The sequence below is a fragment of the Zeus faber genome (genome assembly GCF_960531495.2).
Source record: "Zeus faber genome assembly, chromosome: 1".
NCBI lineage: Eukaryota > Metazoa > Chordata > Actinopteri > Zeiformes > Zeidae > Zeus > Zeus faber.
The window spans coordinates 49,365,320-49,509,498 of NC_137193.1; the positions used below are offsets into that span (position 1 = coordinate 49,365,320).

At 42.1% G+C, this 144,179-nt stretch overlaps 4 protein-coding genes across 6 annotated transcripts; 2 read left to right on the forward strand and 2 right to left on the reverse strand.

The window, feature by feature from the left end:
- Window positions 1-13,709: 13,709 nt before the first annotated feature.
- Window positions 13,710-24,523, reverse strand: LOC307240476 (cystathionine gamma-lyase-like). Of its 2 annotated transcripts, none has more exons than XM_080014270.1 (13): window positions 24,411-24,523; window positions 22,855-23,045; window positions 22,263-22,344; window positions 21,557-21,652; window positions 21,193-21,302; window positions 20,760-20,894; window positions 20,484-20,541; window positions 20,285-20,362; window positions 19,434-19,586; window positions 19,093-19,214; window positions 18,109-18,161; window positions 17,494-17,632; window positions 13,710-14,573 (listed from the first exon to the last, which is right to left on the reverse strand). In XM_080014270.1, the coding sequence occupies exons 2-13, from the start codon at window positions 23,035-23,037 to the stop codon at window positions 14,556-14,558; spliced, it is 1,227 nt and encodes a 408-aa protein (XP_079870396.1). In that variant the 5' UTR covers window positions 23,038-23,045; window positions 24,411-24,523; the 3' UTR covers window positions 13,710-14,555. The 2 variants fall into 2 exon arrangements, with proteins under 2 accessions (XP_079870396.1, XP_079870397.1); XM_080014271.1 differs by lacking the exon at window positions 24,411-24,523 and adding an exon at window positions 23,219-23,244.
- A 7,047-nt stretch (window positions 24,524-31,570) lies between these two features.
- LOC307243418 (ankyrin repeat domain-containing protein 13C-like) lies at window positions 31,571-63,877 on the forward strand. The gene is made up of 14 exons (XM_080018224.1): window positions 31,571-32,396; window positions 32,804-33,048; window positions 34,571-34,612; window positions 40,174-40,278; window positions 49,906-49,991; window positions 51,685-51,730; window positions 53,097-53,163; window positions 54,196-54,340; window positions 54,857-54,988; window positions 55,756-55,917; window positions 59,795-59,874; window positions 59,951-60,049; window positions 60,254-60,354; window positions 61,180-63,877. The coding sequence occupies exons 1-14, from the start codon at window positions 32,275-32,277 to the stop codon at window positions 61,308-61,310; spliced, it is 1,563 nt and encodes a 520-aa protein (XP_079874350.1). The 5' UTR covers window positions 31,571-32,274; the 3' UTR covers window positions 61,311-63,877.
- An 87-nt stretch (window positions 63,878-63,964) lies between these two features.
- On the reverse strand, window positions 63,965-77,580 carry LOC307243382 (uncharacterized protein). 2 transcript variants are annotated; one of them, XM_080018182.1, is made up of 12 exons: window positions 77,251-77,580; window positions 75,848-75,981; window positions 73,769-73,872; window positions 69,808-69,897; window positions 69,674-69,723; window positions 69,471-69,604; window positions 68,894-68,975; window positions 68,568-68,681; window positions 68,346-68,435; window positions 67,816-67,887; window positions 67,529-67,712; window positions 63,965-65,004 (listed from the first exon to the last, which is right to left on the reverse strand). In XM_080018182.1, exons 1-12 carry the CDS (start codon window positions 77,370-77,372, stop codon window positions 64,699-64,701), a joined length of 1,482 nt encoding a protein of 493 aa, XP_079874308.1. In that variant the 5' UTR covers window positions 77,373-77,580; the 3' UTR covers window positions 63,965-64,698. The 2 variants fall into 2 exon arrangements, with proteins under 2 accessions (XP_079874308.1, XP_079874309.1); XM_080018183.1 differs by lacking the exons at window positions 75,848-75,981; window positions 77,251-77,580 and adding an exon at window positions 74,146-75,809.
- Window positions 77,581-78,233: 653 nt separating this feature from the next.
- Window positions 78,234-120,768, forward strand: xxylt1 (xyloside xylosyltransferase 1). Its single transcript, XM_080018202.1, has 5 exons — window positions 78,234-78,395; window positions 79,020-79,697; window positions 82,456-82,603; window positions 100,168-100,300; window positions 118,598-120,768. Exons 2-5 carry the CDS (start codon window positions 79,179-79,181, stop codon window positions 118,992-118,994), a joined length of 1,197 nt encoding a protein of 398 aa, XP_079874328.1. The 5' UTR covers window positions 78,234-78,395; window positions 79,020-79,178; the 3' UTR covers window positions 118,995-120,768.
- The last annotated feature ends 23,411 nt before the right edge of the window (window positions 120,769-144,179 follow it).

A 144,179-nucleotide genomic window follows, 5' to 3' on the forward strand; every position in this document is an offset into this window, starting at 1 on the left:
GTCGGATTGAACTGCTCCTGCTCCATTAAGTGTATAATAGAATCCCCCCTTTTGTCCATTTATGCAAATTGGCTTGTAAATAAGTTCCTTGTCACTGGAAATTTATCAGACGTAGGTTTGCAGTCCACCGTGTGTTGGGTCCCTACCATTGAACACAAATTACCTGATGAAATAAATTCGATTAAATTAAAATTAATCTGCATCAGCGATACCTTTGATAGCTCTGAGGTTGGGCAGGGAAGTTTAATGGAGATAGTTTTCAAGCCAAACGCCAGAGGAACAAAAGTTGATTTATTTTTAATATAATTTTTTCGCTCAATAGATTTGCATCTCTATTCGACTCAGTATGTCTGTCTAGCTGATTCTCAAATGCCCAAAATACATTTTTAAAGACCTGCACCCATTGGCATATAAACTGAAATTGTAATTCTACGGTACATGCGATGTCGGAAACTAAAAGCTGACCTAGATTATTTACGCAGGCAAAGTTTAAAGTGAAATTATGAGAAATACATCTATAAATGTGACTAAAACTTTTAAAACATACCCTCTCTTCTGGTGAAGCATAATGAAAAGTGGAAAGTAAAAGGGAAAGCATTTAGATTAGTTTATAATTTTTTAAAGAATTTCCCAGAAACAATTTATGTGTATGTATTATGTAAAAAACAAATCACTCCAGTCCATTTTTTCCTATAACTGTTAAAAAAAAATGCCTCCAGTCAATGAGATCAACCCCCTTGTGACGTGGTAGACTAATTCTGTCAAATGCAAATTAATTAGCATTCATCATCACTGTGAAGCGTCTCTTTGTTTATTAGCTCATTTATTATCCCAGCAATGAATGTAGAGGTGTATAATATGTAAAAGGCACCAAATAATTAATTCATTTAACCATCCAGTAATGTAATTCTGGTGTGGAAATAACTAAATTAAACAACAAAACTGACTATGTTGGCCCAAGTGTTTAACCTGATGCATCATTTTGGAGAAAAGTAAAAAGAAATGATGTCCCATTTACCTAGTTTTTACCTAGTTATACGTCCCATCTACCTAGATATACAGTCAGTAACATTTCCCCTACTGTTAAGTCCCATTTTCCTACTTAGAAGTCCAGTTTCCCAACTTAGAAATCCCATTTTGCCTACTAAGAGGTCCTGTGAGAAATCCTCGTCCTGTTAGGAGTGAGATCTAACCGAGTTAGGATTTCCTTTATTACCTAATAAGAAGTCCTGTTTTAACTTGTCAGAAGTCCCATTTTAACTAGTAAGAAGTCCCATTTTTCCTAGTGAGAAGACCCTAAGATTACTTCAAGAGCCCGGACTCAGAAGCCTGCTAGTACATTTGTCTTTGGATGCAAATCAAGAAATCCTGTGAAATTGATTTCATGCCTAGTGATCAATGAAAACAGGAGATTGTTTGTAATCAAATTAACATAATAAATGATGGCACACTATTGCAGTATCTGATGTTTATTTTAAACCCTGACTATGAGAAAATGCAAGAGCAAACAATTTCCTGTAGTTACTGAGGTGTCTTGGAATGTGTGGCGTCCCAAGACGGTACCCATTGTACAAGATAATTATTAACAGACGGTGCCAGGGGGCTCAAGGGAGAGAGAGAGAGAGAGATAGAGCCCATTGTCAGGGGTCCCGGTGATAAGGGAGGTGAAATGTGAACGGTGACCTATGGAGGGGAATCAGACGATCAACGTTGTCTCTGGTCAAGCATAAAAGCACCTGCCCGAGTTTCATCCAGCAGAGAATACATCCGGCTCCGTTCTCTCCCAGGCGAACCATGGAAAGTCTGGTCTGATGGAGTTATTTTATAATAAACCTATTATTTTACTCAAGTCAGCGTCAGTCACTCCTTCTTCATCAACACATCAAATTCATCAAGAAACTACATTACTTTTCTGCTTTTCCTTTTTTTTTTTTTTTAAATCAAAGCTACATTGGCAGGCTACAAATCAATATTATTAATTATTTAAAAAAATTGACTTTCAATTCAGGAACTAATGAGGGCCTTCGTCTGTTTTGTCAAAATTACCATTTTAGTGGTTTTTGTTTAGATCGATGTTCTGACAAGAAAATTAACAGAATTTAATTTTGGATCAACAGATGTAGTGTAGTTTATTTTTAGCTATAATAGCACTGTATTTATTTAGCACACTTTTGTAATCTGTGGGATCAAGAAACAAGTTTCCATATTCTAAAAATAAATTACTATTTTACGATGAAGAGGAAACAGTAGAATGTATTTATATAATCGCGCAGTGCATTGCACTGCTGCCTCACAGCAAGAAGGTCCTGGGTTCGATTCCCGCCTGGGGCGCTGTTGGCACCGTGCTCCGGCGGGTTATCTCCCAAATAGGAGCCTTTCTGTGTGGAGTTTGCATGTTCTCCCCGTGCTCACATGGGGTTTCCTCCACCTCACGTCAGTAAGGACCCCCACCAAAAACATGCACCCATCATTGTCTGACCAGCGATGGACATTTATCACCTGGTCCCCGGGCGCGTCCACATATGCTGCCCACTGCTCCTGGCTGTGCCCCCGGAGGAAGGACAAGCCAGGATGGGTCAAAAGCAGAGAATCCATTTCACCGGCCACCATCAAAAGCATGTGCGTGTGTGTGTGTGGAAGCATGTGTTATAGTGTGGTGTGTTGTGTGATGAATAAAGACTGTTTCTTCTTTCTTCTTCTTTCTAATCTTTATATTTATATAATATATCATCTTTGTATAATTGTGCACCAAAAGATAATATGTACGGATGATATATATATATATATATATATATATATATATATATATATATATATATATATATATATATATATATATATATATATATATACACACACACACACACAACACCATGGCTGCTCTGTCAGTGTGAATGAAGTGTCCTATAACTCAAACCAGTGCAATCCAGGTACCTCTCTGCTTTGCTGACTCAGTACTCTTCAAACGAAAATGTGATGTTTCCCATGATAATAATAATGATAATAACCCCTTGATGTTGGCAGCTCCACTCCAATTTGAGAGTACATTTTGTCATTTTCGGCTCTTATTTGGCACCGTCCAAATAATTTACACAATAGTGTGAATGAGATCAGCACCCCCCCCCCGCAAGTGATGCTAAAAATATAATTTCAGCATGGAAAAACATCATGTTGAAACTATATTTTTAGTATATAAAGTGGTTTTAAAATTATATATTTTTTGCACTTACACTATTTTTGTAAATATGCTTTGATTTTCCCACAGGAATGAATGGAGTGTTACCTTATTTTACTTTACTTTACTATGTACTAATTTAGTAACTTAAATTTTCAGTGCAGCTCGAGTATAGTCGTATTGAAACAATAATCAGAATCAGATCAGAATCAGAAATACTTAAATAATTCCAGGGGGAAATTACTTTCGTTACAACTCCAAATCTACATACAACATATTTACATACAACATATTTACATACAACATATAATAATTATTAAGAAACAGAAAAGATATTTAAAATTTAAAATAACCCAATTTATTTATTTTATTCATTGTTATATCGTTACATTACACATTCATTTTACAGTGATTTACACTTTAAACCAATAAATTGGTGGAATAATGTGTGTGTTTGTACATTTATGCAGTGTATTGATTGTGTTGTCTTGTGGTGGGCTCCAGCTCGGACCTCAGGGATAGGGGGTGCGAGTTGAGGACCATCTTGGTTTGACATCCCTGCAGTGGCACTGTGAGCCGTTCATCACCACATGCTGGGTGAAACACAGAGGACTGGGCCACAGTCAATATTTAATAAGAGGTTTACTATGAAATGTACTATAAAAGAAATCCGTCTATAGCTGTAAATAATGCAAAAATGCAAAGGATGTTAGTGTTTGTTAGTATAAGATGTTATACTACAATGTGAGCTGTATCACACTCAATATTTAATATTATAAATGCTCTAAAATATGATGTCCCTGTTCATGATTATAGTTGCAAACACAATAATTAAATGGGAGATGATGTTCATGATGTTAAATGCTCTACATTCAGTTAACACAAATACTACAGAATTGTGGTGAATTCTGTATTTCATGCAAAATATGTTATATGTATGATACAATTAATTTTTTTGTTCTTAAGGATGAATGAAATAATAATAATACAATATATAAATTAACCGCTATTTAGCCATTTAGTAATAATACCGATGACGTTAAATGCATTCAGTCCACACAAAGATCACAAAATGACTGTTCCTTCCGTATTTCTTATTCGTTTTAGCCCGGTCAGATGTTACTTTTAGAACTGAAAGTTAAACAAAGAATGACTTCATTTATATGCATTTACTAACTGTGACTAATTGATTATTTTGTCATACCGCTTCAGTGGAATAAATCAGACTGCAAGGCCGTGCGCTTTCATGGGGAAGTGACTTTAGAAGAATATTTTGGGTGTTTTTTCACCGGCTTTTCCAGGGGTGTCTTTAGTTTTGATCATTGTGAATTCTGGACATTGTGGTTAAACAGTTGATCAGACCTTTGGTAAAGACGTCTAAATTTGACTGAAGGATAAAGTCAGAATAAACTGCTGCATGCTACAGGAAGATGGATTTTGGTTTCTGTAAAATGACAGAGAGCCTCGACCTGAGACAAACAGCTTTCTCATTCAAGACAAAGAACATGGCTGGTTTCACTCTACTCCACCTGCGTGTTTTATTCTCTTCCCAAAACTGAGAGATAAGCTGAAAGGGCAGAGAATTGACGACATTTAGACAAAACGGTTGAAGAGCTCCAGTTTTACTGAAAGTAGTGGAAGGAACAGCAGGACAAAATACATCATCCAGGGAGATTATATACTCTTAAGGGGAAAAAAAACACGATATTGACGGATGTATATTTTATGTATACATGCATTTGTTTTTTAATGAATGCAAAGTGGGAATTGACTTTAGCAGAACTCACATATTTGTCTGATTTAATACTCACTCTGCAAGTTTGACAAAGAAGCAAGTTTTTTTTAACATTTTACACACACACACACACACACACACACACACACACAAATTATTTATAGGTTTATTGTACATTGCCAATAACCTTTCCACCTATCCATCATCCATGGATTAATCTCTCTGTGACTCCATAACTAACAACAAAAGGACACGATGTTCAATGCATCTGGATTTTCCTTTTCACATCATGCAACAAAAAGCATTAAATCAATGTTGGCCAACTGGGAGGTATAACTCCTGTACTGCAGGTGGAAAGGGCCACCTATTTGTTCAGCTGTGTTTCCCCGAAAAACAACCTTTCATCAGCCTCACACGGACCCCCACCTGAGTGGAGGAAGGTAATAATCCAATTTGTTGGATTTGTGGACTAGTGTTTCTGGAGCCGCACCGAGGAAGTGATTTATCTGACCAAGCCGTGGAGCTGTGGGGAGTAATTATCCCACACAGAGGTACGCTTCTCATTCTTTCAGTGTTTTTTTGCGGTTGTATTTCCCCATTCAAACACTCAGACATAAGAATCTTTCCTTTAGAGTTTGGTTGAGAAGAACAACGAGTAGAACGTGCCGCATGGAGAGCAAAGCTTTTTTTCTCTCTCGCACATTTAATGGGCTGTACGTTCTTAGTTCTTTGGTTTTAACAGTAAGATACGATGAGACAAGACAAGATAAAATAGTTCTTTATTAATCCCTGTGAGGGAAATGTGGCGGTTCAATACAAAAAGTATGATTATATACATTTAAATTTAAAAAGTCAAAGTCAAAATCTAATTAAAAAAAAGTGAAATATACAGCTCAGGAAATATACGAAAAATTATATAAAAAGATATTACAAAAAGAAAATAAATATATAATAAAAATAGGATAAACAATATCAAATAAAGCCATGTTCAATGTGCAGTTAAAAAAATAACTTTACATATGTATGCTGTACATCATGTATAGAAAATAAAAAATAAGAGGAAAAAATGGGAAAAAACTTAAATCTTTTGAGGCGGCAGCAAAAAAAGATGAGAGAAAATCTCAGAAGTTCGGGACAGGATGCTTTATTTTTCCGCTCTCCTTAAAGGATACTAGACTTCCATTAGCGAGGTCCAGCGTGCTGAAGGGGGAAATACATGAAACTTCAAATTGAAACGGATCAGGAAGGGACGGCTGAGGCGGCGGATGTGATTTTAACAATACAAGATGGTGCCTTGGCGGGTACATTCCTCGGCGCGCCAGGGGGAGGGTGCTCTATGTGCCAACGGGTTCCACGGCGGTGGTCTTGATTAAGTGATGCAGAATAGCACGGCATATTGATTGGTTTCAGTGAAGTACATCAGACTTCATGTCAACTGACGGCAGATTGTGTGGGAGTAACAACAACGAACAACCAATTTTCCACTTGAATTATTTCAATGCATCTTTGAACATGAGATGGTGCCAAGCAGAGCGCGGGCATGGAGCATGGAGTTTAAGCCCCGAGGTGAAGTGAAGCGAGCGCTTGTTGAGCCTTTGAACAGATGAAAAACACCACATGAGCCTCGCTGGTGGTGAATCTCATCATTCCTGTTTATTTTTTCCCCTTTGAAAAACTTTCCATAGGGCTAGAAGACATTTGTATGTATGTACTATACTGTATGTGGTGATTCATTCCAGCCTTTTCTGAAAATGGGAAGCACAGGCTCAGAGAACCTGCCGTATTGAAGTGGTTCTTCATAAAATAGTAGAATCCAATAGCGAAATCCTATAAATGATGCTAAGTTTTATTTGCCTCTGTATCTGTCTCTGCTCTCAAATACATCTGTATGCATGGAGCCGTCTGTAGCACTTTGCTGAGCAAGCTCATCGAAGAGCAGTTGTGCTACACAGTTCTTTATCGAAAATCAATTATGGTAAATCTGCGCGCACACACACACACACACACACACACACACACACACACACACACACACCTTGTAAGGTGCTGAGTTAAGATATTTTACAAGTTCACAAGCCTTTTTTTTTTACATTTTGGCCAATTGTAGTAGCCATTTAGTTTAACATGCTGTAGCATCAGTGAAAAACATTAACTGGTAAAAAGAATGAGTCTATTTTAGAAGCATATAATGTCAACAAATTTCCTAATAACATACTTGAAATTATACTTCAAGCACTCACAAACAATTAGTTAATTGGTTTCAGATCGCCCACATCAGCAAACACTTAGTTGGAGGCGTGATTTTGTCTCATTTCAATTTAGTGAATTTTAATTATACTCCACAGCCACTCTGTGTCGATAAACATAAAAAAAACAGGAAAACATTCATCTTTACGACGTGTTCATTAAATTTAAAATGCATCCACACACACACCTAAACACATGCCTCCGGTATCTCTTGTATCGGTAATTAACTCAAAATCATCTTTTTGGGGACACCGAGTCTTGAGGGCCTTAGGACCTCCAAAATGAGAGAAATATGCAGCTTGATGATTGATGGAGGAAAAAAGAAAGCAGCTATGACATATTTTTTTTCGGGCGTGAATTCTCTTTCATGACCTTCTGCTCTGATATTTTATTGCACATTCCATTCTATGGTAATGAATAACAGTGACCCTGGTCGACCCTGGTCAATTTGGCGTCTAAGAAATTTAGACCTGGGGCCTAAACTTGTGTAGTTCTATATAAGTAAAATGCGTCATCTGCTGGGAGGGAAAACTATTTAAGCCTGTAAACAGTGAATGTCGGTCAGATATTTCTTTGAAGGACAAATGCGGTTAAGAGTCGTTCAGTTTGGCGAGTGTCATCATGTGTTTCATTGTACTGTCCTCTGGACCAGTGAGGGCTCTACATTAGATGCAGTCCATTTACCCTAAGCCATAAATTCAAGCGTGCAACTCTACACCTTGACCATGGAACAATAAATCTCCATGTGCCATGTGTCAGGCCACACTTCTGCATTTTTACTTAGAACCACTCAACGGTAATGAGAAGTACATTTCTTCATGATTGAGGGAAGACTACAATGCCACACAATTTCTATTGTCTGTCATTGGGATCATTACGGACAATTAAACAAGCTGTTTAAAGTATGAACATTGGGAAATATCCTGGCTTTGATCAAATTCCACTAGAAGTAATCATTGCCCTTTGGCCATAGCTGGACGCACTCCTACTAAGCATGACTCCATTTTCTCTAAAGATTATTTTTGTCACTGCAATGATCTCCCTATTAATCAAAAATGACAAAGAGCGCAAGTGTGATTATTACCACCCCCTATTGCTTTTAAATTCAGATATTAAGATTTATGTAATGCTGCTTGTTGCCCGAGGACACAGCTGGTTCATCACTCGTCATTCATCACTGGGGTTTTTAAATCTTGAAATTTCATCAGTTGACTCAGCTGCTGAATTGGACTTTCCTCCCGCTCTACTGTGTGTAGATAGCGAGAAAAAAAAACAACGGATTCTTGAACGCACTGGTTTTTGAGAAAGTTGCATTAATATGATCAACGCCTTTACTCCAGTGGCCCTGCCATGATACTGTCTGGTAAACAGAAGCAGTTCTTGCTATTCGCACTATCTAAAGAACCCCCAGCCCAGGCAACGCAGCAGTCCTCTCATGTTGATAATCAGCCTAGTTACCACAAATAAGTTTGGAAATATAAACTAAATACTCCCTCGTTGGATGTTAAACAGCACTTGAAGCAGACTTCCAAAAAAAAGACTATTTATTCAACAAATCAAACAAAAAAGATAACAGTTCATAACACTGCCTAAATGGCCGTCTGAGAATTAAATAAGTGTCACTGCCCTTTTATAAATATCCCAAATTAATACAAATGAATCCAAAGGTCCGTCTTGTGAATCCCCCTTTAAAAAGGCAAAAATATAACAAAGGTTCCAAAAAATCTAAATGGATGGATCTCACCGTCCTCCCGGATGGAGAACCAGGCCTTCACCCGCTGTTAAGAGGCTGCTCTGGCACTCTGGTCTCCATAGAAGCCCGTGACGTAGCTATTGACAACTAAATGTCCCAAACAGGACCCGGGACAATTATTGGCTTTAATGGAGGTGATATCCACAGATAGCAAATATCCACAGATACTACGCCACCTCATCCACCTGTCGCTCTCTCACTTCTTTCCCCCCAGACACACCCCAAACACTCTCCCTTTATCTCCTCTGCCCTCTTGCCCTCCACCTGTTTAAAGGGACAGTGCACAGTTTCCTGGGAGGTGATGTGTGATGACATGATGACCAGTCATCGTTCTAAGAAGTTAAGAGGGAATTCACAAGCATGAATAATTACACAGATACACCTGCAAAGAATTATTCTTTTAAGCATAAACATATCTGCATAACCCACTCACACTAACGGCGGTGTCACAACATCTTGCTCTACCTGAAGGGTGCACCACAATCCCTACTGGTCCTCCTCAGTTAGTTAAAAGAAGTTGGTGTCTTTCCAGGCTACAAAATCATACCCTGCCTTCCCGATGTCCTCTTGTCTCACCCTTTACAGCCAAATGAATGACGACAGATTCAGTAAACTCGTCTTAAATTAGAAGCATGTTGTCATGATTGTGAGTCAGGTTTTACAGGAACAATGCTGTGTGTTAATACAGCTGTACTCTCAGAGGCTGATACAGTATATGACGTCTCAACATGGGGATGCCCTTAGGAAAACTTGTCATGACCGAGGGTTGCTTCAAATCTGCCTTGCCCACTGCGAGGTCGGAGCGAAGGAGCGCTGTTTTTTAATGTTTCAGAAATATATTGTTTATAAATAAAGACATGTTTACTTTAAATGAAGCGTCTTATTTTTGTCAGTTGTTGTTAAGATTTTAAATATGTTTTGAAGTATGGTGATTACCGGTGCTTCATTTGCTCATATCTTCGACCCATTTCTGTGCACTCACATCTGGACCACTCACTGTGCCTTCAGGTCACTGAATGTTCCTCGTGTTGTTTAGTTTAAATATCCCTCAAGAACAGTGTTTTAACAACTACGATCGCTCCAGGATCATGCAGCCTGTACAGAAAACAAAGGGACGGTTCCTCCAAAGGTTCTTCGGTGCGAAAACACCTTCTGTGATCAATTATAGTTTTTAGGGTTTTGTGAAAAGCAACACGGTTACAATTTTCCGAGTTTCCTTTAAACACAGCATCGACTCAGGTTGTCAACCGCTATGCAGTCCACAGGGTGCAAGTCGCTGGATGTGAACGACTTCTGAGAGACGAAGCTAGGACTTATATCGGATGATGATGTCACAAAGCAACCCAGCTCCTCAAACTATTCAAATCGCGCCAACGTTATTCTACTTCCAGTAAATTTGCAATAGTACTCCACAAATTTCTGCTCCAAATGTACATCGGTATTGATCAAACTCAAACGACAAGACGTCTGAGACATCCGGTTGTAACGAGACCTTAACCATGTCTCTGGTTGACGTGTTTCAGATACTAACCGTGAAAAATGCCAAGATGATGAATAATAATAAAATTCTGAGCAATAACAATTATTGCTCAGATAATTATTAGGGGTCCAGCCCACTAACAATAATAATATAATAATAATAATAGTAATAAATATACGAGCGTGCTTTGGCTCTCTGTTCCTGTGTGTGTTGAGACTGCAGAAGTTAACTTATTCCGGCCTGGTAACAGTGTAATTCTATGATCTGGCGGTGTTTGCGGCTGTGGGTGGGTTTCCTACGCCGCAACTAATGGCCGTTATCATTCTGAAATAGGGCTGCATGATTATGGCTAAAATGATAATCACGATTATTTTAGTCAATATTGTTGTCACGATTATTTATCAAGATTATTCCTCCATTTTGGGGAACACAATTATTTCTGGCACTTTTTAAATCAAGAGAAAACTGCCTTCACAATAATAATGTATTATATAAACATATTAATGAATAAACTAATGTAAGTGGATGGCTTCAATTGTAGTTGATATGTAATGAAATAAATTGTGTGTAGTGGGCTACACCAAAAACACAAAAAGACTGAAAATATTTTAAAACACAATAAATATAGTTCCTTATATTATGCAATTGCTTATGGTTATGGTTAACAGTAATTATAATTCAGAAAGTTTGTATACATTGATATCTCTGGAATGTCTACAAATTCTGACAGTGGTGTTATTGGGTTTTTTTTTAAATAACTTACTCGGTGCGTGTCAGTTGTCCTCAAAAGCGTATATATTTATGACGTTTAATAAGCTGGGCTTTGTTTGATCCAATTGTCTTCTGGTAATACTTTAACTAAATTTTAAAGGTTAATAGTAATAAAATAATAACTCTCACTTTGTAACTTTGTATGGTTAAAAGTTTGTATCTTATATTCCTTTAGTTAAAGTCGAGACTATATCTGTGCATCACTAGACTGCAGTGCTACCATGTGATCTCTGTAAATTTGCGCATGCGCACTGTGGGTGCCGCCATCTTGGTGCGGTTGCGATTGTCGATCAAAAACACCACCCACAATACTGAACCGATCTGAATGAAACTTGAACTACGCCATGTTGGAACTGCTCTGAATATATATCTTATTCAGATTGTCTGTGGGTTTGTGGGATCCATGACATCCTTGAAGTTCTGACGTCAGTTACATCTGCACATGCCGCCATCTTGGTGAGGAAGCCGGTTGTTGACCAATCACAAGATTGCAATGCCAGCATGTTACCTGTGCGAACCATACTTTGTGCATGCGCACGAGTTGCGCCGATGATAAATAATACAGTTTTTTAGTAAACTTTTCCACAATAATGGACCGATCTGAATCAAACTTTGATGACAGCATGCTGGGACCGCCCCAAATACACATTTTATTCATCTTGTCTGTGAGTGCGGCAGATCCATGACATCCATACACCACTGGCATCAGTTTTAACAAAAGCAATAGGGGCTGGACCCCCTAATAATATTAATAAGACATTAATTTAAGTAGATAACACTAATTAAACTGCCCTAAAAAGTAATATCAACAAAAAAGAGCAAGTTGTTCTGCCTTCAACTCAATATTCAATTCATTTTTTTACTTTTTATTTTGAGGCACCATTGTCACTCTTTTTTATTAGTATAAACCATAAACGACTGTTGGAGTAGTGTAGTGTGTGTGTGTGTGTGTATAGTGAGGGTCACTTACGTTCTGTTATCAGCCTGTTACATCCAGGACATTTATTTCAGTGAAGAGTAAGAATTGCGCCGCTACAAAGGCAATAAAAATAAAAAATAAAATTGCTCTTTTATTTACAGAGCAATTGGAGAACATTTCTATTTCCATCAAGTATTCACCATCATCCAAATCTCTTGAGTGTTTATACCGTTTCAATTCAGGGCTCTCAGGGCCCCAACAAGTTCAGCCTTCTGGACCGTGGACCCAATCGTGGCGATAAACAAGGCTTGGATGACACTCCATAAAAATGAACAACAATCACCAGCCATCCCATCGCAAAGGAGCAACACAAACAGCTGCTTCAGCGTGCGACACCATGACACAAAGGTCAGTTACACTGGAATAATTTTTTGTGCGGTTCATTTGACCCTGCCCGTTGACCTCCGTTAAAGGACATTAATGAGCTACTGACATTTGTGGCCAATATCGGCCTGTTACAGATATACGTGACCTTTTACGCCACATATATTTCGAGTTATTTGATTCGTTCGCACGATCACACATGCTTTTACATAGGATATTTTTCGTGTCGCTTTTCACTTGACTACAAGGGCAACGTTCAAATCAGACGTGGTTTTCAGCACTGTCCGTCCCTTCAGTTTGTTTCCGGAGCATGTCCAGTAGCCATTTTCTGCTTTCCATATCGTCTTGTGAAGACTGACGACAGGAACGTGGACACAGTGTGGAAGTCTTATCTCCGATGAATTCAAGTCTGCACAACATGGTTCCTGTTTTTTTCTGCCGTCTTAAGCCACAGCGCCGCCAAGTCTGGGGCAGTCTGACAGAGAGAGGTTTTCGTGAAAGCTGAGACTGGATGGGGATGATTCCAGAACCTCTCCGGAATCTTTACTGAATTATGACGCACATATGAGGGAAGTTTAATCAGGCGGCCGCTGATGTGCGCTCCGACTCGCTGTGTGGCTGTCCATGTGGGGAAGACGGAGTGGAGAGATAGAAGAACTCGAGTCCAACCGCATTTTACCATACCTCACACCACAGGAACACCTCCACTTCTAATGCTCCATCATCTGCTCCTCTAAAGCGGGCGAGAGCTGCTTTCATAGAACCTTTTTTTTTTTTCCCCATTATTCCTCTCGAAACATCTGGAACTGAAGGCCCTTTGCCAAGACGTGGCAGGTATTACAGAGGCGGTTGATTTTCAGATTTCCAACCTGAGCTGGAATCCTTGACTGCGAGGGGACTGTGCTTTTGCACAAACGTACACGATGTGACACGCTTGCACCTACCGCCGGTAAACGTGACGAGCAATTGCAAGCAGGCTACACTACCAACTCATGAAGATGTAAAATCCATTATGAGGCCGTCAAAAAAAACAGCTGACTAAATTTGAAGGCATTAGTATGCTTCCATGTTCTTCCATTATTCCAATTACTAAACCACCATCTCTTTGCTAAAATGTTATTGATGACTCTGTAATGGAGATTCTAGTAATGGAGATTCGTATTGACTTGGCCGAAAGACACAATACGGCGCTCGACTTTCTGAAGCTGCTGGATGGAGGGAAAGGAGAAGAGGCTGGCACTGGTACTGCAAACTGATTTTATTGGTTATTATCGGTCACATGTATGACATTGATCAGGAGCCATTTGTCCCATGTGGTGCAGGGACATGGGGCAGAACGTGTTGGGAGATAGCACCGAAGCTATTCTCACCACAGACCATGCACGGCACGTTCAGACCTGAGAGAAATTTCCTCCTGTGGTTTTACCAAAAGCCCTTTGGTGATTGAGATCAGAAAGACAAATGGATCCATTTCTTTGAAAATTGCTAGCAATGAAAATTCTGGCACGTGATGTTACCCTCTACATCGCAACATATTACCACAAAAACACACACACTTCCTCATTGGCAAATACCCTATTAAGACTCAAAACTGGGAGAATATGATTTCCCCTCTTCCCTTTAATAGGCAGACAATCAATGAAGCAGATCAATGGCAGTTCTTATAAGAAAAAAAAAGGTTTCAAACACATGCGCCCGTAAATAAAAATGTCATAGCTTTGTTTTGTTATATCCCAGAGTCCTCAAACAGCTTTGTTCGAATAAGACACTCCATCAAGCTTCCCCATCAGAGCCCTCGAAACAAGATAATAAAATAACATACAAACATGAAAATAAAGCAAAGCGGCACAAGATAAATATCAGAAGGCAATTGACCCCCCATCAGTAAAATCTGCAATAAAAATTACTTGAGTAAAAACTGCTGATTATTCACAATATGGATAATTCTAATATGTGGTTATTGTTTTTTAACAGCAGGTTGTTCCCTGATGAGTACAGCCGTCCCTCCCAGTACACTGCATTGAGGCGTTGTCTATCCTCGTCCATTTCTCTTCCTTTCAACACCGGTCGATAGGGCCAGTGGGAGGTGCATTACTTCTTTTTGGGATGCTGTTCAGAGAAAAACGGCAGATGAAAGCAATGTTAGCGCTGATCCAGAAACAACCAACCATCTTCTAATAAACCTGGCTCCACTCTACACTGTCCCCAGGAACAAAGCAAACAAACTGCATATCATGAATTGGTCTAATCATAACCATAACGGTCCAATTATTCCTGATTATACTGAGTTGAACTTGCGCGTGATATTTAATTCAAAGCAGGGTTTTTGAATTATGAAGCTTGAACCACGAGAGGTCTGTGATATTCCGGTTTGAACAAGACCTCAACCATGTCTGTGGGTTCAGCGATTGTTCGGTTCCAGACACTTCTAGCCCGAAAAATGCCAAAGGAGAAAAATATCAAAAATCTGAACAACAATCCTAACAGCACTGTGGGCTGTACCCCTAATAATAATAATAATAATAATAATAATAATAATAAGCACAGTTCTGTGCGTGTGTGACACTTTAGTGGTTAACAGGATTGTGGTTTAGTGCTGTGGCAAAGTTTAATTGTAAAAAGTGCGCCATGGCAGAAAAAAAGGTTGTGAAACACCTATTTAGATGATCATAGTACTCTGAAATAATGATACAGGGAATGCTTCAAGGACTGGAATCATTCTATGATCAATTTCAAAAGGAAATGCGACAGAATTTTCACATTTTATATGTTTGAATATATTAACTGAAAAAGTTTATGTTAATTTCGATACGGTCCCATAATCACTTCTTCTCGTGTTACTCTTGCCTGAATGATGGAGTCAGAGTCTTAAATGTGCTTAATGATTGAGCCAGAACGAGCGTTGTGAGGAATCCAAACTGTGCAAGGGCTTAAAAAAGCTGCTTATTTTCATACGCAACAATTGCTAGAATGAGCATTTGGAGATTTTGAAACAATTAACTTTGTCTCCTTTTGTTTTTTTTTGTTTAAATGCCATCAAGAGGATACTTTTCCGGCAGCGTAATGCAATGCCCCCACCCTGACCTGCCGTCCCACCCAATTATCAGCTGCACCCATCACATGGCTTTCCCTGGGACTAGAGACGATTATTGCACATATTTGTCTCCATTTATTACTGATGGGCAGCAAAGCGCTTCACAAGGCTTGTGTGTGTGTGTGTGTGTGTGTGTGTGTGTGTGTATCCTGTATTATGTGCACACACTGATGTATTGTGCAGGGGAAAGGGTTTTCCAGTATGGTTTTCCAGCAAAACAGCGTTATGGAATTGGTGTTTGTACATAAAGAGCTGGATAAACTAGAGCTTAGTGAACATGTTTGAGGATGACCCGTTAAAATTAAAATGGTTAAAATGTTGAACGAGTTCATGTGTTTTTTAACACAGGAGGGAGACTTTATGAGGAAAAACCTACAGAACCATTTCAAAGCTTGATTATGTCTAAGCTTGTGTCCAAAAGCACTGGATGGCTTTTGTGGAGTCTTAAAGTCAGTTTTAAAATCACCAAACTTCAGCTAGTTGGACTGGCCCAAGTAGAGAAAAGCCAAAACCGAGAAGGGAATTTGAAGCACATGGATTCTGGGAATCTGATGGTTTTTCATGGGAGCCAAGAATTGTTCTCAAAAATCACATTTTTTTCTATGACAGACTATTGAGCGTGTGCCTGAACTCGGAAAAAATTAACTATCTGCACTTTCACCGACAAAAAAGCGGAAAAGAGAGCGGGAATGAATGAAGAAGCCAACATGTTTCACAACAATATTGGGACGAAAATTGGGAGTCTGACAATAGGAGGCCACATACACATTCACACAATATAGGATACGCTGAGCCAGTGGAACAGAAGGTCCTGTGACAGGGACATGCACCTTTCATCAGCAGATACTGAATCTCCCCCGCCCCACAGAGCATTAAGGATGCACATGGAAGAGAGAAAGAGGGGCTGGGGGGGATGGAGTGATGGAAACCACAGGGGCTCTCGTGGGAGTACATAGTGTCAAACCACCGCTCAGCCGGATCAATCCTGGTCTGCACGGCTTCCTGGCCTGGCTCGCCCCACTCAAAATGATCCAACAAAATTAGAGGGGTAATGACAGCTGGAGCAGCAGATCGTGTCTGTCCTGTTTGGACAGATGCACCTCAGACTGCCGTTAAAAGATTAAAATCCATGTTGTTTTTTTCGGCATAATAAATCTCAAAGTAAAAGAAAACACTCAATTGCTTTCTTTCCTTGGCTTAGAAAAGAAAAACATTTTTTAGTGCATATGGTCTTTCTTATTTGAATATAAATGGGAAAATCAATATAGAGCCAGAAGGCATTGGTGAATTTTTTGAGATGTTAAACGGAAACAAGAGGGGAGGGAACATCCAGGGAATATCCACCGCAGTGTTGGGTTTAAATATAAATATAACTTGAGAAAGTAGACCCAGTCATGGACACATTTATACTCTGATTAATAATTACCCATGCCTGGCTTTTGGGATCACAAAGCACCTGAGGGTTTAAAGTGGTAATCATTAAGATTATTATCTAGCTAGAAAATCACATTTAAACATTTGTTTAGTGCATGTTTTATAAGAAACAGCAATTCGATGCATTTGCATTATGCATGTGGACTTCTATATGTTGCATCCGTTGTTGGTGGCAGGTTCCGCCACACCTTTACCGGCAAAAGCGCAAAGATTGGTTAATGCAGAAGAAGTAAAAGGCAACCGTGGCCAATTTGCTGTAGCAGGAAAGCGTGTTGGGGTCAGTAAACTGTCGATATGACCGCCTGAGAGCGAAAATGAGTGTAAAGCTGGATTTTGGGGTATAATAACGGATTTAATGGAATTTTGAGAATTCCAGTGTAATCCAACCAGATGATGGTATGGAATACCACTTTAAGTATTTTTCAACAAAACCTCTCCAGAAATCGCTTTGACACAACGTATCAGTGGTCATAAGGAGTGTATTAAACTATCGGTGCTTACAGCGGCGTCCAGCGCTTGGGTAATGTCCTCGATGAGGTCGGCCTCGTCCTCCAGTCCCACGGAGAGACGGATCAACGTGTCGCTGATCCCTAGGACGACGCACTCGCACTCTGGCACCGAGGCGTGGGTCATTATCGCCCTGGAACATGACATAAGTGTTGAAATTTTATCCAATTGGTCAAATATAACCTATATGATTTCATAAGACTCTTAATTTTGCTGTAAAACTCACATCAAATCTTTTTAAAAGGAAAAAAACATTTCATAGAAATTGAATGTCACTAAAAGCATGGGTCATGGTTTTAACTGGTAGTCCTCTTGATCACTACTACCCCCTGCTGGCGCTTTGTGGAATTACAGCAGAGTTCAGCTTAATGCTCTAAGAAATGTTTAAACAGAAACAATTACAGTTACAATTAAAGATCAAAAATTATTTCCATTCAATTAAATTAACGTCCAATTTAATTTTTGAACCAGTTAATTGCCTCTATAAAAAAAAAAAAAAATTATAAACAAAATAAATTTATTTACTTTAAGAGTCGAGCAATGTAGAAATAATGAAGCGTTATCACAGTGAGATGTGAATGTGAGCTGGCATTTTAAGGGGCTACTTACGGATGTTCTGCTAAACTTTCATAACCACCGAGGCTCTCAGCAATCGCAAACAACTGTAAACAAAGGAAAAATAAAAGTAATAAGAAAACACAGGTAGGAAACATAAGCACAAATTTTAAATGTAAATTCATTCTTAAAACAGGGAGATTTGCTAAAAGTTAAAGGTTGGATCATCGGGTTTTCACTGCTCAGTCAATAATGCCATGTCAATATACCAGAAAGGCTAATATTACATACTCATCTCAACACTGGTTGAACACAATGCAGAAAAAAAATGTAGCTTAGAGCGAAATCAATTTACACGGCTCCCCTAGTGGTAGAACAAGAGTAACTAAACTCTTAAGGTATCACAGAAGAAATGTGTAGTCTCAGAAATCCAAATATTCATATAATTCCTTGTAAAAGAAAAAAATAAAAAATAAATACAATTATATATATATATATATATATATATATATATATATATATATATATATATATATATATATATATATATATATATATACACACACACATATACACACACACACACACACACACACACACACACACACACACACACACACACACACACACACACACACACACACACACACACACACACACACACACACACACACACACACACACACACACACACACCTTTGTGAAGTTCCTCCCTCCCAGGACATATACCAGTTTTCTCCCAACATGCACCACGCATCACACCTTGGATCCGCAAATAATACGTTGCTGCTTCTTGTTATAATGAGCAGCTTGTCATAACAAAGCAAGGAACCCAGTGAACTTGAAAACCGATGCTTGTGGGAGTGGTAGAGTGTATCATAAACACATAGGGAGGATTTCCCACGCCTCAACTCAGTCTAGTGATAACCGCCAGCCAAACTCATGGCATAAACACCTAAGTCAATGCTTCAAACTCAGCAACAACTTCATTGCTAAGTTAGAAAAGAGCCAAAATTATTAATAAAAATTAACAAACACCTTGAGGCTGCTGAGAAAGGCCTTGGCGTGCTCCAGTTGGCCGTTAATGTAGAAGGCGATCATCCCCGGACACCCCGTGCACTGCCTCTTCATCAGCTCGTGATGCGGGTGAGAGGGCAAACCTGAAGATAAAAAGAACGAACCATTAAAAAAAAAAAAAAACTGGTCCATCCACTCGTCAACCATGAAAAAAAGAAGATCCTGGCACTAGAACCACGTGAAGTGCATTGAGTGCAACTGGAGACATGATAGGTGTGTGTTCTGAGGGCGTGTAGCACCCAAACCCATGCGGTGGTAGGACCTTTCCAGTTATTTGATAAGTGAACATTCAAAATTGTCACCTGGAAAGATGACACGCTCCACCCGGGGGTCCGCCTCCAGGTACTTGGCAACTGCCAAAGCGTTTTTGAAGTGCTGCTCCATCCGTAGGTGCAGCGTCTTCAGGCCGCGGTTGCACAGGTAGCAGTCGAAGGGCGACGGCACTGCACCCAGTGCTGCGCCAAGGGAAGAAGGGTTACAAACAAACAAAAAAAAATAATCAACCAAACGACATCGCCAAAAACCAACCAGATCAAGCTTAGAACAATTTTGAATACAGACTTTGGTGTGAGGATGGGATGGTTTGAGCATCCACAACTGACATGGATCTAGGTGATTGGGGGAGTGTCGCTGCATAAAACCCCTATCCCCACACACTCAGGATAGGAGCCCTGACATATTTGATCTGCCCTTGGTTAATTCCACCTCACTGCCACTCTACGATAAAGTAGTTGGATGACATACAACTGGGTGCGGTGGCGTGGCAGAGCCCTTTCTGCATGAATGTAGGTCAAAACCTCTGTGGGGCAGAAGGAGCAGTGCAAAACTGATTTGTCTTGACCTTGTTTACCGCTGATTGCGCCTAAAAAAAATCTAATTTCGAATTTAATTTTTAATAACTAAAGGCTTATTCAACAACAAACTGTAGACTAGAATCATTCCCATTGTTAGTTTTTTGTTCTTACACTCATTCAGAAATTGGTGAAAATTCTAATGACGAAGCATCTTGAAGCCTTGGTATAGATAAGTATTCTAGTATAAACACAGGATTAAAGATCCAGAAAGATTATTAAGGATAGAAAACCGTGTTGTTTATAGAACAATGCTTCAGGGGACATGGATTGTTTGAGTAGTGCTACACTGTTGTTCTCACCATTCTGTAGAAATTTAAGCCGCTCGTAGAGATCATCCCTGTTTACCGAGACCAGACCCATCACGACATCACTGTGACCTGACAACCAAAGGAATACCAATGGGAAATTGTTGATATTTCATTTAGAGAATGGCAAACCACAAAGTATGTTCCTGTGGGTCATAAAAATCAAACAGATGGCGCCTGGTGACTACATTACCATTCATGTACTTGGTGGCTGAGTACATGCAGATGTCCGCTCCCAAAGCCAAGGGGCGCTAGAGAGACAAACAAGGTGGATACGGAACTGGGGGTCAAACAATAAGTTGAGGACAGGTTCAAGAAACAATTTGATTGGAATTTGTTGACACACACACACACACACACACACACACACACACACACACACACACACACACACACACACACACACACACACACACACACACACACACACACACACACACACACACACACACACACACACACACACAACCTGGAAGTAGGCTGACATGAAGGTGTTGTCCACCACGACCAAAATGTCCTTGTTGTCTTGGTGGACCATCTCCGCACAGGCCTTTATGTCCACCACCTTCATGGTGGGGTTGGTGGGCGTCTCGATCCACACAAGCTACAATAAGACACGTATAGTACATATAATTACACAAATACACCTTTTACTCAGGAGGGTGGCTTGGGGCCATAAAGGCAGTTTTTTGGGGTCTCTCGCTTTTTTTTTTTAATGTAAATAAGCAGAGTAGCAGAGCAGCCCGGAGTGCTGGAGAACTCCGCTCCAGCTTGAGCTTAATTCACCTTTTAGTATATGAGGATTATGTTGTGGTGAGGATGATAATTGCTGTGTACTTACAGATTCCACAGTGAGGGTAACAGTGTTATTTCACTGTGTGAGTGAGTGAGTGAGTGTTCACCTTGGTGTTGGGCTTGATGGCTGCCTTGAGACACTTCAGGTCGGTACAATCAGCAAAAGCCACATCCAATCCGAGGGTAGTGGCTATCTTCTGGAAGTAACGATTGGTTCCTGTGAATTATGATCCACCAGATTCATTTTTATTTTTATGAAAACTAATATTACTATCAAGAAATCGAAAATAGCAGTAGCTTCTATTGTTTTACTGTCTTGTTGGAAATTGGATTGTGAGGAATGGGCATGCAGCACGATTTGTGGAGTAATACAAGTTGTACAGAATTTTCCAGATCCCCGAGGGGTAATTTAAACAGTGCACAAAATATAGACAGGAAAATACAAGTCCGGACAAGACATCTGTGTCTCACCTCCATACACATCATCCATGCAGATGAGCCCATCACCAGATTTCAACATATGAGTGATGGTCATGGTTGCTGCCAAACCAGAGGCGAGAGCCAGGCCTGCGGGGAACGACCAGTTAGAGGCCACTTCAGAGCAGAGTGTCTTGAGCTGTGGTTTTAGTTTTTATTCTAAGAGCCATTTTTGGGGCATGGGACCAATTAATTCGCTTATTGTTTGTTTGTTCCATCCTTACATATGGTGCATCGTTATGTAACATTGTTAACATATGGTTTAGGAAACAAACAAAAAAAAAAAAAGTATGAATATAATAACATACTTGATAGTTCAATTGGGACTGAGTTTGGTAAAGCGTAGTTTAAAGTTCTTGTATAGTTTTCCTAGCTGATGAATTGCCCTTGCCAACTTAAAGACCTGATGGTGTTAAGAGTAGAATGACTTCCTCCATCTGGCCATTAACATGTTCCAGGGGGTCCCCGGCCTTCATTTAGGAGACGTTAGCACCATTAGAGAATGTAAAATGGTGAGTGCTTTGATCCTAGTCTCACAGTTATCTCTCTAACTATATTATAGACGGGTATAAAGTTTGGAACTAAATAAATAACAATACAAATTAACTCAGATTCGAGCCCCAGAGACTTAAATTGAGGATCCTTGATATAAAAAAATAATAATAATAAAGCTTGAGCCACTGTCCTAAAGTCTACTCACAATATTTAGCTCCATCCAACGCAGCCACAGCCTTCTCGAGACAGTTTCTCGTGGGGTTCCCACTCCGACTGTATTCGAATCCCTTTCAGACAACAAAATAATGATAATAACAATAAAAACCAAAAAAAAAGTCACAATTACACATTGACAGAACCGGTGATAACAGCACGTAATATGAGCAATGGAAGTCACATTAATAAGGAAAACAATAGCCCTACTGCGCAATTGTGCCAAACACGCCTTTCCTGTTAGTTTGTCTGTTACGATAATGCATAATTTCTCAAGTTGCACATCTTAAACCAATAAAGTCCCCCAAATCAATTCTGTGTTATTCTATTCAGGCGGAAATTGGAAACGTGTTTACACATCGTGGACTTATTATTTATCTATTTCTTCGTTTATTATTACAATCCCACCAGGATGAGTGGGCACAATGGGTGGACGCACCACAATAGACCCGCAGCGCACATGCCACATCGGGCACGGGTCGGCCAGGTTTGGCCAAAAATCGCACCGGCGATCACCGAGAAACCGCGACGCCCCGGCCCCACGGACCGACCCGACGTGACATAACAAACAGAACGCCACTCACCGCGTGGTTCCCGGGTTCGCTCTGCTTGAACGTGGTTGACAGGGAGATCGGCGGCACCACGGCCATGGACTTCCACTGCTCCGGTTCCTGGCCGACGTGGATTGCCTCCGTGGCGAAGGATTTAAACGCCGCCCGGAACCCGGCGTGGAGTTCGCCCTGGTCCTGGTTCTGGGTGGAGGCCATGTGTTTCTCTGTAGAGCACCCACAGGATCAGCGTGCGTGCGTTCGCGCGCGCGCGCGTGCGTGCGTGCGTGTGTGTGTGTGTGTGTGTGTGTGTGTGTGTGTGTGTGTGCGTGCGTGTGGGCGTGCGTGCGTGCGTGAGTGAGTGACTGCGTGTAAGTGTTTGTATTTGAGTGTGATTTACCGATATAACGGCCTGCGTGCTGAAGTAGGATGCTATTTAATCAAAGAAGGAGCGATAACGGTGGATCATCCGGGCCAATCAGCGCTGACACACCGTGCGCGTCACTGATTGGCCCCCACGCGGGGGCGTATAGGTCACGTCACTCGGGCCCGCCTAGAGGCTGGCCAACTACTTCTGCTTCACACTGACGCAATGCGTGACACGGTTTGAGTCACGTATCTATCTATCTATCTATCTATCTATCTGTCTGTCTGTCTGTCTGTCTGTCTGTCTGTCTGTCTGTCTGTCTGTCTGTCTGTCTGTCTGTCTGTCTGTCTGTCTGTCTATCTATCTGGACAGACAGACAGACTGTCTGTCCAGACTTCTATCTATGTGTCTCAAGATTCAAGAGGTTGTCACATACATACACATACGGTCGTACATATATGCAATGAAATGTCATGACACCTGGTGATGACGCACACTAAGCTCTATAAGCTCTAAAAATACAAAAGAAAAGGAAAGAAAGTGCGCAATCGACACGAGGCGCTATTTTCTAGTATCTATCAACATTATTTTTGGAGCACTTTACAATACAAGAGTTGCAAAGTGCTTCACGACAGATATGACAAAAAGGTAGTGTGGCACTGGAAAACAATGTAAAAATAACAGAAAAACACAGCAGATAAAATCACGTAAAACAACTTCCCAGAATTAAATCAAACGCAAAATGAATTAAAGCTGCAAGCAGCGATGACCGGGTCCTTGACGTACAAGTGTCGTGGCACCCGATAAATTGCATAGCAGGAGTAACACCTGAATACCTGATCCCATCGTAGCTATGACTAACTACTCTTGTTTTTTTGATGTTGACTAATATTAAGTTGTTGTATTGACATAACGCACTAACAACATGAGCTGATGAAGATGGTGACTAGTTTTAAGTTGTTATTCTGACATAACGCACTAAGAACATATTAACACGTATCATATTGCACTTACAGAACTTACAAAAATGACTAATAACTTTTATTTATTTTGAAGAGATTGCTACACACGCAAATTCAAAATGAACAGGCGTTATCTGTCCGGTAGCGAAGAAAGAACAAAAAAGGAATAGGAAAAACAACAAGAATAGGGCTATCTTAGATTAAAAGTAGTCAATAAAGGCACACTTTTAGCGTGGTATTAATACTAAATCAGTTGTCCCTACCTGTTCGCTGTCTCACCGTCCCAAACTATTATGCAGATTTATACAGTCCACTGTCAGGAACTCTGTAAATACTGACTAACAAATATTGAACTCAGAGAGAGCTGCCTGCCTTCAGAGATACAGTTTTTTACAGCTGAGAAATATTTGGTTTTATTCTGGAGAGCTGCGGTGGCCTGGGGGGGTGGCGCCCAGTGTGGTATATTTTAATGGGGCCAAAAGTCCCCGGTGACGCCTCTGAATAGATGTAAATGAAAATCGAAGCTTTGAAACCGTTCACATTGTTTTGGGTGGGTAGTAAATCATATGTAGTTCAACAAGGTCACAATTCACGTGTGTTAATATTTAACCATATTTTACTATTTTAATGAGGGCCAGGCGACAACTCAAAGCGGAGACAAAACCGGAAGCAGTGTTTTGCGGGTTTATTTCCATTCTTGGACTACAGGGGGGAGAGTGAGCTGGCCCTGAGAACTGCACCAGTGAGTGCCAAGTCATCAACGCTCAACAACATTTTGCTTGTCTTTCTCACATGATGGCAGTCTGGTTGGATGTGGAAGGGGGTACCCTTGGGCAATCATAATAAGTCACACAAATGACTAGCTACAAACAATAAACTATAATATATCATTTAAAAAGCACAATACAACGATACAAGGGTTGTTATAATCGTGTTTTTCTTTTAAAAATAAATTCAGTGGAACATGTGAAGCTTCCTATTGAGGTGCATACTTGTTTGGAAAACAGCTTTGGTATATCGTAAACCATATTTGTTTCCTAAGAAATAAGAGAGATTATCATCATCAGTAGAAGTCAGTTGGTTGTCATAGACACAACAAGAGATTCAAGATTCAAGATTCAAGATTTTTATTTGTCACATACATATACATACTTTCATACATATATGCAGTGAAATGTAATGAATGAGAGAGTAAGTGTGAGAGTAATACAGGCATAGACGTGCCATCTACTGGTATTATGAACATTTATATGTGTTATATGCCACTTTGAACGTTTTTTGCAATGGTTTAATGAAGCAGAAGGCCATCTGTAGGCTAATGTGCATGCCGGGTGTCAATTGTTTTCCTCAGGTCACCGTTAGGTTTAACATGAAATAACATAATAAAATATAATTCTCTTTTGTCCAGAAAACTGTGGTCATTCAAATGCAATGAGGCTACATTTTATCATTATGTAACTCTTCGTACACATCTGATATTGCTGATTTACACTGTAACACTTCCAACTTTTGCACGTTTGACCTTAACCCCTGTGTTTAAAAGTGTAAGATGAAAGAGGTTTTGTGGAGCTTGGTCTTTAAGCAATTCGCAATCTGAAGTGTTTGAATTCTGGTGGTGACATTGGAGTTGAATGGGAGGATCCCGTGTTTTTTGCAAAATTGAGGGAGCTTGGGGGAACTCTTTTTTTTTTTGTTTGCAACAAAAATCCTTTTATATTTTTACACTCTCTTCCGAAAAAAAAAATGGTCATGGGTGTTTCAATTAAAAAAAAAAAATGGCATAAATTCAAGACCCAAGTAAAAAATGATCTTCCCTGTTTCATGTCCATTGGACTTCTACTCTGTGAGATAGGCACTGGAGGTAAGTTAAGGTAAGTTTCATTTAGGAGGGTTTGAATGTGTATTTATGACAACACACACACAATTCAAACTATTGTATAATTATAAAAGCCAGAATCGCGATTGTCGCGCCGCCCCTTGCGGCCGCCCGCGCGAGCACCTCGTGCCGATTACGCACATTTTTGTATAATTAGAGCTTATAGAGCTTATTGTGCGTAATCACCGGGTGTCTGTGTATGGGACGAATAATCTCTTGAACTTGAACTTGAAAAATAAAAGGAATAAACCGAGGACTTGATCATGCTTTGCGGTGCGCTGCAGAGGCGGAGCCTTGTGATCGGAGACGAAAGAGCCAATCAGAAGTGTCCTTCCACAAATCTCCGGGCGGTTGGTTAAATGGCGCATTCGAAGCGCTGTGCCGCGTTTTGACGACAACGCCCCGTCGCAGCGCCGGGAGCGGCGGTTCCGGGCGCGGCCGTTGCAGAACCCGCCGTTTCCGCACGGAAGTGCATGGCGGCCATCCCCCCATGGAGGGCGACGCCACGACCGACAGGAAACTCGTCGAGGCAACGGCAGGCACGAACGCCTGCTCTGCGCATGTGCGTAGTCCACCTGTGGAAAAAGGGGGACGACGACTTTTCAGCGGTAAGATATTCTTCCTCTTTTTTTTACATTTATTTCTAAAGGTTTGTTTGCTTTTTTTTTTTTTTTTTTTAAGGTTTTATTCGATGTTGTCTGTCAAACGTTATTATATGGAAGATATACGGGTCTGATCGCGCCTTACCATCCGTAGTGTTGGGAAAGCGGCTCGTAATGTAGGCTGTGGGTGTTGTCGCTTTCAAATGACAATCTAGAAAGACCTGAAATAATAATGCCAATGATAAAAGTCAACTGTTTTCAGAAACTCCTTTGAGAAATCCTATTATAAACCCTACCCCCAACTAGCAGCTATATGCTAATCTTGGAAACCATCTCTATTATGAAAACGTTAATAACTTAAGTCATTTTCGGGAATTCAGGCGGCCGTCTCCTTGGCATGGAAAACATATATATGTCCCTCACTCAATTGTACAATTAAATGGTGAATAAAAAAACAAAACAAGGTTGTCCCTGTGGGAAACCCTGGACTGACAGGGGCTTAGGAATTTGCTCGGTTTTAAGCCGAGTGCTTTTAAAATAAAATTATGGGGGCTTAAAACAGATCGACTGGGAAGCTGTTTCAACACGGGAGCATGAAGACAGAAGGCGGATCTGCCAGCTCCAGTATTAACTCTTGACATGTGTAAAAGGCCAGAAGACCTGAGACCTGACCGGCTCATAGCTGACCTGCATGTTGGAAATGTCATTTGGTGCCAGGCCACTGAGAGCTTTGTAAAGGATCATGGATATTATTAGTTGATAAGTAGTAGTGTAATTTTTTAAACTATATATTTTTAAGAATTTTACTGAGAATTGGGAGGCTATGATAGGGTCAGCGTGGTCAATCTTTTACCACTCTGGAAACAGTGCACTATCTACGACAGCACAAGGAACGATTGTATCATTTGTTTTTCAGAATATCAACATTCTGGAGGCGCAAGGACAAACCCGCTACAAGCAGAGGTCACCATGGCCAGAGGGAGAGAGTTTTAACCATAAAAGACTATATTGTTATTGCACTGCAAGTCATTTGTTTGTTAAAATGAATGAATAAATAAACGGATAACAGTGAGTTGTAGTGAAGTGTGATGATTCTCTTTTCAGCCTTCTCTCCATGTACATGGGTAATGAATAAAGACTTGTACACACATCTGAATCAACGCATCAATCCAGGTTACTGATCATCTTTTTGGCCCTTCTTGACCTGGAAGTATAGAGGTCCTAAAGGGTGGATAGGTCACAGGCGATGACCCTCTCTGCTGCTCTGATGACCTGCTGATTCTGGCCTCATCCTGGACGTTGGCAGCCCCATACAAGACACACACTTTTATTGTCTTTTTATATACTCTTTATTGGTGTTTTTATCATGATTGACTAACGATGTGTTTCCTGCTGATGTTCTGAAGTGTAAACTTGGGTAACATTTTTAATTACGGTCACTTTTTTTTGTAGGTTTAAATTGCTGGGGTCTATTTGATCTCAAACATAAAATGCTTCTGTTTATTTTAACATAATAGCTGGGTTCATTTTGATTTTGACAACAGAGGATGCAATAAAAGTGCTGAGGGTCCCTGTGTTTCATCTGCTCGCAGGGTCTCCCAGTGCCTATTAACATTGTTTTGTAAATTGTTTAGAATTGCTTAATACATATGTTGGGAGTCTATTGACTTAAAATATTTCTATAATACTTTGAATATATATTTTTTTTACCCTAAGATAAACCTTTTTAATCCCCTGAGATAAATTCAGGTGTAATAGCACTGATACATGATGTGAACATTGGCTTTGGTTAGCCCAATATTTTGTTATTTATTTAGTGATTTTTTTTTTTTTTAATTGATTGAATCCTGAAATCCTTTAATTAAGTTTGTTGGTATTATTATTTGGAAAGGCATATGTGAGTTGCAAAAATTATTTTGCATTCAATGCTTGTTTATGGCTACGTTTATTGGGATATTAACAAAAGCCATAAACCAATATTAAATGTACGTTATTATACTTGATTGTATGTATGTGTTGTGGAGTTTTTCAGTGGCCTCTCTCTCTCTCTCTCTCTCTCTCTCTCTCTCTCTCTCTCTCTCTCTCTCTCTCTCTCTCTCTCTCTCTCTCTCTCTCTCTCTCTCTCTCTCTCTCTCTCTCTCTCTCTCTCTCTCTCTCTCTCTCTCTCTCTCTCTCTCTCTCTCTGAGAGATGCAACAGCTCCTCAAAGCCAACCTTCTTGGACACTACAGGTGAGTATCTGCAGCAAATACACTATACCTAACAACAGACATGTGATTGATGTGAGCAACAACTTCCAATGATTATTGTTAGTTCCCATATGCATATTTGTGTTTGCCCTAATATAACGCATAATTTAAAAAAGTCTATTGATAAAGAATTACACAAGATTGCCTCCAAATAAACACATGAGAACAAGTGAAATGGGCCATTGGGGCCAACGCTACCTGTGGGGAATAAACTGGCTGAATATGAGTGTTGTCAAGAGGTTCATCTTCCAGCAAAGTGGTTGTGACACTAGTGGCTCACCGCTGGACAACTGGACTGAATTTTTGGAAATGATTTATTTCCTAAATCTTCCACTCCGGGAACTCCATCTTTCGGCGCTTCCTTACTGGATGGTGCCCTTCTTGTTTTAATTATCTTCTATGGAAGGAAAAACCTGCCTATATCGTGTAAGTTGAGTTTTGAATGCCAACTATTATTTATATTCTAACTGTTATGGAGGAAACCCGACTGTGGCGCCAATAAAGCTGAGGAGACAGCTGGCCAGCTATGAAAAACATGCAGTCAGCAGCAGTGGTCATCAATAGTGCAGTGGGCAATACATAAACAAAATTCCTCGGGGGGCTCCTGAGAGGAAAGCGACAAAAATAAGCCTGTGCATAGGTTTAGAAGTGTGTGATATTGTTGGAGAGAGCAGCTCTTCTGCAGAATGGCTCGGCCTTCATGCTACTTGTTTAAAGTTGTAATAAAGGTCATTTTTAAGTGAATTCTTTGTTTTTTTTCCTAATCTTTCTCTTCATTTGTAAAGTGTTGTTTTTCCACAACACTTCCCACCCTGTCCTCAAAGTGTTTCGTTTCACTGGTAATGGAAAAATAAAAACACAAACAGTGACCAGGGTTAACACATACAATATTATCCCTAACCCTTGCCCCGTTGGGTCCGCTCGTTTCCATAGGGACGTCCAAAATGCAGCCGTCCTTGGCAAAGTGCGACTCTAACCCAAATTGTCCGCAAGGTGCGGCGCACTTGGCAACACAAACTACCTCGAAGGACTCTCAAACATATTTGTGACGACCCGAGGCGATGGCGCAATATGTCAGTTGTGCGTAAATGCCAAAAACAAGCGATAGAAAAGATCGTTTTCTTTTTCAAAGTGTCAGACGGGTGGCTTCTTCTTCGCCGCTCGCATTGCTGCCGCTGCTCCATAACAAGATGCTCACTGCTGCGCCTGGTGGTTGCAATACATATTGTAACAATTATAATGTATTGTTATTATAATGTTTAAGACATATTCTAACAATTATAATGTATTGTTATTATAATGTATAAGACATATTCTAACAATTATAATGTATTGTAATTATAATGTACAAGACATATTCTAACAATTTTAATGTATTGTAATTATAATGTATAAGACATATTCTAACAAATATAATGTATTGTAAATATAATGTACAAGACATATTCTAACAATTATTATGTATTGTAATTATAATGTATAAGACATTCTAACAATTATAATGTATTGTAATTATAATGTACAAGACATATTGTAACAATTATAATGTATTGTAATTATAATGTATAAGACATATTCTAACAATTATAATGTATTGAAGTACAATGTCGGCCGGGTCAAGGTCAGGAGTTCAGATAGTTGTCACAAACAAAAAAGTACATATTTTGCGGGTGTGGAATAAGTAAGAAAAAATGATAATATAGACATCATGAGTGGGGTTTCCCCTCAAAAAGCAACAAAAGACAGCATTAAAAAACACTTGCAACAGGCTTGCAACAAGTGTTTTTTGCATTTTACAAACTGGGTTTGGGAAAAAGCGCATACTTTGGACTTTTTGGGAAAGTGATGGAAAAGGTAAGTCAATGTATGCTCATCTTTTCCATCTTTTGCTGTAGAAATGCAGTTAATTTTCATTGCATGTGCAGTAATGCTGTGGACAGAGTTATTGGCCTACCTTTTAAAAAAAAAACTGTCCATAAACTCAATACATCTAATGGGGACTTACAACGCATTTTAATTATGTATGTACATATTTATTTATTATAGATTTACAGCTCTTACCTGGTTGCAAAGTGTTTATTTATTTTAGTGTATTTATTTGAACAGCTTTTATAACCTCCCTCGCCTACTGCAACCCAATTGTTGCGATATGTCTTCCAACCACCAGGCGCAGCAGAGCGAGCACCTTGTTGGGGAGCGGCGGCGATCGCTTCTGGTGTGAGCCTGCAGCGACGGCTCTAACAGAAGCGATTAAAAAAAAATAAATAAACAAAGTCTCTGCTGGCGTTATCGTACCGGTGGCACTGAATTCGAGACTCCGGATCTCCAACTTGGAGATAAGAATCGGAATTCCGAGCCAGAATTTCGGGGCAGGTCGCTCGAGCTCGAGTTTAGAGAGATAACAGATCTCACGTCACAACTGCATGGCGGCGTACGCCGTTAACGGTAAATGAAGTTAACGTTGCTTTTTTTTTTATTTTTTTTATTTTTATTTTAATTTGAAAACATGGCTAACTCCGATCTAAGCTACTTCGCGGTTCTTACGTCACCCTAACATTCGTCCCACAGCTGAATCACAAGCTGGCCAAAACAAACACACATTCACTGCGGGCGTATACACGCTATCCCGTAAATGTGGGGGAATCGGATTGACTAATTTCCGACTTTCCCCAGGAATGCGGCAGCAGCGAACGAATCTTTTAAACGGGAGAGTCGGTCGTCCCTCCGGCGAAATAGTTCATCTCTAACTCACAAATTGAAAAGAATTCCCGGGGAGTGAATTGATATCCATCGCATTGACGGAATTAAAAAGGTTGTCGCGATAATTCTAATCAAAACTCAGAGCAAAGCGGCCGGACTCCCTTTGCTGTTCACCGGGAGCCCTCCCTCACTCACCGTGCCCTATACCAACCGAATCAAACGACGAAAGAGTCGGAAAGTCAAACAACTTATTTTATTTATTATTATTATTATTATTATTATTTTTAACTGAGTGACTCGTCGAGAATTGAGTCCTGAGAAACGAGTCGAACCTTTCCCCGCAACTACGAGCGCCGTCGTTCTGGAGTTTGACCGAGAGTACCCTCAACGCACTCTCGCGATACTTACCGACGGGAGGACGACCGCTGGCTCTTCCGCACTGGTCAAATGATGCTGGAGCGGCTTGTGTCGCACGGCACCGAGCGACACTTTCGCGAACAAGCGAAAAGCGACTGGTTTTGAGCGGCGGCTACTTGGGTTCGTCGCCGGTTTTTTTTTTTTTTTTTATCCCATATTCTTCCTGTTTTCTGCCCAAGTATCGTTGTTTTCATGTTGGGCGTTCCGCGGTGTTTGTGGGGAGTACCACTGGCAGTCTCGCCAGCGAATCGCATCTGCCCGTGTGGAGGGTCCTCTTGGTGAAGATGACCGGAGAGAAGCTCCGCTCCCTGCGCAGGGACCGCAAACCCAGCCGGGAGGGCGACCTGCTGGGGCCGGACGAGGAGGCTGCCACCGGGACGTTCACCTCCACCACCAAGGCGAGCAAGTGCGTGTACAGATTTTATCTTCTATATTTACATGTGTTCAAACTTGCACAATTTCCTATTTTTGAATGTTAATTGTTGATACAAAAGCTTTATAGTTATAGCTTTATAGTTTATTATCTGTATGTTTATTGTATTTTATATAAAAGGGCAATATGCGATCAATCTATGATTGGTGATCCTGTGGTTTATGGTTAATTATATGTATATTATATTGAGTTATCTATTTCAATTTTCAGTAAGTGTTCAGGTTTATTGCACATTACTAACATTTTTCTCTATTCTTATTTATTATTATGGCGTATTGTTTTGATGTGAGCAGCTCTAACACCACAATCTATCTATCTATCTATCTATCTATCCATCTATCCATCTATCTATCTATCTATCTATCTGTCAACAAAAGCAGGGCAAGTAAAATCTTCAGCAACCACAAGTTGGTCAAGTCGCCATCGACGCAGCAGCACCATCAGCAACAGTCGCAGATCAACGCCAACACGCTGCCGACGGTGGAAGTGTTGGACGACAACAACAAGAACCCGGTGCTACGGACCGGCGTGGACTATCCAGTGCACGAATGTGTCTTCAAGGGAGACGTCCGGCGCCTGTCCTCGCTCATTCGCACGCAGAACATCGCACAGAAGGATGTCCACGGTGGGTTGGGTTGGAGGGTCGTCATTCGAGGTGTGGCTCTGGTCAGGCTTTATCAAGGGCCAGCAGCCTGTAGTGCAACGGTCTCCTGGGCAGGGTGGTGGCTGCTGGGGCTAACACTTCCCAAATATACAGTGCTTACATGTATAGTTACCTGCAAGGCGTATTGAATAAGGGAGAGATGAATTGTCCATAAGTCTTGAATTTTGTCAAAATGTATCTTTAAAACGCATTTAAATGTAACTCTCTGATACCTGCAGACATCCTGGGAAAGGACAGGTTCTGGAACTCAGAATGTGTCAGGTTCTGCATCTCTCAATGGGCAATTTGGTCCGATCTTTTTAATACACTTGCCCACCTTACCTCTCTAAGAGGTTTACTCTGTTTTGATGTTTACTCAGCCTCCAAAAGCGAACATTGTCTATCCCGAGGTGTTATGAAATGCATTTACTTCATAAAAAAATTTGAGGGCAGTCAGATTTCAACATCAACATTAATTTTGTTTTGTTTTGAAACGTCAACCTATGTGTTAGGCTACAGCCAAGGTTTGTCCAAGCAGTATTTAACCTTTCATTCAGTCTGAGGAAGGAGTTTACCATAAATTCATACTAAGGAGAGGGACTTGGCCTACCTTTCTCTCTGGAACTCTTGTATATCTTACCCATACCCAAGGACACCCTCTTCTTAGTATTCACAAGAATCTTAGCATGATGGGAAATTATGATGGAAGAACTAGGAACTCAGCCAAGTGTGCTCAAGGGCACTTCAGCTGGGTGGCGATGGGCACACGTTGGCCACAATTAAACCCTCCAGTTGACACATAACTTGGAATTGTACCTGGAATCTTTCAGCGTTTCAACGGGCCTTCAGACCACCACTCGAGCTGATGACAAGACTGTTCTATTTTCCTGCGGCCAGGAACGCCACTGTTCGGCCATTGCTGTTTGTGCAGTTAGTTCTACCGTCCAGAGGGACCGCGCGGTAATCCCTGACAGCCCTGTGTTTTCACTATACATCAGGGTTTCTACAAGGCATGCCTTGTCAGCTCCGGAGGTCTGCTTCGTCTTTCCTGCTGGGTGTCTAAAGCGCGGGGGGGGGGCTGATCCCAGGGATTTCAGCTTCCTCTTTGAGTGTCCTCTGGCTCTTGTTTTCTCACACCCTGAGAAAGAGGGAGAAAATATGGTAGTTCTACTCTTCTTTACACACACACACACACAGTGTGTCCCAATATGCCAAGGCCCCCCTGCTGAATACCACTGCTTTTTGGGGTGTAACAAATTAATATCACCTTAGGCTTGTGATTGGTTCGCCACTGAACTAGTATAAATGCATATTCTGCTACTCTTCCACTTTTTAATTGTCACACCATTTGATAGATAATGGTGATTTTAGAGGGATATATCTTCCATTCTGGCCAGCCTTATCTTCCCCTGTAATGAGGCAAATGCAAAGTTCTTGTTTGAATATTATTTTCTTGCTTATTAAAAGCCGTCTATAATCCATCCGTCTTTTCTTCCCTCCACAGGAAACACACCCTTGCATCTTGCTGTCATGATGGGACATAAAGGTGGGTACTGATCACACACACCTGTCTCAGTGTTTTGTCTGTCTATCCATCTTTCTGTTTGTGCTTATCTCTTTTTTTTTCTCCGTCTGTCTGCCTATGTTGTTCTTGGTTTTTTTTTATGGATAGGTAGAATTTCATCTATTTTTTATTTTTTTTGTCGCTTTTATCTGTGTGCATAGATTACTGTCTGTCTCTATTTGCCCTAGTTTCTATTTTTCCACTTCCTCTGTCCCTCCTTTGTCTATATCTACCTGGTTTTCCACAATTCCTCAGTTTTTAGCCTTTCTGTTGGTCTTTGTGCTGGTCATTTTGTTTTCCTAGCCTCTGTCTGCTCAGTCTATGATTTACTCTGCTAGTCTTAATGCTATTAGACATTTGATATCACCAGGCAATTCCCAAAAGACACGATGCTCATGCATTTGTAAAGAGATGTGGAGGTCTCTGCCTGGTCAAATCGAGAATGAGGAAGGACAACCTCTTTTCCATTTTTGTTTTATGAAGGTGCTTTACTATTTCTCTTAGTCCTCCAGATTGGCTTTGGTCTGTCAGAATTTACCGTGTGTTGGTTTGTGGAGATTAGCTGATTGCACTGCATGAAATAGGATCATTTCAGAGATTCTACTCATTTGGCCAAGATGGATTGGACTCACTTGGCTCAGCGGATTGGCGCTTGTATGGAGAATAATCAGTTAAGATTCAAGGGGTATTTTCTAACTTGTGATGTGATTTCTGAAAGAAACCGTCAGTATTGATGACAGGCAAAACGGCTGTGTATTCAGCAGACCCAAAAACATATGTACGGTCTAGAGCATGAGATGAATTGGTTGAAGCTTTTTAGCACACAGGTCTGTTTAAAATGGTGCTGCACAGACTTGACTGAAAGCATGCACTTAAAATATTAATGTATCGGCCCCTTGTGAGTCGATGCTTACATTTAATTTCACCAGCCGGCTTCAGAACATGTTACTGAAAAATGTATGTATTTATTTTGCAGAGGTTACTCGGTGAACAATTCCAGGGTACAGTTACTTTTGCATCTCGTTCCCCTTTGTTTACAATAAGTCACAGGAGGATGGATTGTAGTTGATTTAACATGCACAAAATCCAATTATTTTCAGCAAGAATATAGACCGGGCCACTGTATCATAAACTCTGTTTGCAATGTACAGAAGCCCAGTGGCTGGTGGAGCACAGTGGGATTGATTGTGCTAATGAAGTAGCCCGGCTGCTGTTTCTGGGACCCAGTACTCCAGGGATGCATTGGACAGATATGCTAAAGGCTACAGCATGACATCATCGTGTGTGTGTGTGTGTGTGTGTGTGTGTGTGTGTGTGTGTGTGTGTGTGTGTGTGTGTGTGTGTGTGTGTGTGTGTGTGTGTGTGTGTGTGTGTGTGTGTGTGTGTGTGTGTGTGTGTGTGTGTGTGTGTGTGTGTGTTTCCTGATTGTCTGCCTTTTTTAATGTGCACCAGCCTATTGTCATGAATTGAAATTGTCCATAACAGATTTGTAGCTGGTCGTCACTGGTTCATGGTTTATTGTTTGTCTTTCTAGTTTTCTTGATGAATGCTGATGTGGAGATGCGTTCCATGTGTCACATTCTTTCCAATGGCAAACTAAGTATAGTCTCTGGAAAATTGGTCTTGCAGTCAATAACAGTTCAGCAATCTGTATAATTTACACATAGCTGAGAGCTCCTCTCACTCTTTAGGGACGTATAACGAGGGCAGTGTCTTCCAGTTCTTCCATTTCTCTCATGTATTCACTATTGTGCAATGGCACAAAAATACTTTTTTCTCATGGCCCTCTGGTTGTCAGATCTTCTGTGGCGTTTCCAAAGATAAAATCCCATTCTTTGGTGTTGCTTGGCCACAAACTTGATAAAATCGACTTCTCTCTAGTGGGTTTTAAATATGCAAGATAGTGAGTATTTAGAGATTGTATGCCTGCACGCCAAAGTTGGCGTACATTTCCAGAGAAATGGCACACAAGTGTTTTTTCAGGTCCTTACTAAAGAGAGCAGCTTGAGAAAATCAGAGACAGGACTGTGTTTGACTTATACAAAGCACCAAGTCGATACTGTAACAACATAGCTCCAGCTTGAATGATGAACTTTGGCTTTCTGTGAAGTGATATGGGGACAGTCCACTAACAAAAGCAGTGCTTATTTGTTATGATAAATAAGTATAAATGATAAGGACATAGTAGATTTACACATACTGTAAGCTGGAAACTTATTTCCATGTGGCCTTATATCTTAAAGAAGTGCAATGTGTTTTCTTTTATGTAACCTGATACCTCCAGTTGAAATCTAAGCTCTTAGTACCATTAATATAGAGTTTCTTTCTGAGGACCGTAAGACCAGTGGCCCCTTATCTTTCGTTTTTGACAGCAGATAATGATAGTGCAAAAGTGAATAAAGAAGCCATTTGGCGGTATGTTTGCTGCGCAGCCTTTAGTGTCTATAGTGCCCCATCTGCAGCCATTGCACGTAGTGTAGCATGAGGGCATTAGATGAGCACTCCCCCATTTCCCTCCCTCCCTCAGTCCTCTGTCAGAGTTTCATTTGGCTTTGTCATGAGTCCTGCACAGCAGCTGCACACCTCTCTGCACCGAAACCTACAATTGACTCTGCTTCATCACTAATTTCATGGCTATAGCTTTGGACAGCAAACCGGGGATAATACATAATAGACAATGTGTCAGTGCTTTAAGCCAGTTGTTTAAAGAAAGTGAGAAGATTTAAGTTTCTCTGGCGCTGCTGAGACTGGAAAAATGCATTTATATTTTTTGTAAACTTGGATTGCTTAGTCAGGATTTAAAAACGGAACCCATTTGTTTGCAACAAGAATAGCAAAGGTCCAGCAGTCTCTCTATGCTCGTAATTTAAAGATTTCTATTTATTCATCCCATAGCAGTCATTTATCCCCCCTCGCATATACAGTATAATAGGTGGGTGCGACTGTGCAGGTTTGTGGTGTCAGCAATTTATCTTCATGACAGTTACCATAAGAATAAATTATTATTGTTGTTTTTGTTGTTGTTGTTAATAATAATAATAATAATAATAATAATGCTGTACTTTATTTTACAAACAAGAAGCTAGAAATGCTTAGGCATTTTCTGTCTGCACATCTTTTTGAACATCTAAATTCTTTCATTCTATAAAGTGGGCTAATCATACATATTGGCAGCCTTGAATTGCAATAGTCAGTTAAAAACCCAAATTTTTTTATTTTGATCTCTGTTGAGCAATCCTCATGGTCTAACAAATGTCCATGTGCATAATGTTCAGCCCATGACATATTATAGAATGTATATCTGCTAAATGTTGTCATTATTATTACATAATCATCAGATGGTGGGGCGATATATGGGTCAAAGGGTTAAAAGAGTGAGAGCCTTACATCAGCTAGCCAAGCTCTTGTGCTCTTAGCCACCAGTGCGACAGCGTGCAAACACTGTTTTCGCTGCATTAACCTCTATTACCAGCCATCCTGATCCTGGATTTGAGCCAAGGATCAGGCTAATGGAGTCGCTCAAATTTTCTATTTCCTGATTCAGCAATGTACTGCAACCCCTATTGTCTGGTACCAGCCTGGCTTTATTGCATCAAATGCACACATCACTGACAATATTACCTACTCATCAACCAGCACAACAACACTTTGAGCAGCATTGGCGAAAGAAATGACAGTGAATGAGGCTTAGACTTGGGCCAAGGCATTGAATAGTGGCTTCTCCCCTGTTGAGATTTAATTCTGCTGTGTTTTAACTTTAATTTTGATGCCGCTTTTAGAGCAATACTTCTCTCTCCACCTAGCCTGCTGGTCATAGCACTCAGTCACTTTGTAATTATGCTTGTAATTCTGTGAAGAATAAGCACTAAAGGTACAACCTCACCTCATCATGTCTTTATTAGCCCCTAATTATGCTCATGGCAATACCCATGCTGCTCTGTATTGTGTGAGTACGTTAATAAGGAAGCCTTCAAAGATAAGTTCCTTGTTACGATAAAGAATCCATGACACCAAGTCATCATTGATAAAACATAAATATGTATGTAGCAGAAGAGGGTGCTATTATGACGGGTGTATGTGGAATCGCTTAAGGATTTAAACTGCCATCTCTGCTGTAGGTATTTTTTCCACCCTATTGTAATTAACAACACCGGATTCAGACACAGATACAAGCTTAAAGCTTGGGCCCACTTAAAGCTTGATGTAGGTTTTTAACAGCTTTGTTCATGACATTTGGCTGAGCAAAAAGGATTTATAATTTTTAAATTGCACAGACAGCTAATAGGGCTAACTCAAAGGCCCTTGACAAAATAAATACTGTATTGTTCAGCAATACACGAGGGCACTAATATGGCTTTTGTTGTGCCAAACAAGTTGAGTCATTCATTGGAATTCCTGGCCAAATAGAAGTGATGAAACCCAAGCTCCAGATCCATGAAGTAGCTGACCTCAATATTCACTTGGCTACAGTCAATTTGCATCCCACTTATCCCTATGCATGTTTGGCATGTGGACGGTTTTCAGTGCATATTGATCCATCTACAAGACCAGCGGAGTGTGATTGCTTCTACCCAGTGCAATGTTGTTGGGTTTTTTTTAAACCACCATTTTAATTACTGATGTCCCTACAAAACAGACAGCTGACAACGAGTCGGAACAATGGGATCCATTTTGGCCGGTCCCGTCTGTTGACAAGGGGCCCAGAAAGTAGAGGAATGCTGTGTTACGCTGCATTACTGATCGTGCCACAGAAAAGGGATAAGCTTTGGCTGTTTTCCCATAGAAGGAACTCCAAGGAGACGTGTGTGTGTGTGTGTGTGTGTGTGTGTGTGTGTGTGTGGGTCACTGTGCTAATTCCCTGCTCATGTAATTCTCTTACAGCACGCTAGATTGCGAACTATACAACTATGACTAAGTCGTCATGAATGAAGGAGTGCACCTTTCATCACTTTCAAACAGTTATTTTTCCATGTATTTACCATATGCAATCTCTTCTAACAGATTATTAGGGATACGTTTATGCCTAACACGCCTTTATAAGAACTATTCACCGTTAAACAATTATGCCTATTTTCTGCTACAAGTTGATATCAATATAAAACTATAGGCTAGAAGAGCTTGTTGATTTGTGTTTGACTATAAAATGTTAAAAAACACAGAACAGCATTTTATTAGTCACAAGACCGTATCAGAAGGAAAGCCACTGGGCACGACAGCCTTTTCGATTCTGGTGATTTCCCTGGAAAGACAATTCAAACGCATAAATGGAGCTCACACCGACATGGCCACAGTGTCAGCTCAGTCAAAATAGTTTCCTTTGCTTTTTTTATTTTTATTTTTATTATTATTATTATTATTTTTTTGACTGTTTGGAATCAAATTCTTGTGGCCCAGTCGCAACACTAGTCTTGACAGGAAGTCCCCGAACTGGATATGTGATTGATGACTTGTCAATTTGTCGATTGTATGTAGGTAATCTACTTTTCTTTACTTTTTCCATTTCTAATGTGATCCTTGCCTATTGTTCAATGTGTCCTTTTCAGAGTGTGCTCATCTGCTGCTGGCCCACAATGCACCAGTGAAGGTGAAGAATGCTCAGGGATGGAGTCCCCTTGCTGAGGCCATAAGCTATGGAGACCGACAAATGAGTAAGCAATTTCCAAATGACTATCTGGCACATCAGTGGAACCACTAGACAATAGAGCCCCATCCCTACCACTGCATGCGGGTGCTCAGACTAGTTTTAACTTGTTAGAAATAGTGTGGCGTCACTTGTTTGCATGGGAGCAACTTAATGTATCCCTAACACTGAAGCTGAAAGTGAATGTAAATTTTATTATTCTTTTTTTTTTAATGTCCAAAGATGCACCAATGCTTCTTGCACATTCCTCAATGCTGCTGCTGAGTCTATGAAGTGGTGCTGCCCTCTTTGTCTGTGTGTTTGGGGTGGTATTCCTCAAGGCATTCCGGCTTTTGTACTCTGATGAAAGGCAATTTCTTAGTTCAAGTCTCAAGAAAGTAATTTGTAATTCTTTTGTTATATTTTGTTATAAAGTTGGCTACACTTCACTGACTCTTTGCTGTGTGCTTACTCTTAACATTGCTTTGTAAGCCTGATTTTCAACACATGCACAAAACAGCTAAAATGCTTTGACTTGATTTGGCAGTAGTAGGTACCAGAAATCCTCCTTTCACAGTCCTTAAACATATCCTTTTATTTGGGAATATTAAATGATGAACTTACAAGTGTCTCAAAGAAATGTGAGTGATTAATAACCTTTCAGAAGTTTAATTCTTGAATTCTGTCTGACCAACTTCTAGCCCCTCCTCACCCCTATATGACAAAAGAATAATTCCCCCCTGTTAAAGTGTTGTTCGTGTGATCGTGTGATTAATTATATTGTCCTGTGAGGTTGAGCTTTGAAGGCACTTCACAGGAAACCTCTAGTCTATGATTGAACTGTAACCCTCTGAAAGCAGCCAGCTGCTGAGCAGCTTTGGACCTGATTCTGCACATCAAGAGGTCTCGGAAACCAGATAGCCAGCTCAAGTAGTCTAGGCCCTTATACACAGATTTATTAAAGTAATCCATGAGTGCCGGACATAAACTAGGAAATGCCCATAGCTGCCATGCAGCATTGTGGGTTTTCCTGAGTTGAACTTTGTTTGGCAGCAAAACAGACGAAAAGTGGCGTCAGTGCTGTTAGAAGTGCTCGCTTAAAGGGTCCTCATTGTTCACCCAAATTATTAATGTGTATGCCTCCTCCCCCTGATACTTCTGCAATTATTTTTTTTGCCTTATTGATATCTCTGGTTTGTTTTGGAAACCAGTGTGGTTATGCACCTCCCAGGATCTGATTTAAAACTGTTGTTAAATTAAACAGAATAGTCCGCCAGTTAGTTGACATATGTTGGATAACTGTGGGTGATATGGTGATTAACTTCTATAATATGAAATTCAAGGCACAATTTTTTGTTGTCTTCCAGGATGAATGCAGAAATAAAGCCTTTTACAATGACTGTGACACTATTTTTCCTACCTCCGCGGATGAGTAATTCCTTTTTTCATCTGTTTACTAATCAAATAGTTGAAATTGGTTTTCTTGGCTTTTTGTCGAAGATTTATTAAAGGCAAGTCTTACTGTGCGTGCCACACTTCACCACGTCATTTAAACACCTGATAGCCTCACAGTCAAATGCTCTTTTGAAAACTGAGCTGCTCCACTGGAGAAATTAGTCAATGCTCTTAGGCTTCCTGACACTTGTTTTGTGGGAGGAGGAAAAGGTTTCTCATTCATTTTCCTTTTATTTATAGAGCCTGTCCAGAATTTCATCTGGGGATCCTGTTAGCACACCCCCACTTTTTTAGCTTTTGGACCCCTGCCATTTATACCTCAGCTTCAGCACTGCTGCAGTATTAAGTGTCTGGCTGTTGCATCCAGTGATTGTCTTGGTATTGAAGTCAATTTGAATAGTATTCATTGAATGTCTTTTCAACAAAAGGTTAACATAAGTAACTCCGAAAAATAAGTTCTCTCAATGAGCTTATTTTCTCATGACTGAGTAGTTAGTAGTTAGATTGAGTAAACTTGTTTTAATTTTAGTTTTTAATGACCGTTGAATGTCATTTCTACTAATTATAAGTATTTATCAATTTAAAAATTCAGTATTTGTCTTCATTCACTCTTTATTTGCAAGTACCCGAGGGGGAGTACTCTGTATGTCGGTAAATCCCTATTATTGAGTCTTAAGTTTGCGATTGGTATGTTAAGATAATGATATACGTTTGAGGAGAATCTCTTGAGCAGTTATTCCGGCTCTGCAGTTTACTGTGGCAATAATAGCGACCCTGGGGCTGATTTGTGTAATTTGCATTTTTTTTCGTTCTTCTGAGTAACTTAAGTGTAGGAGGAGGCCTCTGTGATCCCTGTGGCACTCCGGTTGTACAGTTAGTCGCTCTGCTTCACAGCGTATGAGCCTCAAACAGCTGATCTTGCAAAGTGTGAAACAACCGCTCTTTTATGGTTTCCTTGGCTGTCATATAGGTAATGGGAGCAGGGGCAGGGTGCTCAGGGAAATTGTCTGCTCCCTATACAGAGCAATAAACCTGGAGTGCTTTATGGGGTTAGTTTAGCAAGACACTGTCTTACAATCCCGAAATATGTGCTGACTCCAAATTTGTGCTCTATGAGGGGAAGTAGGAAACACGTTTTTTTTTTTTGTTTTTGTTTGTTTGTTTTTTTTCCTAGCATTCGAGTGCCCTCGTGAAAATAAGTACTGGGACTTGACGGAGGAGTATTTATCTTGGGGAAGAGGTGTTCTCCTCTGGATTTGAGCATTTCTTCAAGGTGCAGTGTATATAGAATCCCTTCACCTCTCCCTTTGCAATGACGTAGGAGAAGCTACGGTAGCCTTCAGACGACGGGAAAAACGGGAACGTCCCTCTCTAGAGCCAGTGTTGGGTTTGTCCGTTCTGGGCTACTGTAGAAGAAACATGACGGTGCAACATGGCGTCCTCCGTGAAGCGTACCCGCTCCCTATGTAGATAAATACGGCTCCTTCTAAGGTAATGCCAGAAAGATTCTTATTTTCATTGGATTATACACTATATTCATAATTATGAATATTATATTCCGTTTCGTTAAATTGTACACACTGCACCTCTTAATGGGTTGTCAGACTTACTTATTCTTTGTTTGTTTTCTTTTTTTTTAACTGACAAACTTATTGTTTGCAGACTCACAGTCTTGGAGGTAATCAAAAGACACAACATAACGAGCACTCTTAACAACTCTTAATTTCCTTATTCAGATTTTCTCTGCTTTGTTGTCAACTATTCATTTCTTTGGTAAAAATGGGAGCCTATGTCAAATGCTGTTTTGAAAACGAAAGGTGAAAAGTGGCGTGTTTTTAGTCGGCTGCCACTGACTAAAGATCTTCATTGGTGGCTAGTAGTCGTCAGTTCAAGGTATTAGTCGACGAGTTTGTGCAGCTTGAGGATATAAAATAAATTATTTAAATATATATTTTGGCGTGTGGTGTGTTGAATTTACGGAACTGAATTTCAGCAATGGAATATAATATCCATATGTCTGTTGTAATTAGTGATCTGCACTGAATCGCACGTGCGCTGAGGACACATTCCTCATAAATATACAGTATCTTGCCCAGACAATCCACTACCTCGATGCCCATTCACTTTTAAAAAAAGGGGGGGAGGGGCTGATTAAATACCATGGGGTCCATGGGGCATCAAGGGGCAAAGGGACAGCTCAGGACAGGACAACCCCCCCCCCCCCCCACACACACACACACACACATACTCACACACACAGACGTGTGCCTGCCACTCTTTATGCCGATCTTGTAATTATAATATAGTAGTATATAATATTATCTCATAGAGAAAGATTTCGATTTATTTTGTTGTCTTACATCCCTTTTCCACTGTGCCAAAAACCTGGTCACATCAACTAACGTCTGGCATTTGTCATCAGTGGGAAAAGGAAAAACCCATGTCTCTGTCCCGGGTGAATGACCCTCCAATAGACAGGTTTTAATGGGCTCCACCTCCGATCAGCTCTCATGTGAACAGAAAACCCGGTCGACCCACTCATTTTGGCCCCTTTACCGGCGCAATGCGATAGACAGGAATATCTGTGTATCATAAGATCTTTTAATATCCGATTTAGAATCCAAAATCAGAAGTTAATGACTTTTTTCCACATGGAGGACCATGAAATGTTTGAGTATGGGGATTGCACCGTGCACAGCGGAGAACCCCTGCACACCTGTCAAACTCTGAGTCACTCCAGCACAGCCCCAAACCGGTTCCCACTCCCCTTCGCTGAAGGACCGGTATCATGGATACTTTTTTTTTTTTTTCAAGTTTTACAGTTTTATTTTGTTTTTTTGTTTAGGTTGCTGTCTCTTCTAATGTTTTGTACCCAATCACACTGGAACCATGACACGCCCCCTTTCCGGCCTATTCGTGATGTCGAAGTGACACACCGGAGAAAAAAACGGCATATATCCTGGCAATCGGAAAGGCTTCAATCACCTATTTTAGCAGGTTTAAAGAAACCCGGGTAAACTCGCTAATTTTGAGTTAGTTTCTTACTTGTATGGAAAATTAAAAACGTAAACCAAAGTCAGTCAACTCGATTGATTATTTTCACCTCTCCACTGTTTTCCGTTGCTTTGGGACTTAATTTAGTAAAAATGTTTCTGTGTAAATACTTTACTTGTAAATAATAAATCCTGCACTTCTGGAATGGGGACAATGCAACATTAATTTACGTTCTGTGCTTGCACCCCACGATAAAGTCGTATATTGGCGGTTGCGGTTGCCTAGACCATGTGCATCCCTTCATGGCCACTATTTACCCATCTTCTAATAGCTAGTTCCAGCATGATAATGCACTCTGTTTCAAGGGAGGGGACAAGGGGACACACAGCGGCATGCAGTTCACGGCAATGAACAGTTGCACTGGTTGCACCGTTGATAGTTACGCCACTGTCACAAAGCAAAAGCCATCTCAAACTGGTTTCATGAACATGACAATGCGTTCAATGTTCTTCAGTTTCCTTCACAGTCACGGCTCTGAATCCAATAGAACACATTTGGGATGTGATAGAACAGAAGATTCGCAGCATGAATGTGCTGCTCACAAATCTGCAGGAATTGTGTGATGCAATCATGTCAACATGGCCCTGAATCTCAAAGGAATGTTTCCAACATCTTGTGGAATCCATGCCATGAAGAATTAACGCTGTTTAGTGAGCAAAGGGGGGCTCTGCCCAGTATTAGTATAGTGTTCCTAGAACGTTTTTTCCACTTGGGTGTCACAGCAATGGGCACCGTTTCCCTCTTGTCAAATCTGCGACAAAAGGCAAGACGAGCGTATTCAAAATCTCCACCTGACCAGTTTGTAGTTCAATTGATCTTTCCACAGTTCTAGTTCTAGAAGTCTAGTTTATGTCAATATGCTTTTTTTTCGCTCTCCAAAAATCTTGTTTTTCATGATTTCTGTTACCATTTTCTTCATGGTCAGAATTTTGGTTCTGACAATCTCTTTGAGTGTTTTTCTTATGTTGTGGCTGAACTGCCTCAGTGGAAAGACACAGTATTGCCCTACTTTATAAATCATTGAGGGGAATGTGTTAAAAAAAAAAAAAATGCTTTGTCTCGAGCCAAGTAATTATCCTTTCATGACATGAAAGCTGTCAAATGACTTTAAATGTTTGGTAACATTTTCAGCAGGTATAGATACTTTGGCTGTGAAACTGAGGCCTTTTTTCCCCACAACAGACTTTGGTCTGGGGAGATTCCTTTCCCTGGCCTCGGGGGATGAGAAGGGAGGGCCTGAGCCGGGACCAGCATCCACATACATCCCTTTCCCACTGCACCAAAAACGCAGTAACACCCACTAACATATGGAAGTTACACCCAGGTTTCAGTCCCGAGACAAATGTCCCTGCAATAGTCCTGGTAAAATAGTAACGTAATAAAGATTTTATTTATTTATTTTTCTCTTCAACCTGTGCTGTCAGCATACTGGGCATACAACACAGAGTATTTGTATGCCATTACATCTAGGACAGATTTAGTCTGCAAGTGGAGTTGTGGCAATGCCACTTTGATTAATTCTTTCATCATGAAGAACTGCTGCATTCTACAGGTCGTCCTGTGGACGACCTGTAGAATGACAAGATCAGTTTTTTGTTACACAGAACCAGCACCAATCCCCCTCTTTGGAGAAGTATCTTCCCAGGTTTTGGTCTATAAACAACTAGTCACTACTCCAAGAGGGGGCGATTCACCACGGATGAAGCAAATAAACATAGAAACAAACAACATGTACATTGAAAAACAAACATAGAAACAAACAACCTCATGGCGTGGCGGTTAGGATGTATCTATTGTTACAGAGACCTGAGAGAAGGGGTTAGAATGTAACACTTCAGTGTGAGGTAAAAACACAAGTTTGGGCTTTACTTAAGCACATAATGGTAACTTGGTAGTTTTCACACACGCCCATAATGGGGGGGGGGGGGGGGGGGGTGGTGTGTGTGTGTGTGTGTGTGTGTGTGTGTGTGTGTGTGTGTGTGTGTGTGTGTGTGTGTGTGTGTGTGTGTGTGTGTGTGTGTGTGTGTGTGTGTGTGTGTGTGTGTGTGTCGGCTGTCACTGGGTAATTCTCAGGCAGATGGTGAAGTAGCGCTCCCTCCTCTGTCCGTCGAACCCCGCTGTGGGGATCAGGAGAGGACCCCACCCGGCGCCTGTCCACACTCATTAGACAGGCTGCTCAGAGAACCCTGTGTGTGTGTGTGTGTGTGTGTGTGTGTGTGTGTGTGTGTGTGTGTGTGTGTGTGTGTGTGTGTGTGTGTGTGTGTGTGTGTGTGTGTGTGTGTGTGTGTGTGTGTGTGTGTGTGTGTGTGTTGGTCAGTCGGTCTTTGGTATATCTGTGCACGTGCCTGTGCTTTTATTCCGATTCTAATTTAGTCCACAAACACAGTCCTGGGGCCCGTGTGGGTGCACTGGATGGATAACATGTTAATGTTTACATTGACTGATCATGGCAGGAGATAGTTAGGCCAACTGCTAAGCCATATATTTTCAGTTTGTACGACTCCTCTTTATCTGCATTTCCTCTCAATATAGGATAATCTTGTTTGTCTGTGTAAGTGGTTCTTGGTTCCACAGCGGTTCCCCAGCAAGCAAGTGGTTCCCCATCAAAATTATTAATTTTTAATACTGTAGTTAAATTTCAACATTATTTAATTTACAAACTGTTACTGACTCTTTTGATCCTAGTTTCACTGTTATATCTTAAGTATAGTTTAGACAGGTATGGAGTTTGGAGTAAATCACATCACATCAGACAAAAACAAATTAAATGCAGTCTGTAGGCTAATGCGGATCAGATTTGAAGATTAGAAGATTCTTTATTCATCACACGGCATGCACACCACAACGAGTTTCAGTTGTAATGGGCTCCACCAAAAAATTGGTGCCGGTCCACGTGACCTGGAAAATGTCAATGTCCTGGGTGAATGGGACTAATTCCGGTCAAATATTATCTGTGTTTATTGAGCTTAAGAAAAATTGATAAGCAGGCTATATATATCATTAAGGCATGTAGATGTAAAATATTTTTTATTGAATATTCAAAATAAAATAAGTCCTGTCAGTAAATGCCATTTTGAAGATAAATTAAAATTACGAATGTTACTACTTAAAATCAAATAATTTCCGTTTGTGAACAATGCATAACAAGTGCAGCAGCTTTAATTAACATTTTTTCTAAAATGAAATTTTGATCAAATCCAAAACAAAATAAATATAGCAAGTTGGTCTAAATAAATGATAAAGTTTGTGGTGGTCCGTCTTCATCGGTATGTCCCGTCGACATATTTTACACAATGAATATTTACCGTCTGCTTTGAGTCGGAACTTAAATGTCCAACAAAAGGCCAAACTACAGACGTATATGTCCCATTGACAGATCATCTTTCTGCTTATCCTCAGAGTTCTGGATGCTGGGGCTCCGTGTCTACTGTGTTTACAAGGGCAACCTGTCCACAAGGGAGGGGGCGGGGCTTAGTTCTATATTGACAAACATGATTGGCCAGAGGTGAAGCTTTCAGATCAGGTTTAGATCATCCAAACTGATTGGCTTCCCATTGTAACTTGCCGAGCGCAGAAATAAACAGATCTGCCGACTTTTTTAATCAAAATGATCCACCAAGCACTAATTCAAATTGTGCTTGGAGGAAATTATTTTCACGGGACATTATGACTGGAGAGATTGAAATATGTCGGACTTCAACAGATTTTCCTGCTCAAAAACTGGCAATTACCGGATACACTTACCACGACACATGCACCCATGTGGCGACGGCGACCAATACGCATGCACACACACACACACACACACACACACACACACACACACACACACACACACACACACACACACACACACACACACACAGACAGACAGACAGACAGACAGACAGACAGACAGACAGACAGACAGACAGACAGACAGACAGACAGACAGGCTTCAATGGTGGACGGTGAAACTTGTTCTCTGCTTTTAACCCATCCTTGCTTGTCCTTCCTCCTGGGGGCAGCCAGGAGCAGTGAGCAGCATACAGTGACACGCCAGGGGACCAGTTACAAGTGTCCACTGCTGGTCAGATGGTGATGTTGTGCATGTTTTTGGTGGGGTTCCTTACAGATGTAACATCCCATGTGAGCACGGGGAGAACATGCAAACTCCACACAGAATCAGGAGATTACCCACCAGAACACGGTGCCAACAGCGCCCCAATAATCTAACCCGGGACCTTCTTGCTGTGAGGCAGCAGTGCAATGCACACTGCCAGCGTTCCACAAGCCATGCCAAATTGAGGGCTTAAGTGAAATATTTGTATGACACCTCCTTAGGTCTATTTGGTTGTTTACAGAAGTCATTATTTTCCAAATATATTTACTGTATTTGATAAAGAACTTGTGTGTTTTCTGGCATTTGGCTACAGTAAACAAATTATACTCCCATTCATTAGTGAACACTCCCTCACAGTGGAATGAAAAGCAGTTAGTTGGGTGTGGCTGCATTGTAATGGACTTTGTATTTTTTCTGTGATATATAATTTCTACCGTGTAAAAGCTAGTTTGAAAACAAACCGCGCCCTGACACGATGCCATTGGGCAAATAGCTGTGAAAGCTTGTTAATCTGGACCTTTTGTGGTTAAGAAGCCTTCTGAGAGTGTGTGGCTCCCACAGGTCATTAATGAGGTGACGGGCTCTCTTCATTAGAGGGCAGCTTTATGTATTCATCTCTCCAGGTCATTCCATTCGAACCTCCTGCAGTGGTTTGATCCTTGCAGGCGGTGCACTGGGATCAGCCCATTTCCACCGACAACGGCCCATCTTACTCCAGGAAGTCAACGTGTCTATAAACCAACTGTTCCTCGAGCCTTGTGTGCTGCCTCACTGGTCCTTCACAATCATTATGTTTTTGTTGTCTATTTATTCACAGCTACTATGGTCATTATGGGAGTAATGGTGTGTACACGGATGTATAAACACACACCCAGTAACAGGCACTTACATGCATGGTGGCGCATATTCAGTTGAATTCACACTTTCAAACACACCTGGATCTGCTTATCAGCTTCTTGTGCAGTGGTTTTCATTTTGAGTCACCTCTGCTTCTCTCTCTTCTCTCTGTCTCCGTCTTTCTCTTTGTGTACCTCTTCCTGTCAGTCACTGCGTTGCTGAGAAAGCTGAAGCAGCAATCCAGGGAAAGTGTGGAGGACAAGAGACCCAAGCTGCTGAAAGCCCTGAAAGAAGTAGGCCTCTCTCTCTCTCTCTCTCTCTTCATGTTCATGTTTCTCTCTCTTCATGTTCATGTTTCTCACTCTCCCCTGTTCTTTGTGCCTCTAATCGTGTAGCTACTGACATTCCAACCCCGCTTTTTCCGTCCTTCCTGTTCTCACGCTCATTCGCGCCACTCTGTTCTGACCTCTCGCGTTCTTTCATCTGCGTTTCTCCTCTCCGCTGTTCCCCCTCACTTCTGCTCTCCATTTGATCTATGAACAGCTGTCCAGCAGGGCAGACGGCGTCCTGGCTCTGAATATGCCAGCAGAGCCCTCACATGGAGGGAAAAGCCAGTCAGCAAACAATGACGGATGTAAACACAGTCTGCAGACACAGGCAAAGAAACGGCCGCACCTCCCTTCTTTGCCCTCAGTCCGTCTGTTGCTTTCTGTTTTTCTATTTTTCGAGAAAGAAAATAGAATAGAAAGTTAGGATGATGCGGTTTGAAGGTGCAGCTGACTAGCTGCTCAGTCATTCAGTATTCACTGTCGTCACACCAAAGCAGACACTGGAGGGGTGTCTGTGGCCTCACGCCTAGACTCCCTCGGCCCCTGCGCCTGCCTGGCAGGAAAGGAGAGGGTGGTGTTGGGAGGAGAGCAGGGGAGCGGTTAAGAGGACAAAAGAGAGGATCAGGTCAGAGAGCCGCGTAAAAGGTAGATGGGAGGCTGATACGATTGGTCCAGGGTGCGGAGTGAGAACGTGGTCGTGGGGAGAGGAGGAGTGTGGCATGGGGAGTGGCGATGGCCGACCTTTAGGAAAGGTGACCTTGTGAATAAAGCCACTCCGCTAGTGAAGAGGGTGGAGTGGGCAGAGCAGCTGCGTAGGTGTCTGTAGCAGAATGGATGTCAGGCAGTCATGCATGTAAAAACGACACCATACGTGAAGACGCTAGTGGAGCTTGAATGCGTCTGTTGCAGCTGCCAGGAAGCCTCTGGAGCTGCCGAGCCCGCCTGGCATGACGTCATGGAGGCTTTCCCGTGGGCGTAGGCATCTGGAAGCCATGGCACAGCCCCTGAGGAAAAAAAACAAATGCATTTAGATTTTGTTCTAAGTTGTGTTTATTCCATTATACGTTTTAAATGACTTGGCTACATTGCTGCTTCTCAGGTTCTATAGTAAGCTTTTTTTGTCACAGTTTAAAAAGGTCATCCAAACCGGCAATAATCAATTTACTTGGTGAATTGGAATAATAAAGAACCTAATGGGCATCTAAGAATCAAGATTCCACCCAAGTAGAGGAAATCTTTGTGAGATTAGTCTTTTATTTAGAAAGAGAGGCGTTTGTATAGAAGCCAAGTAAATATTGTGCGTTTCTAAATCGTACTATATTTAAACATAGTTCAAAATATAAGTAATTGAGATAAGCTGGCTGAAATGAATATGGAGGACAATTGGGTGAAATTGATGATATTGCCCTTGTGAGTATTTAACAAGTAATTGATCGTAGCCAGCCTGAGGCTCTGAAGCTTCAGGAGTCCGACACCAAAGGCCTGATCGCCACACACACAGTCTAACAGGCTGCCTATCCTGCACGATGAAAGACCCACATCCCATCATAAGCGTCAACCAGAACAACACCACACACCATCTCAGTATTTCCCATTCCTTCTTGTTATTGTTTTCATTCTAAGCTGACCCTGTAATCAAGTTCTTCTTCCTTTGCAGCTTGGAGACTTTTACTTGGAGCTTCACTGGGACTTCCAGAGTTGGGGTGAGTCCGTTTGAAGCTTCGCTCTCTCCATAGAACTTCTGTTTCCTGGATTGGGGTATTATTCCAATGTTTGAATACAGGAAAATGGTAAATAGAAGAATGAGACTGAATAGATCAGTCTGTGATGTGCTGGTGTAAGATTGTCCAGCTTGGATCAGATTGTATGACAAAGCTTTATTGTCCTCCTTCGTTTTGCCTCTTCAAAGTAATACAATCGGGATTCAATTTACAATTATACAGAAAGTGGAATCATTCAATCATATCTTGATCATACTGGAGCTGCCTTTGCCCTCATTTTAGAGCACCTTGCTATGCATATGCTGTGGCAGTGCTTGTGGGCTGTCATGCTCAGACACTCCCCCTGGTGGTCATTAATCACTGTTCTAACCCATGTCCATGGATGCTCTGTCAGGCATGACGCAAATTAAGGTTTTGAAGGGCATTTCTGGCAGCTCAAGCACTGACCATGTTTAATCACAATTTCAGTCCAAAGTCTACAAAGCCGTGCAAAGCTTTGAATGGGAGCTTGTTAATTCATTAAGCTAAACACCAGAATCACAAAACGAGGAAATGAGGTAGTTTTTGGCAGAAGGCGGCTCATAAACACACGAGTATGCTGTAAAAGGTGCAATAAACTGTCCCACTGTCTCAGCACTGCCGTTGTCTGTGGGCCGCACGTGTCCGGCTTCAGAGTTTCACTCTCGACCGAGTTCTGTATAAATGCATCTTTTGTGAATTATTGACATCCTTGGAAAGGTTGGAAAATGACAGTTGAGGAGGGCCGTGTTGGCTGTGCAAATGTTGCATAACCGCATGCTTTTAAGTGGGATTGTATGGAGGGGATTATGATGAGCCAAAGACCAAATAGTGACATCATCCCGTAAAGCGGGGAAAGAATGGTGGACATGATGACGTTATGAAATTACAGGAATTTTACGTTCAGCAAGATGCCGCCTGATGTCTATCACAATCACTTTGTTTACAGATTTTTCCTAATCGTACTCTACGGTTGGAACAATTGCGAAAGGCACATTTGCACAAAAATAGAAATGTGTAAGTCTGCACCAGGGATGAGGTGGAGCAGAGACATGTAAACGGTTTTGATGGGGAGGGAATGAAAGAAAGCCGAGCTCATTCTTGTGTGGGGAAATGCTTGTGGATTTAGGGACACGGCTTTGCTCGCAGAATTGCATGTTTTGAATTTGGTCTCATGAGCTCAGAGAACGTTCAAGTCAGACTAGATACCTGGAGTGGTAGATTTGTGCTCAAGACAAAAAGGATTATGTGGTTTGAGGTTTTTAATCTCCAAAAGAAATGTCTAAACTTTAGCTTCCGTCTCACATGTCCTTGTCTCTTCATGTTGCAGTGCCGCTGCTCTCCAGGATCCTTCCCTCTGATGCCTGTAAGATCTACAAGCAGGGCATCAACATCAGGCAAGTCCAGTCATCAAGACCACGGAGAACATTTGACCTCTACAGGAAGGGTTGGTGGCAGGTTTCATCCCCCTTTCCCCTCATCTCTCTGTCTTTCTGTTTCTCTTTGCTGAAGCCCCTGAGCAACGTTATCACGTCACGTTAGTTTGATGTACCTACCTTGTGTCAAATAAAAAGCTTGACATAACCACATTGTATTGTGGTACTTTTAACTTTACTTAACCAACAAAAACTGGCAACTTGGCAGTGTCGTAATGCTTAGTTTTGTCTAGTTTTTTCTATTTTTTACACACACACAGACTGTGTGTGTGTGTGTGTGTGTGTGTGTGTGTGTGTGTGTGTGTGTGTGTGTGTGTGTGTGTGTGTGTGTGTGTGTGTGTGTGTGTGTGTGTGTGTGTGTGTGTGTGTGTGTGTGTGTGTGTGTGTGTGGTGTAAGTTAGCCTTGATGGTGAGATTGTCGTAAGCCTCTAAAATTGCGCCTGGCTGTCTAATTCGGTGAGAGAGAGAGAGAGAGAGATGGGGGGCAGGTGTAGAGAAGTTAGATAGCTACTGTGGCAGATATACGTCTGTCTCTCAAATAGATGGAGGTGGTAGACTTTATTTTCTGTGACTCGTCAATCATCCACGCGCTCTCCTCAGTGTCAGTCCTTTTTCTACAACTACACTACGACTATAGCAACCACTCAGACCGGCAGGTTGTTTAAAAAACGCTCTGCTTTCTGAACCTTTTCATCCTGTGCCACAGAAAATGTCATTTCCTTGCTCTGTTACGGCAGTTTTAATTCTGTCGTGTTGCCTAGCGACAGGAATGCGTCCCTGAGCTCCTGGATAAAGTAGAAACTCAGACCTATCTATTCTCCTGCTCTTTCCATTTTGTTTAGTTTTTTCTATTTTTCTTTTTTATACCTTCCATGGCTGTCTTAATTGACTCATCCCTCTCTTAAGTGTAAGTGTGTGTGTGTGTGTGTGTGTGTGTGTGTGTGTGTGTGTGTGTGTGTGTGTGTGTGTGTGTGTGTGTGTCTCTCTCTCCAGGCTGGACACCACTCTGATCGACTTCACGGACATGAAGTGCCAACGTGGCGACCTCAGCTTCATCTTCAACGGCGAGGCGGTTCCCTCCGAGTCCTTTGTGGTGCTGGACAACGAACGCAAAGTTTACCAGAGGATACACCACGAGGTCTGCGACATGATGGATTTAAAGAATACACTCAAACAAGCCTTTACGTGTAGGAAGTCAGGTTAGAAAAGTACCCGCAGCGCTGTCCAAAAAGCGGCTGGTGAACCTTGGGATGGAAGAAGAAACCCCCATCATACCTGAAGAAATGCTTGTTTTCTGTCCCTTGAATGTAATATAATAGAGTTTACGGAGGCAGGAAACCCTAACCACCTAACACAGTCCGCCATTGCGTATTCTTCCTCAACAAACGATTCTGCCCAAAACATTTCTGTTTATTTCCCACGATGCCGGTTAACGCTTTGTTGCTAATTAAAATAAGGGGGGAGCTGCGGTGAGCTGCGGTGAGCCGCGCATGAGCTCTCCGCTACGCTGGTACACAAAAAAACACCCAGGGAAACGAGTTAGATGATCATAACGAGGGTTGTCGGGGAGTCGCAAACTCAAACTCCAAATGTAAAACGGATTATGGGGCCTTTTGTGTGTTTGTTTCCTGAACCGTTTCTCTTGTGTTTCCAGGAGTCTGAGATGGAGACGGAGGAGGAAGTGGACATCCTGATGAGCAGCGACGTGTACTCGGCCACTCTCTCCACCAAGTCCATCACCTTCTCGAGGGCTCAGAGCGGCTGGCTCTTCAGAGAGGACAAGACGGTCCGTCCCTGTTGTTGTTGTTATTATTATTGTACCATTATCATCGCGACCCCAGTTCATGCCAATGCTATTGACAAATAAAGCACCGTATAAAGTTCTTTACTTGCAATTAGAAACAAATGAATGAATGAAGTTCATTGTCAAAATGTCAGTTTAGAATAAGAATTGGTCAATTTATTATCATATTTATTTTAGAAGTGAACTTAATTTTCATGCTGTCCCAAATGTTCAAGCGGCCCAGCTCACTATACTCTGTGGGTCCATTCTCTGTCCATCTGCTTCCACCACAGACAGTTGAGGTCTTTGTCAGTTTTTTGTTTTTTTGTATGTATTTTAATAATATTTCTGCATTTACACTTAATTGGATTGACAGGGAGAGATTATGCCCCTGTCCTCCTTTTTTTCCTGCAATCTTAAATCAAATTGTTTGGACAGACCCTTGTGACCTTGACACAAGTTGTTTTATTATTGAAAGCGTGGGACAGAATGTCCAGTTACATTTCCTGTTACATACCTCCTTCCCTGGAGGCAGAAAAGTAAAAAAAATAAATAAAATAAAAAAATTTCTCAAGGAAACATGTTCCCAAAGTGCAGGCTCTGCAGCTCTCTGAGATGCAGATCCAGGTCCTGGGAGAGAAACGGACCAAACAAACCCAAGTCATTTGGACAAATTGCATCATTTCATCCCCCGCTCTTCGTCTCGTCTCTGGGGGACGCACTGAAAGGGAAATGGGCAAATCGTCGGTTGTTTGTGCTCTTCTCTCCAGGAGCGCGTGGGGAACTTCCTGGCAGACTTCTACTCTGTCAACGGGCTGGTGCTGGAGTCCAGGAAGAGGAGGGAGCACCTGAGCGAGGAGGACATCTTGAGAAACAAAGCCATCATGGAGAGCCTGAGCAAAGGAGGCAACCTCATCGAGCAGAACTTTGAGGTGAGTAGGGCTTGTTATGCTTCATTTTGTTTTCAGACGCCACGTGTTGAAATTTGATTGATCGTTTGTCATTTCTAACCTCCAAGTCGTACCTTCCATTGACAGTATCTGCAGGGTTGTTACACAAGCCTATTAAAATTTTCCTGTACTTTTCATCAAAAATATTTTTTAATGTGTGAATTGGGGTGGGGGAGTCATAAAATAATCGTGGTTAACAGTTTGATTGCCATTTTATGCCACTTTCATTAATAAGTAGTATAAGCTTATAATAGGGTAATAACACATGTCTACCTGTTGTAGAACAGCAGTCTAACTGCGTTGAACACTAGAAGACAGTTGGGTAGACAGTTAATTTGATGTAAGTGCACCTGGTTCACATTCTATTTATTACAATATTTCTAACGTTAGCGTTATCATTTAAGTTCCCTTTGCATTTTGACTGAAACATATGAAAGATTTTATCAAAGTAATTATGAGGCCATTACAAATTAATTGCAGTGCGTCTGCTGAGAATTCTTACAGATGTTCTGTTACGGTTTGATCTGCAGACCCAGCATCCTCCCAGAGTGTTTCAGCAATGCTGTGACTAATCGTATTCAATTTTAGAATAAAACACTCCAGTTGACAGACACTATCAGCTTATATCCTGTTAAATAGTGTTGAGATTTAGAGATAGAGTTGTATTTGATTATAGAGTGGAAGAGGGGTTTTAATCTAATTTCCATTTGTTTATGTCCAGTTCCAGGTTATGGGGGGTTCATGGGAAGGCTTGTCCCGCTCTGTTAATGGATAATCCACGGTGTGGTACAGTAGTTAATGTCTAAAGATGGTGTTTACTTTTACATGCAGCGAAACTGCCAGCCTAGCCCTGACACGGTGTTGTCCCGTTGGACGCTCGGGGTAGGAGTCCAGCCTCCAGATCAAATAAACCCCCTAACACTCAGTGCTCCTGTTGGCCTTGTGAAGCCTTGGGGAAGCATGGCTGTAGTCTACACCTTCAACACCACACCTTCCTACATTGTAAATTAATAGGCTGCATGGTTTCTTGACACTCAGTATTTTTTAGTTTAGTCCATGACATGACCCTGGGGAATAGGAAATAATTCCCCCTCACCGGTGGCGTTTGTGAAACAAGATGATCGTCACCTTTCCTGTGTGTGATGCATGGATTTGAAGCCTAGCGTCGCCATCTGCTGGTGAAAGCTGAGAAAATCCCCCGGCTCCCGGTCCCCGCACCGTCCCCTCACAACAGTATGTTCCAGATTTTGCTTTGCAAGCCCCTGACTAAACACAGCGTATAAAGCCAGTTCCACAGAGAGACAAAGCCTCACAACACTCAATAGATGCCCTCCAAACATTTGGTTGTTTTTGTTGAGTTTGCGCCCGCCGCCACGCCCCACCCCTTGTTCTGTGCAAGGCTTTGTTGCTTCAATGTGTCACCTGTTGTCTGCCACTGTCTTCCCTGTCTGTGAATCTGAACTGGTGCCTTTTGACCTGATGTTTTACCAAAAGAAAACAATAGAGTGCCTTCAAAGGGGTGTGTGTGTGTGTGTGTGTGTGTGTGTGTGTGTGTGTGTGTGTGTGTGTGTGTGTGTGTGTGTGTGTGTGTGTGTGTGTGTGTGTGTGTGTGTGTGTGTGTGTGTGTGTGTGTGTGTGTGTGTGGGGTGCGGTGCGGTGCGCACGCATCCCCAGTGTTGATGCTGCGCCGCTCACCATTGCCGAAAATGAATTGGCGAGAAAAACAACAAGACCAGTTCCTGTGATGTAGCGCTGTTTCCACGGCACTGGTGTGTGGCCAGCGGAGCATGGAGCTCGGCAGCTGTGGACACAGGGAGGAGCGGGGGGCTTTGCGGCAAGGCTTGGCACCATTGATCCGATGGATGAAGGTTAAAACCCGCTGAAGCCACGGAACGGCATTGGGGGATGGGGGGGTTGGCGGGGGAGAGGCCGCCTGCAGGCACAGCGAGCATACCATCGTAGCGAGGTCCCCACCGGTCTGTGTGTACTCTGTTCTGGTCACAACAGCGTCCTGCTGCAATTACACAGTGTGAGAACCAGCGCACATGGCGGCAAAGCACCAAAACACTGAAATGGTCGCAGCGGCAAAAGAAGCTTTCAAAAGAGGCTTTCAAATGGCTGCGCATGTCATCATCTGAGAATTTTAAAGAAAGTCACTGTGTAAAGAATAGTTTACACAACATTAAAACCACCACTAATACTAATATGTAGCTCCCCCTCCTGCCGCCAAAACAGCTCTGACTTGTCGAGGCACGGACTCCACAAGAGCTCTGAAGGTGTCCTGTGGTATCTGGCACCAAGACGTCAGCAGCAGAACCTTTAAGTCCTGGAAGTTGTGAGGGGGGGCCCCCATGGATCGGCATGTTGTTCCAGCACATCCCACAGTTGCTCCATCAGATCTGAAGAAAATGTGATTCATCAGACCAGGCCACCTTCTTCCATTGCTCCATGGTCCAGTTCTGACCCTCACGTGCCCATTGTAGGCAGTGGACAGGGGTCAGCATGGGCACTCTGACCGCTCTGCGGCTGCACAGCCCCATACGCAGCAAACTGTGATGCACTGTGTGTTGTGACACCTTTCTATCATAGCCAGCGTCAACTTTTTCAGCAATTTGTGCTACAATAGCTCTTCTGTGGGATCAGACAGGCAAGCCTTGGCATCCCACGCACATCAGTGTCATCATGGGCGCCCATGAACCTGATGTTGTAGTTGCTGGTTCACTGGTTGTCCTTCCTTGGACCACTTTTGGTAGGTACTTACCACTGCATACCAGGAACACCCCACAAGACCTGTCGTTTTGGAGATGCAATGACCCAGTCATCGCCATCACAATTAGGTCTTTGACAAAGTGGCTCAGATCCTTATGCTTGCCCATTTCTTAAAGTTAATGTGTTGGAAGCATTCCTGCTTCCAACACATTAACTTTAAGGACTGACTGTTCACTTGCTGCCTAATATTATCCTACCCCTTGACAGGCGACATAGGAACGAGATTATCCATGTTATTCACTTCACCTGTCAGTGGTTTTATGTTGTGACTGATCCTTGTATATTGACCTTTTTCCTGCTTTGAATATTCATTGCTGCCACACCCTTTGTTTGTACACTTTTATTGCCGTTATATTATTGCTTTTTATTTTCTGTTTTTATAATTATATGTCACAAGCACACACAGGCTCTGATGCCTGTGTGTGCTTGTGACCAATAATCTCTTGAACTTGAACTTGTTCAACCAGTGACAATGAAAATCTTGAATCTTGAGTCAACATATCCTGCCACAGAGCACTTGATTGGTTCAATGGCTTTATATAAATGCAAACTACACTGTATGTGTAAATAATGGTAGAACAAAGTGTAGATTATAGAAAGACACTGGGGGACTCATTGTTCCGTGGCTTCACATGGGAAAATGTGTCTGCATTTAGAAGTAATAGTGGTAGTTATAGTGTGGTAACAGTTATAGTGTGGTAATAGTGGTAGTAGTGTGGTAATACTAATAGCGTGGTAATAATAGTAGTAGTAATAATGTGGTAATAGTAATAGTGTGTTTTTACCTCCATGCTGTGGTATTATGGTTCCAGGCACAGGTTGTTTTACCTCCAGTGACGTGCAGGGGGCCTCTGGTGGTGGGGTGGCACTGTGGCCCGTCCAATGAGTGGGGTTTAACCATTAAGGGAAGCTTTTGGCAGCGACAAGCTATCAAACAGGTGCAAGGTTGGAGATATAGCCCCAGTCCATTGGATAAACTCTTTGTTTTGTCTTTGTTTGCACTTGCCTGCTCACCGTGTTCACCTCATGACTCTTGACGCGTTTAGTCCGTTTTCTGGCCTTGACACGGTGTTGCTCCGTCGCTTCCCAGCCGGCAAGGCGACAGTCCCTGACCCCGCCCTCGCTCAACACCATTTCCTGGGAGGAATACATCTCGGCCGACAATGGAAAGTAAGTGTTAAAAGTAAATGCAATGAAATTACAATTAATAAGAAAGAAATAAGACTGACAGGCCAACCTCCCTCAGGGCTCCTCATCTCGGGAGGGAGCTGGTGTGCAAAGAAAGCAAGAAGAACTTCAAAGCCACAGTGGCCATGAGTCAGGACTTCCCTCTGGGCATGGAATCGTGAGTCTCCTCCTGGATCCACGTCCAGACACTTCAATGAGTGTGACGGTTACGGTGCTGTGGAAGCTGCAGAGCAAACATGGCCGCCCAGAGAGACACGATCTCTAGAATGCTTCCGTAAATCCCGGCGGTTTGGTACATTGTGATGTTTGCCGCTTCCTGCTGTGTTCTCTGACTAACGCTGCTTCTCGGATCTCTGTCCAGGTTGTTAAATGTTCTGGAGGTGATCGCACCATTCAAGCACTTTAATAAACTCAGGGAGTTTGTTCAGATGAAGCTCCCCCCCGGCTTCCCTGTCAAACTTGGTAAGTGGAGTCCATTAAAAAAAGAAAAAAATATTAAAATAATCAATACTGTATATATTGTATATAAGGTTTATTTTGCTTCCCCTAACACTTGCCAGGAAGGTGTCTTTCAAATTGGCTGATTAGGTTCTGGATTCTCCGGTGGAAAGATCTGTGATGCAGACACTGCTGCCTGTGTGTGTACTATATAGAAGAAAAGTCTCGGAAATGTTGGTTTAATTCACTTAATACGCAGTGCTCACTGGTTCTTTCCGGTTGTTTTTTCGTATACTGCCTATTTTATGGTGTATACCAGTGTTTCCCAACCTTTTTTCTGCCACGCCATGCTTGCAATAAAATAATCCCACGGCACTATGCGACTATCCTGTTGAATACTACAAACGTCAAACATTATTATTATTATTATTATTACTATAATTATGGCCCACTAATGGTGATGTACGACTTGTAAACGATTCGTTCATAGCGAACAAATCTTTTAAAGGACTCGAGGACTCGAGTCGAACCCCTTCATCGTGACTTATAGTTCTCACTTTCAGTGTCAAACTTGTTGTGATGAACCCAGAGCTTCTCTTCTGACTGGAGCTGATGAATTAGGAGTCAGTGCAGCCTTGCAGTTTTGATCTGGCAGCAGGGCACACTAGCGAGCCTCGGCACAGCGGTTGAACGACACTGGTATATACTCTTCTTAAAGCATTGTAAAGGGGAAATAAATCAACTTGTTCCCCAACGACCAAACAGTGTTCAGTGGGGGAGGTCAAATATCTATTCCTCAAACTCTTCCTTCTGGGTTTAACTTCCTCTCCCTCCACTGGATCCCCGCAGACATCCCCGTCTTTCCCACCATCACCGCCACCGTGACCTTCCAGGAGTTCCGCTACGACCAGTTTGACGTGTCCATCTTCACTGTCCCCGGCGAGTACAAGGAGGACCCCAGTCGCTTCCCTGACCTGTGACCCCGTAGGCGTCACAACAGGAAGCCGGCGCGGAACCCAGCGACACTGTGGCCAGAAAACTCTGTTGAAACCCCTTATTTAACACAAAAACTGAACGTTTAGTTGACATATTAATTAGACACTACAGGTTATATGTTTTAATGACAATACAGAGTTTAGGCCAGTTAGAACAAATTATTATTATTATTATTATTATTATTATTATTCTTCAAGGTGTTTTCAAGGTTCCACATTTTCTTTCACACATATTGGGTTCGGCGTGGGAAATTTTGAGCTACATAATTCTATGTCAGAGGACCAGAGAGGAAAAGGGTATTTAGGTTTTAATGAATGTTGGTAGTGTTAGAGAAGAGGTTTTAAATGAGGCAATACTATCTATGGAACACGTCTGTATTGTTTATAAAGGGATTTGGTTCAAACTTACATGTGCTAAAGCACTGAAGTTATGCCCGATGTTACAGATTTTCTCCAAAAATCTGTTCAGCAAGAGATTTTCAGTTCATATCTGTTCGGCCTCAGGAAGTCAATCAACTCATGACAAAAATAACATTGGATCTAGACAAACCTGATTTGACCTCAGTGTTCCCAGGCGCTCAGCACGGGAAATTCAAAACAAACAAACTTTGGCGCAACTACGAACTTTGACCTCAAGTCACTTTTCGGGGCATTTCCACCTTAAAATGTGGAATGTATTTTATGCGCCATCCTCACCTTTCGGGGGCTCTATTTGGACTCCACGCCTGCTCCTCTGTACCAGGCAGGTTTGGATGTGAGCTAAATCTCACTGCCAGGTTTTATTTTGATGGAGGCCACATCTGAAAGGGTAACGCAGCAAATCTTCTGGTTCTGTTTGACTGGAATTGAGCGTGACTGGCATTAGGGATTGTTTTTTAATTGAGTATTTACTCCTCAAAACACATCCAAGCCTATTTTTCAAACCGCCCAGACTTCCACTTGTCTGTACAGGATGTGTGTGAGGGGGATAACTCCCCCAGCTGGTTTCTGTCCAGATCTCATGAGGACAGGTTCTATTTAATATACCATCAATCAGCTATACAATCTATACCTGCCCAGTTACCTACCAGCATCGAAACCCCTTTTGTGAATGGCTGTTTTTTTTAATGATTAAAACTGAATCAACCCTGGTGAAGCACAAACGATAGGTTTTGATGTGTTTTGGGGTGAAATGCCCTTTAACTGTTTGTTTTTGTTCTTTGTCTTACCTTTTGTAAAATATGTAACAAACTGAAAACGTGTGCTATGAGGAGAAACCTGTAGGTTTTAACTTTTTCCAGAACCAAGCTCTTTGGTTGATTAGGGAACGATGTTTGTCCTTTTTACATGTACGATACTAAAATACTGGGCCTTTTCCCCTGTGCAACGTGTACAGACATGTTTTGAAATTGTTTTTGTTTCATCCCTTTTTTGTGTTTTTGTGTGGGAGGAAGACGGCATCTTTCAGCAAGAGTTGTGGAAATTCCGATGTGATATCCCAACCTGAGGTTTTTGGTTTGTAACACGGTGGCACGTTGCTTTTTTTGTACATAATTTTTGTGCTTGTAAAACTTGCAAAACGTCTTCACTTCTCCCGGTTTCCTAAATCTTTCTTACACCCACATTTGATAAGATCTCGCAAAACCCTGTTCGTGATCCACACATGTTGCGCGTGACTTTTCTCCACCACAAAGACACGCAGCTCAGGCTGATTGGAGACTGAATTCCCGTCGGGTTTCAGTGTTTTATGTATATATGTATGAATGAATGAATGTATGACTGTAACCCCGCAGTGGACTGGTGTCCCATTTGGGGTCTCCCTGCCTTACTGGCTCCAGCCTCCACCTGACCCCACCCAGGAAAAGAAACACCCAGACCCCTGGAGAAAAAAAAAAAAAGTTGGTTTGGAGGGATAGATGGTTTCCTCTGGGAGTTCAGCACAAAGGTTCTATTGTTTGGAACTACAGTCCAGATCTACTACGACTTCTCAGCTTCTCTCACGGGAATCGACGTTACATCTGATTTGAAAGTTTAAGCCTATGTTTTATGATCTTAAAGAAAGTGTGTCAGGAATATTGTGCCAGTTTCTTTAATATTGAGCAAGAGCTCTTCTTTGCCCAAAACCTTGTTCATTTCCATGCACAGTATGTTGGGTTTGTTCCTTAAGACCACAATTCTGTTCTGCCTCACTACGGGTTAGTGCAGCAAATAGAACTGTGTCGTATTGCATCTGCATGCGTTGCATTACTTTGTCCCTGCCCTTCCATGGATGCAGCTGCTTGGACAGTAGGTTTTATGTATTCATGCCAGTTGTACAGCAAGATCCCTTGTATAAGCCTGCCACACTATTTTCATATAAAATCTAAAATAAAAAAAAAAAATCCACATTTAAATTAATCTCTGGTCTCATTACATTGAGGAGTGCACTATAGAAAGTCTTTGTTGGGTGGCTAACACTACAAGTTTCACAACTCCGTGTCAAAAGTCAAATGATTTTCTCTAAAGTTGGCTTACTTCTGATTGGATAATCTACCAAATGATATCTTAAAATAATCCTACAGATAACCTTTGCGCATTTTCTTACCGTCACATGTTGTGAGCCAGGAACCTTCCCCCTTTTCCCACCCAAGCATTCAGATACGACAGTCGTAAAATATAAACACGTTAATATTTTTCCCAGTTTTATTAGATTTAGTCCTTAATACAATGTAGCAGTAAATGTCAGTGTAGCAATGCACTAACTACTCTACAGTTACACAAACGGGTCAGGTGACGTGAGGTCAGACCGAGTTTGTAACTGAAGGCCATCGGTTGGGCCTCGGACAGAACCATGAAAGGAATCTACAGGAACAAATGCAAAGCAACGCCGTATTTTACACAAAATTCGAATCAGCGGGGACAAAAGCTAGTCTTGTAAAATTCCAGTATTTTAGCAAGATACAGAACTTCGTAGAAGGAAGATACATTTTCATAAAAAAAAAAAAGTTGTTTAAAAAAGGGCCTTCAACTTTCAGTTCTGTGCAGCATCACAATATAAAACCATGTCTAATGTTCATTTATTTTTCACCTTCTTTGTAAAAATTTGGCTGTTATTCCAAATATTATTATTATACACTGTCCAATACAAAGATATCTTTTTTTTTTTCCCAAACGGCACGAGAGTACACATTGAATGTTTGAGGAGGAAAAAAGGCAGAAAACATTGATGCAAAAAAAAAATAAAAGACAAAAGAAAAAACAATTACAAGCCCACTTCCTGCAGTTAAGACTAAAAAAAGAAAGAAAAAAAAAAGATCACTGAGTTGAGTTTTAACTTTGAGGGGAACAGACAGAACCTCATTGGATGGACAGAATGGAAGGAAAACAAAGGGGTGGAAGTAAAGCCAGTGTGTTCTCAGTCACTCATCTCCATGTCCTCCTCCTGGTGGTGGTGGTGGTCATCTCCATTTAGCTTGGACTTTTTGGGGGCATCCCCCTCCTGCCGCTCCGGCTTGGCATCACCCCTTGGGGATGAGGCGGCGTCCGAGTCGCTCTTCCTCTCGTCCTCTTCTTCTTCTTCCTCCCCCCCCTCCTCCTCCTCCTCTTCTTCTTCTTCCTCTTCTTCTTCTTCCTCCTCCTCCTCCTCCTCCTCCTCGCCCTCCCGCCGGACCTCCTTCTCGCTGTCGTAGCCCTGCTCCTCCTCATCGTAGTTTCTGGTCACCTGTCGTAGTAGATTCGAAGATTAATCAGTGGAGGATTCCTCAACGTTCAAATTTAAACTCAATCTTCATGTTAAGTTTCCTGATTAAAAGCTTATAACATTCATCCATCATCTGGGCTGTGCAGGTGGTTCAACACCATCCCATTATGGAACAGGAGAATCACGGAATAGCTGATGAGCTGTTAGTAATTAACAAGTATAGTATGAAGTGGGGGTGGTGGTTTGAGCAGCCACACCTGTCCTGGGTCTGGTAACTGGGGCCCAGGATCAGTGTGGCTGCATACCTGTTGCCTATTGGTTGGTCTTATGAGCAACATGTAAAAACCACATCCCCACACACACTCAGGAGAGGAGTCCTTGTCATGACATGTCCATCTGCTCCTGGGCTTATTCCACCTAGACCACTCTCTACAATAAACTGTCTGAAACCCTGTCGTCTGTGTCTCTGTGCCGGAAGGCCCTGACAACTCCACCTGCCACAACTCCAACTGTAATTTGTACGAGTCAGTTTTAGACCTGCCAACCTGAGGAAAATATATGGAGTACAACAATAGTGTAACAGGCAGTCTCCGTGACATTTGAGTTACTGCAGCTAAATGACTCCAGTTAATCAGACTGTGGCCGTCTCGTAACGATGCTAATCACATTGTATGCAAGATACTACGACTAACTATATATTGTAATTTATCTCATCAGGAGAAACCAATGAAATCCCCACCTCGTAAAGTTACCGAACATGTTTACCAACGAGAGATGCACCGATTGCAGTTTTCTTGGCTGCTTCGAGCTCTGATTTTTTTTAAGGTCTTTTTGTAAGGTAGATTACAATCTGCTGTATGCCAATGACAAATACATCATATGATCTGATCACACCCACGTGATAAGACAGTTGCACATACAGATTACCACTGCAATTCAGTCAGTTACAATAGTGAAATTGCAGATTTTGACACTTTACTATTGCTCATTATTCACTATGGAACAATAATAATACATGAAACTGTCACTGAGTTCCAATAAAATTGAATATGGGACTGTTACCAAGTTTCGGTATAATACCACATGTAACTGACTGAGCTTTAGTTGGACACAACATATAACTAACATGGAAATGTACAGTTCAAACTTCAAATGAAGGTCCTTCACTTTAAGTGCAAATATACATTTATATTATATTTATATGGTACTTTGCAACTTCAATTGTAATTATTACAAAATAAACATAAAATAAATGGTCAACTTTTCTCACTCTTTCACTGGAAGTCCTTCGCTCACCGTGCATTAAACCAACTGAATCAAATCGAACGACTCATTTTACTAAGTGACTTGTCAACAGTCTCAAAAAACAGTCAAATTTTTCATCACGATATGAGCTCCACTGTGACAGGCATAGATATGCAGTCTGCGCAATGTTGGAATATTGTCAGGCGATAGATAAATAATTTAACTGATCTTCATTTACCTTTAAGTACCTCTAAACAGCCGACATTTTATTTTTTTCGCTCTCTTTTTTGAGCGTCAATGGCGCAACTACGTTACATTACGTTGGTATTGGGTTTGAGTATCGGGCATTTTTTTACAAAAACAGTACATGAGCACAGTATCAGGCAGGTAAATTTGACCGGCACAGAATGGGAAAATATATCTGACACAGATTGGCCGGTGAAAACCAACCTATTCCAGTCACCGGCCGATCAATCGGTGCATCTCACGTTTTATATGTTAACATTAGTCACATTTTTGTGCTTTATTATAACAATCCCACTTCCCATTTTACCTCACAATGCAGAGTTTAATCTCGGTACCACTGCGTATCAGTGGATGTTCAGTGAGAGGAGAGGGAGGGCTTACAGAACCACAGGTCGTAGCATCCGGTCCAATCCGAGGGATGTATTTTAAATACCCAATAAATGTACGCTATTGTTTTGAATTGATTCATTTCTGTCATTAAATAACTCCAACACATTTTTTTTTATGTAGTTTCAGCTGGGACTTCATACCATGTGTTTTGACTAAGAATTACGTAGATGGTACACAAAATGCGGGGAAGTTGGCAGGTCTGCAGTTAAGTGTTTCAAGCCCCCCTCAATCTCTTCCCCAACCTCCATACTAGGATGCTTAGTACACCAAATGTACTACAGTATGTAACGAGCACCAGCACGCGATGTGGCAATGTAGGCGGAGAAGCCATCGTACGTTGGACGATAGCATGAAAACGCAGTACGTAGACATCATCTTGTCGGACTAGTGTGAATGTCAAAGTAAAATCTTGTCATGTGAGGGGTCATTACTTGGCATATGAAGAGAAATACAATTAAAAGGAAAGGGTCACAATTTTTTGTTTTTAACTCAGGCCTTATCGAAATGCTGGTTCCCATTGTTTACAACTACTTATAGCAAAATAAATAAATAAATAGTCAAAATAAACAAAATCTCTTTTTCTAAAGGTAAATGAAAAGCAGATTTTAGGGTGAGTTGCAGCAGAATGGTAAGTTTCTCAGTAGTAAAGCGTTCTGCTCAGCACCTTGACGTCGCCCTTCTCGCTGTCGGACTTGCGCTCACGCTCCCGCTCACGCTCCCGCTCCTTCTCTTTGCTTCTCTTCTTCTTGCTGTTGGAGCGTTCTCTTTCCTCCCGGCCTCGGTCCTCCTTCCTTTCTCTGTCCCGCCCCCTCTCTCTTTCCTTATCTTTCTTTTTCTCCTTCTTATGACTAAATGGATGAAAAAAAAAGTATGTGTCAGTCCGGTTGTTCAAGTTTAACTTTTTTTTTTTTTTTCTCCCCCAATTTTCAAACTATTTAGTTTTGTCCTCACCGTCGGGGGGATGGGGACCTGGACGGCTTCCTTTTCGGGGAACGAGTCACACTGTGGCTTCGCCTGCGCCGTCTGTTCAGAGCAGTGAAACAAGAAGCTATATGTAAAAAGACTAATATGTATAGTAGAACATTTATATTATAGTATGTATATGATAAAAGTATAGTTAAAATATATATAACATAGTAAAAACAATTACATTGAGATAGATAGATAGATAGATGATAGATAGATGATAGAGACTAGTCTAGTATATAAAATGTTCTAGTATGTAGAGAAAAAAAAACATGGTATTGGCCCATTCATCTTTTTTATAATTATATTTGATATTTAGTGCGAGGTCATTTTTAGTGCTTTTTTTGGAAATTACTACCATTCTTACCAAGCATCTCATTGCCAACGTGTCACCTGATGTACTTATGCGCATGACAATAGACTTGAACTTGAAAATAACAGAGTTGTTATCCTGATAGTTTAATTTAAGAAATGTGTCTGCACTTCAGACAACAGATCCAATTTGGGAAACTCACCGACTGGCGCTTCGAGACCTCCTGGCACTGCTGTAGCTCTTTGGGGGAGTCTTTGATCTTTTCTTGGACTTCTCGTCCTTCCTCCTGTCCCTAGCCGAGGGAGAAATATAGATTTATGAAAGCAGAGGTCAACAAAAGAGCAGATTGACCAACAACACCCACAAAATAATAAAATAAAACAAAAAACGAAAGAGCTCCCAGTTGCTCTAAAGGGACACCGACCTGGATCTGCTGCGGCGGTTGCGTTCTCGGGAGTGGGACCTCCTCCTGCGTGGGCTTTTGGATCTCCTCCTGCTCCTCGAGTGTGACCTGCGCCGGGACCTGCTTTTCGATCGCCTGCACGACATGTTGCATTCATTACACACGGCTGCACAGGTCGGGGGGAAACTAAACAAAATCTCTATCCTCATCACAATCAACTTATGCAGATGTAAAATATTGGTTTACAAATTCCCTCCAATTTAAAAAATAAAAATAAAAGCATTTCAGGCACTGACTCATTGCTGGTGTTTATCTGATGCAGGAGGCTGTATGTGTCCTGGCCTTACCTGTGTCTTGAGCGAGAACCGGACTTCCGGCGCCGTGATCTGGACCTTGACCGGGAATGTTTACGCTTGTCGTCTTTCTTATCTACATAGAGACACAGAAGCTTTGACTGAGAAGAACATCTAGCAGGTAGCAGGAAGTAACGCTGCTGGGAACAGATATCGTGGAAGGAGAAAGTGAGGGATAAAATGAATTTGTCGTGGGATTAGCCTGCGTAAAAGCACATCGTACCCTTGTTTTGCTCAAACAGGACAAGAAGATAAAACTATTCGGCAAACAGGAAACTCAAACCTTTCAACAGCTGAATTAAAATTCCAAATTCTAGGTCATTTTAAACCCACACATTTTCGAATTATAAAGAAACTGTGGGACTTCCAGTAGCAGAATTGATCATGTATAGTTTTAAATCAACAACCTGGGCTTCTGTGGCCACTTCTGACTGTTTCTTCTATTTTTAATCCCAAATGGTTAATCTGAGAGTTTTCCCTTTGTCAGGGTGAAGGCCAGGTGATGTGCCTTCTATGTGGACGTGTAAAAACCCTTTGAGACTTAAAATAACAAATAAACCGGACTACTTACTTCCTGGCTCTATAGCTGCTGAGATGAGGGACTGGGCTTCTCGGACCCTCTTCATGGCTTCCTCGATCTCCTTGTTTGCAGCGTCAGCCTTCATCCCGGAGTTTAGGTTCAGCCCAGCTGCCATAGGATTCAGTCTGAAAATAGTATGAATTCATTTTTAGCATTTACTGAAAGATATAGCTGTGGTATGTTGTATTTCTTACTTTGGATCCATAGACTGCATGAGCTTCAGAAAGTCTGCCTGAGAGATTGCCTGAAAGAAGAGAAACAAGCAGCATTACACACACACACACACACACACACACTTTTTTTTTTTATTACTGATCCAACTTCTTACCTGTGGGTTCATGTTAGCACCAGGCATCCCCATGGCTGCCATTTGCTCCATGTTGGGACCTCCAAGTCCACTGAAAGGGTTTCCTCCCATCTGGAAATGGGAGACAGACACAATATAGTCCATAGCACTTACACTCCTGTGTTTACAATGATGTCAAGTTACTTAAGAGTAACTTACTATAAAAGTGTTCAAAGAAGTATTTCTACTCTAGTCAAAGTTTCAAAGGTTGAAAAGGGATAAGAGGCTGTTCATCAAACTGATATTGCTTAAATGGGATGGATAAAGTGACTTGGTTGGAAACTAAAGGATCTCATGAAAATAAGTACATTGTAAGAATCTTGGGGGGAAAAAAAACACTTAAAATAATAACTTTCCAGGGAAACTTGCATTATAGTCATGTGTCTTCAGTACACACACACACACACACACACACACACACACACACACACACACACACACATTCGGCTTTCGGGTGAAATTTCAGGATGAACCTAAAATGCACTATTACCTTTACAGGTGAACTTAATTTGACCTTCTCTAAACTTTTGAATGCACATGTCCAACTGTTCAATGTTTCAGTACTTTTTGCACAACTTGCTGTTCTCTAACAAGGAGCTCAACGGCAAAATTCACAACAGGTGTTTGATCCATGAATCGACCAATACATTTCCTGGTTCAATTAGAATTGGTATTTAAACATGTCCTCTTCATCATGCTGTTCACATTTTGACATCATGAGACCAAGACGACACCTACAACTGATCAACAGTACCTCGCCGTTGTGAGGCTTCAAACAGGATGTTCTCAGAGGGAAGTGACCACTGAGCTTAGAGTGTCACAGAGTGTCATCGGCAGGTTGCAACAGAGATACAGAGAGACTGCAAGAGTCACAGAGAGGCAAAGAAGTGGACGTCCTTTGGTCACATCCCACACTGATGAGCGCTTCATTGTGAACAGTGCCCTGTGGAACCGGATGATGATGATGCCACTCAACTCCAGGCACATTTAAGGGAGGTGAGAGGCATCCAAGTGTCACGTCAGACCATTCGAAACAGTTTACATCAGCGTGGTCTGTGTGCTAGACGACCTGCAAGGGTACCTGACCACACCACCAGGCACAGCCATCATCGTCTTGCACGGGCCAGGGAGCATTTACGCTGGACGAGGGACCAGTGGCCTCAGCGCTGTTCTCTGATGAAAGTCGATTCACGTTGAGCAGAAAGGATGTTTGAGACGTCAAGGAGAGCGCTATGCATCAGCCACTGTTGTCACCAGACAAGCCTTTGGTGGTGGTGGTGTTACAGTGTGGGCAGGTGTGTCTAGTCAATACCGAACTGCCCTACACTTTGTGAATGGTACAGTGACAAGCCCATACTACCTGAATAACATCATTAATCCAGTCATTGTGCCCCTGCATGAACAACACAGGCCTAATATCTTCTTCATGGACGACAATGCTCCAGCTCATGGAGGTCGCATCATTAGGGAACGGCTGCTGGAGACTGGGGTACCTTAAATGTAGTGGCCTGTACTTTCTCCAGACCTGAATCCCACAGAAAACCTATGGGATCAGCTGAGTCGCCGTGTAGAGGCTCGTAACTCTGTACCCCAGAACCTCAATGACCTGAGGGCCGCCCTTCTAGAAGAGTGGGGTGCCAGGCCTCAGCAGACAATAAGTCGACTTGTGAACAGCATGAGACGTCTTGTCAAGCTGTAATTGATGCTAAAGGGCACATGACAAGTTATTGAGACATTGACATTTTTGGTTGTGGTAAACCCACCACTGTTGTTGGCTTTTGTTTCAATAAATTGTTTGAGATGAGGAAATCACCATTGCCTGCTTCTACTTAAATGCCCTACTTTCATGATATAATATCACTGTAGCATGAACTTTATACATTTTCCATAAATTTCACCCGAAAGCCAAATATCCCTAACCTTTTGTGAGTAGTGTATATTTTTTTTTTAACTTGTTTTGAACAGCAATCACACATTTAATTTAAAGCTGCTGATTGCAACCTCCAGAGTTGATCCAAAGTATCACCATGGCTACAATAGGCTTCCAGCAGGAAGTGGCACAACTTCCTGTTCTGGCTCTTCTGTTTACTTGGGTAGTCAAAAGAACGGATTTGCAGAAGAGAGTCAATAAAACAAATGTGCATGGCATGTGAGGAAGGTTGGCTTCCAATATACACTTGTGCTCACAAGTTTACATATCTTGGGAGAATTTATGATTTCTTGGCCATTCTTCAGAGAACATGAATGATAACACAAAAACCTTTCTTCCACTCATGGTTAATGGTTCGGTGAAGCTATTTATTGCCAACCAACTGTGTTTATTCTTTTTAAATCAAACTGACAAAAGAAAGTACCCAAATGACCCTGATCAAAAATGTACATACCCCAGTAACTTTGACCTGATAACATGCACAAAAGTTGACACAAACAGGTTTGAATGGCTAATCAAGGTTCCCATCCCTACCTGTGACCTGTTTGTTTGTAATTAGTGTGTGTGTATAAAAGGTCAGTGAGTTTCTGGGCTTCTGACAGACCATTGCATCTTTCATCCAGTGCTGCACAGATGTTTCTGGATTCTGAGTCATGGGGAAAGCAAAAGAATTGTCAAAGGATCCATGGGAAAAGGTAATTGAACTGCATAAAACAGGAAAGGGGTATAAAAAGATATCCAAGGAATTGAGAATGCCAATCAGCAGTGTTCAAACGCTGATTGGCATTCATAAGAAGTGGAAAATGAGGGGTTCTGTTGAAACCAAACCACGGTCAGGTAGACCAGCAAAGATTTCAGCCACAACTGCCAGGAAAATTGTTTGAGGTGCAAAGAAAAATCCACAAATAACTTCAGCTGAAATACAGGACTCTCTGAAAAATTGTGGTGTGGCTGTTTCAAGATGCACAATACGGAGGCACTTGAAGAAAAATGGGCTGCATGGTCGAGTCGCCAGAAGAAAGCCATTTCTGTGCAAATGTCAAAGTATCCTGCTTACATTACGCCAAACAGCACAGAGACAAGCCTCAAAACTTCTGGAACAAAGTAATTTGGAGTGATGAGACCAAAATTAAAGTTTTTGGCCACAACCATAAACGTTACATCTGGAGAGGAGTCAACAAGGCCTTTGATGAAAGGAACACCATTCCTACTGTGAAACACAGAGGTGGATCACTGATGTTTTGGGGATGTGTGAGCTACAAAGGCACAGGAAACTTGGCCAAAATTGATGGCAAGATGAATGCAGCATGTTATCAGAAAATACTGGAGGAAAATTTGCACTCATCACCCCGGAAGCTGCGCATGGGACGTTTTTGGACATTCCAACATGACAATGATCCAAAACACAAGGCCAAGTCGACCTGTCATTGGCTACAGCAGAACAAAGTGAAGGTTCTGGAGTGGCCATCTCAATCTCCTGACCTCAATATCATTGAGCCACTCTGGGGAGATCTCAAACGTGCAGTTCATGCAAGACAGCCGAAGAACTTATAGGAACTGGAGGCTTTTTGCCAAGAAGAATGGGCAGCTTTGCCATCTGAGAAAATAAAGAACCTCATCTACAACTACCACAAAATACTTCAAGCTGTCATTGATGTTAAAGGGGGCAATACACGGGGATTAACAACTGGGGTATGTAAACTTTTGATCTGGGTCATTTGGGTACTTTCTTTTGTCATTTTGATTTAAAAAGAGTAAACACAGTTGTTTCCCAATAAATAGCTTCACCCAACCATTAACCATGAGTGGAAGAAAGGTTTTTGTGTTATCATTCATATTCTCTGAAGAATGGCCAAGAAATCATAAATTCTCCCAGGGTATGCAAACTTGTGAGCACAAGTCTGTTTACTTGGGTAGTCAAAAGAACGGATTTGCAGAAGAGAGTCAATAAAACAAATTTGCATGGTATGTGAGGGGTGTTGGCTTCCGATATACATAAACACAACCACATACCAATGGGTTGGGTGTTGGGAGAAGGCCTCCACCGGGCATCATTCCTGCCACAGCATTGGCTGGAGCCAGCAGCGACAGAGCCTTAGACTCATCAGGAATTAGTCCTGGAGGAGAAAGAGAGAAAAAATAAGCGGACATTCCGGGGCTAAAACCATTACACTTAAGACAAAACTTACAGACAAGCCACCTCAGTATAAAACTAGTCCCACCACGAGATAAGTAGCAAAGATTCCCTAAAGTAATACATTGAAATTGTTTTGTCTTGTCTGTAAATATTGATCCCTAATCCTTGTTTCAAAGTATGATTGTAGGATTAGCAGCTATGATTGTATATGTCACAATACACACTGTGGTCAACACTGCCAAGATTTTATCACCTGTACTTGTTTTTTAAGTCATGAACCAAACGTAAGCAAGCACAGCCGGTTGTCCAGTGGGATGTGCTCTCAACTGTCATTAGATGTTTTATGAACAAGCGACTCACGTCGGCTGCTTCGCTATAAAGCACACAAAAACATTGAGATACAGAAGACAAAGTTCATGATTGGGGTGCAAACAGCAGGGTACAATTCATTAGTTATTGTAGATCACTTACCATTACCAGCACATAATGTAAAAGTTTTAGTCAATGGATTTTTGTTGGTGGCTAATCCATAAACCCACAATATTAATTTAATAAAAGCATATAGAGCTAATGAGATACTGCTAGGAACTATCCAACAGCAACTTGCTACAAACAGGAGAAAATCTGGATACATAGCACTCTACATGTTCTATCAAATATGGGTTATTGCCAACAAAACCCCTGATAGAATCATGACAATGTGCCCAAATCTGGAGAAATTAAACAGAACAGTAGAATCAAACGCAAAAACTTATGGAGATGATCCCAGGTTGTGCAATCTGGAAATAGGCTAATTTTAAAACTGACATGTTTTATTCATAGACACACACATGCGCCCAAACACACACACACACACACACACACACACACACACACACACACACATACATACACACACAACAGAAAGGACACTTGAGAAACGGGATAAGGCTGCAGAAGACAAAACTGCTGGTGGAATTTTCAGCAGGGCCTGGTATATAGGGCTGGCTGAACCAGGAAAAAGAACTGTAAAACACAACAACAAAAGAAACACCACCGTTAAACGTGAGTGTCACTCAACGCTTTAAGATTCATGTGTGGAGAGGATCAATAACAAAGCATTTCACTGTAAGATTAAGCAGAGGCCAAATACTATCTGCATCTGCACTTTGTTAGTATAAATTCTGAGGCCATTGCAAATGTACATTACATTATCAATTTAAGGCGCAGATTAAAAAAGGGGCAATTATAAGATGAACACGAAAGGTCATCGTTACAATAGCCCCTTCCCAGCATGCCCACTGGGGTGACTGGAGGTTAATGACAATACACACAATTCAAAGTTATACTAGCATGCATAACTAATCAGACAATTCAAATTGCATGCTTTTTATTTGGTAAATGAAAACTGATTAGAACAAAGCAAATTTTGCAAAAAAACAAAAAAAACAAAAAACTTTCACTGCCTTAATTCCAGATTTGAGGGATGTGAGAGCACCCTCCAAAACCACATTTTTTAAGAGTCATGTGGCAATTTTTTTTTCATGAAAAGATGCCTTAAACAGAGAGGAAAGAAAGTGTTATTTTACTGCAGAACAATTGTGAGAAGGGGCTTGCGAGCCTGGTGCCATTTATTTTTCTAATCTCCTGATGGCAGCAGAGGACCGCTTTCAGTCAGTAGGGAGGTGGCTCTCTGCAAATGACTTGACCACTATTGAAAACCACAACAAAAATAACAAGAGAGAGATGTTTACAAAAAAAAGACTAGATTCTAAGACATGGGCACACATGTACATTGTCCTATAACAATCCCACAAGGGCCGAGCACCAAAATGCTTAGCCTGAAATTCAGCTTTGCTTATTCAAAATACTCCGCTATGGTTTACAAAGTGTTTGTGACCTACGAAATATGGCTACGCGATGTGCACTCATGTGTAGTCAAGGAAAGTGAAATCAAGACCGAAATAAGCACCCACCTTCAGCAAACGGGACTACAATCAAGGCCCTGTCCACGAAGACGGTGTTCGTCAGGTGCTGGGACACTCCCACTGACTCAGTCTCATGGAACTTTACAAAACAGACACGTGAAGTCACAGGCAAGGGAGAGTCACTGAAAGAAAATATAAAAATGTTGTGCAAAGAATACAAGCAAAGATTCGTACACCTGTCATTTTCCAAGTGCAATTTTAGGGTTGAATATGGTTAGTCCACCCGTAAACATGCAACATTTCTCTTGACCCTACAATCAAAAAATTTGATGTGCTTGCAGTACCCTCCTTGGAGATGATTCTGAGCACCATAGTTCTTGTATCTAAACCACTAATAACCTTGTTATAGGTAACACTGATAACTAAGGATTGAAGTGAACTCTACTGGTGCATTGCTTGGTGGTTTAACTCCCTGATATCTATTTGTTTCTACCACCAGCAAGAAAGGTTTCAACACGGTTCCTACCTGTGGTATGGTCAGGTGTTTTTCGATAGGAAAAAAAGAGGTAAAAAACACTTTTAAATAAGAACATAAAAAACTACCGGATTTATGGTGTAGCATGTGGCATTTTGGCAAGGATAAACTACAGTGTTGGCGGGACATGCTGTAACTTCCCCACTGTGTCTTTTACAAAAGAGCAAAGCTTAATGACTGAATTTGCCTCATTTTACATGCAAATTCGATTTGAAGACATAGTTTACAAGAACGTGGTAATTGTGGAGACGTTTTCCAGCGCAACAGACTTCAAAAACAATTCCAAATTCATAACAATACCCAAGAGTTACCAACTTCTTCTAATTCTGCAACACTGCGTTTATGTGTTACGGAAATGAGAAGTTTTACAGTTAAATGTAAGATTGCTTGAAACTTTTAAAACGTGAACATATTACAGCATGTCGCATACATGTTTTTTTTTGTTTTTTTTATGTGTAGTTTTGCACAGCCTTCCGAGTTCACCATTTATTATTTGTATTAAACCGATCCAGCTGGTGCAAAGCACACATTTTGTATAACCTCTATATGTTGTATTTGACTGTTCAGCATTCTTTTTATGCGTTCTTGTCTGCATTACAAACCACCAACTATTATCAACACTGGTTCTTTGTATATCAAATATACCTCGCCCAATAAACAGACTGTGATTAGGCCAAGATATTTAAATGTTATGGGTCATTGGGCAAAGCATTTTGTGTAAAAATAAATGCTCTTCCAGGGTAAAAAAAAAACAAAAACAAAAAAAAACCGAACTCGTATCTCCCAACTTTCCAAAGTGACATGAATGCAGCATTAGCGCGGGGAAACGCCGTAGGCCCCAACGTAAAAGCAGCGTGGGCCGCGTGAAGTCATAACCATCTCACACAATGAATTCCTTCTAAAAACGAATACTTACTCGGGTGGAAACAATTTCAGCTCCTCTATGGTTCCAAGGAACCCAAATAAAATTCGCATCTGATCGGAGGTGGTGCTCGGGGACACATTGGTCACCTGAATGACGTTCGTGTTAGAATTCATTTTTGCTAGCCGTTAGCAAGCCAGCTAGCGCGTCGCAAACTTCGTAGCCGAATGTCGACCCTCGGGAGCCTAAGTACAACACCGTCTCCAATGTTGTCGGGTTTGCCACTATTTCAAACGGAAACACGAGTTGGACCGAATCCAAAATCTAACACCATTCTCGGTGGATGGAAGGTTGGTGGTATCGGGCTAATTGTGATGATGGCGAGCTGTGAGCAACAATGCCGTTGTCGGAAAACCTGTGTGGGGAAACCGGATCGGAATACGGCAGAAACCGATCGGAATACGACACCGCGGGGGGGGGGGGGGGGGGGGGCGTGGTTAACGTGGTTTCGCGATCTATTTCGTAATTTCACAAAAAAAAAAGACTTTAGTTTCATATGTCACCTACACGGGGATACGTTTTAAATTAAATGTCTTGAAGTTAATTATATTTTCCAGGTTAAATACATACACTTTACGAGCTTCCAATGGAAATGAATTGCTCATGATTTGCCCACACGGTATATTTTTTTTGTCTTTTAAACGATTATTTTATAGTATTTTATTTGATCTTTCTAGGTGGCTTTGCACAGCCTTCGGACTTAAGCCTTTTTTTTTTTTTTTTTTTTAAATCAGTTCGCTGCACCTTCAATTGTCTGACCACGCGAGACGACTGAAAAATGCAGAAATCCTGAACCGTAAGCGTTCGCCAAGCAGCCGCTTCGGTGGCGCGCAAAGCGGGGGAAGCCATTGAGGGACGGACTAAGGCGCCTTGCTCTTCAAATAGCATTGTAGCTACTACCTAGCCTCTAAGCGCCCCGTGTCGCTTCGCTTTTAACTGCTACTGCTCGGAAGTGTTTGCTTTGTTTTGTTCCGTTTACTATTTTTTTTTTTTACCCAACGCGTTACGCATTTACGTTTGTGCCCAGGGATCGATGTACAGTTGTTGATCAGAAGTGTTGTTTCCTAAGCTAAGACGCGATCAAACTGCAGCGCGGTCACTGTCCGAGCGCTCAAGCTCAGATCCACGGGTGTGTTTGGGTGAGTGGATGCGACTTCCGTTCAGGTCACGTTTTGTGCGAGGACGTGTGGCTTTTGACGCTCACTGTGCACGACCTGCAAGCTCCCTGGTTGCCCAACCACGTCACTTGCACGGATTTAGTCGGGGTTCTCAACCTGCGGTCCGTTGCCCGCCCCCAGGGGTTGGTCAAGAGCTTCCAGGGCGTCCCCCCACAGTTACGATTCACCCGTTTGCGCCATAAGAGAATGTACATAAAACTTGTTTGGAGCACATCTTCACTGTTATCTCTGCAAGGTATGGACGTTTGGACAGGATCGTATCACGTCTGCGGTACCAGAGACGTGATGTGATCCTGTCTATCCTGTGTCCCGGTGCGTATCAAATTGAGAGTCCTTGATATGACAAAGGTTGAGAATCCCTGTACACAATATACGATTTCTCGAATGCTGACGCTCGAATGTTTTGGTTTTTTTTTTTATATCAGAGTAATTTTATTGTTGATGGAATGCTGACCAAGCATTTCGAGCGTCTTCACAGAGTTTTGCTGAAATTGATGGGGTTTCTTTGACAAACTTGTTTTAAAGATACACATTACTTTTCCTTGGAACCTTCCTGCTCTGAGTGACAATATATTTTCTTTACAGGAAAGAAAAGATATTGATGAAGATGTTCTGGTGAGCAGCTTATTATTATTATTTTTTTACTCAAAATGACTGGTTTAGGATATCAAATGCTGCCCGTATTCCCAACTACATCCCCCCTCTCATGACCCCAAGAGGATACCGGTGGTTTTATGGGACGATATGGGCATGCTAAGAGTGGTGGCCTGCACCATGGGTAGGATCAGCACGTTCAGATCCTATCAGCTCGTCTTGCTCCTGGCTGCGGCGCTGGCTGTTGTAGCCTTCTACTACTTCGGTTCAGAGAAGCAAAACTTCTCGAGCACCACCAAGCGGATCAAGCAGAGCCAGGCCAGCCATAACACCAACAGAAACGATGCCGATCTGTCCTCGGATACCAGACCGACCCACCCCATTGAAAATGAAGAGGAAGGTGGGGAGGAGCAAGACGTGATGCACAGGAGAGAGGAGAGCAGGTCTGTGGAGGACCGACATTACCACGTGCTCATGATGTTCACCAAGGTAGATAAGAGTCGGAGCCTGCAGGAGAAGTTCAAGGTGGCCATGTTGTCGATGGTAAAGCATGGACACTTCCTGGAGGAGGAGGTTCTTGTTCTTCACTTTGTGAGCGACCAGGCGAGCCAAGAACTGGGGAAAAGGATGCTGCAGGAATTTCTTATTGACGCAACGTTCAAATACAAGGTTAGTACAGCTGGGCATTTAGAATTGTCTATTTGTCCTATACCAATTTATGCACACACACACACACACATATATATATATATATATATATATATATATATATATATATATATATATATATATATATATATTTTTTTAAGCTTAATTTCTTCATGCAAGTCTAAGAAATAATTTGAGTTAAGAAAGGCACCCCTTGTGTAGAAATGTAATGAAGAAATTACATTTTATACAATTATGAAATTGAATGCCTTGATTAACCATGGAGATGTGTGAGAAATTGTTTCACTGGGAAAATAGTGTTGAAATCTTTTCGCTGTACCTACCTATTTCAGTATGTATGCAGAAGTGTTTTATGCAAGTATTTTTATTCGACACCTTTTTTTTTATAAGTGTTCAGTTGTGTATTCAATAATTTATGAAAAATACTGTTGCACTCCCTTGGAGGAAACAGCTTTCTAAAGGCATCAAAATGTAAACCATGAGCACTTTTTTTTGAAGCACATGGGGGCAGTGTTGCCCTGTCAAAAGTCATTGTTTTTAACATCGCCCTTCACACACACACAGACACACACACACACATTTCTTTCTTACTGCCAAAAGAGAGCATGATTTCTACTCTCTGTTGTCCTGTCTATTTAATGTGATGGAACTTCCTATTTCCCTTCCTGTACAATATAGCCGAACAAAGTTGTTTACAACTTACTGATCCCTTCCGAAATCCCCTAGTAGCCTCCCAGCCTGCACTCCTCTCAAGAACTACACATCATCTTCAATCATCTGGTCCAAAATAAAATTCACAGCTCTGCATTAGCTCATGCTGATCCCTTGTCTGCTTGGAAATTGGGTGGAGCGTCGCTCGGCTTAGACACTGCAGTTTGAAGCCGCAGGGTCAGAATACCCCTTGATCATTTCACCCTCCATAATCTCTAGCTGCAACTTCACTCTGTCCATCCATTGGAACACATCTTAACTGTGTAATATGGTATAATGCAGTGCCATATAGTGATCACTGGGCATTCCTCATACTTGTGATGAAACAAGCAGGACTACGGGGGCTCCACTGATCTCTGCAGAGCTGATTTCATCTCTGCTGTGTGACAAATATTATTATAAATTGCCTCTTAATATGCCCAGGAATGTAGATCAGAGGAATACCTGGATTATCCCACCAGGGGCCTCAGCAGGCATTCATGGTTCATGCCACTCCCCACACCAAGACCCTGCCTCGCCACAGATTGTAATGGAACTCTATTTGCCTCATTAGATGAGCCATGCCACCATTGTTTATGCTGGTCTCTTGGAAATCAGACCACATTACTGATATGCAGTCAGTCATTTGACTTGTCCAAACTGACCAAATATGTGGGATCATGTCCCTTTGAGGAATTCCTTCATCCACATTAAATCCGTCGGATAGCAAAAACCTTCAAAGCTTGGGCAGTGTTCACTTATTGGGTCCAGGTCTGAAATCAGAAATTACTATAATTTTCACTGTAAAACTCACAATGCTTCTTCTTGCATGTGAGAGATGTAGCCTTAGTTGTTATGAACTCGTCAGCCAAGTTCAGCTCAGTGTCCATGTGACCCTCCTCGATTGCTGTCGAAATTATCCCACTGAATGCACCTTTAACTAGCTTTAATATATCCTGCAAGCCTAGGCTAGCATAAAAACTGAGTCACTGACCCATTCATGACTCATGAAGGCTTTGTGTGCAAATAAAGCACATTGTGCTCTGCCACTTTTCAACCTCCATAGTTATTTAAACCTTCAAACGGTAGCTTTGCTAAAGCTAGGCTGTGGCCACAAATTGTCTCAGCAAATGAATTATTTCTACATTACTCTGAATGAGAGGAACTGAGAGGAAGCCAAAGCAAACAGAAGAGAAGCTGTGTGTCTTAACAAGCAATACATTTTATGTGTAAACCACTTGCTGACCTTGGTGAAGGTAACCCCAGGTACAGTGAGCTTGTAGTGGCCCGGCTGACTAATGAGTGATTTCTTCATTATTCTTTCTTCGGTTAGAAACCGGGGTCAAGTTATATAACTTCTCAGTCATTGTTTAATGTTGAGCACATTAACAACATGTTGATCGCCGGTTGTGAAGTTAATGTCAGTACGATATCAGTTCCAGGCCCATGGTTTCAAACAGGCACTTTTAGGATAGATGAAGCCTACCAAACTTCTACTACTACTAGCACTTCACTCAGCACCATTTACTTTATCCCGTGACAAGCACAAAATCCCATGACAAGCACAAAAGTACCCAGTCTCTCTCACACACACACACACACACACACACACAAACTACTCCTGTAAAATATAGGAATGGGATGGAGGTCCATGGGGGAGGCCATCTGAGAGTGTGCTGTCATCTCTGTCGGCTCATTCCTACATCATTCCCTTTTAATTATTAATCACAAAGGTATACAAGATAGTGGTTATGCAAGAGCGCAGTCTCCAGAACTTTTCCTGGTGGGAGCTCACTCAAATGCCAAGTCATCGAACAAACTGTCTTCTTACACTGCCCATTCCCTGCTCTTTGCCGCTAATAATGACAGTCACACTTGGGTCTTTGTGTATTCATGCCTTCATTTTTAGGCAGTTAAAATGTAGCCCCATTTTCCCACAAGTTGTCCAGGGGTATTTAGTGCAAATCACACATGGAGATTGCTCAAATAATGCCCAATGTAATGGGATTTTGGATACCAATGTTAAATAAATAAAAATATTTCTCTACTGTATCAATGCCTCAAACAGGTGGTATTCCATGATGTGGTGGCCCTCACACAAAAGTTATTCCCCATCGTGGAGGCCATGCAGAAGCACTTCAGCGCTGGCTCTGGGGCTTACTACAGCGATGCCATCTTCTTCCTGTCTGTAGCCATGCATCATATCATGCCTCAAAGTAAGCCTGTCTCTTCATGTTTACCTTCAAACGCTCAGTTGATTGACATTTGAGTCACATTTGCCCTAAGTCGAAAGAAATTAATTTACTGTGGGGTGTCCACTGCTCTTTCTCCTCCTGTTGATAATTTTATGCTAATATTTAGTCTCATTAGGAGGTAGATGACTACAAAACAGTGGATGATGGTGATGATGATAATCACAATTACACAGAGACTATGATGGATGAGATTTGCTTTAATTGTGCTGTGTTATAGTGTATTTAATCATACTATACTAGTGTATAGAATTTTTTTATCAAGCATCTACATTTAAATTGCTGTCTAAATCAAATCGGCTGGGAATCAAAAGATTATTTTATAATATTTACAGAAATGTTACACCGTTTTCCAAGAAGTGAATTAATTCAGGGTCAGTGAGCCGAAATAGAGATTTGTAGCAGTAATGTAACTTGAGTAACATGAGATTTTTAAAATCTAAAATGCTAGGGAAAGACATATTTTTATTTATTATTTTTTTATTTGAAAGCAATACTGTATATTAATTTTCTTTATTAAACTCTTTTTCCAGTATTCAAATGAGGATATTGTTATTGAAAATAGAGGTATTATTGGGGAACTAGTATTTTGTATCTGCACTGGGATTTAATATTTTTTTAAACAACTAGTATATGCCCGTTTGAAATGTGAGTCTTTCTAAGATATTTTAATGGTGCCCGTTAAAAATGTACGACTTTCCATGACATTTTAATGTCACTCTTGAACAAAATGTCAGTAATTCAGTCCTGCATGCCTGTTCAAAATGGCACAGTTTAACAAAATTTAAGGGCAACTTTGCAATAAAAAATAAACACTAAATGTGAAAATATAGGCATATTAGAACTTCAGGAGGAATCAGTCGAGTCCAGGTTTGTTCAGTCAATGATTTAGTCGCATTTACTGCCAGGTGCTCAGCTAACTGTGTGGGGGCGCCTCCTCTTGCGTGGGTGTGTGACGTTGAAGGTCACGATCCGGCGCTCGGCCCCCATCTCCAGAGCTTCCCCTCGTGCATCTTGTGCGTCACATATTGGATGATAATGTCACAAAGCGCCCCAGCTGCACCGAGCGGCTCACTGTTCGCTTGTTAAGTGTTCGCTTATTTATTCAAGATTCATGATCAAGATTCAAGAGATTTATTCGTCACATACTTTCAAGGTTTATTAATATTATACGTGTCCAAATTGCACCAGATTCAACGCTTGTTGTCCTTGGGTACCCAGCAATACGCCCGCCAAGTTTGAAGTAGATGAGATGAATGGTTGTTTAGATAATCGAAGGACATACATACCGACAGACAGATTCCTTTAATTATAGAGATACCCAAACCTAGGTTTGAAATATACCAATATTTGTTTGAAATGGACTGATACTGCTGAAGTTTTTCAAGATTTGAGCCACAATTTCATTAGATTTACATTAGATATTACTTCTTAACCCCTGGGGGTTCATACAGTATAATACAGGTTTTACAGGCAGACAATTTAGTAGCCGTGAAAGTTCCGATTAAATTCAAAACACATTCTGCACAGCTGGAAAAGGAAGCATGGGCAAGTATCAGAGCAGCACGTGGCATGTTTGAGAGATCCTGGGGTGTTTAGAAGGAAGGACATGTTGTGTTCTGCTGCTTTCCACATCAGCCCCCCCCAGTTTAGAATATGGTGGCTGCACTGCACTCGTCACTGGTCTTCATGATGCTGTGCTCCAGTTTTTTCCACACCCCAGAGGATGTTCAGCATGGGGCAACACTCAGCAAATCGAGCAAGTCATCAAGCTTTGGGTTTATAATCAATACTTGCTACACTTGCGTAAGCAAAGCTTAAAATCTCTGAATTACCAGACAGCATGAAACAAGCCCACCAAAGACATACTCTTGAAAATGTGACTTGGGACGATATGAATATGGGTAAACCTCGAGATGACCCATACTTCAGTTTTTGGACTTCTGTTCATTTGTTGGTGGCGTTAAGAGTCTAATCAATGTTTCTAAGCTTTCTTTAAGGGTTGAACTTCTGTTAGATTTAGGGGTGCCCTTTGAATGTTTTATCTCGACAGGGAACCTGTTCTTTAAGAAGCTTTCTTCTGCCCTTCAGGACTCTAATGGAAATATGTCCCGACCTCCAGTAACACCTCAGATGAGGAGACTACTTTATCTGGCCTTCATGACCCACTTTATTGCAGAATATCGGAGGCAGTAAATCATACAGCTTCGGTCAATCTCTTAAAGTATTTGGAAAAAGAAGATAATACCGTGTTTCCAACAGGTCTGAAATATACTTGTTGTGGTAGCCGACGGGGGACGACGACACAGATTAGTTTTCCGAGTTCCGGTTAGGCTTGGGCGTTTGGCAAAAATTCCAATCGCCAGTAGGGGCAGTCCGAACGATCGTTAAACAGGTAGGTCGTTAAGTGAGGAGTACCTGTACAGTATATGATTTATTGCTATATTTTTATTACAAGATTTGCATATTGAGCAGCAGGTGCTTACAGGGGAGGGGGTGACCCGGATTGTCTGGGCTATATATAGCCCTGACAATCCGAATTTATCGATATATTCATGAGGAGCCTAAGGGCACCAAGGAAGGAATTAGTGAGGAAGATCAAGTATCACTGGAGTCAGCTGACTATAGACCCCAGCTGAAAGAACGCTATGCAGTAGAAATTAGGAATAGGTTCCATAGATTGCAGGAGGAGGAAGAGGACATAGCAGCCCGCTACCAACGTTTCATTGAAGCGAACCAACAAGCAGCTGAGATACGCCTCCAGAAAGTCCCCAAAGTGCGGCGGAAAGAGAGGTGCCAAGACGCCAGAGTCATCAAGGCCCGGGAGGAGATGAGGACCATGTACAGGGACCTACGTGACTTACAATAATCAAGGTAGAGGTGGTCAGAAAGAGGAGTATAAGTGTAAGAAAGAGGACCTATACTAAGTGTATGCAACACAAGAACAATAAGAGCTAACCCAACAGATCAAGGAGGTTGAAGAGGCACATGCTAATCAGACACATGGACAGAGCTGGAAGCTCATCAATTACATCTCTGGCAGAAACTCCTGTCAGTCTGCCAAGATTTGAGGAGAAAGTGCAGAGTAACGTGTGAGTACCTGGTACAAGCACTTCAAGAGGCTTCTTGGAAATCCACCTGAAATAGAAGGAGAAGATGACCCAGTTGCCCCCGTCTTCCCTGACCTGCCCATACCCAATGAACCATTTACCATGGATGAGCACCGGAGGGCCAAGGCTGCCATCAAGTGTGGTAAGAGCTGTGGGGAGGATGGAGTGACACATGAGGTTCTAAAGTATGTGCCAATAGATAAGGAAGTGCTGGACTTTATTAATCAAGCGTACGAGACTTGTGAGCTACTCAAGTTGTGGCGCACAATGTTCATCGTCCCGGTACCAAAGTTGGGTGATCTCACCAAGACCGATAACTATCGAGGAATCAGTTTGAGCTCACTAGTCGCTAAGACAGCTTACCGGATGATTCTCAACCATCTTAAACCTGTCATGGATCCTCTGCTGAGAAACTCACAGAATGGCTTTCGCCCGAAGCATACAACTGCTGGGCAAATAGTGGCTCTGAGGAGGATATTGGAAGGTGTCAGGGACCGAAACCTGCCTGCTGTGATCGCCTTCATGGACTTTAAAAAGGCTTTCAACACCATACACCAGGGAAAACTCATGAACATCCTCAAGGCCTACAGTGTCCCCAAAAACAGCAGCAGAGTCAGTGCTGCTGCATGGGGCCGAGACATGGTCACTTACAGTACGACAGAAAAACCCCTGGATGACATCTACAACAGGATGCTTCGAATGGCACTGGATGTCACATGGGAGGACCACATCACAAACGAGGACCTCTATGGCAGCCTCTCGCGGGTCACTGAGTAAGTCAGAGAGAGAAAGATGAGGCTGGCTGGGTACTGCGTCAGACACTGATGGCAAGCCAACTGATCCTGTGGGAACCAACCCAGGGTACAGCTAGGAGGGGAAGAAGACGCAGCACCTACATAGACACACTGCGGTGGGACAGCGGGGCCAGCAACACTGCAGAGCCCCGGACCCTGATGCTGGACAGGATGGAGTGGAGGGTGGCGACTCAGGAGTCCCGAGTTGGTGTCGGCTAATACCACACCCTCACATCACATGAGGAACACCTCACGAACCTCGCACCTCGGCACACCTGCGATGTGTGCACAGCCACTCTGCTGTGCTGCTCTGTTTGCCAAGAGCAGCAAAATGCCTAGAACTGGAGCTGGGGGTCCATGTGCCTCTTTTTTTTTTTAAACACCTGCCCCTCACAATGCCTCTGTATGGGACTGTACAGTGGGGAAGTGAGATCCAATGACCAGTGGTTACTCGACAGCTCTGAGCGGAGAGGGGTAGAGCCTGTCTCCCTGTCTCCCTATGTGCTCCAGTTTCAAAACAAGGTAAACTGCATTTGCAGTTTCAATGTTTGGATTTTTCCTGGCGGATAGAAGACAGAAAAAGTATGTCAACAATGTCAATTGCGATCGATGGAGTTGATCGCTGATCGATGGAGTTAATCGCCAATAGATGATTTAATCGTGCATCTGCTCAAGTCTAGTTCCCGGAGAAGACGGCATCACTTCCTGGTCTCTCTGAACCCGATACAAACCTCAGCCGTTTTGTAATCCATCTGAAGCAGAGAGTGCGGGCAGCAGCCTGTATGGATGATGGCTTGTAAAATATCCACTGTGACACCGTCTTCTAACGTAATATCAGAGCACGGCTCTCTCTCTCTCTCTCTCTCTCTCTCTCTGTTTCTCTGCAGAGCTTATGGGACTGTCAGTAGACTCTTCGCGAGAACAGCATAGCAAACAGGTACGGGATGTGACTAGGGCTGCAACTATTTTGATAGATTATTGAAACGAATAGACAACTTCGCATTATGAATCACACAATTACTGCAACTACAGCTCTTTTATTTAATTTTAGGTTATTTTAGGCATGTGTTCACGAACAAAGACAAACGATGAATACTTAATTAAAAAATACGTCTGGCCAAGAACTGGACGACACTCTCTACCTCTTGAGCTACCGTCACCCGTCTCTCAATAGGATACAAACTTTCTAACCAGAGTGCCGCATCGGTGTCTTCTAATGTAATGAAGAGAACGAGTCCACTAGATAATCAATTGCGTATGGCGTCGATCTTGGATGGATTAAAAAAAAAAAAAAATGTGTAAAAGTGGTCCATCATCAAATATACCTTGGCGGCCGTTAATATACCCCAGCGGCCCGCCCAAATATAGTCTGTGTGGGGAAACACTTTAATATACAACCCGGCTGTTTTATTGAAGGAGAAATTGGGCGAACAAAAAGTACCCATGTTGACTGTGGTGTGGGGATGGTGTGGTTTGAGCAGCCACACCTGTCCTGCATCTAGGTAATTGGGGCCCAGGATCAGTGTGGCTGCATACCTGTTGCTCGTTGGTTGGTCTGACGAGCAACAGGTAAAACCCCGATCCTCATACACACACACACAAACAAACACAGGAGAGGAGCCCTTGTCATGACACCTGTCCATGTGCTCCGGGGCTTGTTCTATCAAGCCCCTTCTCCACAATAAACTTGTTTTTTTCTCAACCCCATCTTATGTGTCTCTGTGCCGGAGGGCCCTGAATACACCACTTGGGTGGCGGTGGTAGGTGAAATTGCCACAGTGGCACCTGAAGAGGGACTCTCCGGCATGGGGAAGGGACACGTCCGAAGATGCCCTGGAGCCCCCGGCGGGTCAACTGGCGACCACAGCGCCAACCCTCTCCCGTTTGGCAGGAGCAACACCCAGGTGGTCCGGTGCAGGACCGGGGGAGAAGCAGCCGCAGCAACCACCACGGGTAACTGCCTGCAGCTAGCTCCTCCGCCCATCAGCCACCACTGGGACCATCCAGCAGCCAGGCCACTCCTCCAAGCAGCCCCCACAACAGCCAAGCCCGACCATGCCTCCACCAGCCAACACAGCAACTCGAGGCAACTCTGCTTGGTGGTTGGGTGGGCTTCGGCCAGGAATTCTTCCTGGCCTCAGTTTGGTGTCGGGGGAATGTGGTTGCGGAATGGTGTGGTTTGAGCAGCCACACCTGTCCTTGGTCAAGGTAATTAGCGCCCAGGATCAGTGTGGCTGCATACATGTTGCTTGTTGGAGGAGCCCTTGTCATGACACCTGTCCATGTGCTCCTGGGCTTGTTCTTTCAAGCCCCCTCTCCACAATAAATGTGTGTTTTCTCAACACCATAGTCTGTGTCTCTGTGCTGGAGGGCTCTAAATACAGCACTTGGATGGCATGTGGTGGGCAAAACAGCCACAGTGACCAAACTAACTTCAGTGTTAGGGGGTCTCATGATTCCAATACAAAATCAAAAATCGATTGAAATGAGCATTCGATTTCAAACTTCCAAATTCAAGATTCAAGATTCAAGATTCAAGATTTTTATTTGTCACAATCACAAGCAGGTTGTCGATTCTATTTTTTGGGGTAATATTGACCGACATGGTCACCATATTGGGGTGGTCAAGACCGCCGGTAAACAAATGCAGTGTGCGCTGCGGGGTGCGGGGCCCTCCTCGGACTCCACTGTGGCTCCTGGCTCCAAACCGACTTGGAGTTGGGAGAGCTGCGGTCGGCTCACACATTGCACCCGCCCACCTGGCACTAGGGCTGCAGGAACTAAATTGAATAGGATTTGAATACAAAGTTCAATATTATTTCATCCAGTTTGTCACACAGTGAACTCACATTAGAGAAATATGCCCGCAATGGTGTGAAAAGTCCGTGTCAGCGGAGACGCATGAGTGCACCAGGCATCTCCCTCTCTTCCAGTGTTTCACTTTGTGTACAAGGGAGGGGTCTTTGGCCAGAATGTCCAGTAATTCCACAGATGTGGCGATGAAAGTTGGAAATAAACCCAACCATCAAACAGGGAATGTCCTCTAGTGTAGAGTTTCCAACCACTGGCCCTCGGATCATGCTGGGCCGCGGGGTTTTTGCCACCGGACCATGAGAACACGGGCGGGGTTTTTTCGGAAGCGATCTGTGATCTGCTCCACAGCTCCACAGCGGCAGGAAAAGGAGTAATTGAAAAGCATCGAGACTTTTAATTTGTTTTGTTTGGAGAAAAGATCGTTCTGATCGGTAGTAGATCGGTAGTAGTTTTCCTTTTACTACCAGCATTCCCCTCTGGCAAATATAGCAGCTCTTTTTCTGCGTTATTTTGGTGAGTAACTGAAAAGTAGTGTAATAAGTAACTTGTTGTTTATTATTCTATTCTATATGTCTAGTTTTGCTAAAGCTCTTAACTGTTAAGTTGTGTTGTTTAAATATTCCCATAATTGTGTTATCATTTATAATTTTTAATATTCAAATAAAAGTTACTGACTGAGAAACATGTTTTTTATTTTTATTTTTATCACGACTACAGTCGACCAATGGCATAGCGGCCAGTGCTGGGGAAAAAAAATACATCTGTTTAAATCGAATCGTGACCTTAAAATCGAAAGTCAAATCAAATCGTGGATTTGGAAAATCGTGACACCCCTATTCAATGTAATTTAATAAAATACAGGTACTCCTCACTTAACGACTAAGTTCCGTTCCTACAACCAGGTCATTAAGCGAATTTGTCGATAAGTGAGGACCCGTGTTATTTCACGGTAAGGGGGTGTGGCGATTGGGAATGTTAATCTAGTGAATACTGACAGGCTGCAGGAACGAGACTGAGAACGGTGATGAGATGAGATGCTTGAGGCTGAGATGCAGTAGCACGCTGCGGTATTGTACGCAGCACACAATACCGACTGGTCGTAAGTCTGAATGGTCGTTAAACAGGTAGGTCGTTAAGTGAGGAGTACCTGTAATCCAGAACCCTGTTTGGGGAAATTTTTAAAGACCCTGTATTTTAAAAATGTAATTGTACTCTGCACTCCTTTAACTCACATGGAAATGAGGAAGGGGAATTGTTCTGAAACGAACCACTAGAGAGCGTGAGACCTCTTTGCGCTTGGCCTGATCCGCCCCTGTGGAATTTCACGTCCGCTAGTGCACTATCTTCATGGAAAATACTACTTGAGTGTCCCTGGAAGTGTGGATGCAACAGGTTTGGATGTTCATGGAAGATGGTGCACTTTATTTTAACACTTCACTTTGCCATTTATGGCAGTGGTACACTTAAATATAAACTGTTGCTGTTTGTAATTGTTATTCCCAAACTGTTCCACCCCTCCCCCCCCATGAGGCAGATTGTTTGTGCAGCGATAGAGGTGTTCTATATTTAAGCATTACCCATTACCCCTGGGAATATTAACATGGGTAGAGGGACTCTCCATTGCAACCATTAACTTAAGTTACCACCTAGTCTTAGAGATGGCAGGATAGTGCATGAAGTTCTTCATCAGAGAAATAATTTCTCTCTGATGGAGAAATTAAATTGCAAGTGCAATTATTGCACATCTGCCTGTCATATACTTTCTTCAGATATATATTTTATTTTATTTTTTCCTCCACAATCATCAAGTTCTTCTTTCACTGCTCTCTTTTTGGTCGTGGTAATCATGGTATTTTATGCAACGCTACACATCACTGTGTGGTGAAGTTGTAATTGGAGAACCAAAAGAGTAACTCTTTTCAGAGGTAATTATTTAACTCCAGTATGATGACTATATGCTGAAGAGGTTTCAGGTATTACCAAATTATAGGACCCAGAATCGCACTTGTCGCCCCCTGCGGCCGCCTGCGCGAGCACCCCGTGTTGATAACGCACATTTTAGTATTTTTAATATTTTTAGAGCTTATTGTGCGTAATCATCAGGTGTCATGACATTTCACTGCATTTATGTATACAGTATGTATGTAACAAATTATCTCTTGACTTGAAAGAACTACCTGAAGAGAGTTTCTCAAAGCAATTGCACTGATGAATAAAAATGATTTCATGATGCCACTGGAGAAGTTAACTGAATATTGCTGCTTTCACACATGCACTCTCAATGGGACATTACACGCTATGTCCACTTTATTATCAAATACGTAGAGTCAACGCCAAAAAAGCACAACTAAGTCTGGACACTCATCTGCCGTCTTGAGTGTGCTGTAAAACTTGCCCGCCAGCATCATTGCGTCACGTCCTACCTCCTGCACGCTCTACCCAGGCTACGCCCCTTATCTAAACCAAACAGATTTTTTCCAGGTGGTGTAAACGCACCTGACACGGACAATCTCCGCTTTTTGGCTGGTATGTGTGAAAAGGGTAAGTCCAGACAATATCCGGATAATCATGTCCGGACATTATCCGGACATTGTCGGGTGTGCATGTGTGAAAGCAGCTGAAGACTTTAACTTACTTTAGCTAACTTCGAGCTATCGGAAGACTGTAACTTACTTTAACTAACTTCTAGCTAGACTTTAAATGGCTATTAGCCATTTGAACTTTTTTTTTTAAATTAAACTACTCTCTTTTATTGTGTAAAACATGATGAACAATCAATTATTACAAGAAATAAGTGAATGAATAAATATCAGAGCCTGCATGTACTTTTAATTCCTGCTCATTATTGCATTTAATGTCACATGGATGATTGTAATTGAAAGAGATTTAATTTTCAATGATTTGCAGGCTCGGGCAATCATACAACATTTTAATCGTCCAATCATGCTTGATTTTTAAATAAGTATAGTAAACAAAAAAAACATTGATTATTTATTCTGGACTCGTCTGTTTAAATGTTGTAATTGCTATCTACAACTAAAACAAACAGAGGTTGTTCTTGCCAGGGGCAAACGCTGGTAGTAAAAGGCAAATTATGTTGTACTGACGCCAGCTACCTTTGTATTCTATATGCAGTAAACGCTATTGGCTCAGTTGTCAACTCTCACCTGACATTGTCGCGGCGTGGTGGTAGACGGGAAAATGTTGTAATAATCCATGATCCATCCAATGAGTAATTTTCCCAAACCGCAAAGTTGCAAAGTGAAGTTCCTGCATCCATGTTTGTTTACACTCCCTCCCATGCTCGCTCCCACATGCAGATACTGTAAAGCAACGTGATGTAAAATATTGCCATAAAGCAGTTCCACTGCTGATTTGCGACATGAAGGAGGCAGCTGTCCTGTCATGTGAGTGTGATCATATCACTTGTTAAACATGGACTATGATCGAATACAGTAAACTGCATTTACACTGTTTCAATGCTCAACAGGAGTTTTCCTGGCGTATAAATTATATTGATGTCTCAGATTGACAATTCAATCGTCAATCTGCCCAAGCCTAATTTGAGGGAGAAACTGGGGAATTGAGATTTCTTTTAGCCTTGATCACGACGAACAAAACTCTCTGTGCAATCCAAAGCAATCCACTGACCTACATACGTTCTGCTCTCTGAAGTGACAGGTCCAGAGAGTCCCTTCATCTGTGTTCCAGAGAATATACAGCACTGTCAATTTTCTTTTTTGCTGAGTCCTTTCTCCAGCACAGTGCTAAAATTCTGCTACATAGTTTCAGCTGCTTCTCAGGCATAATGACACGTAGAGTTACTTTTTATCAAGCAGAAGTTCACAAGATAAAGTTTGTTCTGCATGCAATATGCCTATTTGATATCATTTTGTTTATGTCTTTTAGACACAAATATAATGTTGGTACACAAAATGGTTTACATGGACACAAAAATTAAATAAGAAGACTACACAATATACTCCAAGAAAAATTGACTGAAATGGTATCGAGGAAAATAAGATGCTTTGATTAGCTAGTGCCAATTGTGTTTTTTTTTTTTTGTTTTTTGTTTTTTTAATACAAATGAGCTGTGATTATCTAAATGGAATTATTATCTAATATCATTGACGTGCCTACTTTTACCTTGCCCAATCAATTTGCCCAATAATTTTCATAGGGTTTTCCCCTCAACATTTAATGCAGCTCTATGTAACTTTTAGAATTTGGGATTTGCTGCTCATACAGTTTCTCAGTGCAATTGCACTTTTACACCATTGTCGCAAAACTCGGTACGGAGTTCGAAAATAATTTATTGTTACCGAAAATTTGAACGGTATCGGTCATGTTTCAGTAACATCTATGTCACAATGGCAGTTATAATGTACACCTAGATTACAGCTCCCCTTGCATAGACCTTGCTGCTTCAGCAAGCACTCAATCCACAGCTCCCCCGGCAAGGGGGTCGGCCCCCTGCTACCGGTGTCGGTATCAGATGAGCTTGGCCTGGCATTGGCTCGCACGCGTGAGTCAGAGGGTGACAGCTGAGGTGCGGGTGCCAGGCGCACCACTGGCCCATCTCATCTGTGCTGTCGAGGGGGTGGAGTAGCTACGTTTTGTATGAGAATTATTACTGGACATTTTGACCGTAAAGTTCACAATATATACGTGTATATATATATATAAAACCTTTACCATGCAAAATAACTAATTACCGGAGCCAAACATCAAGGAAGTGACGTAGTGCCATAAAGCGTAACACGCTTTTCATACCCGAACGCCTAGTGCAAAAACAGGCTCTTCCATATTACAAGTCAGTGTCCAACAAAATGATTCTGAAGCGTTTTAAGTAAAAAAAAAAAGTTACATAGTGTTGCTTTGAGAGCGTCAAGCATATCAGCTTTGTGTTCCCACATTAGGACTGATATCAGGTGTCTTAATAATGAGGTTGGCTGAGAAAACAAATTCTCCAAGGTTGGATAATGTCGCCTTTTGTTGTAGCTGTTGCTGTTTTGAGCTGGAAATCAACATGGGACAGCTGTGTGATTTGGCCAGTGCCTCCGGCAACCTCCTAATCACCTAACAGTATTATCTCTGCAATGCCTATCAGCCATCCATGGACCAGCTGGACTGTTGTGAGAGGTCATAGAAGACATGTACTGATTTTAAGTGTAAAATTGTAAATTGTCAGGTTGACCCCCGTAGGCTGTATGGTTGATGAAGGAAGTTTGGCTCAAACTAACTAGAACAAATTTTACTGATTTATTATTTTGTTATTATTCCATTGTGATTATTCTGGCATTCTAGCTAAACATCATACAGTACATTTCGGCTTCATTTAATTTAGTCCAAACTTATCGGCCATTTTTTATGATGACGCACATTTCCCTTCAGAAACCTAGATTCTGCAGGATTGAACGTACTTTTGAAACAAAGTAATACTTTGTGTGGTCTACTGTGCCTCCTCTGCAGTGAATATTGTCTGCTCACTTGGCTAGTCTGTCCAATCTCCACCCTACTTGACTCTCCATCACTTAGTCTTTTGTCCGTGTTTGCCTTCCTGTGTTTTAATTACAGCCTCTGTGCCTTTCTGTCTATCTCAGGATGGGAGGGGGGCTGAATTGGTCCCGTGGCAAGTACGCTTGGGCAGATTGACAATTAAATCGCCTGATTTTTCCTGGCAGATAAAAAAATTTAATTTATGTCAATTGCAATAGACTCCATCAAAGTTTACCATGTTCTGAAACTGATCCCTCAAAGTGAGAGGGAGAGGGGGGGGGGAGGCGCTCTCCCTCCCTGTTCAGAGCCGTTTCGGATTTATTATTGATTATTTGTAATTTTCATTGTGTAAGAGTGTTTTCCCTCACGTTGTTGTGACTTTTAATGTTCTTCTAACTCTCACTGTGAAGTAAATTGTCTGAATCAACTACTACCACAGAAATGGAATTCATTTCATATTCTTTAATATGGAATTTATTTTGTTTCCTTAGATTCTTACGTGTATGGAAAATGAAAAACTTAAACCAAACCGGTGCGTGCGCATAGGGCCCAGACCTTTGGCTGCGGGGAGAGACGCTTCGGAGGGTGGCTTGGGGCGGTGCTGGAGTGGCTCAGAGCTCGGTGGGGAGTGTGGGGATTGTGGGGGTTCTCCGGTTGCGGAGCAGTCCCCACACTCAAAATATTGAGGCTCAGACAGCTGACATTTCTGCTGGCCTGATTTAAGCCCATTACACTTTTGAACTTACTGACGGCCGGTGATGTCATCTTGGTTTTGATGTTGAACCTGCAAAGATGTTATTTTGACAAACAGTATTTTGGTCATTTCCAGGACAGAGAGAGACTTTGACTTTTAAGGTTCCTTTATTTACAGTAAGTCATCTCACAGAAACTTGATTACGAGGGAACCAAAAAACAACAAAATTAGAGACAACCCACAGGAAAACACAGGTCAGTACAGAGTGTAGACATTTCTCTTCAGAGATAACTAGGTACGCAGGGATCTGTTGATGTCTTCACCAGGTTTGAGACTGCTGTTCACTATAAGGACAGCTCCCTTTGTAGCCCAGACTGTCTCCTTTGTGTGTGTGTGTGTGTGTGTGTGTGTGTGTGTGTGTGTGTGTGTGTGTGTGTGTGTGTGTGTGTGTGTGTGTGTGTGTGTGTGTGTGTGTGTGTGTGTGTGTGTGTGTGTGTGTGTGTGTGTGTGTGACCTAAGTTAGTTCAGGTCGGTTGCAGTGCCTGCATCACTGTGGAAAGTGTGGATGTTACTTCACTTCACCTATTCAGATTTACACAGCCGATCTATGGATGCGAAATTGTGATCTTTGTCTAACTTTCACATCAACCCTATTATATAAAGGACTTTCTGTCAAAGTGCAGAACATCAAGCTCGACCCGATAGCATTGTTTGGTGTCACGATAGCTGTCACTGAGGGTGCGTTTCATTCCTCACATCAATGGGACTTTGTGTTGAGTCATTAATATAACATCAAACACATACTACCACAATGTTGTAACAGCCTAAGACCCTATTCCCAATGCACTACATTTGGCTAAGCCCGGTAAGTACAATCAAATACGCCAACCGTTCGGGAGTTGACTCTTTTCCGGGCTCCTTTCTGTTGGCATAACACATGAAGGCATTGTGACAGGCCACTTCCTTGTTTGGAGAGGAGGATAGAAAACAGGCTGACGCTGTCTCGCTGAGTTTTTCTTTTTTTTCTTTTTCTTTTTTCCTCTCCTCTTGTTTGAACAGAAACCGGCGCCCTAAAATATCTCCTGGGCCAAAGCCTCTTCGTCCAGTCGTGCTAAAGCCTACAGTCACCCCTCATTGTTTAGTGTTTCAACAAGCTTGGTTTTGGCCAAGTTCTTGTTTTATCCCCTGCCCCCAAGTGCAGGCCCTTTGTCAGTAATGTCTGGGCCCTTGCGGTCAGATCCTGCTTTGGCTGTTGGCCACTGGAATGAGATCTGCACAGGATGAAAATGTGACATTGCCACATACACATCTTTTACACTGCACAAAAAACCCTGCTTTCACCCACTAACATCTGGCTTTTGTCTTTAGTGTTAAAGGTCTCAAGTGGCATTCATTCCCGCGACAAATGACTCTGCACTAGTCATGGGTATTTTATCGGCTCCAGCTCTGATTGGCAGTGATGGAAACATGACACCCGGGTAGACATTTGTTTTCCGCAGCGTTCTCCCTGTTTACGTGCCCGTTGGCGCATTAATAGACAGGAACATCCATGTATCATTCGATCATTTTGTGGTGTAGGTGTGGTGCGGTTTAAGCAACCGTACCTGTCTTGGGTCGAAGTAATTCGGCCCGGGATCAGGGGTGGCTGTAAGTGTGTTGCTCATTAAAGCAATCAACGACACACACACGCCCACACAGGGAGAGCCTCTGTCATGACGTGTCCATCTGCTCCCGGATTGTTACATCCTGCCACTCTCCACAATAAACACATATACAACATATCTGCCTATGTCTCTGTCAGAGGGCCCTGAAAACGCCACTCGGGTGGTGTGTGGCAGGCGGAACTGCTACATTTCCTTCCGCCTACCACACTTCTCCCACAATTAAAACCTTATATGACATTATATAATATAACATATGATTGGCTCCACCACAGACCATAATCTGGTGGAAATTGTCACCACAACATTTTGCCAAAAATCTCAATTGATTTATTACCAAACAGGCCACAACCACAACAGAAATGAGCTTCAGTTATTGACCAAATTACCAAAAGGATGGAGAAGCAAAAAAAAAAAAAAGCTGAAAACTAGATGACCAGAAAGCTCCAACTCAAACTAAGTAGGCAGCAAAACCTGAGACAGCAGCAACAAAATCAGTGCTAGGGCTGGGAGCTTTCTCTTGTTTTCTCCATATGATTCCTTGTAGATCGGCAAGGTCTTATAGGTGAAGTGCATCAACAACTTAAGGAACCTGTGGAGAAATAGGGAGAGCTACAGAAAAAAGGAGATAGTGGGGAAATGACAAACGCCTGCAGAAGCCACACATGGATCTTTGCAGACAATGCTCAATCAATGTCGAAGTTTGCAAAATTACATAGGCTGTGAACTGTGGGGCCTGTTTTTCGGTTTCCCTAGATAATAACGAAGTCCTCATAGGCTCAATATCATGAGCTCATAAATTCCATCAATGTCAAACAGCCAAATATATCAAATGCAATACTATAAAATATAATGCCAAATATTATAATTGAAATTGACATAGCAACAGTGCCGCCAATGCAATTATTATGCTGTGTCTATGGCAAACCAGTCCCGCAGCCCAAGAATTTCCCAACATTTCATCACCATGGCAACCAGGAAAACACAGGAAGTTGAAACAATGAACAGATGATGGTCCATATTTCCTGGATACTGATGTGATTTTATCCACAAAGAACTTATCAGTGTGTTAAGGGATTGCGCTGTACACAGGGTTTTAGCTTACGAAGACTGCCCTCTTCACAGGAAAAAAACATTTTAGTGAGTTTATTTAGACTGACAATATAACAGCCACGTATATTTGACTATCCTTTCAAAGCTCTGGGGCTTTATACTGCTGAAGACATTATTCAAGAATTATTCAATTACTAGTCGATTGATTTACTTGGGATGTGTCATTAGAAGTAGTCACCTGAGTAACCACTTCCCTATTGTCCAGCCACAACTGAAGCTGAATGCATTGAGCACTGTGTGACTGACCCATTAATGAGAGGACAGATTTCTAGAGTGTATCTAACCCTTCCTAAAGCGAGCTCAGCTTCCTTGGGTTTTCTGAGGAAGCTGTGGCAGGAAGACTCTGATACAATCGGGAAAAGGGCAGTTGAAAGAGTACACACTTCATCACTATGCAGTAGACATGGACTGCTGCGGTCGAAGGTTTTCCAAAGATATCATCTCTCCAGCCGTAGGGTTGTCAGGCTATATCGAGGACTCCTCACAATCTCTGTTGGAGCAAGCTTCACCCTTTCTAAACTGATTGTACTTGCCTTTGGTCTGCAGTTGTCAAAACATATCCCGGTGTTTGAGAAAGAGATCAGCCTTGTTGGAATTTTGGGGTAGCTTCTGGCAGTGGAGGATTATGGTGTAATCAGCAGGATGTAGTAGCCTCCTCACAGTGGCTTGCAGACTTAAAGGCAGGGGTGAAAAATGAAAATAGGAGAATCTTCATTACACAGTGAGTACCAGCTGAGTGGCAGGACATGAGTGCAGGCTGACATAGCCCCACAACTAGGTGGGAGTAAAGTTGAATTATGCAGAATTAGGACACATGCCATGTTTATATAACAGCTTTAATAAAGGGGGATCTTTGGCACAGAAAAAGCACACCAGTGCCATTTCATTTTCAGAAGAAGAATTAAAAGTCAGATTCAAAAACGTGTGTATATACTGTATATTTCATATTATTAAAGTCCCTGTAAAGCAAAAAAAACTGTTCTGAGTTTGTCACACCACAAAAAAATGTGTTATAAACCACCAAGCCAAATTTGAATGATTAAAAAGAAATCGGCAAGTATATAAAATTAGCTTTTAAAATCAGTGAATATAAAGGCAGTCTCCTCGCTCTCAGACCCTGGGGCACTGAAGAAACCTGACACCCCGAGAGCCGTGACAGACTCTCATTCAGTGAGCACAAACCACGTGACCACTGAGCCGAAGAACGAGTGGCTCGCACACATCTCCCAGCTGGAGCTACGGGGGGGGGGGCGGGGTCTCATCAGTCGGTTCGCTCGTGGCGGGTGAACGAAACTAACCGGGTTATTTAAAACAGGGGTTCCCAAATGACAGCTCTGATCGGAGCAGTGGAGCTCCGGAGAATTTTTATATAGCGTTAGGGGAGGGGCCATGCCAGGTAGAAACGCTTAACGTGACGCGCCCCCGATTTAGACCCACCCAACAAATCGGAACAACAAAAACAGTTTAACGTTCTAACTCCACATTTCGGTATTATATATTTTACAGTCTTTTCATGTGTTTTCAGCGATGGTGTTCTAACTATGTATAATGTGTTGAGAAACAAATCACCTTCTTCACTTCACAGGGACTTTAACAAATAAATAAAGATTCAACATTTGTATTTGTCGTGAAGGTATTTCTAATTCGTGCCATATATAATTTCTTACCAGAGATTTAGAATAATAACCACGAAAGCTATTAAAAATCGAATCTACTAATGAGTTATAGCAGGTAAGAGTATCCCGTGTCTCTCAGCAGCCTCATTCTTCTGAGTGAGCATGAATCCCTTTTCCCTTGTAAGGGAGATGATGAATGTGACTTTAATAATAATCCTTCGTTTTAGGTCTGACACACATAGTGCAGCTGGACCTTGACCTGAAATACAGGACCAACATCAGGGACCTCTTCCAGGAGTTTGTTCGTTTTCCCCCTGGAGCTGTAATCGGTATCACCAGGGAGATGCAGCCAGTTTACAGGTAGGTAGAAGATGAGATATGGATTTACTGCCTCTATTGATTTCACTTGTGCAGAGCATCAAGCTATGGGATGGAACATACTTGAGAGATATTTTCTTTATATTATCATTTATGGTTTTTCAGTGATGGTGTGTTCCAAATTTTGCATTTGCAAAACAGTGATTTACATAGCAATGCCCACCAATCAGTGCTTAGCAAACTGTGCCCTACCGTATTTCTGTATAAGCCAAACAGTTCCGTCACCACGCTAAAAATGGCAGCCTTTGAGTTCTCTGGATATGATGAAATGATGATATGATGAAAATGGTTAAAATGTGTTATTGGGGGACAAGTAACAGTGACACGCTATCCCGAGCATCTGGAATATTATTTGGTGGGATCCTACAGTCATTAAGGGTGGCGGGATAATTGATAGCAAGTTGGTATGTCACAATATAAAGTTTGAAATATTGGAGTTTTAGCTGTCATACATTACTGTAAAGCTCAATATAATGGCCCCTTTTTAGATATGTTATCATAAATCCTCCCATATCACCCAGCCCCACATTTACCACTAATGCAGAGGACACCTTTGTCTGCATTTGTTTGGCCATTCGTATACCAATGCATGCATGTTGACTTGCCATGACGCCATTGGATTTTAGTATTGCTGGAATTCATAGTATGTTAACTAAAACCACCACACCGAAAAATCCATTGCCCCTCTAAACCCCTGACAGCTTTAATTTTTATTTAAATTCTTAAACCCTTTGCCACATGGAAACCGTAACATTGCTGGATAAAAAATACCCGGCAAAGGCAGTAGAGAGTCATTCCCACATTGCCTCCTTTACCGAAAATTTCCGTATCGAGTCTGTTCCCACATAGATGACTGTAACGGATACATTATGTAATGCTCGGGCGAGACTGAGAAACAGAATTGTTTTTTAGACCAGCACTTCTCTCCCCATCTCCCTGCCCCTTCCCTCGGCTGACAGAGAGGGGACAGAGCTCTCGTCCCCGGACGCAATAACCCTAACCCAAAGTTATTAAACCAGTGTGATCATTTTCAACCTGTCCTACACTCTGTGGAAGGAACGTTCTCCACCTTTTCTCCCTCTCCCTGTCCGCTCGCTCCCTCTGGCTCAGCACTGGTGTGCAGCCGGCTGGATAGTAAATGGCTAGTGCTCGATGTCCCCGCACCGCACCCCTAATTGTAAAAGACACTGGTTTGAGTGGCATTTTTAAGAAGAAAAAGAATATCATTTTAGAATATAAACACCGGTCTCCGTAGAGTCTGGATGTGTTTCAGTTTTTTATCTTTGCGGTCAAGCACCACGGTTCGGATCGGCCTCGCCATTTTTCTGAATGGTTTTTTTTCTTGCCGAAAACAAATAATTTTTAAATAATATGTGTACGAAATAAATATTTGTAAAAACCCTTTTTACCCACTTTTATGGAACATGAAGACTGGCTCCCTTTCCCACATGACACCAATACGGAACATTGCCAGTAGATTTATGGCTTTCAGTGCAAGGGGGACAGGGGCTTACGTAACTGGGTTCTTTATGAGTGAGAAGTTTCGTTCATATATTCAAGCACTGAATCATGAGCACCTCAAGGACTTCAGTCATCTATTGGCACATCATGTGTTCACTATTTCTGCCCTCCACTTGTTTAGAAAAAGGGATTCTTCTTGACACACATACATAGAAAGATTAGTTTAGGGCAACAGTATAAAGTGAAGTTTCTCAACCAACTGTTATTTCATATATTAGTCATGTTTCCTTTTAAATCTATCCAAAATTACAGCAAAATGTTTTGCAAGTAAAACCTATTGACCTCCCGTGGCTCCCTCCCGACACAACACTTTTGTTCCTAGAATGGGACGCACATGTGTATGTGACCAAATGAATGCCGCTTTGTAATGGATCTATTCCACGCACACAGTGACTGCTTTCCTTCATTCCATTTGAAGCCAACTTCAAGAGTAACAAACAGAATGGTAGAAAGCCTCAGTTGGACTTTTTCAGAGGGATAAAACAAATACAATGAATAAAATGGGTCTACCTGTAAATGTGAGGGAACAATGGCGATGAGATTGACTTGCCTTCACAATGTACTCATGAAGACAATATGTTGCTCAGCTGCTTTAGACTGAGGTCAAGGTGTGTGTGTGTGTGTGTGTGTGTGTGTGTGTGTGTGTGTGTGCGTGTGCGTGTGTTTGTGTGTGTGTGATCCAGGCCAGGGGGAATCTGTGTTTGTCAGCAGAGAGGTGGAAACTTCCATTTGAGTGGTGAGACATTCTGAAGGGGTTTTGTTGATGTCGGTTGGTTGTCTGTCCATCTCGCTCTCTTGCTTTTATTTTTTATTATGATTACTATATTATATTCCATTTTTTGTGCTTGTGCTGCTGAAATCAGGAGATACCACGTGCTGTATAAAGGTTTTTTTTCTAACTCTCTCTCTCTCTCTCTCTCTCTTTCTTTCTCTCTCCCTCTCTCGTTCACACTCTGTCAGTCTCTCTTTGCCTCACCGAACAGGGAAGGTTGTCAAAGCGAGGCTGTTTTGGAATACTGTACATTCTCCAAAATGAAAGAAAATGTAAACAAATGCAAACCATCTACATATGGGGCTCGAGGGGTATACCTTTAGTTGGATATTTCAGTGTTTTTTCTTTAAATTAATAAATGAATAAAAATAAACCGTCAATAGGGGAGGAGAAGGAGGCGTGGCCACTTTTCCTGTGTGTTTGCATCAGCCTTCCAACTGATTGTTTCCAGCCATTATGTTTTTGTTTTTTCCTCCATCAGGTGCCAGTCCCTCGGTTCAGCACATAGAAACATTCCTGTGAATGAAAGACTAAAGCCCCTTCCCCAGATGGAATCTGTAACATTGCTGGATAAAAATTATCCAGCGGCAGTAGGTAGTCATTCCCACTTTGCCTCCTTTATGTAGAAGTTCCGTATGGAGTCTGTTCCCACATAGATGACTGTTACGGATACATTACGCAATGCTCACACGAGAGGTTTCTAATATCACGTGAGACCAGGCAACAGAAACGGTTTCGTTTTTAGACCAGTGCTTTGCCCTAACCCAGTTTTAGTAAATCAGTATGATCAGTTTCAACCTGTTATACACTCTCTGCCTCAGGAGAAGGAACGTTCTCCACCTGTTCTACCTCTCTCTGTCTGCTCGCTCCTTCCAGCTCTGTGCTGTGATGCAGTCGACAGGCAAGTGCACCTCTCACCGCAAAACATAGGTCGAGTGTCTGAGTGGCTTTTTTAACTATTTTTTTTTTAATGATATAAAGACCTGTTACCGTAGAGAAAAGACGGACTCACTTTTTTCAAATGTTTTTTTTTCTCTTCCCGAAAACAAAACACTTTTGAAATATTTGTACAAAACTCACTATTTGTGCTTTATTTGGATTAATCTCCACCCCTACTTTACACCGATGTTACTGCTATCATTCCCACACACTTCCATTCACAGCTGTATTGGCATTTTTACCGGTAATGATACTAGGTTGAGAGTGGGGAAATCTATGGAATGACTTTTATGGAACATCGAAACCAGCTCCTTTTCCCACATGACGCCAATACCGAACATTGGCAGTAGATTTGCGGCTTTCAGTGCAAGTGGAAAACGGGCTTTACAGGGACAATTCATCTCTTTGAAGTGTCTTTGGTATTATTGTTAATTATGTTGATATTTTCTTTGACTCTTGTTTTCCTAAGGCTATAAATTATAAAAAAGTAATTCAAACTTTATTTCATATCTATCATGTTTCCTATTCGTTGCAAGATTGAAAATAAGGCCTTTACATTTCATTAAACGGCTACAAACCATTCAGAACAAATGGGGAGGCAGTTATTTCAGGCGAGGGCCCTAAACAATAAATTGGGTGTGAGATAAGTAGTTAAAGATGTGACTGGCTCTAAGGAAACCGTTTGTCTCGATGTTACATGCAAATCTTAAGGTTTAGTCATGCCTAGTCTCGCATAGCCAGACCTGTCTCCACACTTGGTCTGGCTCAACCCACTGTCATTCTGGTATAGGGGAAAAAAACTTGTTTGTATTTTTTAAACCAATTACAGTCGTCTTGGGCGGCGCTAAGCTCAGGATGCAACGACGGTGCATTCGACAAAATAGTGTCGAGTGGGAACTTGTTTTGGTGGAACCTTTGCATGTGGAAAGGCAAGCCCTGGTATTAAAGTGGATAAATCCTCGCAAATAAAACGGCTCGTAAAACAGTAAAAGACGTACACCTGCCAGCCACAACATTAAAACCATCACAAATAACCACTAATATTGTGTAGGTGCCCCTCATGCTGCCAAAACAGCTATGACCTGCAAGGCCATGGACTCCACAAGACCTCTGAAGGTGTCTTATGGTATCTGGTACCAAGACATTAGCAGATTCTTGAAGTCCTGTAAGTTGTGAGGTGGGGCCCCCATAGATCGAGCTTGTTGTTCCAGCACATCCCACAGATGCACGATCAGATTGAGATCTGATAAATTTGGTGGCTGTGGCAGACGAGGGGGGCGTGGTTAACCCACAGTCTGCAGGTGATGGTCAGCCTATTTAGAGCTGATTGCCAGGACCCAGCTGGGAGAGGTTTCTTACCTGTTGATTTGTCTTTCAGTTGGGATCGTGTGGTGCAGGTTGCTGCAACGCCTGTGGACTGGACCGCGACCAAGGAAACATGGATACTAATTATTATTTTATTTTATGTTCCCAGTTTTAGCCAGCAAGCCTTTTTGTTTTTCAAACTTTAATAAACTATCGCCATATCGGTGCTTCACTGCCGGAAAGAGTGTCTCCCTCCCTAAACCCGTAAATGTGGGCAGAGACTCCCCCAGAGGCCAAGTCAATACCTTGAACTCTTTTTCATGTTCCTTAAACCAGTCCTGAACATTTTTTTGCAGTGGGGCAGAGTGCATTATCCTGCTGAAAGAGGCCACTGCCATCAGGCAATACCATTGCCTGATGCCATGAAGGGGTGTACTTGGTCTGCAACAATGTTTAGATAGACCCTGCAGCACAACACTACATTAAGAGGAAGAGCAGATGCTGTGTTCTCACACCATTGTTTTTTTTTTTAATTTTTTATTGCCTCCAGACGATGAGTCCCCTATCTCAGCAGCAATGTGCACACCGGCCCCAAACCAGGGAGTAATTTGGTGCATGCAGCAAAAATGCGGTGAATGAGTAAAGCCTGGTTTATACCAGCCCAAAGTGCGTGGGCGTGAGGCAGTGTGTGATGCAATTGACGTCACCAGGGGGTGGTGCCATGGCGCATGGGGACCTGAGCGAGGTCGCACATCTCCAAAGTTTTGTGAGTTGGCGCAAGGAATGCTAGAGGGGTTCCCTGGAAATGCATTGGAAGTGATGGGAGTTCAGTGGTTTGCTGTTTTATTTCTGATATGTTTGCCAAAATTGATCGGCAGCCCAAATTTTTGTTTGTTTAATCACCATAAACATCAATTCCTCCTTGGCATAATCAAGCTCAGATGCCCTGCATGCAGCCACGTTTGCTGTCTAGCGCTCTTCTTCGTTTACTACTTCCTGCTTCACACCGTACTTTCTCTCTACTGCCACATGTGGTTTCTGAAAATACTGCAACGGAGAATGTGCCTGGTAACACCCTGCACTGTCTGTGTGGGCGGTGCCCCGCTTCCTGCCCACTCGAAGATATAACCAGGGATTAAGGGTCAGCTGTATCAGCTGTATCCATTGCATGTGGTTTGTTGTCGTGTTGTTTTTGTCAATTATCGACACAGTACTGTGTGTGTGTGTGTGTGTGTGTGTGTGTGTGTGTGTGTGTGTGTGTGTGTGTGTGTGTGTGTGTGTGTGTGTGTTTCAGCATACTTGTGTCTTCTTTCTTACATGTGTCTATAACGGTTTTTACACCAAAACTAGTGGGTGTGCCCGGATTTAAAAAAAATACGGGTAAACCCACTAAAAATAGGCAATTGACGCATTTTCAATTGCCAGAGTGGCAATTTTTCTGGTGTGTCTGGTTCGATGTCGCCATTAGGCGGAAAAGGGCCGTGTCATGGTTCCAGTGTGATTGGTGGGGGACAGTAGAAGCAGCACGAAGTATCCATGCCCGCATCAGCAGCCCCTGATGCCAGTCCTTCGGGAGCCTCCAGTTTGGAGATTGGCTTGGGGCGGTACTGGAGTGGCTCTAAGCCCTGGTGGGGATTCACTTTTTTACCTGTGCTGTCAGTATGCTGGACATACAATACGGAGTAATTGTATGTCATTGCATCTAGGACACAGTTAGTCTGCAAGTGGAGTTCAACTTCTCAACCTGCAATAGCACTTTAATCATAAAGAACTGCTGCAATAACTCTTTCCTGTTGATGACCTGTGGGATGACAAGAGCACAGCCTTTTGTTACACAGAACCACCACCAATCCCCCTCTTTGGAGAACTATCTTACCATGTTTTGGTCTTTAAACAACTAATCACTACTCCAAGAGGGAGAGAATCACCATGGGTGAGACAAATAAACATAGAAACAAACATGTACATGGAAAACATAAACACAGAAAGATCAGACAGCAACATGTCTAGACAAAACAGCTAATTAAGTATATTTTAAAGGCTGCTTATTACATTTTGTATTTATCTGTAATAGGCTAGGGCTGCCCCCCGAAAGTCGTCGAGTCATCAGTCAGAAACCCGTCAGTCGACTGAGATTCTTCAAGTCGATCAGTGGGGTTTTTTTGTACATACAACTACACCTTTTTAGTAAAGAAAATAAAAATATTGTCATTTCTATTTTTATGGATTTGAGGTGATCCCTACTCTGTAGCGTCAGTACCTCACTCTAAGCCCCTCCCGGACCCCATTGTGGAGAATTCCAACTGTAATTGACAGCCTTTTGTTCTGGACCTCTGAACTGCCCCTCAGGAATACATTTTTTTCATGAAAAGAAAATCATGAACAATATACTTGTAGTCAGATGGAGAGAGCTGGAAAGAAATCCAATTTAGTGTGGCTTGCATGTCATCAATCTTTCACATGCTTTAAAAGCACTTTTTGTTTCATCTACTTTTCCTGAGGTGTGTTGTGTGAGGATAAGATGAATGTCTCACCTTTTCACCTTTTTCCACAGGTAGGGATGGGCAATATGAAAGAATTTGTACCAATATTTCTTCACATCCATTGATCTTTGAATAGTCTCACAAATCAGACTCAGAAAAATGTCTGGGCGGGATGGGAGTGGTGCGTTCGACTTTCTTTCGCTTCCTATATGTTTCGAACAATGTTGTTGCTGGGGGCGGGGATCTGTTGGCACACATTACATGGAATGCGTCCCTACTGGAAACTTTATTTCAGACCAATATTGCAATTAGGGGGGCTAATGGGGGGTAGCTCAGGAGGTAGAGCTGGTCGTCTAGTAATCTAAAGGTTGCTGGTTCGATCCCAGGCTTCTCCTACTAGCATGCTGTAGTGTCCTTGAGCAAGACACTTAACCCCTAATTGCTCCTGATGGCTGCGTCCATCGGTGTTTGAATAATTGTAAGTCGCTTTGGATAAAAGCGTCTGCTTAATGTAATGTAATTAAGTATACTGCTACAAAATTGTTTTAATTCCTAATCTTCTTTATTATTCAGTAAGCACAAGCAATAAATCTTTCTATGGTATGACCAACACAACATTGGATACAGTCAATCTATAAACTGCTCTTTCCTGTAGGCCAGGCCTACATGTTATGATGAAGTTAGATTAATTGATTTGAATAAGATATCTTTATTTAACTATTGAATTGTAAATAAAAACACCTTCAGTCACGGTAGAATATTGACTCATTGATTTAACTTGTGTTAGGTGTTTGAATCTGAAAATGTATATTTAAAAAATATGCAGTGTTTCAGCAGGAATTTATTATTTTTTGTAAAAATGTTGCGCACATATGTCCACATACATCAACTTTGTGTGCGCAAGTTAATGAGCTTTGTCCGTGTGCCACCCCATGTGCTCAGGGACAGCTTTATGCTCATTAAATGGTGCACTAGGCGGCCGGCCATCTCACCTATAGGAAGAGCCGGGCCTTAGACAGCCCTATAATATATGTCCTTTTTTTTATGGCACCCATAGCGTCCTATTACATAAAATGTCGGTTTGAATTTGATTAATTGTTCAGCCCTTCTAGAAACAACCTGACCAGTGAAACCATAAAATTAACACGCTAATTGAAACGTGACATGGCTGACCATTGATAACCAGTGACTAAAAAACCCTTTTAGAAAAGGACTGCTGGGATCCGATGGCTAATAGCGAACACAAACTCGGCCAGCGCTCGTAAAATTAACTTTAACCGTAGCCAGTGGGAAGACAAGCTAAAACATCCTATCCAGACACCAACGTTTTTAGACAAAGTTTCTGTCAAGGTTTCTAATCGTCAACACTGTGTAGACCACTGACACTGTAGAAATACACTTACAGTGGGGCAAAAAAGTATTTAGTCAGCCACCAATTGTGCAAGTTCTCCCACTTAAAAAGATGAGAGAAGCCTGTTATTTTCATCATAGGTAAACCTCAACTATGATAGACAAAATGAGAAAAAAAAATCCAGAAAATCACATTGTCTGATTTTTAAAGAATTTATTTGCAAATTATGGTGGAAAATAAGTATTTGGTCAATAACAAAAGTTAATCTCAATACTTTGTTATATACCCTTTGTTTGCAACGACAGATGTCAAACGTTTTCTGTAAGTCTTCACAAGGTTTTCACACACTGTTGCTGGTATTTTGGCCCATTCCTCCATGCAGATCTCCTCTAGAGCAGTGATGTTTTGGGGCTGTCGCTGGGCAACACAGACTTTCAACTCCCTCCAAAGATTTTCTATGGGGTTGAGATCTGGAGACTGGCTAGGCCACTCCAGGACCTTGAAATGCTTCTTAGGAAGCCACTCCTTCGTTGCCCTGACGGTGTGTTTGGGATCATGCTGAAAGACCCAGCCACGTTTCATCTTCAATGCCCTTGCTGATGGAAGGAGGTTTTCACTCAAAATCTCACGATACATGGCCCCATTCATTCTTTCCTTTACACGGATCAGTCGTCCTGGTCCCTTTGCAGAAAAACAGCCCCAAAGCATGATGTTTCCACCCCCATGCTTCACAGTAGGTATGGTGTTCTTTGGATGCAACTCAGCTTTCTTTCTCCTCCAAACACGACAAGTTGAGTTTTTACCAAAAAGTTCTATTTTGGTTTCATCTGACCGTATGAAATTCTCCCAATCCTCTTCTGGATCATCCAAATGCTCTCTAGCAAACTTCAGACGGGCCTGGACATGTACTGGCTTAAGCAGGGGGACACGTCTGGCACTGCAGGATTTGAGTCCCTGGCGGCGTAGTGTGTTACTGATGGTAGCCTTTGTTACTTTGGTCCCAGCTCTCTGCAGGTCATTCACTAGGTCCCCCCGTGTGGTTCTGGGATGTTTGCTCACCATTCTTGTGATCATTTTGACCCAACAGGGTGAGATCTTGGACAGGTGTCTTTTATACTGATAACGAGTTCAAACAGGATCAGTTCAAACCCTTCACTTGAGAGTTTGGTAAGAAAAGCAGTGTGATGCTAAAGATGGCTCTGTGTGCTGGCAGGTTAGCTGGAAAGACAAGGGTAGGAATACTGATCTCAGGTAAAACATTATAAAGAAAAGTTGTTCTAGAACAAAGACACAGGAAATACAGTATATCAGAACATTTTCACTGAGAACAAATTAAGGATCAAATCGTTGGGGATCATTGGCTGAAAATCCCAATCACATATGACGTGAGATAATTTCTATTACAGGATTCTTCATAGGACTAGTTGTTAAAATCCCTAAATTTTCAGCACAACAATTGAGAGGGTTAGGAATGTCATCTTGGGTGGGGTGAGTTTTTGCTCAGATCAAGGGCCATCAATGCGACACATCTTCAGTTGTGTGCCCCGGCTTCGTTGAGTGTTTCGGCCATTTATCACAAGACACCCTCTGCCGAGGTTTGCCCACCACAGGTTGATCAGACCTGAGTGTGTGTCGCACGGTGGCACCAACATGATTATTTGGCAGCCTATGTTGCGTCCCTACGTTTCAGCCACAGCCAGTGACTGCTCCGCTCGGCTGCAGTGGCAAGTTCTTTTATTGCCTTCCTTTGGGCCTGCCCTCTGATCCCTACCTCCTTCAAGAGCCTTGTGGTGGAATGGGCTATAAAACCTCTGCAGCCCAACTCCACTGGCCACATCTTCACGTTCCAGCCCCGCCCCTCTGCCTCTGCTGCTAAGTTGGTATACCACAGCCTCTTCCGTTCGAATGCCTCATCAATGGCCTCCTCCCATGGGACAGTCAGCTCAACGATAAAGACTCGCCGACAGGACTTGGACCAGAGGACAAGATCTGGGCGCAGGTTGGAAACTGCAATTTCGGGTGGGAAGGTGAGCCTCTGCATTCAGTGGGCCAGAGTCTGGGAGTGATGGCTTGGTCCGCCGTTTCTCCCCTACCCGCATGAAGGTTGTTCTCCGTGGGAAGGTAGTCTGGGCATTTAGAGGCATGGCATTGGTGTTTACCCTCTTGTTCTCAATTTCGGCAGCCAAGCATTTCAGCACTTGGTTGTGGTGCCAGGTGTATCTTCCTTGTGTTAAGCTGGTCTTGCAACCCACCAAGATGTGTTTGAGGGTTGCTGGGGCTGCACACTGGAGACAGGCTGGGTCCTCTCCATACCAGAGATGTAGGTTGGTTGGGGAGGGCAGGACATCATAGGTGGCTCTGATGATGAAACAGCCTATTCGACTCCATGCCCCACATCTCGCTCCATGTAATTTTCCTCCTCTCCATGCCATCCCACTTAATCCAGCGGCCTTGCTGGATGCCTTGGCACACCTGGCTGCTTCCTCCTGGTGGCGCACCTCCTCCACAACCATATGCTGCCGTTCGGTTGGAGTAGCCTTTTGGCATGTGGGTGTTGTTGTTGCCAAGCCAAGGCCCCCTCTGTCATGTTGCACATGCCCCACTACATCCCAGTGCCTGAGGGCCGTGTTTGCCACCGCAACTGCTGCCGATTGCTTCCATTTCCTCCCCGTTGTTAGGGTTGGAGCAGCACCTCTGACAAATGGATCCCGGGATTCTGTGAGAGTCATCTCCAGCCTTGATTTGGCACATTTGTACTCCTCCACCAGGCTTGAGATTGGCAGCGAGAGGGTTCCGCTGCCATACAGGCCAATGCTGGTAAGGCATCTCGGCAGTCCAAGCCACTTCCTCACTTGTGCATTTACTAGCCTTTCTAGCCGATTGGCATGGGATAGAGTGACCTCATAGATGGAAATTGGCCACATGAGACGGGGCAGCAGCCCCAACTGAAAGCACCACAGCTTCAGCTTCCCGGGGAGAGCAGTGTTGTTGATCTGTTTGAGGCCAATGATTGTATCCTGCCTGAGTTGTTCCACCTGCTTTGAGTCTTTGAGTTCTGCGCTATACCAGCGGCCAAGGCTTTTGATAGGCTTCTCCAGAACTGTTGGTGTTGGCTCGTTGTTGACATGGAACCTCTCATTGGCAAGCTGGCCTTTGACAATGGAGATACTGCGGGATTTGCTGGGTTTAATCTCCATTCGTGCCCATTTGATGTTTCCCTGGAGTTTATCCAGCAGGCGTTTGGTGCATGCGTTTGTTGTTGTTATTGTTGTTATGTCGTCCATGTACGCCCTGATTGGAGGAAGACGCAGCCCGTTCTTCAACCATTCCCCTCCAACCACCCATCGGGATGCTCGAATAATAAGCTCCATTGCCATGGTAAACGCCAGTGGAGAGCTGGTGCAGCCCGCCATTATGCCTATCTTGAGGTACTGCCAGGCAGTTGTACTGACCTATGCTGTAACACAGAACTGGAGGTCTTGGAAGTAGGCTTTGCCCAGCCTTGTGATTCCCTCTGGGACTTGGAAGAAGTTGAACGCCGTCCACAAAATCCCATGAGGCACTGACCTGAAGGCATTGGCAAGATCTAAGAAAACCACATGCAGGTCCATTACAAATTCTAGGACATTCTACAAATGTAAGTAACTGGTCAAAATGATGCTCAAAAAAAACATTGAAGTTCATAAGAAATAATACCCTGACCCTTTATGAATTATCTGTGTTTATTGGTCATGTTTATGTTACACTGCCAAACTGCATGTTCTTCTATGCTTTAGGGGGTTTTAGATGAATCCAGCTGTTTATTTGAGGCATTTCGCTAGAGCAGTGGTCTCAAACTCAAATCACCTGGGGGCCACTGGCCAGATGTCTTTTAGGGGGGCTGTGTTGAACTTCAAGTGAAAACTAGCCTGTTTTCTTTTTTTGGTTTGTTTTGTTTCATTTTTCTCAAGCACATTAGTGAATTGTCTAGAAATAACTCTCGAATGATCGATTTTATTCTATTTTATATTTTGAAAACAGTAAGTCCGTGTGGATTAATTTTTATCAATATATTATCACAATCATATTTATGTTCAAACTTTTTGCACTGTTGTATTTTGCATCCAACCTCACAGAAAAAGAGCCTGAAGTTGCTGTTGTTTCGTGTTGTCCACGGTTGAAAAATCATGGAGGCATGCCGCAGCCATGACGCGGTTCAAAGATAAAATAACGGGACTATTGCGGGAGTTTGAGACACGCTTTCAGATTTTTGGTGAACTGGAGAAAGACTTCAAAGTTTTTTGCTCGCCATTCACCGCAAATGTGCTTGATCTGCCCGTCAACATCCAACTTGAAATAATAGACTTGCAGTGTGACTCAGATTTGAAGATCAAGTTTGCCGCAGCTGGCTTGGACACATTTTATCAGTATCTTTTGCCACGTTACCCCAACTTGACAGCCCTTGCTGCAAAAGTGTTGTGCATGTTTGGAACCACATATCTTTGTGAGCAAGTTTTCTCTGTAATGAGCATCAATAAAACAAAGCTGCGCTCAAGGCTCACAAATAAGCACTTGAATAACATCCTGAAATTGGCTACCATTCAGGATGTGACGCCTGATATAGATGCACTTGTGAAAGCTAAAAGATGCCAGGGTAACCCCGCTTAAAATGCTGCATGAGATACTGCACCCTGATATAGTTCTGTGAAAATGATTGTCTTCTGTGGAAATTTAAAGAAAATGAACAGTGTGATTTACTGTAATAATGTCAGTCACTTCAGTTCATAAGTTTGGTTTGTTGAAATTGTTCATGCATCGCACAGCTTTTATTTTTCTATCAAGAAATAGTGTAGCCTACAAGGCAGGGAGTAAATCAACCCTCTTGAATAGTTTCTACCTCGGTTTGTATGGTTTGTTGAGTTAGCACAGGATTAATATGTGGAAATGACAAATGAGGTATTTGATACATAAGAGTTGTTTTATTTATTTATTATTTATTTTGTATTTTTTTTCAATCCCAGATAGGCTCTGACTTAAAGTTTAATGGCTTTCTAGATAGACTGAGACGAAGTCTAAGTTCTTTTTGGAGTAAAACAAAACAAAGAATATTTTATCCTCAGAAGAGGGTCAGACTACAGTATACTTATAGAGTTATTTCTATGCTAACAAATGGGATGTTTGATTGCTTATGCTCATACATGCATGACACTTTTTTTTCACCGGCATGTTCTGCAGTGAAGAACATCTCACTGCATTCTCCACTATCCAGCATCTACATGGAATAGAGCATTTGTTATTTCTGGAAGAGTCCATTGAGCCAGAGAAGTCTGGTTAAGCTGTATATATACTGTAGCAAAGAACGCAATGCATTGGACCATTGTTCTATCTTGGGCATCAGAAATATTACATATTCACTGCTAAGCAGAATGTGTTTTAACATCACTTTATTTTGGCACCTTTTCAAAAATTTGTGACCCACCACAGACTTTATGTACATTTGGTCGCATTTAACTTTTTTTGTATCATTTGAAAGTGAATAATCAGAGCTTCAAAACAACTTGTGCAATTTGTACTTCCTTGTGAAATCAAGCAAATATTGTTAAAGCTATAACTTGTTAATGACAAGGGTGTTGCAAGCTGTGTTTCTGAGATAATCATCTTCAAAGTTTTCACCCACACTTGGTTTCATTCAGCCAGCTCCGAGATTGCAAATGGCTTGGAGGACAAACAGAGCCACATAGCTACTTGTCACATGGCCACTTGACACCCTGCTGAATGGGGACTTGACACCCTGCTGAATGGGGCAATCATTGCATTGTTCTTGTGTTTTGAGGGAGTGTTGAACAGTGTCATTGACACATAGCATCTTTTGTTTTTAAAAAGGCTTTTATTTAACAGTAAGAATATACATGTTTTATAAAAGTGGAATTATTTAGGACTTTAAAGGTGTGGACAATGCAACAAAATATAGAGTCTATCAATGATATGAGTCTGTATATCAACCTCTGTGTCATTTAATATATAAATGTGCGTAGGCCAATGTCTTCAAAGTTCTTGGAGTTATTATGTGGGCTAACCCCAACCCTACCCCAGCTACACTCTGAGAGCCTGTTTTGGGCCTCTTTTTGTTTTCTTTTTGCCCCTGGCTGCATTTGCAGGTAAACTTGAGAATCTTGTGCATTACTACTTGTTCATAATCTGCATCACCAATCTCAACGGACTTCATCACATCATCAACTTCTTCCGTTGTAACAACAACGGGCGTATAGTCTGTCTCCGATTGTTCTTGAAAATATTCTGTGTCATGTTCACATTCAGGTTGAAAACCGCTGTTTGAAATGTCATCCAAGTCCGGGATAATATCAGATTCAGCTTACCTGTCGTTCTCAGCTTCGCTGTCGGACAACTGACTATCATCGTGGAAAATTCAGAAATTCCAGTACGCGCTGCTTACACTGACTTGGAGCTATCGCACTGGTCAGATTAAGGTCTACGATATGGTTTAGATCTTCTGCCACCGTCTTCTCATAATCCATAACAACACCAAAACGGAAGTGACGTTAGCGTGACTTTTTCGTTGGGATACATTGCTATACGCCCCCTACACAATGATGTCTCTGTGTGTGTAAAAGTAATACAATTTAAAGGTTGAACTCTATCAAAACGGTTTCACATTGTGACTTCACATGACATGGAATATTGACGAATGATCTTCACCTGGACTGTCGCTTTAAAAGAAACGACCGATCGGTGTTGTTCAGCGCTATTCAGCATCTTGGTAAGTGAACTGTCTTTCCCCGTAAGTGAACCGTGTTTCCCCATGTAATCGAATGGGAATATTTAACTCCACGGTTTAACATTTTTCTACTATTTATAGATCAAACTCGATTTGGAAAATACGTTGAGATAAAAAAAAACAAAGGAATACGAATGTGGAAAAATCAAATTTTTAAGTTATTTGGCTGCCTCTGGCGATTTTAGAAATGAGCGACAATTCAGGTTTTGCTGTGGTGATCACATTTATTTTTCCCATCCTGCAAGTGTTTCTGTTCAACACCAACACTGGGCCATACCCAGGAGTGTCTGTAGTTTGACATGAGTACCCTCCTCACTTTGTGCTTATTTCCATTGACAGTGTGCCGCTTTCTTCCCTCACCTTCTAAAAGATTCTCAGACGCTCTTATTTAAACTTGGAGTCACACATATCTCAACAAAAATTGTGTTTTCATGCTCCCACCACCACCACCACTCTGCTTCCAAGTTCCTTTGAACTTCAGCTTGTAGTGTCATCCGGTGAAAGCCAAGCGTTTAAAAAAAGTAAGACCCTGTTGTTTCCGAACTACCGACATCCTTGTGGGATCACTATGCTTAAGCACTGTCCTCAAAGCCTCCTTTGGAGAAGGATGAGAAGGGAGTTGGCACGTGGAAAAGGAGAAGAAGGCACATAGAGAGGCATGCACTGCATTTTACCCTGATCTGCTTATTTTTTTTGCTTTTTACCCTGTTTTCCACAAGAAGGAGGTATGTGGTACTTTGTTGAGCCTAAGTGCTGTTCAGTCATTGGATTGTACATCTAATCACGTATACATTCTCTGCTACACACTCAGATCACAAAGAATCTCCAATATCAAAGAAAATAGAGTTGTATACTTGTACTGACAAGCACGTTATCTACACGGTCAGACCTGCATTTGGAACATTCTGTTGGTATTGAAAGCAGTTCCAGATTGCACCAAATTTATTTTCACCTTAATTTATTCAGTTATGATGAAAACCTGGATACACGTGACCCATGTGGTTGACTCATGTCATTACTTTTGTGCTTCTCTATTGTATAGCCGAAAAGTAAGAGTAGTACTGAAACTACCAGTAAGGTTTTTTTGTGATTGTACTGCAGTTCCAAGTTCCAAGGACAGGGAAATGGTCTGTGACCACCACCTGCAGAACCATTCCTCTATAGGGGTTGTCTTGCTCATTGCCTCTCATTTCCACCTGTTGTCTGTTCCATTTGCACACCAGCAGGTTCAATGGATTCACAATCAGTGTTGCTTCCTAACTGGACAGGTTGATATCCCAGAAGTGTGATTGACTTGAAGTTACATTGTAATGATTGTGTTCCCTTTATTTTTTTGATCAGTGTAGTGTAGTTTATCGACAACCAGCGATATCCGTTTACCCTACTGCCGGTTCTCCTTCAGGATGTACCCCATCCTTCTGTCGGTCATTGATCTCCCCGGGAATTGAATGTTAACACCCAGCGTGGTTCTTTTCAGCTCCTGTTCTTTGCTTATAACCAGCTCCTTGTGCTTGAAGTGTTCAATGACGGAGCAGGGATGGTTCCCCACGCAGTGTCCAAGTTGGTGAAATGGTGGGAGGTGACCTGCTTCACGGTGTCCATGGGGAGTTTCAGGGCGATGTGGGGGGGAAGTCTTCACCCTGTTTTCACGGGTCTCGGTGTTGTTCTCTGGGATCCCCGAAAAGATGAGGTTGTCCCGCATTCTTCTGGATTGGTCTCTTTCATTATTTTGTTGTGTTTTTTTAAAAGAAGCTCTGTTTTGAGACGCTTCACAGAGGTTTTTAGATCCGCGTTGTCTTTTTGCATCTCACCGACCATGTGGTGCAGGAAATCAAGGCTGGTTTTGATGATAGAAATGTCTTGGAGGAGCAGACCAAGCATGTCCAGCTTCATGTTAATGTCATCCAAGACACTGACCTCTACAGCACTGGGAATTAGATCAATTAGATCATCTGTATTGGTAGCTGAGTCTGCCTTCTTTCTTTTCGCTGGATTGTTACGGTCTTGGCCCTCTTCCATCACATACTCATTATAATAATAATCAATATAATTCTCGAGGTCCTCCACTTTGGATTTGCTTAGTGGTTTTTTATATATATATCTATATTTTGCAATTGGCTTTGTCATTTGTTGTTATTGAGTTGAGCAGATTGTCAGTGTTTTAGTTCATGCGGCTGGGCGGCGCCATGTTGGATCTGTACTCACTTTCGTATTCTCGCAAGATCACATCATCTCCTGAGATCACAGCATCTCTCCATCCATTCCTCCATCCACTTTAAGTAGCCTTAACTCACTCCATGCTGTATCGGGTACTGAGCTGAAATTGGAAGAAGGGTGGAGATTGAGACCATCTGCCTCTCCCCTGAGGCAGAGAAAAACTGGTGGTGCTCCCTTCGGCTTACGACAGCAAAGCAAACACCCTGTCGGACTCCCAAGCTTCTTACCTCACATTCCACCGGCACAGTAGCTGCTTTGGAAAGACATGGACTGCCTTGGTTACTTAATTGAAGGTGTTCATTTTTACGATTATGTTGACATCTGAAGCTATATTAATGTCAGGACAGGGCTTGGCTTTTGCTTTGCAACAAATGCAAACATTTAAAAAACCATTTAAGTATTATGAATTCAACTAATAATACCTGTCAAACTGTTTATCTTTTTAGGTACAGTATATGATCAGCGAAAGAAATGCAGTGATAATTGAAATCATTATTGCTATTTTTTATACCTATTTAGGATTCAATGTATTGGCAGAAGTGCTCGTTGGCGAAGGCCTTTGGCATTTGGCATCTTCTTGTTTTGGAGCCCTAGTGCTCTTTGTGTAGCATATGGGTCACAAAAAAATAACTTTTATAACTGCAGAGCATTTCAACACATTATTATTTTTTGTTTTACATCAGATTTGTCAAGTTTGAAATTTTGTCTGTTTTTGCTGTATTTTTTACAGACTACACACAACAAATTTTCCCCAAAAATCTATGAATACACCTTACACCTTTTACACACATTCATATTGCAGGTTACTATTGTAACTCATGCTTCTCTAAAGCATGGTGTTGCAGTGTCCAAGCTATATCCATTACAGAGTCTTGCTTTGAATTACCATATTTTTCTTTTTCGTTTTTCTTCACAGACACACATTCTGGCAATACCGCAAAGAGAACCCTCAGACTAAGGTAGGAGAACCTCCCCCTGATGGCCTGCCAGGATTTAACAGTGGGGTGATGTTATTGGACCTCGGGGCCATGAGGGCTTCATCCCTCTACAACCATCTGCTGGAGCCGGGAAACGTGGCAAAGCTGGCAGACCAGTACCGCTTCAGGGGTCACCTTGGGGACCAGGACTTCTTCACCATGATTGGCATGGAGCACCCTGGGCTATTCTATGCCCTTGCCTGTGGCTGGAACCGGCAGCTGTGCACCTGGTGGCGGGAGCATGGTTACAGAGATGTGTTTCAAATGTACTATCGCTGTGACGGGCCGGTGTATATCTATCATGGAAACTGTAACACTCCCATACCGGATGATTGAGGTATGGGCTACAAGAGAGACAAATCTTTTTTTAAACCACTTTTGATTGGATGGGAGTCTGAATTGATTTGGTGGTTTGCTTACTGTGATATAGGAGCAGGGAAATCTTTTATTGTATGTCCCGTTCAACCTCTGCTTCTGCTGTCACTGACTATGCCAACTGTTGGTCAGGAGGGCTGCTACTGCCACCTTTGGGACTCCTGCAACCTTAATTGACATTTTTACAGCGTCAGTCCTTGCCATCAACAACACAATGTACTGTGTATACAAGCAATACATTCCTGAAGCATTGTAATGGAGAATGGAAATTAAATGTTGAATACCTAGCGAATCTACCTAGATTCATCCATTCTTGGACCAGGTAAGCCTTGCATGCAAATACGGTATACTCAACAGTGAGGGTGCTTAAGGAAACACAACTCCTACCTTGTTCTGCAGGAGATCACAGCAGTTGTCTTCTCTCTGGTGGACTACATGGTCTCCAGGTGCAGCACACTGTCTTGGTTCCATTCAAGCCTCAGTCCATTCTCTCTGTGGGTCAGAGTAAAGAAAATAAAATTGATACGGTACGTCTGTAAGCCATCATGACGACGATGACTGTAGTTGACACCCCTAGCCTGTATTTCGGAGAAGCCCAAACAAACAAACATCCACGAACACACACACACACACACACAAGCACATTTTAGAAAAACAAGGTCACGTCAGGAACGTGATTGCAGCTGCTGACCCACTTTCCAGTTCTCTTGCTGTGCTCGCTTGAACTGTCAGTTTCAAAGAACTGCCAGCAGTCAATATCCATCACTTGACACATAGAGAAAAAAGTCTAAAGTGATCCCGCAAACTCTCACAGATAGAAACAATGCACTTGAATGCCCTGCACTCTGTCAGCCAGTGTCCCTGCAGACAATTTGTGAATTGGCTTTGAACCTGCCCTTTCTTCTTTTCGGTACACATCATTACTTGGAAATAAACAACTGAATAAATAAACTAAAAACGCAACTGGAAATGCAAATGGTAGAAGGTGGTGAAGTCATCAGCAGTTTAATTTATGAATTGCATGATGCAGCAATCCAGTCACAAACAAGTTAGAAATAACAGTAAAAAACAATGCATTAGATCATTCATGGTTAAAATATGGATTTTTTTATTATTAAAAGATGCTCTAGCAGTTAGATATGCAGGCTTTGTGCGGGGGGAAAAAAAATTCCAATCCAGGAAGGGCTGAATAGGAGTTACTGACTTTGCTCAGCCACTACCATAAAGCTACCTTTGAGCAAGGCAGTTTACCTGTATATGTCTAAAGGTCAGTACAAGCATTCCACTCCAGTTATTATCCTTTCAATTCTCAAACCCTCTCTGCACTTTACAATTTAATTGGTGTTTAATGTGTATTTGCATGTCATTCTATGTGTCGTAGAATTCATTGGATTTTGTATCCTCCTTCTCCCTGAAGATGGACCGCTGACATTGGATGGTTCTCCATCAGTGACTGGGATGTGCAATGTTGGGGTTTTTTTTTTTTTTTTTTTTTTTTTATCATCGGTGTGGTGACATAATCTGCTTAGCCCACAGATGAATGAATTTAGAACAGCCCCTTTATATTAGAATGCTCCTCTATTCAGTACCAGAGCACAAAGACGATATGGTTTTTCACTGACAGGATCGTGGTTAGGTAGAGCCTTCCCTCTTTGTACCATGTACTGAAATAACTCCACAAACTCATTAATGGAGCATCAACACAGTTTCTGATGGCTTTTTATTTCTTGGGATGAATTCTTTGTCTATTTGTGTCATAATTTGTTACTCTGTGGATATGTAAAATGTCTGGTTTTCTTTGGTCAATAAATTTTGATAAAAACAAATCAAATCAAATCACTGTGTTGTACTATTTTGTCTGGTTTTATATTCCGCTGCAACAAAATAAGGATGACATCCTTTCCTATGTCAGATTTTATTTTTACACACAATTTAGAAGCTATTCTTTGAGGTGGTATTTTTGTGTTGGGGGTGGTTGCGCTGGATATTTTTGTGTGTAAAGTTTCCCCTGTTATTGCATCAAATGGGGTCTTTGGGGTACAGGTTAGAATTGTGGGCTAGGAAAGGCATGTAGGTCATTCAATCTTCCTCCAAATTCATCGCTTCAGACCTGTACTTCCCCGTGCATGTGAGTGCACCTGTCTTTTAGAAAGCTTAACGCTTCCAGAAAGCTTTGAGAAAGGAGCAATGCATTTTAAGTGATGATTGCTGTGAGCTTGGACACGAAAATCGGTGTCCTCTAGTACCCGCAACATTTGTTCAGATCTTTTGACGGTCTGATGTGGTTCACATTTATATGTGGCACTAATGTGCATCCTCTTTGTTCACACAGTCATCAGATTACTCTTTCCCTCACAGAGGGTTCATTGTGATTCATTTCACTTCCCTAAGTCGTGTATACGTCCTGCTCTTGGAAGAGTCTTTCAAAACAGTCTGCCATGGGGAAAGCAAAGCCGAGGAGGTATTTTCAGAAAGATGTCATTCCTTTTGTTTCAGGAATGCATTCACAAGGACTGACTTCTTCCAACTCTATTTAATGGGTGTTATTTTAGTTCCTTTATATTAAGAGGTGTGTACTTTTTCTGCGTGTAAAATCCTGATGTTCATATTTTAACTTACAAGAGGAAAATCAATCATTTTTTCCCCTAACCTTTCCTCTATTTGTGCTAAGCACCTACTGTATTTCAATATACAGTCGTGGCTGAAAATACCAGTGCCCATTGTTTTAAAAATGTATATATGTATATTCACTGAAGTAAGTTAGTCTCCCTGACTCTTTCACAATTCCCACTGTTTGACTGTTGGGGCAGTGTTTTTTCTTTCTTCTTCGTTTTGTGCTCTATAAACTTGATGTGATTCACCAAAAAGCTAGAATTTGGTCTCATCTCATACTCCCAGAAGGATTTTGGCTTGTCAGGTGTGTTCTGGTGTCTCTTCCTCATCAATGGAATCTACTACTGGGTCTCCTTCCATAGAACCCCTTCTTGCTAAGTTGGCGCTGGATAAATCTGTTTCAATCAATCACTGGGATCTTTGATGAACTTTTCTCTTGCAGCCATGTTCAGGGAAGTTGGCTACAGTACCGTAAATGTCTTTAACATTTGAAGCGGTGGACAGCAGGACATTGAGGTCCGGAGATGATCTTTAGAATGTCCATGTTTGGCTAATATCTGCTGTCTAATCTCCTCAGACGGTTCTCTGCTTTTCTTGCTTTTCTCTATGCTCACAGTCACACAACACCGCACACTGAGTGTTTTTCTTCATCCAAAATGGTCGAAAAAGAAATTCAGAGAATGATTCTGTGACTTAAAAGTGCCAATAATATTGCCCAGGTCATCGTAGGATTTCTGTGTGGAATAGGCATCATTACTGTCTTTCCTCAGTTGACAATATGCATTTCAATTACAATATAAAAACCCTCTTCTTATAGAGATCAGGGAGGAGCTTTTTGTAAAAATGTTGTTGAAACTGCGTGAGATAAATACTTTTGCTGTTGTGGGTGCATGCATGTAGTTGTTTTGAGTGCAGAATGTAGGCCAGCCACTTCCTAGGTGATCCTGCAGTTTGTCCTGATCCACAACAGGACACCCCCCCCTCCCCCGCTCACTTTCATCCATCTGTTAACCCCTTGTGTTTGTCTGTTCAGCCTTTTATTTTGTTTGCATCTTACAAGACGGAATCATTTTCTTTTAGCATCTAGCACTATTTTTCTTGTATACAGATGCACCCGCCTAGAATGGCCGGTTGGTCCGTGACAGGCTAGTGACAGGTCTGTGCTTATTTGAATGGAATTAATGAGGTCTTTTAATTTTCAAATATGCGTCCAGTGTATCTTCTATTTATTTCGTGTACTCAATTCCTCTCTGGCCTGGTGCTCTCCAGCCTTGTTTCTATTTTGTTTCTGGCAAGTAGAATTGCACAGCTACGGAGCCTTGCTACACCAACACACCACCAGTCTCACCTTCTAGCTTTAGATTCCAAACATAATCATTTCTGATTTTCAACTTCGGAAAACATTCTCTAGGTTTTAAGAGGAGAGGAAAAAAGAAAAACATTCAAGTAAGTGCATCAAACATAACCAAACCCAACAAAAGGAAAATGGCAATGGAAGATGTTGAATGCTGCCCCGGGCGCCACACTTCAAACCTTCACGTGTCTCCAGGTGCAGAGCGGTGTGATACGGCCTACTTTTCCATTTCATTATGCTGATGGTTTAAGTCAACTGCTGGCGGTCCCTGTCTGGAGGAGCCTCCTGGAAAGGAAACAGAATAAATAATAATAATAATTCACTTATCAAAACCAACCAACACAACCAATCAAAATAGCCAGTAACAATAAAACGAGTCAGCGAAGCAAGAAGACCACTGACACTAAGAGCAGTAACATTGACTAAAAACCTTAAGGCAATCGTGAGAGTCTGTACTCATTAAATGGGACATCATCATTCAGGTGCATCAAAAACACATCCGTCCTTTTCTTCGTTTTTTTTTTTTTTTTTAATATTCCAAGACATACGGGGGGATATATTCAACCCCTCTTGAGACGTCTTGACCCATTTGCCTTGTACGTATGCCAAGGTTTTTTTGTCTCATGCGAGTGATGCAAGACAGGCCCAGTCGACGATCAGATGTATGTGGAGTGTGGACGAGGCGTCTGGAACCGCAGGGAAGCAGCTTACTGGTAATGGGCAGACGGTGAGATATATACGAATAGGCTGTCTCAACAGCGACTTGTTACGTCCGTCTATTCACAGCATATAGAATCACAATGCCTCCCCTGCGGTCCGTTTGAACGCCGTCCCTCACACCGCTCTGCCGCCGGAGGTTAGGTCTGGCCAGAATTGGGTCTCTGTGTCAAGCCACCTCGGCTCTCACAGCGGGGAACGTCTGACTTCACATCTCATCTCGTATTTCATCTTGCATTTGTTCAGACTTCAAGGTGATTAAACTTTGAATAGGGCTCGGCATAGGGAGAGCGCTGCTTAATCTACTCAGTTTCATGTTAAAAGGGATACGTTGGCAGGAGAAAAGTCTGACCGTTTTGAAAGAAATGGAGATTGTGATTAAATATAAATAGAATGATTAGATCTGTAGAAAATGTCAAGGTACATTTTTACTTGTTTGAGGAAAGTAATTTTTTATGACCTCACTGTCATTAAACCCTAACAAGTCCTCTGCAGTTTGCTGGACGTTACACATTGTGTCCCCAGGTCTCATGGTGAGGTGAGGCTTTCTCATTAAAGGTTATAATTAAAATGGTGACATTTTAGACACTATGGGAACAGTAAGGCGCTATAGGAGTAGGGAAAATAATTGAATTCAGAAATCTGAATACATCAATACGTCAATACACAAGTCAGAAAAATGGTTAATTGACAACAAGGCTGTATCTGAAGCCATGAAACAGTATTTTTTTACTTTATATTTGTATACTTTATTCATCTCTGTGGGGAAAATTAGCTCTCTGCATTTTGACCCATCCTCATATGGGCTACTGTTTGACACACACACACACACACACAGGCACACATGCACACACACACACACACACACACACACACACACACACACACACACACACACACACACACACACACACACTCTCTCTCTCACACACATTTTCCCTTTCTTTAATACTTAGTAATGATGACTTTCTTTGGCCAGACAGGGACTGGAAGGAAAATCTGTCCGTCTCCTATTTGTGATAATGAAGCTCCAATCAAACCAATCTAATGCGTTAAAGCGCCGGGGCCTCTGGAAGTAGGTCAGTGTGCTCCGTGCAACAGGCTGAGGCAGAGAATCCCTCCTGGTGATTAACAATCACTCACAGCCAGCCGGCGCTTTATTTTCCCCCCATGAAGCTGACTCCATTTGAAACAGGATGTTAGTATTGATTAGACTCTCCGTGGGCTGAGCAGATGCCGCCGTCTCCTCTGAGGTTTACCCCCGCTGCTGCTGGTTTGGTTTCTGCCACCTGCATTCTTCAAAACCCAATCAGTGATCAGAATGGCAGCAACAACAAAAAAACAAATGATAAATGTGATTTTTTTTTTTTTAATATGTTTTGTTTACATTTTGAATTGACTGAAGTGGATGCCAAACATCTCCACTTTGGGTTTGAGACAATAAGCTGATGGTTATATCGAGGATGTTATCGATACGTCATTTAATGAAAGTTTGAGTGCGAACGGCCACCACCCATCGCTCTTATCCCACGTTACCATGACAACAAAAGCATGATGCGCATGTGACTTCCCAGTTACCAGAGAGAGAGAGAGAGAGAGATCGCAAGCAAGATGTTCGCACGTCACTGTCAGCCTTGTGACTTGGGCTCTGGCCCCATTTTGTGACCCAGATAGCCTACGTCTGCGGCCTCTGTCTCCCTTGCCCCCCACCAAAGCTGTGCGGTGACTCACTGAGTACAGTGTCCAGGAATCAAACGGTTGCTTAAGGTAGGTAGATGGAGGGGGGGGGGTCCCATTGGAGAGTCTTTACTCATTTCCACCACTGCTCTACACTTGCCTGTCTTACTAATTCCGAATTTACAAAATCCTTGGAGGGGCTGCGCTGGTGCTATGACAAATCCAGACGGGGGGTAGGGTATCCCAGCCCCGTTACGCACGGGGAGACCTCGTTACGCATGGGGAGACCTCGTTACACGGAGACGTGCAACGCGCAGATGGGCTCCATATAACGGGTATGTATACATACGTACATACATACAAACATACAGGTTCCTTCCTTTAATAGTTTGATTTGGCTCACACATGTACCACCATTAGATTACATTAGATGTACCACCAGATTGTTTAATTATTATCTATATCTTTATATGTTTTATATGTCTATTATGTGTATTATATGTTTATATGATTGGATCTAATTAAGCTTAGTTAGCTCACATTTTTGGCCCCTTTTTCACTTTATTAATTTGTAAAACACTAGATAGTACATGACAGACATGTGACCAAGTCCCTCTTATCCACAGGTAAATCATTTGGTCCAAGTCTTTAGCAAGTCCCAAATCATTTTTCCTTGGGCAAGTCAAGTCCCAAGTCAAGTTTTTTTCCCCAAGAGAAAAGACAAGATATTAGTACCTGTCTAATAATGATATTAGTGGCCTATCTAACCTGTTCAAAAAGTATGACGATAAATTTAATTTGTATGATAATCATTGATATTCAGTGAAATAAATGTAATCAAACAAATGGCTTTATAAAAGATTATATATTTCTTAATCTATTTTCAATCAAATAAATATTCCCTCCCCATCACTTTTAAATAATGAAATACTGACAGCCATACTCCAACATCAAAATGAGGTACATTCCACCCCTGTCCATCTCTCTGCCTGTTTGCAGAATATCTCAAAAAGTTATGAACAAATTTGCACCAACTGATTTGATTGAATGAAAATGATTGAATGAAATTTTCGAATCCAAAATTGATGACTCTTGACACAGTCGTGGCCGTGTGATATGATCATACTGTGTGTGTAACCAGCGGGAGTGAAATAAGGTAGTGGTAGGTACTAAGATACACAGCCCTAATAGGTATTAGGGCTGTGTGATATGATGATATATATCGTAAAAAATGGTATGGTCTATATATATATATTTTTGGAGCCCAACCGACACCTGATTTTTGGTCCGAGCAGCCACACCTAACCTGGGTCTCAAAGTGTTGGTCAGAGTGGCCGCATACCTGTTTGTTGGTTGGGCTAATGAGCAACAGGTTAAAACCCCCATCCTCACACTCACTCGGGTTAGGAGTCCTATCCTGGACTTGTTCAGGACATGTTCAATCTGCTCCTGGCAAATTCCACCTAGCCTCCTCTCTACAATAAACTAGTGTCTACAACCCATCATCTGCTGTGTCTCTGTGCCGGAGGGCCCTGGAAACGTCACTTTGGTGGCGTGTGGTAGGAGAAACTGCCACACCTAGCCTTTCTCAAAATGTGCAACTACTTACTACTTACTTTGAACCAAATATATAATAAAAAAAAACACACAATGAACTTTTTGCTAGAACGACAATTTTTTTAAGTTTTTTAAAGTTAAAAAAATATATATATTATTCGTTTTTTTTCCAATTTCCAGTGAATGCATCATCACTTGCGAAACAAGTTAGTTTTCTGAGTTTTCCATGAACGCAGCATGGCTTACTGCTTTGATAACCTTGTCCATGTCTGGAACAGGGACATTCAGCTACCTTGTGCTGAGCACACTCAGCTATGTGGATGGGTGCTTTGGGCTTGATGCTGGATGGGGTCGGCTGGTCGGTTGTGGATGGTCGGGCCTCGCCCATGCGCGGGCCGCGAGTGGGCCCCACTGGCTCACCTGCGGGGCGGGCAGTTTGGGCGGGGTGTCGGTCTGTCGGTGCAGTGGGACATGGCTCCAGGCCTACAGTCCGTGCCTGCTCCCTGTGGCCCAGGTTCTACGCATGCGTCTGCGTCTTGTGCCTGCACATGGGGGTGGGCTGTATGTATGCGCCTCAGGTGTGCAGGGTCTCCTCGCGCGCTCCGGGACTGGGTTATGCTCCACGGGGTTCCTGCTTTTCTCGGAGCTGGGGAGGTCTTCTATTCCAACACCAGTGTAAACAAACATGTATGGATTTATAATGCCCAGTTTGATTTCTGCGCTTATTTTTGGTGAGTAACTTAAAAGTAGTGTAAAGCAGATAAGTACAGGATAAATTATCACTGTTTTTTTTTATCATACTTTAAAAATAGGGACACATCAGCTGTGTAACTGCTGATCTAGATGTGGTCAAAAAAGTAAAAGTTGAAATGAAAATTTCTGTCATTATCTGTCATGCAAATCAGTGGCAGAACTGCTTTGCAGCAATATGTGATGTCATTTGGAGTCACTGTGCTTTACGTTATCTGCATGTGGGAGCGAATGTAAACAAACATGGAGGAGCGTGGCATTTAGTGGACCAATCATGGCGCACGGAGCTTAACACAGAAGAGAAAAAAACACCGTCCCTTGTTTACAACAAATTTCTAAACACCAACTTGTGTTTGATAAAGAAATCTCAAATTTCACGATGGCACCATTCATGGATTACTACAACTTTTGTCCGATTGCTCCTGAGCCACAACTACATGAGGTGAGGGGGACTACCAAGCCGAACCAAAGTACCTTTTTGTTTTGCCGATCGCATTTTAGTTCAAGTTTTCAGTGAATGAAAGACACATCAAGTAATTTGAGTTATCATGTCTCGAGTCAAGTCAAGTCACGAGTCTTTAACTTCCAAGTCCATGTCGAGTCTCAAGTCAGCAAAACAGTGACTGGAGTCGACTCAAATCCAAGTCACAATGGCTCGAGCCAACATCTCTGGTATGTGCTGCCCCACAACTGGTCACAATGTCTTCTTTTTTTCCATTAATGTTAAAAATGTTGGTACCTGTTCACAAAATCAGTTTGTATGCAGACAATATTTAGTTGTATTTACGGAACCCAATATCATCCCTACTGGAAGTGTTTATTGTTATATATAAATTTTCAACCAACTCAGACTATTCAATAAACTGGACTGAAACCACGGTCTTACCACTCAGTGAGGAAGACTGGAATACTGTAACGCAGAAACTTCCCTTAACCATCACAACATTAGATACATTGGTATTGATTCCTGGACCAATCTGTTAGATTTGTTTACCCTTAACTTTATTCCATTGCTTAAATCCATTGAAGAAGACCTCACATGAACAACCTACCCATCTCACTATTTGGTAGGATAGAAGAAGAAGAAACAGTCTTTATTCGTCACGCAACACACCACACCACATGCTTGCACACGCTTTGATGGTGGCCGGTGAAATGGATCCTCTGCATTTGACCCATCCTGGCTTGTCCTTCCTCCGGGGGCACAGTGGGCAGCATACGTGGACGTGCCCGGGGACCAGGTGATAAGTGTCCATCACTGGTCGGACAATGATGGGTACATGTTTTTGAGGGGGGTCCTTACTGACGGGAGGCGGAGGAAACCCCATGTGAGCACGGGGAGAACATGCAAACTCCACACAGAAAGGCTTCTATTTGGGAGATATCCCGCCGGAGCACGGTGCCAACAGCGCCCCAGGCGGGAATCAAACCCAGGACCTTCTTGCTGTGAGGCAGCAGTGCAATGCACTGCACCACCGTGCCATAAAAGCAGCAGTAAAAATGTATATATATACTATACTATACTATATACTAATATACTACCAAAAATAAACTATATATTTTCAATGACCCTAATCCAACCAATAGTAAATTGGTTTAATACTCTACACTCAATAATCAATAAATTCTATTGGAAATTCAATTGTCTGACCAGCGATGGACACTTATCACCTGGTCCCCGGGCGCGTCTACGTATGCTGCCCACTGCTCCTGGCTGTGCCCCCGGAGGAAGGACAAGCCAGGATGGGTCAAAAGCAGAGAATCCATTTCACCGACCACCATCAAAGCATGTGCATGTGTGTGTGTGTGTGCAAGCATGTGTTGTGGAGTGTCGTGTGACAATTAAAGACTGTTTCTTCTTTCTTCATCAAATATTCAAAATGGGTTTTTGTGGATAAAGACGTTTGTTCTCATTGTTCTCTTCATACCAGAGATGACTACTTTTATGTCATCTGGCTCTGCCCACCTATCCAAACATTCTGGACCAACATCACGAACAAGCTATCAACCCTTCTGGGTCACAGCATTCCAGTCTCCACGTCTGTATGTCTCCTTGGTGACCTCTCCTCAGTTGACCCACCAGTGAAACACCAGCAACCCATTTTGATTGCCCTAACAATTGCCAAGAAAATTATATTACTCAATTGGAAACACAGAGATAATCTCACCATAGCCCAATTGTTACATTTGTTAATAGATTACATCTCAATGGAAAAACTATTGGCAATATCCAAAAACAAGGTTGATTCATTTAATAAAATATGGGCTACTTTTACCACTGACTTAACTCCATCCATCAATACTTGAGTCTTCCTAAATCAGGGCCTTGTCGTGGTGTTTTGGGGCATGTTGGGGTCCCTCGGGTCTCACAGGGGCTCCGCGGTTGGGAAGATCCCCGGGGGCTGTGGGGATATCTGTGGCGCTTCGTGCTGTGGCCGTCGGGGTGTTAGGGGGGCTGGGTGGTGTCACCCGCTCTTGTCCCCGGGTTGAGTTGGCCCCATGGTCGATGGGCCGCTGGGGCTGCCCACCCTGTGAGCGGGGTTGTGAGGCTTGCCTTTTTCTTCTGTGTCCTATGGGGAGGGGGGCTGGTGGACCGTCGTGCCGGGGTTAAACGTTCCGTCTGGTCCTGTGACCCGGGCGGGGACCTAAGCCTGGCCAGGTGTGCTAGGCGTGGGTTCCCCATGTGGTCTCATTTGGTGGAGGGCAGACTCTTGTCATTGCACCGGGCTGCCTGGGTACCTGTTCTCTGGCGCTCTCCGTGTGCTGACACTCGTCGCTGGGGGGCCAGGCTGTGGGTGGGGGGCCTTCTGGCATGGCAGGCCGCTCTGCGCCCATGGCTGGTCGCTGTGGGTTGGATGCCTCCGGGTATGGGGGGTTGGCGTGCTGGGGCACGGTCAGGTCTGGGGGGGGTCAACGTGGCTGCTGCCCGGCCTACTGCACTCAGGTAGGGTGTAGGTCCGTCTGGGCGGGACCTGGCCCGGGCCGGGGTTCCACACCTGCGGCTGTGTCTTGTGTCTGCACGTGTGTGGGTTGTATGTGTGAGCCTCGAGGGTCCAGGGTCTCCTTGCACAAACCGGGACTGGGTTGTGTGTATGTTTGTATTATTTCTAAAGGAGCCTCTTTAGCGTTGTGGTGTGCTACAGGCCTGGTGTGTTTTGTCCATCGCGTGTTGCTGTAGCTCTTTAGAGCACCGTTGCCATGAGACAGAGTTAGGCGCGTAGGAGAAGTTCTCCCTGTATTGCATTTTGTTTGAGGCGAAATACATCATTTGGGTGGTATATTTCAATGCAGTGGGTGTATTATTTGTTGTAGCATGCATTGTGATGATTTTGGAATAATTGTATTAACTAATGAAACGTTTATTATTACTGTTTTCATCAGATCATTTGCATTCTAACTAGTGTGAGGGAAAAATGATTACGATCAACTAATTTGAATGAGGACAAAGGCCTCTACCTCCAAAAGGGGGTTTGAAAACATTTGTCTGTCTTCCCAGGAACCCCCCAGAGTTCATGTAAAGAGAAATGTTTTGCTCCTACAATGTCAATTCTAATATGAAAGAATCAGATCACACGTGGCCTGTTTACCTTCTATAGAGATGGGGGACACCTAGAAGTGCATTGTCATGCAACCCCCATTCGGCCAGGTCAAGGTTGCAAGTACCTGTTATTTACATTCTAGGAAGGGGGGGGCACCCAGGAAGACAGTTAGAGGGGAGGCAGACTCGTCGGAGACCTCTGACCCAAACCACACCCTGTTTCTACTGTATAAAGTCTCCTGTCTTTCTCTGTGATATCAGATTGATCCCAGCGCTGCTTTGGAGCAGTACTGAATCTTTCTCTTTATTCTGCAGAATAAATAATCTTGGATCATCTCAGTTTTGTCTTCTTGTAGCGGGCAGATTAACCTCACCGATCATTGCGGAAGAATTTCCTTAACACTAGCTTAAAAGTTTGTTATACTATCACAGTAATGTTACTGCATTGGAAGATAAATGCATTTCATTGTTTTCATACATGCAGACCACAACATTCTATGAAGACATTTTATGTGTTGTCTTCTGTTTCCAGGCCTTCTTTAAAATAAAATAAAAAGAACATAAAAATCATGTGGGTGTCCATCGGTTCTTCACTGAATGACCACCGTTACATGGGGGGTCTTCTGTGGCTGCAGGGCGGGGAGTTCCTGCAGCCGTGGGGTGTCTGTACGGCCGCGGGCCTCAGGGGTGGCTTGGAGGCGCCAGTGCGTCAGTTATAAAACTGACCTTATGCTCCAGAACCAGCTGTGATTTTGTCATCCTACAGGTCGTCCACAAGACAGAGTTATTGCAGCAGTTCTTGATTATTAAAGTGCTATTGCAGGTGGAGAACTTGAGCTCCACTTGCAGACTAACTCTGTCCTAGATGCAATGGCATACAAATACTCTTGTTGTATGCCTAGTATGCTGACAGCACAGCTTGTGAAAAAATAAAATAAAAAATAAATGTTTAGAATTTTTTCATTAAGAATTTTGACCTCTCAGTACGTGTCCACATACTTGGGCCTCATGACAGCTGTCATCTTGCCGAGCTCCACTGAACCCACTCATACCCACAGCTGTGTTTTAAACCTAAAGCCTCTTTGTCGCACATCCAGGGAGTCAGACATCTGCTTCTCGGCCCCTCCCTCTAGCCTAACTTGCTAGATTCACCACATTTCTATCGCCTCCATATACCGCCTCATTCCTTGCTGTTACACTTTGTGTTTTCGACAGTTCCTTCATTACAAAAGACGGAAAGAGTTGCATGTAGAGATGACTGGAAACTTTGTCTCGTTTACACAGTCGCTGCCTTGTCTGATGGGGAACTTTCTGACTGTAGCGGGGTTCACTCGGTAATTGCTCACAGTTTGATTATTCTTTTTAAGGATTCCACCGAAGGAACAACCGCTGGTGACACCCCTTACCAATTATTTTGAAATGGTGTCATTTCAGAATAACGCAGATAAAGTTTTTCAACACAATAAATCAAGCTTACGAGACTTGTAGAAGTCTTATAAAGTCACTATACAAGGAACAGCCATTTTGGAAAATCCCAGAAAGTATAGATTGTGTGATGGAAAGGCACACAAGATTAAGGTTATTATTGTTTGTTGTTTTGTTTGTTTATTTTGTGTTCATTCCATTTTTTGTTATAGGGTAGCTGGAACAATGTAATGTTCTACTGATGTGTTCTGCTGGGCACAATCTCTCTACCCATAATGCCTCCAGTCCTTCCCTTCCACTATTTTGGCCTCAACCATCAAATATTATACCACGTAATGAAAATGGCCGTCTAATAGACCAGACCACTCATGGACCCCTCTTAAGTTCAATTTCATAGGCCATCTCTAATTACTGGCCTTTCAGAAAGCTGGCGGTGGCGGCCGTTAGAGGGAGAAAATTCTCCATAACTGCTCTGGACGCTCGGTGCTCTGGCAGTAATTACTTACGACTGTCCGCCGGGCGGGAGTCTATTCAGGCTTCATTCTGGCTTGTCATTCATCACGGCTCAGTTTAACTCACTGCAGATTTTCAGAGCTTTTGAGTCTCCACATGATGCACAATTGCGGCAAACCGGCCAGAGGAACATCACTGAATATTATTGCTCTGCCTATACTTGAATCATAATTATTATTTTGATGCTCCATCAGAAGTTGCTTAGAGTAGATTGCTGAAAATTCCATCCCTGAATCTCTAGCCCAAGGGCATTTGCATATAAAAGAAACGTATTCATTAAGTATCTTTTTTGAAAGAAGTTTTGATAAAATCATTGTGGTGTGAGCAGCTACACCTGACCTGGATCTAGGTGATTGGGTCAGAGTGGCTGCATGCCTGTTGCTCGTTGGTTGGTCTAACGATCAGCAGGTTAAACCGCCATCCCCACACACACTCAGGATAGGAGCCTGTCATGACATGTTCTATCTGCTCCTGGGTTATTCCACCTGGCCCACTCCATACAATAAACTGGTCCGTCTACAACATCGTCCTCTGTGTCTCTGTGCCGGAGGTCCCTGAACACGCCACTTGCGTGTGGGGGTTGCGTGTAGTCCCTGCCACAGTGGCACCTGTGCAGGGACTCCCCTGCATGGGGAAGGGACACAGAGGGGCCGTCCAAAGACGCCCTGGAGCCACTAGCGGGTCAACAGACGGCCCCAGCACCAACCATCTCCCTACTGGCAACAGCAGCACCTAGGGTGTCCGGCGGAGGACTGGGGGAGAAGCAGCCGCAGCAAACACCATGGGTAAGCGTCTGCAGCTAGCTCCTCTGCCCAGCAGCCACTGCTGAGACCATCCAGCAGCCAGGCCACCCCTCCAAGAAGCCCCCGCAACAGCCAAGTCCGGCCCCGCCTTCACCAGCCAGCGCAGCAGCCCGATGCCCCACGCTCAAGAAGGGAGGAGGGGGCATTCTGTCGTCGCCCTGGGGGAAGGAGGCCGGTTGACCATGCTGCTCCAGGGAACTGGGTCTATGGAAGGGGACCAGTTAATTTTTTTTGGACATTTGCTTGTATAAGGTATGGAAACCCTGTTTCAGAGTCCGGCGTTTTATTGTTTAAAGTATGGGAACCATGTTTCAGAGTCTGTCGTTTTTAGTTTAAGGAACCCTGTGTCAGAGTCTGCTTTACACATGATTTTTAATTTTTTTATTCTCTGCTGGAGGCAGGGGGTAGGCTAAGCCAGGTAGTCTCCCTGGCCTCAGTTTGGTGTCAGGGGTATGTGGTGTGGGGATGGTCTGGTTGAGCAGCCACACCTGACCTGCATCTACATAGATGACTGGGTCAGAGTGGCTGCATACCTGTTGCTTATTGGTTGGTCTAACGAGCAACAGGTAAAACCACCATGCCCACATACATTTAGGATAGGAGCACTGTCATGACATCATGACACTATCTTCTCTTGGCTAATTCCAACTGGACAACTCCCTACAATAATCGACTCGGAAAACAACACTTGGGCGGCGCGTGGGAGGCAAAACTGCTTCAATCATCATTTCTGTCAATTTTCAAGTGAATCATATTTGTGATATTGTGATGTCCAATGTATTTTCACAGAACATAATTGAGGCCTTACATATTATCAACCTGGTGTATCAGTGTTAAAGAGGAGATTTTTTTCATTCTAGTTTCAGTTCTCACTGAATTCTGTGCTTTATAAAAGCAGAATGAGCATTCGACCGACCTTTCACCATTCATTAAGGAAAATATTTTTTAACCTAAACCTATTTCTTCAGTCATTGGGAGCCAAAACAAAGTGAGCTTGGTTCTGTGCATCAGAATCCTTTAAATGGATCCAGCATTGACAGAATTGACATTCTCAGAACTAGGTGGTGATTGCCCCATTCTACTGCATTCTGATGCCAATCACTTGGGTTGACTCGAAAAATGAGAATAGGTTTATTTTTAAATTTTCATTTACAAGGAATTTCAGCTGGTTTGGGTCTGTGCATTGTCGAACACAATCAGACGAACAGACAAGTAAGATTAAAAAGGCTTAACAATCTGAAAACTAAATTTACAGCATGTTGTGTAAAGTGCAAGACAAATTAAAAGTCTTCCTTTCAGACAGTGGGGAACAAAATGATTCCTCTAAGTGTTTGTGGAGCAACTTCTGAGTCTGGCTACAAATCCCCAAAATTATCATACATTATTATGGGTTGTGAAGGACCACCACAGCACTGTTGTCCAGCCACAAGCTGCTCCCATCACCTCACCACTATTTTAAAACACTATTTATTCTTCTGTGGGAGCTCCGCCCTCTTCAGATGTCGGATGCTGTGAGGATGTAGGTCAGTGGGTTACAAAATGTTGTCCTCCATCATGCTACATAATAGCGTACGTTATCAACCAAGACTGTTTTATTTTTATTTATTTAGCACCTTCACCCTGCTTAAAGGAAGAATGACAATGTGCATAACGGGGCTGGATCTGGAAAGACCATGGCTGACCTCAACCTGGTTATGAGAGTGACGCAGAGAGAGAGAGAGAGAGAGAGAGAGAGAGAGAGAGAGAGAGAGAGAGAGAGAGAGAGAGAGAGAGAGAGAGAGAGAGAGAGAGAGAGAGAGAGAGAGAGAGAGAGAGAGAGAGAGAGAGAGAGAGAGAGAGAGAGAGAGAGAGAGAGAGAGAGAGAGATATGAGTTTTAAAAAACCTTTATTAAGTACATGTGGTGTCTTCTGATTCCAGCAGCAAAAGCACAACAAGCTGGAAGACAAAGGAATAAATAAATTAATACAAATTAGTTATAATACTAACAATAATAATAAATATAGCTGCAGGCAGCAATACACAGGGTCCAATTTATTTGTTTTCCATAGTAGTCCATAGTACTTTTTTTTTACACTGCTCAAAAAATTAAAAGGAACACATGATCATTACAATGTAACTCCAAGTCAATCACACTTCTGGGATATCAACCTGTCCAGTTTGGAAGCAACACTGATTGTGAATCCATTTAAATGGAACAGACAACAGGTGGAAATGAGAGGCAATGAGCAAGACAACCCCTATAAAGGAATGGTTCTGCAGGTGGTGGCCACAGACCATTTCCCTGTCCTCATCTTTTCTGGGTGATTTTCGGTCACTTTTGCATTTTGCCAGTGCCCTCACCGCTAGAGGTAACATGAGGCGGTGTCTGCAACCCACAGAAGTTGCTCAGGTGGTGCAGCTCATCCAGGATGGCACATCAATGCGCACTGTGGCAAGAAGGTTTGCTTTGTCTCGCAGCACAGTGCAAGAGCAGGGGGAGATACCAGGAGACAGGCCAATACACCAGGAGACGTGGAGGGGGTTGTTGGAGGATGACAACCCAGCAGCAGGACCGCTATCTGCTCCTTTGTGCAAGGAGGAACAGGAGGAGCACTGCCAGAGCCCTACAAAATGACCTCCAGCAGGCCACTAATGTGCATGTTTCTGCTCAAACTGTCAGAAACAGACTCCTTGAGGGTGGTATGAGGGCCCAACATCCACAAGTGGGGCCTGTGCTCACAGCCCAACATCGTGCAAACCCAATTGGCATTTGCCAGAGAACACCAGGATTGGCAGATTCGCCATTGGCGCCCTGTGCTCTTCACGGATGAAAGCAGGTTCACACTGAGCACATGTGACAGACGTGACAGAGTCTGGAGACGCCATGGAGAACATTCTGCTGCCTGCAACATCCTCCACGGTTTGGCGGTGGGTCAGTGATGGTCTGGGGAGGCATATCCTCGGAGGGCCGCACAGACCCCCATGTGCTAGCCAGAGGTACCCCGACTGCCATTAGGTACCGGGATGAGATCCTCAGACCCATTGTCAGACCGTATGCTGGTGCAGTGGGCCCTGGGTTCCTTCTGATGTATGACAATGCTCGGCCTCATGTGGCTGGAGTGTGTCAGCACTCTCCAAATTTACAGAAGGTACAGTAGTCTACACTGAGTAGAAAATATTAATTGTTAATTTAAATTCAGTGCAGTTCTTTGTTAGACTTAGGCACATTACATTATTTTTCCTGCACTATTGTAATCATAATTTGTACGGGGTAATAGATTTTCTTTTTGTCTCAAAATTATTAATTTCATGAGCTGAGGCAGACTAATATCCTGATCCTGCAGCCAATAGATGTGCACGGGGGTTCACACTTATATAAATATAAGTTCACAAATATATGTCCTAAATGATCCCTGTGGTGTTATTTAAATTATTTATTAATTATTATAATTATTTTAATTTAAGTATTTTATTTTTCTTTAGATATTTTTAAACCGTCTGCATTTTCTTCCCACATAATCGATTTGCATGCTCCTAAATCGCAGGGAAATGCGATCTCTCTATCACACCCTATCAAAGACACATTGTTTTTGTCATGAACCCTCACTGAGATCAACATTTCTTTGGTCTACTCATTTAAGTTAGTCTAGTCTTGTCAGTAACTCTCCTGTCGTTTCAGCTCAAGCCACTCCCCTTTTCTACAACACCACCGAGGTTCCCCACTCTTCCCCTCACCCGCAGATCATTTGCTCATCGGGCACTCTGTACGTATACTGGTCTAGTTCATCGGTCCGGTGCCAGATTGTCTCTTTGCTTAGGCTGAGCTTTCCAGTGTGCCGTCCAGTGATCTTGCTAATACTTTGTTCATTCCCCGGTTTTGGTCCTCTGCCTGTTTTACAGATTCTGATTCTCTGCCTGCTCCTTGCCTGACTTGTTTGCCTTCGCTCACGGATATCCTGGCCTTCATGACCCTGGTCTGTTTGTTCTAATAAATCCTAATATATCCTGCGTTGTGAACCTTAACCTGCTCTCATGCGTTGTGCTCTTGGGTTCACCTCTGGTCTGATACAGTGAGCCTAACAGGTTTCTGCTCATACAGGTCTAATCATCATGTCCGAGTTCCCATTTTTCTAAGTACTTTACGTTAGTTTGTCCTCTTGTCTGCATACGTTTCGCATCTCTTACGTATTTTACTTTCTTTTGTCCTTTACAACAGCACGAACAGTTATTTCCCATTTTTATTTTTTATTTTTGTTGTCTTTTTACTTAATTTTGTTCTCGTTATTTTCAGCGCTTTCATACATCAATATTTTGTTAACTCAGGTCCTGGGGGATTAGTTTAAGTCCTACGTCCTTCCAAACGACGTCTTTCCGAGTTCCCGACTCCGGAGTTTACCCTTAAATGCTTGGATAAGTCTACAAACGGATAAGTCTGGAAATTAGAGTTTGTCTCAATGTTGTTCTCATTACATTACAATACATTACTTTACATTACAATCGCATACATTACAGTACATTTGAATACATTACAATACAAAACATTGCAATACATTACATTACATAACAATAAATTACAATACAATACATTGCATTACATTAAAGTTCATAACAATCCATTACATTACAATAGCATACATTACAATACAGTAAATTACAATACATTACATTACATCACAATACATTACATTACATCACAATGCATTACAATACATTACATTACAATACAGTAAATTACAATACATTTCATTACAATACATTACATCACATTACAATATGACACAACATTACAATACGACACAACATTACAATACATTACATTACATGACAATACATTACATTACAATACATTATATTACAATGCATTACATTATGTTACAATACATTACATTACATTATATTACATTATGTCATTTAGCAGATGTTTTAGTCACTTTAGTACAAAATGTAGCCCTGTAGTGATCCATTCATCTCTTTTGTTATTATTTTGGGGCTACCATCATTAAATTGAGGCTTCCCATTTGGGCCTATATCAAACAGACCCAGGCTAAATAATAAAAGTAATACTAAAGTATTTTAAGCTTATTTTTAAGGGAACCAATTAATAGGTAAACATGTCATCATGGCATTGGGTTTGCCACAATTAGAAGCAGATTTGCAAGGCAGGCAGGAAGCCCCTTCCATCAATCACCTATAGAGAAAAGGAATGCAGGGGTTTGTGGTATCAAATCAACCTCATGAAATGTATCTATTTGCATGAAAACAAGATATGACATATTTAGACATATGAATAATATATAACTTATTTTGACATAATATAAACAACGTATTCAACGTATATACAGTCATTCAATGTATAAATGACTGAAAGCATGTCTCGACAGAGAGTGACCTTGAGCCTTTCTTGGGGGAAGACTAGGCTTCTAAAAAAATATTTCAAACCTAGAACCAATGGTCTCCATTTGGTGGTTCATAAGCTCAGGAAAATAGGAGGGAAAAACAATATGGAGACAAGGAGGAGTCAATACTTAAATAGTACTATGCAAGCCAATGTTTCTTTAGTGTACTCTGTAGACCTCGCTCAGACTGGTTATTTTTAAATAAAGGTCTTATCTGAGAATTCAACTTTCCTCAAATGCTGCCTGTTTGTTAAAGAACCACAGTGGGGGTTTTCTCCATGACAGCCCGTTCACCACACCCTGGTTACTCTGATAATTCTGATGTGCAAGATGTAGAAATAAGCATCCTATCTATGTCAGGATTATAGATATTGCTCACTCTCTCATCATCTTACTTTCCTAATCCCTCCCTCCCTTCTTCTCTCATCAATCTCACTCTCGATCAACTCTCTCTCTATATGTATGTCTGACTCTGCAATGTTCTATGTTTATCTTTGTTTATATGTCATTTTTTTGTGTAGATATACAGTATAGCCCTACAAACTTCCTGCAATACTAGGACAGTAAAATAGAACATTAAGGAGAAAAACACAGACTTATCAATGTCTGGGCACGCTAGTATACCTATTGCCTTGGATGCACTGTGGTGCTGCATGGGAAAACTACAAATCCACATCCATCACCCCCAATCTAACCTCAATGACATCCATTAAGTTTGTTAGTTGGAATGTGTGAGACATAGGCTCCCCAGATAAATGTAGCAAAATCCTACGTCATCTCACCAGAATGAACCCCAGCTTCTGTCTGCTGCAAGAAACTCACCTCACTGCATCTGAGCACCTCAGACTCAAATCTAAATAGGTTAATCAGATCTTTTCTGCATCATATAACTCAAAAAAAGAGGTGTTTCTATATTGATCAATAAAAGTATCCCATATCAGAGTAAAACCACAATATCAGACACAGAAGGGTGATACATAATGATTAACGGAATTTTAGGAAACATCAAATTCACCATAGCAAATATTTATGTCCCCAATGAGGACTACCCACAATTCTTCCACAATATATTTTTAAAACTCTTAGAATTCTCTGACTCACTTATTATACTGGGAGGGGACTTCAACACAGTACCCGATCCAAGTTTAGACCGTTCACAAACCAGAGATAATTACAAGTCCTGGCAGTTCTGAGAGGTAGAAATATTTCATTCTCCACTCACAAGAAAAAAGAAGGACAAGAATGCCAAAATAAACTAGAACAACAATTAAAAGACTCTCCCAACAAGCCCACTCCCCCACTGAGCAAATCCAAACCGAGATCGAGACAATTAAATCTCAACTTGATAATATCATGCATGAAAAGACACAATTCCTCATGGAACGAACAAGAGTGAATTATTTAGAATTCAATGACAAATCAGGTACATTTCTTGCCAATCAATTGAAACGCGATACAGAAAAAAACAGTTATTACAGCCATCATAGATCCACAGGGTAGGATAACACAAACCCCGCAATACAAACCCCGACTTTTAAAATAAGCTATATCACTCAGATAATTAATCAAATAATATTTGATTAATGATTGAGAATTAAGAATTAAGAATTAAGAATCTTTATTTGTCACATGACTGCACTACAACACATGCACATGTATGTATATATATATATATATATATATATATATATATATATATATATATACGGACACAGAAACACACACATGCTTTTTGGGGTGGTGGCCAGTGAAATGTTGCCTCTGCATTTTTCCCATCCTGGCTTGTCCTTCCTCCAGGGGGGCAGCCAGGAGCAGTGGGCAGCATTAGTCGACGCGCCCGGGGACCTGGTACCGGGTGTCCATCACTCTGTCGTCTGCATCCCAGGTGTTCTGCCCCACCCCCCTTCCTTCAATACTCAGCTCACAGCCACCCCCCACTACTTCTCCTACCAGAGACAAATCACACCCTCCACTCAGCCACCCTGCTCCAATCTGTCCCTCACTACCATCCAGCCAGCGGTGAGGAAAGAGCTCAGGAAGATGAAGGAGAGAAAGGCTGCAGGTCCGGATGGCATCAGCGCCAGGATCCTAAAGACATGTGCAGATCAGCTCTGTGGGATAGTGGAGCACATGTTCAACATAAGCCTGAAGTTGGGGAGAGTACCACAGCTGTGGAAGCCATCCTACGTGGTACTGGTGCCGGTAAAATCCCGCACCCCAAGGACCTCAGCAGCTACAGGCCGGTGGCACTGACGTCTCACCTCATGAAGACCCTGGAGAGACTGGTCCTTGTGGAACTCCGCCCCCTGGTGAGATCATCAATGGACCCGCTCCAGTTTGCTTACCAGCCTGGCATCGGGGTTGATGACGCCGTCATCTTCCTGCTACATCAAGCTCTCTCTCATTTGGAGAAGCCTAGGAGCACTGTGAGGAGCATGTTGTTTGATTTCTCAAGTGCTTACAACACCATTCAGCCTGTCCTCCTGAGGGACAAGCTGCAGCACACAGGAGTGGACCATCACCTGTCTTCCTGAATCCTGGACTACTTCACGCAGCGGCTACAGTACTGACATGACGTGGTCATCTGCAGCCCGCAAGGAACGTTCTTGGCACCTCTCCTCTTCACCCTCTACACTGCAGACTTCATGTACAACTCAACCAGCTGTCACCTGCAGAAGTTCTCTGACGACTCGGCAATCGTTGGCCTCATCGAAGATGAGGACCACAGGGGGGGAGGGAACTCACCATGGACTTTGTGGACTGGTGCCAGCTGAACCGCCTCCAGATCAAAGCGTGGAAAACCAAAGAGCTGACACCCCCCGACACCGGTGAACATCCAGGGAATGGATATTGACATAGTGGGATTTTACAAGTACCTGGGTGTTCACATACATGCACTTTATAAGAAGGGTCAGAGCAGGCTCTCTCTGCTTAGAAGACTTAAGTCCTTTGGAGTGCAGGGGGCTCTCCTGTGGACCTTCTTCAACACAATGGTGGCATCAGCCCTCTTTTATGGAGTGGTCAGCTGGGGCAACAGCGTCACCACAGCTGACATGAAGAGACTTGACAAACTGATCAAGAAGGCCAGCTCTGTCCTGGGGGCCCCCAGGGCAGGTGGTGGGAGAAAGGAGGATGATGGCTAAGCTGTCATCCGTGATGGAGAACGAATCCCACCCCATGCATGAGACTCTGATGGCACCGGAGAGCTCCTTCAGCGATAGGCTGCTTCACCCAAGTGTGGGAAGAAGCGCTATTGCAAGTCCTTCCGTCCTGCAGCTGTCAGGCTGTATAACCAACCGTGCAGCCAGTAGACCCCACACACACGCTCTCTATTTTCTGCTGTCCCCTTTTTGCTGCTGGAACAATCTAAATTTTCCTGTTGTGCGACTAAAAAGGTTTATCTTATCTTATCTTAAATACTTCCTGTACAATATCAACTGGTTGGAAACATGTGTCCATAAACATTCCATGTTGTTGTTTATCAGTTAATGTTTCATCAATATTTTCATCTTCTCTAATTAAATCTGCATTTTCAATATTAGCAATGCACATAGATTCATTATTGTTGTTTGTTGTTTTAGGATCTTCTTCAATTTTGGAAAGAGCATTATTCCATTCATTGTTCAATTCTACATCCTTATACCACTTGTTATGTATTCTCAAATTCCGGCAATGATCTTTTTATTTAATCTATATGAACATATTGGTATTTATAATGGTTTTTCTTTTTAATTTTACATGAATCATAAGGTCATTATCGTAAGATCTTGGAAGTACATTAGTTACATTGGTGATAATATCACCAATGCATAATGTGTACCTTCAAATATTATTTAATGGTACACATGTAACTGGTCCATGAACCCCATTTTGTTCACCCTTTGGAAAAGCTAGTATTTTCATAAAGCTAGTAATTTCATTTTCTTACAATTAAGTGCTGTTACGCTGAGTTTATGTCTTTTATTGCTGGTGGAATAGGATCTAAAGTCAAATTGTTTATAGTGCTTTTTGTAGAACTTTACCTGAAAAAAAATATCTGTGGCATGTGAAACAAATCCATAGTGGACCAGAAGGTCCAATTTTGAAAATACAGTTGTCATTAAAACGTTTTGTGCATTTGTGTAAATATGTTTATGTCACACAATTAATTGAGATTGAAGCTTTTTTCCCCCTTTTTGAAGATATTCTTCTTTCAAGCATTTAATGACATGATGTTGAAAAAATAATCAATGGCAGACTGCACATACATATTCTGGACCTCATTTATTTCTTGAAATTTTGTTAACATTTACTGTGCTTATTAATAGTATAATTATTATCCTGTTTTTTCTTACATGTCCAGTATTTTTCATTATATACATTTTTGTCTTTCTGATATTTTAGTCATTTTTTCTTGTACTTATGTTCAGCATTGCAGTTTTCAACAGTGTAACACCTTTTATGTGTTTTATAGTTTATTTTTTCAAGTTATTAGTATATAATGTCTTCTTTTTTTTATTTTTTATTTTTTTTATCCATTTCATATCTATGGTATTTGGCATATTGATAAAGTATTTCTCAGAATCTCAGAATTTCAGAAGTTTCTCAGAATTTAACTTTTTTTTATGTTTTGGAGGTGTTGGAATTGATATCGACAAATGGTCATTTTTGATTTACATTTTCTATTGTTTGCAAATATGACAACAATCTTCTGAATTTGGATATTTAACACATGTAATGACTTCCTATTGACATTCATTGATACTTTTTAAGTAAATTCCTGTGTCTGTGAAATTGTGGCTTTGATGTACAATATTTTAACCATTTGTTATGACTATATGTTA

What these genes read in the sequence shown, in the direction of transcription:
- LOC307243418 (XM_080018224.1), top strand. Translation starts at nt 32,275, where the DNA reads ATGACCGGAGAGAAGCTCCGCTCCCTGCGCAGGGACCGCAAACCCAGC. An exon ending in ACCAGAGGATACACCACGAG is followed by an intron (nt 54,341 to 54,856) that starts GTCTGCGACATG and finishes TTGTGTTTCCAG; the next exon opens with GAGTCTGAGATGGAGACGGA. An exon ending in ATCTCGGCCGACAATGGAAA is followed by an intron (nt 59,875 to 59,950) that starts GTAAGTGTTAAA and finishes AACCTCCCTCAG; the next exon opens with GGCTCCTCATCTCGGGAGGG.
- LOC307240476 (XM_080014270.1), bottom strand. Translation starts at nt 23,037, where the DNA reads ATGGCCTCCACCCAGAACCAGGACCAGGGCGAACTCCACGCCGGGTTC. An exon ending in GCGAACCCGGGAACCACGCG is followed by an intron (nt 22,345 to 22,854) that starts GTGAGTGGCGTT and finishes GTTGTCTGAAAG; the next exon opens with GGATTCGAATACAGTCGGAG. An exon ending in AGCCACCAAGTACATGAATG is followed by an intron (nt 20,363 to 20,483) that starts GTAATGTAGTCA and finishes TTTGGTTGTCAG; the next exon opens with GTCACAGTGATGTCGTGATG.
- LOC307243382 (XM_080018182.1), bottom strand. Translation starts at nt 77,372, where the DNA reads ATGAATTCTAACACGAACGTCATTCAGGTGACCAATGTGTCCCCGAGC. An exon ending in AGGTCTCGAAGCGCCAGTCG is followed by an intron (nt 67,888 to 68,345) that starts GTGAGTTTCCCA and finishes TGCTCTGAACAG; the next exon opens with ACGGCGCAGGCGAAGCCACA. An exon ending in AGGTCCCCATCCCCCCGACG is followed by an intron (nt 67,713 to 67,815) that starts GTGAGGACAAAA and finishes TCATCCATTTAG; the next exon opens with TCATAAGAAGGAGAAAAAGA.
- xxylt1 (XM_080018202.1), top strand. Translation starts at nt 79,179, where the DNA reads ATGGGCATGCTAAGAGTGGTGGCCTGCACCATGGGTAGGATCAGCACG. An exon ending in ACGCAACGTTCAAATACAAG is followed by an intron (nt 79,698 to 82,455) that starts GTTAGTACAGCT and finishes TGCCTCAAACAG; the next exon opens with GTGGTATTCCATGATGTGGT. An exon ending in GCATCATATCATGCCTCAAA is followed by an intron (nt 82,604 to 100,167) that starts GTAAGCCTGTCT and finishes CCTTCGTTTTAG; the next exon opens with GTCTGACACACATAGTGCAG.